The sequence below is a fragment of the Enhydra lutris genome, unplaced genomic scaffold (assembly GCF_002288905.1).
Source record: "Enhydra lutris kenyoni isolate GAN:26980312 unplaced genomic scaffold, ASM228890v2 scaffoldscaffold4, whole genome shotgun sequence".
Lineage (NCBI taxonomy): Eukaryota > Metazoa > Chordata > Mammalia > Carnivora > Mustelidae > Enhydra > Enhydra lutris.
Genome location: NW_019154088.1, coordinates 9248003 through 9386639, shown reverse-complemented (window position 1 = coordinate 9386639; position 138637 = coordinate 9248003). Strand labels below are relative to the sequence as shown.

General features: G+C 53.0%; 6 protein-coding genes across 10 annotated transcripts in view; 1 reads left to right on the top strand and 5 right to left on the bottom strand.

The window, feature by feature from the left end:
• Positions 1–11336: 11336 nt before the first annotated feature.
• LOC111162118 (carbohydrate sulfotransferase 14) lies at positions 11337–13326 on the bottom strand. Its single transcript, XM_022526300.1, has one exon. The coding sequence runs from the start codon at positions 13287–13289 to the stop codon at positions 12159–12161; it is 1131 nt and encodes a 376-aa protein (XP_022382008.1). The 5' UTR covers positions 13290–13326; the 3' UTR covers positions 11337–12158.
• A 2570-nt stretch (positions 13327–15896) lies between these two features.
• LOC111161691 (bromo adjacent homology domain containing 1) lies at positions 15897–39227 on the bottom strand. Of its 3 annotated transcripts, none has more exons than XM_022525509.1 (7): positions 39097–39227; positions 23231–24673; positions 21074–21456; positions 19975–20134; positions 19490–19566; positions 18611–18711; positions 15897–18167 (listed from the first exon to the last, which is right to left on the bottom strand). In XM_022525509.1, exons 2-7 carry the CDS (start codon positions 24657–24659, stop codon positions 17978–17980), a joined length of 2340 nt encoding a protein of 779 aa, XP_022381217.1. In that variant the 5' UTR covers positions 24660–24673; positions 39097–39227; the 3' UTR covers positions 15897–17977. The 3 variants fall into 3 exon arrangements, with proteins under 3 accessions (XP_022381217.1, XP_022381227.1, XP_022381235.1); XM_022525519.1 differs by having other exon boundaries at positions 18611–18702; XM_022525527.1 differs by having other exon boundaries at positions 21074–21453.
• An 18590-nt stretch (positions 39228–57817) lies between these two features.
• On the bottom strand, positions 57818–69302 carry LOC111138585 (isovaleryl-CoA dehydrogenase). Its single transcript, XM_022490605.1, has 12 exons — positions 69139–69302; positions 67892–67981; positions 67587–67638; positions 65475–65644; positions 64953–65046; positions 64605–64741; positions 63009–63105; positions 61267–61360; positions 60693–60774; positions 60079–60183; positions 59929–60001; positions 57818–59273 (listed from the first exon to the last, which is right to left on the bottom strand). Exons 1-12 carry the CDS (start codon positions 69289–69291, stop codon positions 59140–59142), a joined length of 1281 nt encoding a protein of 426 aa, XP_022346313.1. The 5' UTR covers positions 69292–69302; the 3' UTR covers positions 57818–59139.
• A 3858-nt stretch (positions 69303–73160) lies between these two features.
• LOC111161021 (kinetochore localized astrin/SPAG5 binding protein) lies at positions 73161–83616 on the bottom strand. Of its 3 annotated transcripts, XM_022524467.1 has the most exons (9): positions 83316–83616; positions 83015–83109; positions 80480–80609; positions 79496–79543; positions 78192–78297; positions 77873–77966; positions 76005–76066; positions 74969–75043; positions 73161–74233 (listed from the first exon to the last, which is right to left on the bottom strand). In XM_022524467.1, the coding sequence occupies exons 1-9, from the start codon at positions 83534–83536 to the stop codon at positions 74102–74104; spliced, it is 963 nt and encodes a 320-aa protein (XP_022380175.1). In that variant the 5' UTR covers positions 83537–83616; the 3' UTR covers positions 73161–74101. The 3 variants fall into 3 exon arrangements, with proteins under 3 accessions (XP_022380175.1, XP_022380184.1, XP_022380191.1); XM_022524476.1 differs by lacking the exon at positions 79496–79543 and having other exon boundaries at positions 73501–74233; XM_022524483.1 differs by lacking the exon at positions 76005–76066 and having other exon boundaries at positions 74174–74233.
• Positions 83617–90160: 6544 nt separating this feature from the next.
• Positions 90161–107720, bottom strand: LOC111140641 (dispatched RND transporter family member 2). The gene is made up of 8 exons (XM_022492836.1): positions 107608–107720; positions 100834–101163; positions 100522–100551; positions 100264–100387; positions 99868–99983; positions 99574–99698; positions 99117–99214; positions 90161–97379 (listed from the first exon to the last, which is right to left on the bottom strand). The coding sequence occupies exons 1-8, from the start codon at positions 107718–107720 to the stop codon at positions 94119–94121; spliced, it is 4197 nt and encodes a 1398-aa protein (XP_022348544.1). The 3' UTR covers positions 90161–94118.
• Positions 107721–137436: 29716 nt separating this feature from the next.
• The window catches only part of LOC111161362 (chromosome unknown C15orf52 homolog), an 8126-nt gene continuing 6925 nt past the window's right edge, over positions 137437–138637 (top strand). The window contains exon 1 of the mRNA XM_022524969.1: positions 137437–137506. The gene's annotated coding sequence lies outside the window, so the exon portion shown is untranslated. The remainder of the gene's footprint in view (positions 137507–138637) is intronic.

Genomic DNA, 138637 nt, shown 5'->3' with positions numbered 1-138637 from the left:
CCTGTATCTGGGAAGCCTCTGAAATTGAGTCATTCCCATGGTTGAGGCCCTAACTTAGTCATTCTTCAAAAGAAAAAGAGGTAGAGAAGGAAACATGAGGAGCTGCCGGTGAGTACCGGAGCCCGGCATTTCTCATCCTTGAGCAATGGACCCCCATTAAAGAGAAGGAAAAAAACGCCCAGAGCTCTGCCAGCAACTTACTACCCACCTAAGTACAAGACATGGAGCTAACGACACTTCTGATAATAATTATTAAATTATGAAATAGTTATTATACTGCAAAACCAAAACAAAATTATAAGTTTAAACAAAATTATTACTACAAGTGATCTAAATTGAAAGCATTAAGGTTTTAAACGATTTTATTTATTTTTTATTTGACAGAGAGCATGAGCGAGAGAGCACAAGCAGGGGGAGCGGCAGGCAAAGAGGAGGGAAGCAGGCTCCCCACTGAGCAGGAAGCCCAAATGCAGGGCTCCATCCCAGGACCCTGAGATCATGACCTGAGCCGAAGGCAGATGCTTAACCAACTGAGCCACCCAGGTGACCCTGAAAGCATTAATTTAATGGGATAAGTGATACCATGTTGCTGCAGCAGAATTCTGCCCACCTGACTTTGTTCCTGACTCCTGCGGTGGCACGTTCTTTAGGTCAGTACACTATGTCTTACCAACTTTCCTGCCACTTTTCTTTTCTTCTTTTCGGTATTGTCACCATTTCTGTATTTCATCTGTCTCTGTTTTTTTCTTTTACCTTTTTTTTTTTTTTAAAGCAGGCTCCACGGCCAGTGTGGAGCCCAATGCGGGGCTTGAACCCATGACCCCGAGATCAATACCTGAGCTGAGATCAAGAGCTGGAGGCTCAATTGACTGAGCCACCCAGGCGCTCTTTTTTTAAACTTTTTAAAATGTAAGCTCTACACCCATCGTGGGGCTTGAACTCAACCCTGAGATCAGGAGTTGCCTGCTCCACGGACTGAGCCAGCCAGGAGCCCGTCTCTGTTCTTTTCTAATCAGAATGGAACAATTCGGGTGGAGCTGCTTGGCATCCTCTCCGCTGTAAATGCAAACTCAGAAGCTGATAGGGCTGGTGTGGCCTCAGGAATGCCATACAGTAATTTGTTTACGTTACCATCAACACTGAACATTCAAAATGAGAAGACTCCCCAGAATATTTCTTTGGGTTTTAGTCTGACAAAACCTTCATAGCCTAAACCTGAGGCTTTTAACTTTTTTTTTGTACTGCAGCTCCCTTTGGTGGCCTGGTGAAGGCTCAGAATAATGTTTTGTATTAAAAAAAAAAAAAAAAAAAAGGAAGGGATTACAGAGGAAACCAATTACATTGACATTTAGTTATCAAAATATTAAAAAATGAAACTGTGATCGTGATTTATGCTTCTTCATGAGCACATTAAGGATCTAATGGCAAGTTTAATAACGTGTAATTTCTAAGTAGTGTTGAGTATAATCGATAGCTGGTAATATCTTCAAAAACTGTGAAGTGATAAAAACTACCTGTGATTTCTATGATAAAGTCCCCAATTTTACTATTTCGTAGAACTATGAATTTACAATATCTTATAAAACAGTTCAGACATTTTAGAAGAGGTTTGGGAAAAGAAAGATGTAATTTTTCCCCCACAGACCCCTAAGGGGTCCTGAGGACCCCAGGCAAGGACCCTTGGCCTAAATCTTACTCAAATCAAATGGTTAAAGTGATGCACACATATTAGAGATTAACTTCAGGCTTGGATGCTTAAGGAGCCGCCCAGGTAAGGGGGGCATCCATCTCTTTCCTTTCCCAGAGGCACATGGCCATGACCCTGACCCAGCACTGTTGGCCACGGTGCTTGGAACCTCTGTGTGGCACGTACCACAGGAAGCTTCACCATCCTGGCACGGTGAGGCTCTTAACTGAATCTTTTCCTTTTACCCTTTTCCCTTCAAAGATTTGCTGCAGGGGGAGGTGTATATCCTCCTCTTAGCTTTCTGGAACCCCTCCCGGGGAGAAGCCCCACATTCTGCAGTACACCATGCACCTCTATGGCTCCCCAACCAAGAGGGAAGGCCCTAGAGAAACTCTGCTCATCCCCTATGAGGAGGAGGGGAGCTCCCCTGAGCACAAGGACCCCTTTGGTTGTTAGGCAACTAGACATAAGGAAGCAGGGCTTGAAGATCTCCAGAGTAAGAGATACCCAGCCAGTCACATGGGTGCCCTCTCTACCTACCCTCTGGCTAGGAAGGGTTGAAATGCCCTAGGGTTGCTAGGCAACAGGACAGAATCCACTGATGATGGTCTCGAGAAGATTGTTACACCCTTGGTAGTGTGTGACATGTGGCGTGTGAGAGTGTGTGTGTGTGTGTGTGGGTGGGTAAAGTGATGCATTACTTCCCCTGGAGGTCTAGAAGTGGGGCAGAAAAAGTCAGATTTCTAAAATGGCCTAAGGAAGAAAAAAAAAAAACAGCCTAAAGGAACTTTTGGGGGTTCTTGCCAGGGCAGACTTAGAGATCAGGGCTCACTGTAGAGTATGTTGGAGACACCCCCTCCCCCGGGGGTACTTCTTCTCCCCTTACCAGCATCAGTCAAAATCTGCTCCCTATTCAGAGCCAATGTGCTAAAGAGGGCTGATAACAAATCTATCCTAAGAACCCACCTGGGAAGACTTTGCAGCTACTCCTGGCAGTGTAGAGTGTGAGCCCGGACTAACCACCAAGCTGTCTGCATCCACTTTGGGTCAGCCTCTCAGCAGCTGTGTGACAGCTCTCTTGGAGCCTCAGTCTCCATTTCTGTAAAATGGAAGAGCAAAATCCATCAGAGAGCCACGAGGAGGGTCAAACATACAGGTCAGCCTGAATCTGACCATGAGGAAACCACCAGAAAATCCAGATGGAGGGACATTATACAAACAACTGGTTTGAATGTTTCAAAATGTCAATGGCATGGAAGACCAAAGGGGGGGAAATAAAGATGGGAAACTGTTTTTGATGAAAGGAGGCTAAGGATTAAGGAGTCATGACAACCAAAGACAGCGCATGATCCTTGATTGGATTTAAAACATTAAAAGTCTGGGTGCCTGGGTGGCTGAGTCATTAAGTGTCTGCCTTCGGCTCAGGTCATGATCCCAGGGGCCTGGGATGGAGTCCTTCATTAGGCTCCTTGCTCAGCAGGAAGCCTGTTTTTCCCTTTCCCACTCCACGTGCTTGTGTTCTCTCGCTGTGTCTCTCTCCGTCAAATAAATAAGTAAATAAATAAAAATTAAAAATTAAAAATTAAAAGTCATAAGATATCATCTGAATGACTAGAAAATTTGGAGGTGAACCATATCCTACTGTTGTATTAATGTAAAACATCTTTGGTTTGATTATATATGGGGTTATATAGCAGAATGTCGTTTTCCTTGGAAGACACATGATGAAATATTTTGGGGGCAAAGCGTTGAGATGTCGGCAATCTATTCTGGAAGGGAATGGTTTAGTAAAACATACATATACAGAGGCATAAAACAAAGGTGGCAAGATGCCAACCGATGAATCTACATTTTTGGGTATTCAATAGGCTATATTCACAACTTTTATGGAGGTTAGAACGTTCTCAAAATAAAAAATAAGAGAAAAGGTATATAAACATCTCTTTATATATGGACTGGCCCAAAGAGCAGTTCATGAACGATAGTTTCTTATGATTTTTGGACTTTCGCATCTACGCGGGGACGGCGCCCTAAAACTGAAAAGTGGCTGGAGCACAGTGGGGTTACTCTGGCACAAGATGGTGGCAGGACTCAGGGTGTGGGATCTTGTGGGAGCCTCCCCTACTCTGCCTGGCCCCTCAAGGGCTGATGACCGTGTTCCCGACGCAGAGAGGGAGCTCCTTCTCTCTTTCTCCACCCTCTGGGAGGAGGAAGTCTGGACCCATCCAGCCCGGGTCCTCAGCCATGTTCGGTGCCTGGCCTGCAGATTTCTCCTCTGTGGAATGTAAGAGATTAAAGCTGGAAATGACACTTTTAATCCCAGGCTTGCTGGAGACAGCCTTCCAGGGGCAGGCCTTGAGAAGCACACAGTATTTTTGTGAGAATGAGAAAGAAGTGCTCATTTCTCTGGGGAGACCCAGCCTACATCCGGGCCCTGGCTGCCCAGTCGTGCATGGTGGCTTGACGAATCCCTTCTATGTAATAGTATTGGCTTCCATTTATTGAGTGCTAGGTGTGTCTGTGACTAATTCTGAACCCTCACTACAACTCCTTGGGAGAGATGTTATTTTGGTCATTTCACTTGTAGAGGAACAGGCTCAGAAAGGCATAGAGACTTGTTCGATGGGCCCTGTTAAGTGTCTCAGCAAGAGAGCAAGTTTCTGAATGCAGGACCTTCTGACTCCTACGCTCTCACCCCGCTGCTGTTCTCCAGCCCTCTGTATGTGCAGTTTTATGCCATGGAAAGCTCCTTTCCTCGTGATCTGCAAGTCCTCATGGGATGGTGAAGGTGACAGGTGTTGAAACTGAGACTCAGAGAAGGGACTGAGAGAGATCATCAGAGGCTTGTGGCAGAGCCTGGACTGGAATGCAGGAATGGGGTTCTTCATTGTCCTTACCACCCCAGGGAACTCCCGTCACAATAACCACTGGTGGCTGAGACCCACTTCCTCTAGGCAGCTTGGATGGGCCAGAAACACATGGGCAGGAACACAGCCCCCTTCTATCTCCATGTTAGTGAAGGTGTTTGATTGTTGGAAGCCTTCCTTTTATGGAATTCCCATGGCCACTTCTCGCCTCCTCACTCCTCCCTTGGTTCCACTTTTCAGGACCTCTCTCTTACCTGGCTATGTTACCACCAGTCCAGGTGACACCCCTTCTCTCCTGCTTTGCGTGGGCTGCTTCCTCCACTTCCCAAACCTCTGCTATTCCTTCCTTGGTGGAACACCTCCCCTTCCTTCCAGTCTCCTCCTGAGAAGCAATATGCTAGCTGCCAGGTGCCCATTGTGATTCCTGATTCCTTTTCCTGCAAAAGTTCCATTTCCTTTATTCTCCTTGCTGCCATTTACCCATCTACCACTTATGTACTCTCTCATCCATCCATCCATCCACCCACCCACCCATCCATCCATCCATCCATCCATCCATTTATTCACCTAGTTATCCACCCTTCCATTCACACATGCACACACACTCCTACCCATCTGTCCATGCACTCACTCATCCACCAATCCACGCATCCATATGTCAGCCCATTCATCCATCCATCTATCCAACTATGTACCTCCGTATATCCTCCCATTCACACACCTACACATGCACACTCATGCACACCTATCCCTCCATCCATCCATCGACTGCTTCTGTATCTAGCCATCCATCCTTCCATTCACACAGGTGCACACATAAACACACACTCATTCACACATACACCCATCCACCCATCCATCCATGTAATCATCCATCCAATCATCAGACTTTTCACTTATTCGGCCCTTATGGACCACCTATTATGTACCAAATACAAAGCAAAACAAGGCCTGGCCTTTGCCTTTGGGAAACCCCCTATCTACAGGGCAGGGACAGACAACACCATGGTTTGAAAACTTTCCTAGAAGTGTACACTGGGGACCATGGGACTTCAGAGGAGGGAGGGGCTCACTGGCCAGTAGCTGAGAAAAGCCTTCAGGAGTGCCAGGTGTCTAAGATGCGACTATGAGTCCCCTTCCTTGTGTTCCTCCTCTGTGCCCATTGCTTCCCCAGTCCCCCGTCTATTCATTTTTGTTCTCCATGGGGGCTTGGGCTGAGGGTAGTCACAGGGACAAAAATCAAAGACTCCTCCCTAAAAGTTGCGCAGGGGATGGCTCTTCCCTCCTGGCTCTCCTACTTTAGTTAGACCAGCTCTATCTTTCATCTGTCAGAACAGTGCTCTTTTTATTACTGGACACTGGTACCCAGGCAGCAGGAGACCCCTCTCACAGGGGACTGGCCTGCCACAGCATCTAGCAGCTTCTGTGGAAGACGCTCATTACAGCTTCTAATTGTGGGGTGGAGAGACATGCCAGAATTGCCAGGGGTCAGCTGACCCCCATTAGCTACTCAACCGGAAAGCCTTGTCCCATCGCCCCCACCCCTGCCCAGCCAAATACACTGTTCTTTTTTTTTTTTTTTAAAGATTTTATTCATTTATTTGACAGAGAGAGATCACAAGCAGGCAGAGAGGCAGGCAGAGAGAGAGGAGGAAGCAGGCTCCCTGCCGAGCAGAGAGCCCGATGCGGGGCTCGATCCCAGGACCCTGAGATCATGACCTGAGCCGAAGGCAGCAGCTTAACCCACTGAGCCACCCAGGCGCCCCCAAATACACTGTTCTTGAACCTGTGTCAAGTGCCTTCCTCCAGGCAGTCTGGGGCCCTTTGTAGACACTTGTTTCAGGGTCCAGCCTGATCTCTAGCTCCCATGGACTCCTCTACCCTGATGGCCCCTTTGGCCACAGTGTTGGGACTCTTGGAACTCTCTTATCCCTGGGGTCAGGATGGAAGCTGTGATTCTCTTTGTCTCCATGTGGTTGGGTCCAGAACCGGGCAGTAACAAGCTGAAGAGCTCAGGATGAGAATGCTATGGAAGACGTGGTATTCCTGGGTATGTGGGTCCCCAGAAGCTCCCTCGAGGGCAACCTCACCTCCCTCTCAGGCTGCCCCTTGAGTTTAAAGCCAGCTGCATGATCACACTGGGAGGAAGCCTAGACTACATCTGCTGGGAGGCATGGGCGCCAGCATCCAGACCCTCCCTGTGGGCGAGTCTGTTCTCAGCTGAAAGGATGGGAACCTATGCAAGATGGAACCTAGGTGAAGGTGAGTGTCACTATCCACCTCATGAATGACAACGACACATGGACCAACAACAGTGAGAACCCGCAGCAAGCTGGGTAAACTACGAGAAAACCCCCTGAGAATGAGGGCATGGGCATTTGGGCGTGCTGGTGGTACGTGTCTTCCAAAGCCCCCATGAAGGGCAGGGGGACAGTGGTCCTGCAACAAAGCCGGAAAAGGGCCACGGGCCAGAGTTTCAACTCAGGATCCCCCAGCCACTGACTGAATTGACTGACAGGCTCTTGCTCAGCCAGGTTCGATTTTCTGGTTCTTGCCAAGGTCATCACAGAATGCAAGGGGAGCAATCCCCACGGGTTAGGGCAGCCATGTTGGGGGTGGTGGTGGCGTGTGGCAGCCATGGAGATGGCCGGCTCACATCTCCCTTCAAGAGAACCTGCTATGAGAAGTGCAAAGCCGCCAGCTGCCGCACCTTCCCCTTCCGCACCTTCCAGGACTCCCCACTGGCCTTGCTGGGCCTTTCTTAGAGCCTCACGGTAATCTGAGACTCTTCCCACCCAATCTTCCTTCCCTCTCTCCGTTCACAGGTGCCAGGCTCTTCCTGCCTACTCCTGCTCCTCCCGCTTTATCCTGCACAGCTGTTTGCTCCTATCCATCTCCTGCATGTCTAATTCTGTCTTGACACCTGCTGCTCACAGGACCTGAGCTGAAAGTCCAGCATATTCATGGTCTGGGTCCAACACACCACTTGAAAGCTGATTCTCAGGGTGGGCAAATTCGGAGAATTTTATAATAGCCAGAGGGGCCTGTGGACTGAATCATGCATGGAGTGTTGGGAAAGAAGGCTGGGGAAGGGTGCAAATATCTGAGAAAATGGACACGATGCTTATCACAGATGCAATGAGCTGGAGAACTTAGGACGGACGCAAGTTGGCCCACTTTGGGAGGGGCAAGCACTACCTGGAGCTGGTTTGAATCCCAACACCGCTGTCTCTTAGCAGGAGTTTCCTTATCTATAAAATGGGAATAATTCAACTTACCTTGCTGGGTTGTAAGAATGAAGAAGGTGACAAGGCAAAGGACTTGGCAACACCCTGGGAACATGCTCTTGATTCAGAGTAGCTTTGTTAATTACCTGGATTTTCCTTCAGGAAGAGAGAGACGACCTCCCCTGTTGCCTGAAAGCAGGCAGGGACTGGTTCAAGGAATAAAAACAAACAAACAAACAAACACTGGATCCACCCTGGGAAGGGGTCTGCAGGTCTGACTGTCCTGGGACCCCTGGAAAAGGTGAGGGTTCTGTGCTCACCTGAGGGCAGGGGCGTGGGGTGGGGACGGTGGTGGTTAGCTGTTCCGGTGGGCACCTTGTTGCTTGCCATAGAGGGTCTGTGTTGTGAGACGCTCCTGGAGGGCGGGGCCAGGGGTGACAGTGGGGCGGTGCGGTTGGGGGGAGTGGAGGGAGAGGAGAGGAAGGAAGGGGAGGGAGGGGAGTAGAAGGGGGAGGAAAGGACCTCAGAAATTAAGGTGAGGTGGTTTCTGGGCAGCAGCATCAGACAGGATGAAAAATGGACCAGAACTGGAGCCTGGGAGTGGAGTCAGGGCCCAGAGCCCGGTGGCCAGCCCCTTTGGGCTCCTCTCCTTTCCTTTGCTCATGGCCCTCAGCCAGGGAGAGAAGTTAAACTGCCAGCCCCATCCACCGTACCCTGGGGAGCTAGGCTGTACAGGTTGGAGCCAGTTTGAAAGGGGACCCTTGTCCTCAGAGGCGCCAGCCGATGGCTGTAGCTCTGTGTGGGGACGAGGGCCGACCTAACGCAAAGGGGGAATTCCAAGAAGACACAGTCCAGGTGTCCAGTTCTGTGGATGCCTTGGCCCTAGCCCTGGTGGCTCCGAGCTGGCCACATACCTCTAGGTCTGACCTGGGGGCCCAGTACAAGGCAGGCCCTACTGGGGCCACACACAGCTCTCTGACACCTCCTTTTAAGAGGCCCTTTTTCCTGAAAAGAAGGGTAGATGACAAATTAAGTCCCCCAGGGCTGACTCCAGGGAAAAATGGTGGTAGGTGACAATTTGTCTCAGCACAGTCTCCCTCTCACCTTCAGCTCTCCTGCCCGAACCACAGGTGTCTGGTTCTGGCTGTCAGAGTGCTCTGTGGCCTGGCTCTCTTTTCTGCCCGGGAGGAGAGGAACCAATAAGCTAACCACATCAAGGACTTCATTGGACCCCCACTCTTCCCAGGGCAGGGATTGGTAAGTGTCAGCGGGATTGAATTGGAATCTCTGTAAACAAAGGAATGAAAGAACTGGGGTGGCTCCGTGGGTTAAAGCCTCTGCCTTCGGCTCAGGTAATGATCCCAGGGTTCTGGGATCGAGTCCTGGGATCGAGCCCCGCAGCGGGCTCTCTGCTCAGCAGGGAGCCTGCTTCCCTTCCTCTCTCTCTGCCTGCCTCTCTGCCTACTTGTGATCTCTGTCTGTCAAAAAAAAAAAAAAAAAAAAAAAATCTGAAAGGACTGAGGAGAGAGAACGCGTGCCAGTGCCCCCAATACAACCTGCTCCACCCTTCATCTTCCTTCCCCTTCCTATTCCCTTTTCTTCCCACCCCACCACCCCCGATCTCTGCCTCCTGGAATCTGGGAGGCACACAGCCCTGGGTTGGACTTTGGGCAAGATACTTACTCTCTATGCCAGTTTCCGTGTCCGTATAACAACAGGATGCTCTTGGTCTGTGGAGAGATTTAAATGAGGCATGCAGGGTGGGGGGCGGGCATTTTCTGGGTCCCCACGCTGCAGGCCCTAGTGGGGGTGGGTGACTAAGTGGCTGCTGTAGGTCTGGAGCAGCTGTTCCAAGCCCAGGGGGGCAGCAGCTGGGGGGAGGATAGAAGAGGGGGGCCTCCTGAGGGCTGTGGAAGCTCAGGGAGGGACTGACCAGGCCTGACCAGTTGGCAGGGGAAATGAACCCACAGGTTGAAGGAGCTCTGCCCAAAGGCAGCTCCAGTCTCCAGCGCTGGAGGGACACAGTGTCCTGGCTTCTAGCCTGTCCCCACATGCCTCTGAGGGATCAGGTATTCAACTAGCATTCAGCCAGGTGCTAGGAGAGGTCCTTTTACTCATTCGGTCTTCATTCATCCTCCCAGGACTCTGCTATGATTCTGGTGATCCAGTGGAGGGCGGGGAGGCTCAGAAAGGTGGTCAGGCAGCTGGGGGAGAGATCCATTTGGATGACTCCAAGGACAGTGTTCTCTGTCCCGCAGCAAGAAGTAGACCCTCGTTCTGCCCGGCCGTCTGCATGCCTACTGCATGCCAGCCCCCTGGGCTAGGACCTGGGAATGTCAAAGGAACGAGACAGACATGGTCTCAAATTCACAGAATTGCATTCTCAGTCAGGGAGATGGAGAAGTCACAGGGCAGTCACAATGGAGCAGCTAAATGCTATCAGAGGTGAGCCCCTGGGATGCCTGCGTGGCTCAGTCTGTTAAGCATCTGCCTTCAGCTCATGTCATGATCCCAGGGTCCTGGGATCGAGTCCGGCATCGGGCTCTTTGCTCAGCGGGGAGCCTGCTTCTCCCTCTCCCTGGCAGTCCCCCTGCTTGTGCTCTCTCTCTCCCTCTGACAAATAAATAAATAAAATCTTAAAAAAAAAAAAAAAAAAAAAAAAGAGCCAAGGGGGCCCCAAAGAGGGGCCTCTGATCCACACAGAGAATCAAGTAAAGTCTCCTGAGGAGTTGTGGTGGAGAACCATGAGTGCCCACAGAATTGCCCTCCCCTGATTTCTCCTCTAAAGTCAGGCCAAAGCAAGGTATCTGCAAAGGGGCACTTCCCACCTCCCTCCCTCACTCCCTCTGGCGCTTCTCACCACTACCTCGGGTCCCTAAGTACAGCAGTTCCCAATGGAAGTATAGGACATAAGGCTAACAAGGGTGGGCTAGCTCTGGCCTTGCTTCTCTCCCACGGGCAGGGCAGGCCCAGCTGCCTTTTCTCCATCCCCTGGTGGTTCTGGGAACTCTGGACAGCATTGGGGGAACAGGCACATGGAGGCCTATCCTCTAATGCTCAGACTGTATTCCTCCCACATCGCCCACAACTTCCTCTGAGCCTAAGTCAGCAAGACCCTGCTCCTCCCTCAACCTCCTTGCCTTCTTTGTAATTCTCGCTGCCAGGAATAACCTGCTGCGGCTCACAGCACAATCCCCTTTTGCGGGTGTGGCCTCCTCAGTCAAAAAGTATTCCTGCCTAGCAGGAGGAGAAGCCACTGTCTCATACCTACCCTCTTCTTCAGGGAATAATCCCTGTAGGTGTGCTCCAGACATGGGGTCATTTCTAATGGGGCTTGTCCTTGGGTGGCATCCCAGAAGCTGCATTTGTGATCGGGTAAGGCCTATGGGAAGCCCCCAGAGGCTCCCTGATATGGAAACGGCCCCTTGGACTGCCCCGAGCAACTTAAACTTGGTCTCACTTTCTCTACCCGCAAGCTCCCTCTCCTGACCTGGGGGGAACAGGCATCATGGAGAGGCTGCACACACAGGAGCCCCAAAGGACAATTACAATTTGTATACAAAACCACGTTTATTACAAATTCAGCAATGTGGAAAACAAAGCCTTCACAAGCATTGTATCATAAAGTACAAATTTTAAATAAATGAGTCAGAAAGGAGACAGCCAGACACACCAGCCACAGTCACAACCCTGGCGGAAGGGAGAGGGTGCCTAGAGCCCCCCCGCCAAGAAAGGCTGGGCACAGGGGATCTTTGGATGTGTGCAGGGCCAGGTCCTGGAGCTACCAGGCAAGGGCCCTGACTCAGTTTTCCTCTCCTTGGAGAAACGGAAAGAATCTGGAAAGTGCAGGAAATTCTGAGTCTGAAGCAGAAAGGCACAGAAATCATTTATAAGGCACGAATGCTGCCTGCAGCCCCGAGGTGCAGGGAGTAGATGAATGGTGATCAGAGCCCAGTACCACCACCAACCCCCATCCCCGCCCCGTCATTCTCCTGACTGGTGTCACCTCTGGGTTTGGCCACAGGTTAAGGTAGATGAAGTGGACGGCACAGTCCCTGCAGCCAGGAGCCTGGAGCCAATCTTCAGAACAGATGCGTTGCTTTGCTGGCAAACTGGTGTCTAGCCCGGGCCAGGGCAGGAAAGGTCACTCAGCCCCTAAGAAACCCCCGCAGCGGGGAACCCCAGGCCTCCTGTCCAACTGACCCTGAACTCTGAGCTGCTGTGGGTACCCACCCTGGACAAGGAACTTCCAAGGGCAGTCCCAGCCATCCAGGCATCTGGAGAAGCCCCAAGTCCCCAGAGCCAGGGTTTCTCTAAATGGCAGGCAGCTGGCATTGTCAACACCCGTCGCCAACAGCTGCTGGCCCCTACCCACGGTCACTGGTGACAGGCCTCCCTGGTGATGTTAGGCAGCGGGTAGGCAAAGAGGGAGAAGTCTAGAATATACTTGGGTAGCACATCCTGCAGGAGGGCCCGAGGGGCACTGCACAGGTGGTAGTGCAGGCCCTCGGGGCTGGCCGGCCGGTACCAGGCCTGGCGGGCTGGGAACCGGACATGGGGCGGTGCCCGCACCCACTCCAGCACCTGGTTGGCATCAGCCTCCAGCCTCTCATAGGAGCCTACGAAATCATAGCGCACGGCGCAAGGCTGGCACAGGTGGTACACAGGCATCCAGTGCTCATTCATGCGCTCAGGGTCCTCATCTACCAGGTATCTCAGGAATTCCGGGAAGGTGACATCGTCCCCTGCAGGGCTAGGCCCGGCGCCAGCCCTGTACCGCCTCACGATCTCCGCCCCGTATCGCTGCTGGTACTCTCGGATTTCGCCAAACTTGTTGCGGTAGGCAGACAGGAGGCGTTCCAGCGGGTCCCGCACAAACAGGAACTTGAAGTAGTGCTGTAAGCGGTAGCGGATCTCCTCGGGCCGCAGGTCGGCCAGGAACACCAGGTCATTGCGGTGGTCCATCTTGAGGCGGACATCCACGTTGTCCAGGACGCCCGCCAACACCTTCAGCACCCGCTTCCAGTTGGAGCAGGCCACCTTGGGGACGTAGCAGTACAGAAAGCGGTAGCGGTCACTCACGAGGATGTGGCGCAGTAGGGTGCGCCGCTGTCCCACGGGCAAGTCCCAAGGGTCCCGGGGCATGCCTGGTTGTCTGCACACTGCCCTCAGTGTCCGGTTCCGGACGTCCTGCCTCACCTGCAAGTCCGGGTCCCCGGCCTCCAAGGACAGGCCCCCAGGCCTGGGGAGGGCCTGGCGCCAGGGCGCGCCCTCGCGGTTGGGAGGGTGCAGGGGAAGGGGTTTCATCTCTGCCAGGATGCCCCGCTCGATCATGAGGAGCAGCCCGCTGGAGGCCACGATCACCGCGAACATCAGCATGGACGGCAGCAGCAGGGGCGGCCCCCCAATCCCGGCCCGGGCCCTGCCCAGCGGGGCCCGCCTCAGCGCCCGGCCCAGGGGCTCGGCGCCATTTGGGGCCGCCAGGGGGGTCAGCGGGCGGGGGAACATGGTGCTCCAGAGGTGGGGGCCTGCGCCCGCCCGGCAGGTCGGCGGGCCGCCGGGGAGGCGGGCCCGGGCTGGGGGCGGGAGCCTGGGACTTGGGCCCGCCGCTGGCGGGAGGTCTCAGGGAGGGGTGCGGCGGCGGGAGAACCCAGCGCGCGTGGGGGTGGCCGGCTCCGGGGCTGCGGCGCCGGAGCGGGCGGCGGGCGGCTGGCGGGAGCGGCGAGGGACCGTGGCCGGATGTCCCGCCCGGCAGCTCCCCGCCCCCGGCCCCGCCGTGACACAGGCGCGGGGCGGGTCCAGGCCGGGGGCGGGGAGAGAGGCGGGCGCCCCCTGCACCGAGCTGGCGAGGAGGGAGCGTGCAGACCCCCACCCGGGAGAGGGCGCCGGAGCCAGGGCCACCCCGGAGCTCCGCGCTTCGGAGACAAAAGCTAACGAGGCCCGAAAGGCAGAAAGAAACCCAGGCCACGGCTCCCTCTCGCGCAGCGCGTGCCCTCGGGGAGCTGGACGGAGAGGACCTGCACCCCACGCCCTGCCGCACACTCTGGCCTGGCTGAGACCATCCTCCAACAGCGTGTCTGGAGGCAGAGAGCACCCGCAGCGCTGTGCGCGGAGTCCAAACTTTCGGGAAATCCTTCTTTCTCGCTGGAAGCGGAGTCCCCGGTGTGCTCCCCCTCCTCACCCTGCCCTCGCCACTCCAGTACAGAGAGCAGGACTGCCAAGGGTTGACCAGTGGCTCATCTCCATGGTGACCGTTAGATTTAACAGTACCTGGTGGATGGCCATAACAGTACCTGGTGGATGGCCATCCTGGTGGATTCATCCACTGGGTAACGATGAAATGTCTGGAAATGGAGTCTTCTTCACTCCCGTCTTTCCTCCCCGAGGCCTGAAGGGGTGAGATAACTGGGACACTCTGGTGAGGGGCCAATGACAGGTTGGTGCCTGGTGATCACTAGTGTGATCAGCACACATCTGGAAGGGTGAGGAGCTGGGGGGGGGGGGGCACAGAGCGGCAGCCTCCCTGCCTGTAAGGAAACATGTGCTCAGTGGCACCAGGCTGACCATGTGGGCTACAGGCAGCTACAGGAATGCCTAGGATAGCAGGGGCCAGCCTTTTCCCACCTGAACTGGGCACCTAGCTAAGGGTCCAGACTTCATCCTGTTAGGTACATGTGGGGAGGCCGGCGATGCTCTGATGGGAGGTAGCCGTGTGGTCAGAGTCCACATTTACCAAGGCAACATTTACTACGGGCCTTCCCACTGCAGGGCTGAGGAAATTGAGAGGCTCAGGGAAGCTGAGAGTATATGGGTCAGTCTGATTTTAAAACCTACGTTCCTAATCTCGATCCTTCAGAGATTAATAGACCACAAGCATGGAATTGTTGGGAGGAAGCAGCTAATCCCAGGTTATAGTACTAAAAGGGCTGAATGGAACAGGAGCAGAAGATGCCAGAAGCTTTGAGTTTGGTAGGAGAATGGAGGTACCACTGATCAGATGAATTCAGAAGCCTGAGGAGTCCTAGGGGGTGAGATGAAGCTAGAGGGCTCGCAGACAGCCCACATGAGAGCACGCAGGGTGAGTGCAGGGAAGGAATAGGAAGCCTTGTGGCTTTCCAGCTTCACAGTGGGCACCCCACATCTCACTGCCTGACTGCTGCGGTGAATCTCAGGAAGCACCATCCGCTCATTGAGTTTGCCTCAGGGTCATCCTTCCCTGAACTGCTCCTCACTTCCAATAGCATTGAATGGAGATTTCTGGTGTTGGGGTTACTTTCCACCAGAAATCGGTTAAAACAATGCTGTTTATGCTGGGAGAGGGGGAAAAAGATAAAAACCTTTTTTAAATGTTTTGATGATTTGGCCAATATGTGCTTACTCCTCCGAAGAATTTTCTGTGTTAGCAGGAACAACAAAGTTAGGAGTACAGAAACAGCTGCTTCATTTGGGGGAGTCACTGGGCAAAGTACTTGTCTCCACACCATTACTGTCTGTAAAACAATAGGACGCCATCCACCTTGTGGGACTCTCGCGGGCAGCACACTGATGGCAGTGCTGTGGTATGTCTGTGGCAGAGTCTGTGCCCCTAATACCCTCTATCAAAACACACCTGCCCGATGTCCTTACCAGCATGAAGGGGGGGGGTAGCTATGCTATGTCCCCGAGGAACTGCCATGACCACAAAGCTTGCTCCACACTGAGTATGATCAACACTGAGGCTGGGCTGAACCAAGGGCCAGGCAGTCATAAAGCCTGGGCCTGTGATGTGACCTTCATTCCCCAATGACATGACCCTTGGTGATGAGGTGCTATCTTCACCTTGTACCCACCTGGGGACCTGTTTCGGAGTCACTGGCCAAGGGAAGTCTGGCAACCCAAGCATTTCACACTGTCCAGGCAGGTAGCTCTGGCCACTGTGATCCCAAGAGGTCAACCCCAAGTTCTCATTCCCTCAGTCTCCTTTCCCCCTACTTTCTGTCCTTTTTTGTTTATTGGCCTTAGCCCCTGCACGGCAAGGGCTAAGAGGGGCCCCCCAAAATAAATAGTGAGCCCCTCTGCACACACACCCCCACACCCCCAACAAAGATGACAGGACACAGAGGAAAATGATCCTTTTCTAAATCAATACAATTTTTCAAATTTATTTTTTTCTTAAAGAAGTACTTCTAATCTCTGTCAAAAGGGAGGTGAGGAAAGGTCCCCCCTCCCTTGTAAACACTGAAATACAGATCTGAGAAACCAGGGTCGACACACACAAAAAGTGCATTTTACAAAATATCAACTAAAATATATTTTACATGAATTATGCTTCCATTGAAATTCTACCAGCTGCATTTTCAGGTTCGAAAAAATATTTCCACATCTAAGAGATTTCAAAAGCATTTTAAGTTCTGGGCAGCAGACCCTGCCTCCGGGGGAGGAGGGGCCTTGATCTCCTCTCCTGCTGAGTGAGGCTGAGCTCCTTGGCAGCAAGGGCCCAGCACCCTGGGAATGAGCAGGTTCCCAGGCTGTCTCTCCAGAGCCCCCACAGCCATTCTCTGCCAACCTCTTTCACTGCCCCACGCCTTCCTCTGAACAGCTTATTCAATACAAGGGCACCCTAGTCCCTTTCCCCAGGGTCTGGGATTGGGCTTTCCATGTGTAAATTCACCTCAGAAGCCTCTAGGCCTCCCCCAAGCCCAATGACCAATCAGGAGGATCCTGTCTTCTCAGGGATAGCACAGGGCCTGGGGTTGCTGGGAGGGCCCTCAGGATTTGCTTCCACCTCCCTCTCCAGACCCAGCCTGACTGTCCTCACTCAGTGTCACCTGCTTAGCTGGAGCTGGGTCTATGCCTGCCCCTTCCTAGGGAAAGAGAAGGAACAGCTGCCCCCCTTGGCTCCTGCCCCCAGTGGTGTGCCCTGGGGAAGTGCTAACAGCAGGGCCCAGACCACTCCTTGCTCCTCTCCTCCTCCCCACCATGCTCTTCTTTGGTACAAATAGGATAGAACCAGACTGCTCCAGCCCCCTCACAGAGAGCTCCCCAGGGGAGGTAGGAGGGGCCAGGGCCTAGTCCTGGCAAGGACAACAGGGAGTCCAGCCTCCTAACCTACCCTGGGGAACAGCGTGAGGTGAGAACAGGGCCCTTGGGCAACAGGAACAAACTAAAAATGCAGGTTCTTAGCTCCTAGAGTGAGTGGCCGCAGCTCAGCAGGTCTGTGGACTGATACAGTGTTGATTCTCGCAGGGATGTAAATTAGTGCAATCTACAAAAGACTAGGGTAAGGGGTGGCAGGGCAGGGGAGCCACAGCACTCCTTTGGTTTGATTCCAGGTAGGTGTGGCTTGAAGAGTCATGTATGAAGTTCTGCAAGAGGTTTCCTAGAACCTCCAAGTGTAAGGCAAGAGGAAAAGTCTTCAATAAATCAGGTAGCAATTTTCCTTGCCCCCTGCCCCCTAACCCCCTCCCAGCTCCCTTCTGCCCTCCCAGATGCGACAAACCCCGTGTTGACCAGTTAGCTTCTGGGAAGCCAGACCTGCTGGATGGCCCTCACCAGGAGGCAGACAGGAAGCTGACGCCCACAAGTGGGCCACACCCATGACTGTGCAGTACTGGGTCACTTGTCCCAGCACTGTGGGGTACTCCAGGGGCAAAGGAGGAAGCCAGGGACAGGCCCCGAGTCTACAAAGGGAAAGTCTACGCTCTGGAAACCAGACTCTGGCTCTCTATGCCTCAAAGGAAGGAGCTCGGAGCTGTGCTAGAATCTGGGAGAGCCTGGTCCCAGGCCAATGGGGAAGCAGCGGGTCACAGTGGGTGAGGTAAAGCTGGCTCCCACTCCCCCCTCCAAGGGCCCAGGGGAGGCTAAAGAAGAGCCTTGTTGGGCCTTATTCTTGAAGGACTCTCCCCTCCCCCTGGGGGAGGCCCCCCTCAGGCCTGGCCCAGCCTCGGGGAAGACAAGTCTCCTCCACCCAGGCAACCAGAGAGAGGTACCCAGGGTCAAGCTGAGGGCTGTGATGCTTTCCTTCTACCCTGGCCTCCCCTTCCCTCCCGAGGGGCCCAGTACCCACAGGGATCCCTGCCCCCCCCCCCCACCCAAGAGAACCACAGGCCAGCAACCTCCAGCCCCTGTGGCTCCTTAACCAAGTGCTGTGCTTCAAGCAGTGCCCCCTTCCCCGAGCCCCCCTGCCCATGGGCAGCCCCAGTGTGGGCCCAAGGAGGCTACTGAGGGTTCTTGAGGATGCGACCGTGGCGGAAATCATAGACGTGGCGGCAAAGAAAGACCAGCTCGGGGTCCGTGTCCTCGGGCACTGTGCGGTGTGGTGGGGTAGAGTAGTCTGCAGAGGGGGGCACCAGTGCTGTCTTTCGGCTGGGGAGGCCCTCGCCTCGGCGCTTGGCCATGGCACAGAATCTGCAGTGACACACGCCATTTGCTGGGTTTAGTGTGGCCACTCTGAAGGAAGATCAACCCCTTCCCCACCCTGCCCAGGGAGCTGCGGCCTCGCCTCCATCCCTGTCCCCAGGCGCTCCGGCCTCTCTGCTGACCATCGCCTGTCCATCTTCTTGGGCACTGGGGGGAGCACATCTGCTGGGACCTCCCTCCCGACACCTGCCAATTCTCGACACTTCTCTGCAGACAGTTCCGTAACTACCCCCAAATGCTGCCCCAAGCGCTCTGCCTCAGAGAAGGAAGGATCTTTCTCTCTTCTATAAACATCAGACAGTAGAAGGCTGTGAGGTAGAACGTTCTGGGAGGTCAGGCCCTGTGAAGGAGATCCTCCTGGGAATCTCAGGCAGGCCCCTAAACAGGGAGTCTAAGGGAGAGGCTGGCCCAAGGGCCAGGGCGGCACCCACCTGCAGTACTCGGCAAAGGTCAGCACGTAGCATTTCTCCTCAATGCAGGCCACGCTGTTCTGGTCCTGATGTCTTGATGCAAAGACTTCATTCTGCAAAGGCTCAAGGAGAGAGAGGGGGACGTTGGTACCAGGGTTGGAAGCACATGAATGCCAGAAGCAAGGCCAACATTAACTCTTCTGTTGGGCCTCCTGACCTGAAATAACTCCAGCTGGTGCCCAGAAGGCCAGGGAGCAGCCCCCGGATTTCAGCCTCCCTGCTCCTCACCTAGCATCTACCAGGTCCCATCAGACTCAGGAACAGCCTGCTCCAGCAAAACCCATTCCCCTACCCCCATGTCATCAGCCTCCTGACCCCCACCCCTGGCTCAGGGGAGGAGAAGGGAAGTGGTACTCATCTCCCCCATGAAACGACAAGTCCAGCAAGGGCAACGAAGCACAAAGGAGCCTCGGCTGGGGGCCGAGTGACCATACCTGCTGGCACTCCCTCTCCTCACATGCTGCCCAGTAGAGTGCCCAGGGTGTTCTAAGCCGTTTCTCTCCTCCCTCTCACGCCCCGGACAGCAGCAAAAGGGGCTAGATGTACAGCTCCACCTCCCCTTTCCTGGTGCCACAAGGACACAGCCGCTTGCTCCCATTCTGGCATGCCCTTGGGGGGTCTCCCTCCCTGCTCCCCCTCTCAAGGGAAAGGCTACCATTCCTTTGAAACGTAAAGTGGGGCAGTGCTGGGAAAACAGGGTAAAACCCAGGCCCGTCTGTGGTGTCCAAAGCGACAATGACTTGACTGCCCTTGACGGCCTCCCCACACCATGTTCTTTGGTGCCACAACTTCTCCCTCTGCCACCTCTGCCCTCCCTGCCATACTCGCCAGGCAACTCACCTCATGCATGCTGGGACTGCGGCCTCCCTGTAAGTGCTCTGGTCTGTAATACCACAAGAGGCTCATCATCAGTTCTCCTAGGGAGACAGAAGAAGCAGTCAGGGCTTGAGCTGGTGACCTCAGAGTCACTCAGACAGGCAGGCAGGCTGGCAACCTGCCCAGGACGATCACCCAGGTTCGACATCTGGGCCAATCCTACAGGCTCCAGCCCCCCAGATCCCCCACCTTGGGCCAAGCCTGGTGGATCAGGGGCCTGGAGTGCTGTCAGGCATGGTGGCAGAAGGGGTTCGGGGAGGCACGGACAGGTGAGGGGGGGGGACAGGTGCCCAGGTTCTGGTGGCCGGAAAGGTTAAAGAGCTGATCCGACCCAAGCCACAAGGCCATCTGCAGCCCTCCAAATAGACGGAAGCCGGCTGAGTGAAGGCAGCCTCCGTGCCAAGAACACGAGGAGATGAGTGCCAGGTGAGACTCCAGGCAGGGGGTACCTGATTCAGGGTTCTCCCAGAGGGCAGAGATCTTGGCCACATAAGGTGTGGACGTCTTCCGTGGGCCTGACTTAAGGAGGACAGTGTCCCGGACTCGGATCGTCTCTCCATGCCGCTCCACCGCCTGGTAGCTCTTTCGGATGGCTGGTTCTGGTTCATCCTGAGCAACAACCAAGGACACAAACGGGCTCATGAGGAGTGGAGGAAGGAGGGGGAGAGAGGAAGACATTCTCTGTGTGCTTTCCTCCGGGCAAGCCACTGAGGATGGGAAGCGACAAAAGCAGTTTGCATAGTGGCCTCTTCTCCCTAAGCCTGGCTTTCAGGGGCAGGATGGGGTGGGAGCTCCCCATGGTTGGAGAAAAGATAAAAAATAGGAACAGGGGTGGGAAAGTGGCCTAAAGCTTCTGGGGCTGCGCTGTGACCACCATACCCCAGCAGCCAATTCTCTCGCTCCAAGCCCCAGCACCGAGAAGGTCCTCAAACTTCCTATTGGGGCAGTTTGGTTTTGACCCTTAAACCACCACTGTGAAGTGGTGTGGCCCTGGGTAAATGACTTAATCTACTGCTATACCTGTTTCCTCATCTACAAAGTGAGGACAGAAACACAGGATACGCACCTCACAGGGTGGCGGTGAGGATGAGAGCGCCTTAGCTCCATCCAGTTTAGTCAATACTCTTTTCATCAACCCTCATGCTCCTGGATCACTCCTTTTTCTCTATCTCAACTTTCCCTCTATATACACTTATCCAAAAAGCCCCTGGGAGAGTCCTCCATTTTATAATCCAGGACAGAAGAGGCCGCACGCTTGATCAAGGATGAGAGGTGAAGACACTTGAGATGGTTTCCCTGAGAGTCAGTGACAGAGACGGAGACCAGCAGCCGATCCTGACTGTGCACCCCCTCACCTCCCCAAGGCACGTGATCCCAGATCAGCCGGGGCTGGGGGAGCAGGCTGGGCCGGCATGATCAGCGCCCACAGTGTAAGTCAGCTAGAGTCCCTTGTCACCTCTCGGGAGAGGCCAAAGCCAAGGGTTCCTAAGATCCTCTCCTAGTAGGTCCTATGTCCCCCCGCCACCCTCCTTCTCACTTGGCACTCACCAAGACATAGACAGCCTTCTCACACGCAGCCCCAACAGGCACCCAGCCATTCGTGCGGCGGCGGCGGCGGCGGCGTGGACGTGGACGCTGGACCCGTGGCTGCTTGGGGTGGCTGGGCCTGCAGGCGGCTTTGCTTCTCGCCGTGTGCCTACAGCTGGAGCCTGTGCGCAGACCAGACTTGGAACCGCTAGGAGGCTTGGCGCTCTGAGGGCATGCGCGGGCTACTGTCTGGGGCTCCGAGGTGGGTGTCTGAAGGTGGGGGACGGGCTCTGCTGCAGGTGGCACGCTGGGCACAGGGCATCCCAGGAGGGGGTGGGCAGGTGAGGCAGGGTGGCCGGCTTCCGGGAGGGGAAATTCCAACTGGCCTAGGGACCTGCAGCCTTCTGGGAAAAAAGGAGAGGGAGGTGAAGACAGGGAGGGATGAGTAGTAACCCCACTGGTGCCCCCACTTTCAGAGCCTGCTCCTGTCTTCATTCTGAGTGTGAAGCCAGGGGTCGCTGGGGTGGCAAGTGGAGTCAGGGGCCTTGAGGTGGACCATCAGAGTGACTGGCCAAGGGTGTTTCTTGCCCCTGGAGGCTGGCCCATGGCCATCTCCATCTTCCCCAGTGGCCGGAAAGAAGTGGGGCAATGGGAACAGTGTCTCTAGCTCTGACTTATTCTTCTTTAAGGCTCCCACAGTGCTTAGGAGCAGGGGAGCTGGCGTCAGCCCAGGATATGAACCCCAGACCTGCCACTCACTGGCTGTGTGACTTCACGTAAGTCATGCTACCTCTCTGTGCCCTGCAATAGAAGGAGGGGTGGTAGCTATCATACAAGGGATCCTGGGTGCTTCTCTTATCAATGTATTAACTCATTTCATCCTCACATCAATGCTACGAGCTAAGTACCATGACCCATTCTATAAATCAAGGAAACTGAGACACAGAGCAGTTCCTGGCTTGTCCCACAGTCACGTGTCTAAAGAAGTAGGGGAGAACATTTCACTCCAGGCAGTCTGGCTCCAGGATCTGTACTCAATTACTTGCCATGTGGCCTCCCACATGTAAAGTGCTCGGAACAATACCCGGCTCATGGTGCTTCCTGGGGTTCCAGGGCAAGGGGACAGGATCCTGAGTTCCAGGATTAGGTGTCTAGATGTGGGAGAGTGGGACAAAAAAAAGAAGGCAAAGCCCAAGCAGCAGCCTGATCTCATTTCTTAGAGCTCTAACTCACACCAAAACCTGAAACAACCAGTCTGGCCAGAGTCAACTGGTCTATAAAGTTGTTTTATAGACCCCTACAAGAAGGGGTGTGGGGTGGTGGCAGAGAGAGCCCTGGTAAGGCCCAGCCTCTCACTTCATCAGCAGCAGGGCAGACCTGCCAGACAGGATAACTCTGGTCACCTCATTTCTACCCAGGAGCCAGGGACAGAGGCTGGAGAGGCATGTGAGGACACCCCTGCCAGTCTGGGGGAAGAGAGCCCCGTGGGGGGTGTCTCAGCGGCTGCACTGCAAGCCTCTCAGGTGTCTAGGCCTCGCTAGGAAGGTAGACACCAAAGCCAAGGGCCCTGTTAGCATCCTGCCTGGGCCAGGGGACTCTGCCTGTCTGTTCCTGGAGGGTGCCCGCTCTCGTTAGCCCCCGACAAGGTGACGCTATGTATGGGTCCCACCTCTCCTTCAAGGCCTATCTGGCCAGGGCGAAGGAGTCTTACTGCAGCTGGCACGGGGCCTGGCACCCACCAACCTTCCCATGAACACTGAGCTAGGCCAGCAGGCAGATGGAATGGGCTGCTGCAAAGCAGAATTCTAGCCTTGGCAAAAGCCCTATTTTCAACATCCAACTTGCTACTCAAGAGTAGAAGAATGGGTGTCCCGACGGGGAGGGATAGGTGGCTCTCCCTACCTCTTCCCCTGCCACGATGCTACTACCTAAGCGCCACACTAAAAAATCTCACAGACAGTGGGGACAAAACAGAGCTAAGAGCTAAGGGACATGGACCCCTTTTCTGAGACTACCCCACAGTCTGGGGTGTGAAACTGGGGGAGTCATCCCTTCCCCAAAGTCCCCTACTTCCCACGCAGTAGCTAGACCTCAAGGAGCCCCACCCCACTCCATGGCCCACCCTGTTGGGACTCCGCATCTAAGTCCTTGGGACATCCCACAGCCAGGAAGGCTTACCTGCCGGAAAAGGCATTTTGTAGGGGCAGCCACCGCAGGTAGTGCCAATATGGGTAAGAGATGGCGGCAACACTTCACAGATGCTGTAGCCACTCACTCCAGTGTCCTCGCTAGAGCAGTAGCGAGAGCCCCAGGGAGGGTGCTGGAAAGGGGTGCCAGCGGGCACTGAGCTCGGTGCCAAGAGGATCCCCTCGTTAGGCGCAGCCACTGGGGACAACTTGCCCTCAGGAAGCATGGGGCAGGGGGAGTAGCCTCCACATTGCAGCCCGTCTTGGCTGCAGTACAGGTAGAAGCTGCCTAGTGCGCTGAGCTCGGGCCGGCCGCACAGGCCACTGTAGTGGGCAGGGTTGCTGGGCAGTGGCAGGGGGGACAGCTGAGGTGCAGGGAAGGAAGGCTGGTGCAGTTCCTGCTTGGGGGCAGGCGACTCCTCGCCTGGGCGCCCAGGCTCCGGCTTCAAGGCTGCCTGCCCACCCATCAGCAGGGGCAGGTGGGGGCGTAGCCCCAAGGGGCTCTCCAGAGCCTGGCTCAGGGGCCGGTAAGGCGGCTGGCTGGCTGGCCCACGAGGGGTGGCAGACGGCCACGGCTCCTCAGGGTGCCTCTGCCAGCCAAGTGGGCCTATAGCCTCCCCAGAGCCAGGGCCCTGCCGGGTCTTGGGATAGTTCTTGCTGTTGACCTTATTAGCCCACTTTGGCCTAGGAGCCCTCAACGCTGGTGGCTCTGCGGCATGCCCATCTACTTCTGGATGGGCACGAGGTGGCCTCAAGGGCAGCTCCCGCTCCTGGCTCAGCTTCAGGAAGGCAGCCGCATTCAGGCTGGCCAGTCTCTTGGGCGCCGGGTCACCATCTCGACGGGCACCTTCATCTGGTGCTGGCTCTGGGGATAGGTCACGACTTCCTCCTCCAAGATCCCCGAGCCGGGGCCGCTTCTTGGAGGAGGCCCAGCCCCCAGCGGCCCGGTCCCGGTCCCGGCTGCGGTGAGGGTCACCCCCTCGGCTGCGACGGGTGCCTGCCAGGCTGCCAGCATCCTCCCGCTCCAGTAGCAGGTTGTTGAGGGCCTCTGCATTGAGGGAGGCCAGGCGCCTCTTGCGGGGCTGGGTGAGGCTGGTGTCCTCACTAGACGGGGCTGGGCTCGGGGGCTTGGGCAGGTCGGGGGGCAGCTCGTCGGCCTCATCTGCGCTCCGTGGACCAGCCACATTCTCCAGGCGGGTCAGCAGCACTTTGCAGGCCTTGGGCTTCTCAGGGACCAGCGGGCGCTTGCGCAGCGGGTAGTTCTTGCGGCGCCCCGTGAGGTGCCCTGGGCTCTCAGGCACGCCTGCCTCCACACTCTCTGCCCCCTGCTCCGTGCTGCCGCCTTCCATCTGTAGGGGCTCCCGGTGGCCAGCGGGGCCCGAACTCAGCATGGGAAGGGACTTCCTCCGTGTGTGTGTCATGGAGTACTCCCAATCTGCAGGGCAGAAGGCGGGCAATGAGACGAGCCCATCCTGAGCTGCCCGGCCTGTCTTCTCCTCTGCAGCAGCCCGTCCAGTGTTACCCCCCCTGCCGCCCGCTTCAGTAACTCCAGCCTACCCTCACCCCATCCATCTACAGCCTGGATTTTCCCAAGACCTCTCTTCCAGAGTGCAAAGGTCCAGTGGGGTCAGGCTACCAACAGCTGTGCATGGGCTAGCTGCCCCACTCTTCTTTTAGCCTAGGGTCCTTTGAACTAAGCCCTTCAAGGGCCTATGGAAGGATGCAGACCCCGGGGTCAGAAGACAGAAGGCGCTGGGGGCAAAGTGCTCAGTTCTCACTACCTGTCCTTCTCCCACTAGATACTTATCACAGGTCAGGAAGAGGCTCTGAAGACACCAGGCCAGGATGTGGCTGGGCTGGTGGGAGCCCATCTGTTCCTTTGACAACATTACCAACCCTTCCCCCATCTTGGGGCTTCTGAGATTGGCCACAGGAAGATAACGACAGGGACAGTGAGGAACTAAGGTGAAGAACCTGCCTGGTTGGCTGCGGAGGAAAGCAAAGTCCAGCCTGTGGGGACACCCTGCCTGGCACGTACAGCAGGGCAGCCATAACCTGGGCCTTGCTGGAAAAACCCCTGAAGGGAAAGGCCTGGCTTTGAGGAGTGGACAGGGGAGGTCTCAGCCAGCCCCAGGGGCCAGCCCCACCTTGGTTCAGACGCTGGGGAAGGGCAGCCCAAACAGTGCCTGGGCCTAGAGAAGGGATGCCTATAAGGCGAGGGCCAGCATTCCTGGGTAGGAACACATACAAGACCGCCACCAGCCTCTAATAGTTAGGGATATAAAGCATCAAAGAGAAGAACTAACTGGAGACAAACCGATAAACCAGCCCAGGGCTGCCTTGCTGTCCTACTTCTCAGGTCTCCCTCCTGGTAGGCAAGATGCCAGGCAGAGAAGAGGACTGGGGAGAGGGCGGCGGGAGGCTGTGGGGATGCATGGCAGGAAGCCCAAAACCCTGGGCAGAAAATGCCCACGACCAGGCAGCATCCCCTAACTTTGCTCAGCAAATACCCCGCAACATACCTGGGGCAGCCTGGGCCCCGTCCTGAATGAGAGGCCAGAGCTGGGCTGTATCCTGGAAGCCAGCACGGCCAAGGCAATGCAGAACTGGCGGGGTGGGGGGGGGGGGGGGGTGGAGGCGTCAGTGTCCATGGTCAGAGCCGACTGAGCTGTTCACTCCCTACCTACTCCCCAATCCAAAGCAAGGTGCTGCCAAATAAGGTGCCAGACAAGGCTCAGCCCTCCCAGGCACCCGCTACCCGCTTCCCACCCAGCAGGCCCAGGCTTTCCAGTTCGATTTCCCCACTGCTATTGTTATTCATACTCCCTCTCCCCAAGAAGCTGGGAGCAGTCCCTGCCGGGCCAGGATTTAACCCTGAAAGCCCCAAGCCTGAGGGCTCCCAGGGATTCCTGAGCCCTTCCCGGCTAGCTCCTGTGGCCTTGGGCCAATGGCTGGGGTCACTGGGTACCTTCTCTCCCCACACACACTGTACTAGTTGAGAAAGAGTGCTTGGAAAACCAGGCTGAGAGCATCGTGGGTGTCAGGCTCAGAAAGGAGTCGGAAAACTGGAAAAGGGAGGCACTGTAGCAGGCACTGCTCTGGCCACGTGCGGGGCCCTGCCACTGCCCAGAGACCAGGCTGGGGCAAGACAGAGGCAGAGGGGGCAAACCCATTCCTCCCGTGAAGCACAGACAGAGAGCTCCTAAAAAATCCCAGGTGTCTGCTAGGCTCCCTAAGGGCCCCCCAACTTCCATGCAGGGTGGCCCCCCCATCCCTGTTTGCTCAGCAGGCTTATTAGCAATGCCTCCTTTCACTCTGAAAAGCATCCTAGCCCTTTATAATCCACAGGCCCTTTTCGCAAACGCGGGGCACCCCTATGCTGGAGAAGGAGCCCTAACAAGAAGCACATCTGTATTTCCTAGGAAAGCCTAGGCCCAGCCCTTCCCCACCCCCAAAGGGCCTGGGGACAAGAGGATTCAGGAACAGACCGCACAGCTGAGCAAGGGCTGAGCAAGAGCCGAAGCCCCTCAACAGGCCCCAAGTTACCAGAGGAGTCAGACTGGGAATGGCTGGGGGCCAAGGCTGAGGTCACCTGGGCTTGTGGCCTTTAAGGACACCGACACAAAGTACAGAGCAAGGAGGAGCCAGATGGGAAAGACAGTGAGCTCAGGGAGGTGCCTGCAAGCCTGGGAAGCAAAAGAGCTCTTAGAGAGGGGACTGCCCCACTTCCCCCCACCCCCCAGTTTGCTAGTGGACCAGCTGCAAGGGAGGACTCTGGGATACCGGCCCCACCCCCCCAGCCTCTCCCTCTCAACATGCAAAAGGTCTCAGCAGGGAGAGGCTGGGAGAGGAGCCTGTCCCCAGAACTTGGATGTGTTCTCCTCAGTATCTTACTCTCTCACCTCCCATTCAGCTCCCCAGTTCCTCAGGGACACCCACTGTCCCAGGATCCCAGGAAGCCTCTAAACCACAGGGCGCATGTCACCTTTCCAAATCAAGCCTGAAAGCCTGAGAACCTCCTGCTGGCTTCCCCTGAACCCACCGAATCCCTTGTTACCAGCAAAAGAACTCCTGGCTTTCACGTGGTGCCTAAGGCAGCAGCATCAAACACCGTCCTGAGGAGAGGCTGGGGACTCAGCTGCCAGCCTCCCGCACCCCAATCTGAGGAGAGCGAGTGTGAGTCATGCTCTGAAGCTGGGCTTGTGAGAACTTCAGTTGCAGTTTTTCCCTGGGGTGGGGCTGGGCAGAGGGGGCTCCCAGACTGCCAGGCCCCTCTAACCTGCAGGGGTGGCCCAGCCCCACAGTGGAAGAAAACCCTGGGAAAGCAGGAGGCGTGGTTCCCATTCCAGCTCTGCCAATCCTCCTGCTGCCCTGTCCCCACGAGAGCCCAACCAGGAACTTCCCACCACTGCCAAGAGAGAAGGGGGTGTGGACTCCCTTCTCTGGGGAAGCCCTGTCCTCCCAGGCATGGGGAGTCTGGGTCCCCCAGAGAGAAGGTTCCAAAGACGGACTCCCCAGGGCCTATGACTACTCTCTTAGACTGTGTCAAGCTAGCCCGCACTGAAGAAAACCAGTCTGACTGTCCCCAGCTCCGATGAGCACAGAGCCAGCTGCCATGAAGGACAGTGACCGGCCAGTGTCCTTCATGCCAAAGACTCAGCAAACAACAGGCTGAATCCCAAATCACAAGTGTACCCTAAAGATGGCAAACAGGCCATCACAGGCCCAGGCACTGTGGGTCATGCAACTGAGGGGGAGAGCAAGCCCAACATGCCCAGCTGAAGCGTCACTATCCTGCATCCCATGTCTGTCCAGGGCTAGCAGGAGTCCTCCCCACAGGAGCAGAAAGGGAGGGAGGACTTGCCTTTTGCCCTCAACCTGCAACAGCATCAGGCACCACACCCACTCCCACTCCCACAGGCAGAGCACACCCAAGGGGCTGTGGGCAAGGGAGGGTCAAAGGCCTGCAGGCACCATTGAAGGGAATACCAGGGGGTCAAGCCGAGATACTCCTGTAAGCAAGGGCTGCCCTGCGGCAGGAAGAGGTTGGCTACTGCTCTCTCTCTACCCCGTATTTACTCAGCTCTAGACTCTATACCCACCTGCATTCTTAGTGGTTCAGGACCCAGGGCTCTGCTCCACTACCCTTCCTGAAACCTTGATTACCCACTGCACTTCAAATTCTGCTTTCCTGGCTTTTTGGTTTATTTTTCATAGGAGGAAAGTATGGGGGGGGGGAGTCCTAGGCAAAGGCAGACCAGGTGGTCATCTGGATGAGGGTCAGGAAGGGCCCTGACCCAAGCCACCTCCCTCCAATGATACCCAAAGTCACACAACTGATACTGAGTTAAGCACTGCCTTCCTTTGCACGCTCTCTTGGCATAACTTCCCCCAAAGGGATAAGAGATTTTCATGAGCACTGGGTTTCTTCAATCTCCTATCAGAAGAAACGCAGCAAGAGCACAAAGGCAGGCTCCTGTTCATTTAAATGTAGCTAGTGCTACTACATGGAGAAACAGGTGAAGCTGCTGAAATGTCTTATGCTAAAGGCAGGTTCAGTCACGGCTGGTCTCTCTTGAACCACCCACCGCTGGTAAACTGGAAGGCAGCAAACCTTCGAGGGAGGCAGCCCCGGGTTTGCATGCCAGCTCTGCCCCTGCTAAACAACTTACTTAGCTTCCCTGAACTTCAGATTCCTCATCTCAAACGTGTACATCAGAAGAACCTTCTGATGGTGAGGATGACACGAGTCTCTGGGCGGTGGGCCAGCATACGCCCCCACCCGGCCTTCCAGACCCACAGACAGAGGAGGGCAATCTGCCCTTGGCTTGGCCCCGGGGGTTCCCCACATCAGGGCCCGGAGCTGTGTGGGCTGTGACAAACCCGAAAACCCAGCCTGCACCTGAACTCTGCTCAACTTCTAGTCTACCACTCAAGTGACACTCAAATGTCAACACTGGGGACAGATGGAGACACTGGGGGGACTCGTGGGGGGGCTCTGTTTACAACACAAGTGGACAGGGGCAGAAACTATACCCCACCAAACCCCGACCAACTGCTCCATGCCTCTGGGAAACACTCAACTGGATGGTGAAAGGCCCAGGGGATGGGCTCAGGAGGCGTGAGTTCGCCAGCTCCCGCCATCAGACTGCTGTTTCAGCATGAGCATCCACAGAGAGCAGAAGCACCTCAGCCCCTGGGGGCCTGCCCTCAAAGAGAAAGCAGTGGCCTTGGCCACCGGCCTCGCCTCCCCAGCTGTGGGCACCCAATTGTCAGGCTGGGGTCCTACAACACTTGGCAGGAAGCACCCACCCACCAGAAGGAACTGGCCCAACCCGTCTGGAAACAGCTTGTTTTATAGACTGCCTTGGGGTCATCTGAGGAGCTGGGCCCGCCCTTAGCAGCACCCAGCCTATCCACAGCCCATCAGACCACCTACTCCTCACACTTCACACCAGAGGCTCCCAGGAGCCCAGAAAGGTGGCAGCAGCCCAGCAGCAAAGGTCACCCCCCTCCCCTGCATCTGGTACCTCCGCCAACCCAGCCCAGCCCCCGGCCCCCATCTTGGCTGCTCCTATGTGCTGTGACCATCCCAGCAGGAGGGATCCCCACAGATCCCCCCCACAACTGTACCCAAGTACCCGGGACCCCCACTTACTTCTGGCTTCAGACACAAAGCCAGACAGCCTGCCTCTTGTTACTGTAAAGGAACACAAATCTCAGTGGGGAGGAAGGGGAGTTCAGAGTCAAACTACAAAGGGACCCTCCAATTTTATCTGAGGATTGCAATTAAGTACAGGAATATAGTTAACAGTAGAGCTGAAGAATCTCTTCACTAGAAATTGCCAGTGCCCTGGTTGCAGGGTGAGCCCTTTCTTCAGGTAGGGGCTGACAGTGAAAGAGGCAGTGTACCACTAGGACCTGGAAGTCAACAGACACACATGGACCACAGAACGGGGACGCTGGGCAGAGAGCACTGTATTTCAGTCACACTTCGGTGCTCTGCTTTAAGAAACCCTGACCTGGCAAATCAGAAGGTCATCACACGCAATGCAAAAGTGTGGTTTTTTAGAGGGTTTCCTTAAAGGCACAGGTACCCACTCAAGGTGATGTGCCTGCCCCAGCCTCTTCCCGGGCCATGCCCCCCATGCACACAAGGTGGTCCCGAATCTGCAGGTGCCAGTCCAGCTAAGCCAGGGCCCCTACTGCTCATTCCCAGGCACACGGCATCTCTTGGGACCTTCCTTCCTCACGTAGCCAGTGCCGGCCAGCCTCTCACTGGGGCTCCACAGAACTCGTGGTTCTTCATGCTGCGGCCAGAAGCCACTCTGTGCTGCTGCTAACCCTGAGTGGGGCTGGTTAACAACCTGAGCCTCCCTGAGCCCTGGTATCCTTGTCTACACAACAAAGCCATCAGGAGGATCAAGTTAAATGAGAAGTGTGCCCAGCAGAATGCCCGGGATACACCAGGTGCTCCTACCAGCTTATTCCTTTCCGCTGTATCAAGTATTCGGCTAAATGCAGAAGAAAAACACCAAAGAGATGAAGAAATTGGGGCTTGGACTGGTAGGAAAAAAGAGGATAAGGCAGTGTGACAAGGACTGTAACAGGGTGCGTGGAGCTTGGAGTGGGGAGCTCTGGCTCACAGCGACTTCATGGAGGGAAAATTGGAGCTTAGCCTGAGAACTCTGCTTCAGAAATGTCTGGATGTAGGAAGCAGCAACAGACCAAAGCTGAAGTCTCGAGTCAGGAGACAAATGCAACTGTTCCCAGACTCACCTTAAGGAGCTCCCTGTAGGATTCCTCCAGTCTGGGGAAAAGAGAATCCCAGGCTAAAGCTCCCTCACATGTTCCCACGCAGACCCCACAGTGGCCAGGCTCGGCCAGGAGCACAGCTGCTCCTGGAGCGGGACCCGTTCGCTCCGGGCTGTGAACAGTGGGGGAGAAATCAAATAGGAATGGAGACAGGGCCCCCCAGAGCTTACCAACAGGCCCTCTGCAAAACCAACAGGAAATGTCACGCTACTGATACACAATTCTTCAAAAAATACACAACTAGAGCTCACCAGCCTGCTCTGGGCACCTGCCCAGGAGGGCAAAGGATATGTGTTGATTCAACCACCAGGACACTCCAGGAACCAACAACTTAGATTGCTAAGATGGTCTGCCAAGCCTGGAAGTGCTGTCTCTCGTCCTGAACAGAAGAAACGGGCTGGCCAGGCCAAGCTGAGGGCTCTGCCCTCAGACTCTCCAGTGGGGTGCTCAGCCCCAAAGAACAAGACCCAAAACGGGGCCTTCCCAATGCTCCACCAGCACGGTGAGAACCATGAGGCCAACCCTACAGATCCAACACGAAAACCTCACAGGTAACTAATTAACTAAATGATTAGTGACACCCTCATTAGGATGCAAGCTCCATGGGGACAGGTGGGCTCTGCCTGCCTTATCACTAAATCTCACCCCCAGAGCTTAATAAGAGGTCTCTAATGAACCGAGGTCTGGCTGCCCACCTGCTCCACCCTGTTCAATACTTCTATTCTAGACTGATGGCATCACTTGGGAACTCTGATCCCCCCCCACAAAAAAAACTCTCCCCCATTCCCTGGAGTCCGGAGCACTGTGCCTCTTCACTGTGATCAACAGTTCAATAGGGCTACTTCAGGGAAACCTCTATTTACAGAGCACCACCCTCTTCCACTACCATCCTCTTCCTTCTCTCCCCCAGCTTGCCCAGCTCTATCTCAGGAAGATATTCCTCTCATTCCACTTCTTACTCCAAAGCATTAAGCAGGTGAGGCAGTACTAGAGGCACACTTGTATCAAGACAAAGAGCATCACAGACATGCAGGTGAACTCCGCAGCAGAGAACCAGCATTATCAGGCCTCAAATCTCCTAAGTGTGCAGAGTAGGGAATTGATTCACCGCCGAAGCTTCTAGTCTAACAGGATGGCTAATGTTTGTCAAGCGCTCACTACTTGCCCAGCACCACCCTAAATGTGTAACGGTTCACTCTCATTTATCCTCACAATTGCCTCACGAGGGGGTTGTTACTATCTCATCCAAACGAGAAGAAAACAGGTACAGAGGGGTAAAAGAACTTGCCCACACTCCCCGGGTGTGGATGGTGGGGGCGGGGCACCTGGTGTCTGTCCCAGAGCCCACACCCCTGCTGCAACCCAGGACAGCTTGCTGGCTCACAGACCAACATTAGAGATAAACCTGCACAATCAATTTCACATTTTCTGTGTTGTTTTAATTGCTGGTATTAACACCTTAGTCATTTTCCCTGACTTTTCACCACAAAGGAACCAAAGATGTACTCCAGTGAAATGGCAGGAGCCGGCCGGCCAGGGAACATCCACATACTTTTACAGATTTGTTTCTACAGCAAAGTCTGCTCAAAGTCCCCAGTCAACTCTGGGAAGAAATCCATTTCATATCCTAGGAAGGGGAAAAGGACTTCGAAAAGATGTTGCCTTCATTTTACTGTAAATCCAAAAGAGAGGGCTCCAGACATCCCCCACACATCTCACCACATCTCCTGAACCAGATGCAATCTCCCTCCGGCCCGCACTGCAATGCGGACTGAAGTCTGCTCATTGCACGCGGACCGAACAGCCATCTTAATAGTCAAAGATGTATTAACTGTCCCATGGCTAGCTCTCTTTGGGCTGATAAATCTAAGTCCTTCCAATTTTTTCTGAAGATCATGTCTTATAGTCATTTAATCCACTTTATAATTCCTCTCTGTTCTGTGGAATCTGCGTGAACCCCTCTCCAGGCACGTGGCAGGAGGGCCTGCCAACTCTGATTCTAGTAGGAATGGGACTCCATCTTCCCTTCTGGCATCCCTGTCAGGGTATCCTGGCATCAAACAGCACCCTAACACCTTTCCCATAATTTCTACAAAGATCCTCTCAACGCTAATAATTCACCTCTAAACCACCTGGCCAGATAAGAATGTGATTAACAAACTGAATCGCCCTCCCTCCCCCGCCCCATTTTAGACAGGGAGGCTCAAGCTGGGGGGTGGGGGGTGCGGGGGCCCAAGGGTGGGCCACCCCTCTCCTCTGCAGGCAGGAAACTGAAAGAGCCACATTGGGGGTCGGGGATGGGGGTGGGGGATGCGTCAAACTGGGGCCAGAGATGGAAAGGAAGGAGCAGCAGCCAACACCACTCCCGGTGAGGTCCTCAGGTCCCAAAAGGCAGAAGCATACCCTACGGTCCTACCTCCTCAACCAAGGGCAGGGGGGTCAAAGCACCTTGCCCCCCCCCCCCCCCCCGCCAGAAAAGAAACGGATGTGAGAAAAAAAGATGGAGACACCAAATTCCTGCCTGGTACTGATCCCTTTAACTAAGAGACGTCACTTATCATTTTCTCCCATTCAGGTAAATTGGTCACCGGGCCTTGGAAAAAAATTCCCATTTCAAATCTCAGGAAGGCTCAGAGACAAACCCATTCGTTTATTCCTGGTGGATCAGGCCTGTGGAGGCTCTCAAGGACACTGTTTTTTTTTTTTTTTGTAGGACACTGAGTCAGGTGAATACCCAACCATCCTCTGCAGGTGTCTCCCACCGGGAAAAACGGAATCTGGATGAAAAATCTTCCTTGGGACACAATACAAAGTCCTGGACATGACTTTGCCCTGAGGCGAGCTCAGCAAACCCTTAGTCCTCTAGTCCTGAGCGGCTCCAGCACATCACCTTGGGCAGGGTACCAATTCCACCACTGGAAGCCGAGGGCTGGCTGCCACTGCTCAGCTGGGCAGTCAAGGGGGAGACCGGAGCTCAGTGGAGCTGAGGGGGCCTGTCCGGCCAGCCGTCTGGCCCAGAGCAGGCCTCTGAGGCTGCCGCCGCCAGGGCTCTTCCTCCTCCTCCCTGTTAGCAGGTTTACTGCTCATTAGTGGTAGTACCAGGAGGTGGGCAGGGGAAACATAAAGGAGCTGAAATTCAAACCAGCCCATTTTATTCCGGTGAGGTGCCTCCCATAAAACCAGGCAGGATTTCATCCACCAAGATCTCCCTGGCCCCCTGACCTGGGGAGGTCGAAGCAGCCCAGAGTGTGAGGCGCTGCAGAATCTCAGGGCCTAGGCCATCAGGAGCCTCAGGTTCTCATCTTCACGGACTCTTGAATACTCTCTGTATTTTCTGTCTTTTCAAAGTTAACAGGCATTCTAGCCATGAGCTGGCCCATCGGGTCAAGGCCATGGACCCACAGAGCAGGAGCACTGGGGCAGCCCTTGGTGTCGAACTGAGCACTCTCCTTGTCTTCCGAAGTCCTCCACACAATGGCAAGTTCACAAAGGAAGTGAGTCTTGCCAGACTGAGCTAGCAAATTCCCATAAATACTTGGGCCAGGGTAGTACTGCTTATGTAAAATGCTTCCCCATTGAGAGATGCTGCTTTATTTACATTCTTCGCAACCCATTCATAAAAAGGAGGCCCTTTAATGTTGGGGCTGTTCATATAATGCTCCATAAACCGAGCAGCTTCAGCTGGCAGCCTCAGTTCAACACAGGCTACTTCTCAACTCCAGAGACTTTTTCCCTTAAGATTTTTTTTTCCTTTCATGACTCACCTTGCGACAGGGCACTGAGGCCAGATGTTGCCAAAGCAAGGCCAAAAGGAGTAAGGACAGATAAAATGAAAACACAAGTTCTCCCGAATGCTGGGATAGAGAGGTGGGAAGAGACAAAAATCAATAAACTGAAAATCCCCATACGACTTCAATATGAAGTATGTATGTTGGAAGGCTGAATTCCTTCCAGGTTTACTGAAACTTCCTTTATGGATGTCAAAACCATCCCCAACTTATTACCTCTACCCAGCAGAGAGAAGGTAAGGAAGGAATTTTTTTTAACCCCAAAAGAAAAGAAAGCTGCAGGCTCACTGTGGTCTTTAATTCGCATTGCAGATAAAGTCATTTTCTCTGCTTCCTCACAGACGTGTTCCAGGGACTGCTGGATCTAAGAAGGGCACGACTGGCTCAGGGTAATGAAACTCAGGCAGACCCCAGAAAGAGAGGAAGGACTGCGTTCTAGGACGCACAGCCAAACAGCCTGAGCAGCTGAGGAGAGAGCCCAGGAGATGCATTCTGAGGTAGCCTGTCTCCTGCCATAGGAGAAGCAAGGAGGAGAGAAGTAATAGGGATTTTTTTTTTTTAATTGACGGGAGCGGTCTGCATTGCCATGGCAACTGTGAGGGGTGGCCTTCCCGCTTGGAAGGGAAATGCTGGCCCATTAATCATCAAACTGGGGCACAAAAGGGAGGTTTGGGGGAAAGGGGATGGATGCAGAATTTATTTTTTCACTGTCTAGACTCAAACCAGTCACCAGCTCTTGTTCCCATTTCCCCATGGTCCAAGGTTTGATGGTAAACAAGAACGGAAGTTCCAAGAAAGCTGGGATCATAGCTTTCCCTTCGATGGGACGGGTCTGATATGAGGCTGATCAGGCCTCCGATGTCAGTGATAAACACCTTCTCCCATGCCAGTCCCAAAAGTCCTGTCCAGTGGCTGGACCCAGGAATCTTATTCTTTTCTGTTCTCAAAACTGTATTCTCCCTCATTTACACCCAGGATTGAGAAGAGATAAAACATATGGATTCATTTAGCATGGACAACAAGGAAAATTGCATAAGAGCAGCAAAGCCGGGTGGAGAGAATGGCCTGGTGGGATAGGAGGAAAACAGGATTACAGCTCTTTTCCAATTCACTTCTATATGGTGTCATGTGAGCAATCCACAGGACAGAACTCTCCACCAGCCAGAGTATCAGAAACAACAGCTAAGTTTCAATTGTTTCCCAAGCAAAAGCATCCCAAACATGTCCTATCTATGTGCCTTTGACAGAAAAGGTTGGAAACCACCAAGGACTCCATACTGAGCATTTCTTTGGAAGAAGGGAAGGTTTCCCCTGTTCCCAATCAACTAAGTGGCCAACTGCATTATTTCATTCAACATAACAGCATGCAGAACAGTATATCAGAAATCCCATAATATTCTCTCTCTCCCTCTCTCTCTCTCACACACACACCGCTTTAACACTTATACTATCCCTTCTTTAAGAAACTATCAACCTACAAAACCACTCGAGAAGATATCATGTTATAAAACCCAGGGTCACAATCTCAGAAGCAAGCAATGCTGGCCTGGAGGGGCCTGAGTGACAGCAAAACAAAGATGAGTAGGGTTCAGAAGGAGAGAAAGGCAAGAGGCTCCTCACTGGGGACAACTAGAGAAAGCAGCAGAAGCAATGATGCGGGGGGATCACTGCGCCCAGCCAGGAGAGAGCTGAGGGGATCCGTCTAGGGTCAGGCTGCAGGAAAAGAAGAACCACTGGTAGTGTGTGGACAGAGGAATGACATGGGAGAAGGAGTGCTGTGGGAAGAATCGTCTAGCAGCTGTGTACAGACTGATCAGAAGGGCCAGAGGAAGCAGGAGAGAGAAGGCGGACAGGTCAGGACAACACAGGCCTGCCATGGGGACAGCAGAGCAACAGAAAGGAAGGGAAGGAAAGAGATACGAAAAACAGAGAAACTCTTCACTGGAGCAAACTCTCCAGAGCAAACCGTCCTGGACACCTGACCGGACAGGTAAGAGCCTGTCAAAGAGGGAAACACTGTTCGGCAATTTCCCTTTATAGTCTAGTGGCCAGACCAGGTCACCCCCTTCTGACTGCCACCAAAAGAAATCATATACTGTGTAGCCCTAAAGGAGACAAGGCCTTGAAATTCTTCATCGTTCTCCGAATCTTAGGCATACAATTAAATCCTCCCAGAACAAACGTGAATCTCCTGCATGAGATAATACCTCCCTTTCCCACAAGCCTCAACTCCACCCAGGTTGGGTTCTAGACCCTTCTGAGGAGGGGTTCGGAGGGTGGCTGTGAATTAATTCCATGTCCACATTAAGCAGGAGTGACATGCAACTCTCCCGGATGGGATTACAGCTAACCTCAGCTGGGAGAAACTCCTAACCCAACAGCTACCTGAGGTGGGACCTGAACCCAGAATCTCAGCAAAAGTGGACAATCAGAACAGCTTCAATCTCCCTGTCTTTGTGATCCCAACTCTTCACAGAGGTATACGATCCCATGAGGAGCCCCGAGTTCTGGGTGGGTTTTCACAAGTGGAAAACAGCATCCAGCTTAGAAATGATCACTGGTGGGGATACCGGCACTCAAGAGCTTAAGCCACTGGTTCCCAAGTGTCCTCTAGCCAGCCAAGGACAGTGGTATCCCTCCAGGACAGGATATGTGCTGGGCCCTTTTCTCCTTTTTTCAGAAGACATGGAGTGGAGAGGGCCCTTTTCTCCTTTTCTTTCAGAAGACATGGGAGTGGAGAGGCTGGTGGGATAGTCTCTCGGGTGGCACAAAGGAGAAAGACTGGAAACCTTTTCATTTAATCATTAAATTCCAGCTTCTCATTACCCTTTGTGGGTACCTTCTTGGCTAAAGAAAAGTGCTGAAAACAGTTGTGGATGGGCTGCTGCAGCACATTTGTGGGGTATCTCCTAGTCTCCAATCCAACTGGTCTTCTATCCTCTTAAGACTGTCGACAATGGGCGACTAGATGTCCCAGGTGGGACTAAACCTCTCCTCATGGGCAGACTCTGCTTGCTGAAACCCCTCATTCCTAGCAGGCTCTAGAGTGGCTCACCAAATTGTCGCCACCGGCCAGGCCCACTGTGTGTACAACCCCACCTCTGGCTCTCCACTTCAGCCGTGTGGACCCCACTCTTCCCAGAACCGGGAGGTGATCTGCGGCTGGAGCAGTAAGCCACTGTCGCAGCTTCTCCCGGCGGGCACCCCGGCCCCCCGCAGTCCCTGGGGCAGAGTCCGGCCCTGCCGCCCGCCCCTCGGGGTGGGTGGCTCGGACCTGCTCCCCTCCCCGACGCCACCACCTGCGCCCGCTCAGGCGCCGCCTTTGTCCGGCGCTTCACCGCGGAGCGGGCCCCTCGGGCCCGACCTGACCTAGTCCCCGGCCCCGGAGAAGAGATGGAGAGGCGGGCTGGGCCAGACCAGGCCGGGCCGCGAGCATGGGGTCCCGCTGTCACTTGGAGGCGGTCTGACAACTTCGATTCCCCCCGCCCCACCTCGGACTCGGCCGCCGCTCCGCACGGTCTCCGCCGGGCCTCCCGCGGCCCACACTCGCTTCTCGAACCGGTTCCCTTCCGTCTTCGGCGCCTCCCTTCCTTCCAGCCCGATAGGGTCGGGTCTACACTACCCCCAGCTCCGGTGTGGCCCCCAGCCCCAGCCCCCCACCCAGCAATAACCGGTCAGCTCCCAGCGCAGGAGGGCGCCCCCCACCCTGAGCGGGCGATCCCGCGGCACCGCCCCCAGCCGCGGCCCCTTGCCTCCGGGACCGCGAGGGGGGGGGGGGAGGGGGCGCGGCGGGAGGAGGGGGGCTTGCCGCCCGCACACTCGGAGGCGAGCCCGCTCCACCGCGGCGAGGAAACGACCGGCGTCCTCCCGCCCTCCGCGGCCCGGGACGCCCGCGCCGCCGCCGCCCGGCCAAGCTGCCACCCTGCGGCCGCCACCCACCCCGCCCCCAGCCTGAGAGGCGGGCGGCCCCCGGGGGCTGTCACCTCGAGGCGCGCTGCGCTCCCCGATGGCGGGACCGCGGCGCCGGACCCGGAGGGAGGGAGGCGGCGCGAGCAAGCGAGCGGCCGCACCTGCTTCGCGTCGTCCGTCCGTCCGTCCCTTCCCGGGCTGGCGGGGGCGGCGGCGCGGCGCGCTCGGTGGGGCGCGCTGACGGGCGGCCGGTTCTCTCCCCTCCACTCGTCTACCTCCCTTGCTCGCTCCCTCTCGCCTGTTCGTGCCTTTACCCCCACCTCCTCGACCCCGGCCCCTAGCTCACCCGGACAGAGGCGCGGACGGCGCGGCTCTGGGCGCCCGCAGGCCCCGGCCGGGCTGGAATCCGGCGGCTGGAACCCCCCGGGGGCGCTCAATTCCCGGGCTCCACGCTGCTGCGTCAGCGCCTCCTCCTGGGGGCCGGGGCCGGGCGGGCGGAGCGGGGGCCGCGGCCGGGCGGGGCCGTCGGGGGGGCGGGAGCGCCTGGCCGGGGCGGGCGGACCGCGGGGGCCGGACGGGCGGGGCAGGCAGCCGGACGGGCGGGCGGCGGGGGCCGGGCTCCGGGATCCGCTACGCCGCTCGCGGTTCCCCCACAAACTCCCCGAGAGCGGAGCCTCCGCCGCCCTCCTTCCTGCTTCCTCGTCCCCAGCCAATCAGCAGCGCGCCTCTCGGCCAGCTCCGCCAATCAGCCGCCCCGCCCTGCGCTGGCCCCGCCAGCCAATCCGGCCCTCGGCTCCCCCTCCCGGTCTCCGACCAATCAGAACCGTGGGTCGGTCGTCCCAACGCAGGGGGCAGCACGAGGCGGCCGGGGGAGGCGGTGCGGGGAGTGGTGGGGCCTGGGGGGAGGGGTACGGTGCCAAGGGTGGTGGCGGGGGGTGGTTTTCTTTGCCGGCTTCTTGGATTTTCTCTTCGGCTGCAGAGCCGGAGCCGGTATCCCATGGTGACCCGACCCTGGAGCCCCAATCCCCCAGCTGCTACCCCACCCACCGAGAAATCTCATCTCGCCCCCGCCCTGGCCGTCACCCCTCTACATCCCCTTTCCCCCCTTCTCCTCCTTAGCACCCACTGTAGAAAACTGCGGGCGGAGAAACACCCCACCCTCGCCAGCGGCTGCTGCCCCCAGGGCAAAGCCTCGGGAAGACCAGCCGAAAAATCAAGCGAGAACAACCCCCCTTTCCTGCAGAAAGGGCCCCAGACTCCAGCGAAAGGGCCCCGACTGCTGAAAAGCCCCTCCCGCCCTTGCCTCATCTCTCCGACTTCCCTGCCTGCCACGTCTCCTTTCCTTTCAAGCAAGGTCGGTCCTAGCTCGGTAACCCCTCACCCGCATCTCTTTTTCCTCTTTCTCCCCTTCACCTACCGCCCCCCACTCCAGCTCCTAATTCACCTTTCTCAGAAGCAGTGTGTGGAACCCTCATCCATTCCCAGCTGACAGCAGAGCCTGGTCTGTGAGTCCTTGACACCCACACACCCTCTTCCACCACCGCGGGCAACATCTGAGCTCTCCAGGGGAGGGGGGAAGGGGGCGGGCAGCCTGACAGCCCCGGCTGGACTCCCTCCCCGGCGTCCCCAAGCCAGGATGGGACCAAGCGTGGTCACTTACCTGGCTCCCCCCTAGTCCCCGAACGCTGTGGCTCCGTCTCACACCCACAGACGTGCCTTTCCAAGCCCAAGCACGCTCGCGGGGTCAGCGGGGTGGGTGGGCACAGCAGGCTGAGGTCACACGGAGGTGTGGGAGGTCCCTGGGAGATGCGGGAAGGGGCTGTGCCTTGGGCAGCTGGTGTCGCCTGAGTCCGCACAGGGCTTCACTTCAGTGAGCGCTGCCTGGGCACATAGTAGGTTCTTGAGAAATGCTGAGTCCACCCCAGAACAAAGCCTCATTCCCAATTCAGGCGGGGGAGGGGAGGTTTGGGAGGTAAAAGGAGCAGCAGCAAAAACGGTAGAGTCAAGTCACCAGAGCGCTGGGAGCAGCCCAGGGAGGGGCTGGGCCGAGCACCACTTCTGGCTGAGAGAAGCACCCCAAGTGCTGGGGCAGCCTAGGCATGCAGAGAAAGCCAGCCTCAGAGTGTGGCTGAGGGTCTCTTCCTGCACCACACATGCTGCCTAGCCTTTCCTAGACCTTGAGACTCCGGCACTCAGAAAGGCAGCCTTTAAGACAATCAGAGCTGTTAGCCTCTATGGCGGGGAGAGAGAACTCTAGAAGATGGTTTCCCCATCTGCCTCCAGAGCTGTCAAGGGGGCCCAGCCAGTCTAAGCTTTGTTGGAAAACACGTTTAAAGGACATGGTCACCCAGCAGGGGAAGTGTGTGAATGAGAGTTAAAGCTAAGGCCATGGCACAGAAACTTCTCAAAGGGCCAGGTTCTCCTAGGACAAGTCTCTCTACTTCTCCTACCTCCCACCCTAAGGGAAAGCTGATTCCCCAAACCTATTTAAAAAAAAAAAAAAAAAAAGTAGAGCACTAAAGGATTTCTCCCCTCCCTGAGCCTCCCAGGACAAAGATTCCTAGCAGTTCCCCCCACCACCCCTAGGCCAGCCCTACCCCCCCACCTCCCCAAATGCCCCTTCATCCTTTCCCAGTTCCCCTCCGGGGCTGATGTTCCCCACTCTTTGCCAGAGAGGGTAACAGCAGCAGTGGCCGCTGGAGCTGAGCCATGCCATTCTGGCAGCCTAGAGCCAGAGCAGAAGAAGGGACAGGGCTTCTGTCAGCAGCCCAGCCTGTGCTGACCTTGGCTTCGTGCCCACTCATGGACAGGGATGGAGGCCAAAAGGGTCAGAAGAGAAACGTACCTAGTCAGAGGGAAGGAGACCCAAGTGGCAGGAAGCCCATGCTTGGCCTAGGAAGTGGTTGCAGGGTGAGGTTGGAGGACTGGACTTTCCCCCCCAATATCCAGGAGTGAAGATCCATTGGCTCTGGGAAGGAGTGTGTGTGTCGGGGGGAAGAGTTGTCTTTATTTGGGGTCCTGGTGGGAGGGAGAGAAGGGAACATTGACTTGGGAGGGGGCTGAGTGGTCATGAGAGCCCATGTGCTCCTGCCCAGCCTGCCCAGCAGCTGGAGGAATTCTACTCAGAGTGTCCCCCTTGTGGGTGGCTGTCTCCTTTGCCCCAGGAGGCTCTGACTGAGTGGGCTACAATCACAGGCTGGCTAAAGGCACTTGGTGTTCCTCCTGTGCCCGCCCACTGATCTACCCCAGTTCCCTGCCTCCTTTGTTAAATCTGGTCAGCAAACCCCGCAAAGAAGAGGCCAAGGGCTGCACACCCCTGTCTGTCCCCCAAGGGACCTTTTGGCCTCTCCTCTCTCCACCCCACTTTGCCAGGACCTCTTCACCTGGGCCTCCTTCCTTCCCAGTCCAGAGCCCTTCTACACCTGGAAAGGCCTCCACCTCTTCCTCTTCTAAGCTTCCTTCAGTTCCCCTAACCCTTCCTGAGTGAGTGCTGCTCCCACCCCACCCCACCAAGGTAGTGGTGCCAACACCTGGGCCCCATCACCTCTCCTCACTTCAGCACACGCCCAGCAGCCTAGCAGTCCTCCATTGCAAAGGACTTGCCTCTTGGTCTGGGGACAGGAATGGATCCATCAGATCTCCTGGACCACCTCTCCGTACTTCCAGGCAGGGGGCTCTCCCTCCCTAGATGCCTTCAGACCTATCCGGAAGGGTTAACTGCCTCTGAGTGGGAGAGCAGAGAGAGGGAGATGCAGAGAGGAAAACATCTAGGGCTGAGAGAAAACACGCTGCACACCCCTCCCCCACCATGCACGACCAGACTGACAGCCGGGACAGACTGGCTGCTCCGTCATCTCCAGTCCAGCCGCCGGGCACCTCCCCCACCACTCGCCGCAGTCCCTGCAGAACGCCTGCCCTCGGTTCCAGCTACCTGGCACCGGGCAGGGCACCTCAGCAGGGCAGCTAAGTCCTTGCAGTGATGGTAGTACCCACTTTTCCCTTCCTCCATTCCATGCCCGGTCCCCTCTCCCCTGGGAGTGGGGTGGCTGCTCCCTTGGCCCCCTGAAGTGCCTGAACTTTAGGTCCCAGGAACAGTTACTGAGCCACCTGGCCCCTCAGCCCCAACAGACTAATTGGAGGGCACAGCTCCCGGGGGGAGGGACACCAGGGCACCAATTAAATGTGGCTGCAGCACTTGCCCCTCCCCCATCATAGGGACCCTCCCAAGGGTGGGGGAATAAAGAAAGCTGGACTTTTATAGTCCTTTTATCTGACCCACTCCCTCTTAAAGGGATTGGAACCCTCTCCTTAAAGGGATCTCCTGAAATTATTTGCCCCCAAGCAAATCCAAGTGCAAGCCTCTGTTTGGTCTTTACCTGCTGGGGCCCCTTTCCCTAGAGATGGGGGAGGCAGAAGTGTTCTCCCTGTGACTCTGAACTGGAGGGGCAAGACCCCATTCTGCCACCAAGGAGCCAGCTGTTGAGTGCCCGGCAGAGAACAGGACCCCACTCTCTTCTAATGGCACTCACTGCCACAGCATAAGGCTAGGGTTAAAGTCAAGGCGAGGTGGGGTCCTGTGTGGGCCCAGTCTCTGCTAAGATGGGATAAGGGGGGCTATGTGCACTCAGACTTTGGGGAACACATGTCCATGGTGCTGTGTCCAAAACCCCCATCTGTCCAGTACAAGCCTCCAGATTGCTGACAGGAGAAGTCTTAGCAGGCTGCCTCTCCCCGAAAAGCTGCATTCTCCTTTCCTCTCTCCCAACTCCTGACTCTTAGTCTCTTTGGGGCCCCTGGCTTTCCCCTTGGGGTGCCCTCTCTGCCCCTTATACAAGTTGCCTCTACCGCAGCCCCAACAACTGTTTCAGGCTCTTTCCTGCCCAAGGGCTCATCCCTGGGGTATGCCTCACCCCTGCGCCCTCCCCCCGCCCCAACAGCCAAGGAGGTGGGGGATGGGCACACCTCGGCTCCCGGGAGCCCAGCAGAGCTGCATCCTCTCCCTCCAGCTTACTCGCACCAAGTCTCACCCAGCCCTTGGGGTTCAGGGTTCCATGGAGGGTGAGTGTGAATGGGGTGCAGAAGGGTCCGAGGGCACTCCAGACCGACAGAGGGACAGAGTCGGGAGCAGACACTCACTGAAGGCACCCCTTCTTCCCCTCCTCCCTTCGCCCGTGGAGGGTCGACGCTGCCAAGGGAGGGCTTCCCCAGGCGCTTGGGAACTCGCCAAGTCCCCCACGGCTGCCACTCCCTGAAGGAGAGGCTCCCCCCGAGGGCTGGAGCTTGGAGGCCTTCCCACCCCCCCACCCCCCCCCCCGGCAGCTGCTGCAGCCTCCGGCTGAGGTCAGGCTCCACCTCCTTTCTCCGGAGGGAAAGCGCGAGGGTTGTTTGTTGTTGGGGTGTGTGAGGGAGAAGGTTCGAGATCACCTGGCTGGGTGGGCACGGGCTCTGAGGGCGGGAGCGAGGCTGGGTGGGCTGGCTTCGGCAGGAGCCTCCTGCGGTGGGTGAAATGCTAACCTCACCCTACCCACCCCCCCGCGGGTTTTGAAAACCAAGCCCCGTCCTCTGCGCTAGTTCTTCCATCTAGCCGCTCACTGGCCCGTGCCCCGCCCTGCTATCCGTCCCTTCCGGAGTGGACAGATGCCCCCCCCCCCCCCCCCCCCCGCCGCAGAAGGGCAAGCCCTGGGGTTACCGCGAGGAACAAGACTGTTCCTGCTCTCAAGAAGCTTCTAGTCGGGGGCTGGAATGTGTTGGGGATAGAGGGACCAGTAGACATAAGACAGCTCGATAAACATAACTTCATGACAGCAACGGGTAATGGCTGCTGAGGAAGCAAAGGGAAGGGTGCCACGGTTTGCCCCTGGTGTGGGGCTGGGTGAGGTGAGGTGAGAGAATGTTCGATGAATGGCTAAGCTGTGCCGAGGCTTTCTGAAGGAGCAGGCATTCTTCCCGTCAGACCTACCCTTGGTAGGAGGGGAAGTTGAGGAAGTCTCCCGCGGGGGTGCTGACGTTAAGGAAGGCAGAAGAACTGTGAAATAGGGGGTGAGGCTGGATATGAGACTGGAGAGTGGCGGGGGCTACCCAGGCTTCATAAGCCTTGTCAGGGAGCCTCGTTCCAAAGGCACTGGAAGGTCCTGGAGGACTTTAAGGGAAGGAAGGTCCTGGTCAGATCTATGTCTGACAGGGATCTGGGGAGGTGGGTTGGGGGGAGCAGAAGAATATGGCTCATGGGGGGAGAATGTTGCACCTCTGTTTCCACCCAGCAGACTGGCAGGCATCCCAAAAGGATGTGTCTCTATCCTCCCTCTCAGGTCCTGGATGGGCGGTAAAGGGTCCATCTTTGGGAAAGAATCCTCTCTCAGCACCGCTCTCACTGCCATGCAGGGTCTCTACCTTCTCTCTCTCCCCCTTGGAAGGGATAGGTGGCCCCAGTATCTTCTCCTTCTAGAGAGTTCTGCCCTTCCAGAATCATTGCTATTTCCTAGAATAGCGACAGGAAAGAAGTCGGCAAACAGCGGGATCAACTTTCCCTCCAGGTGCTCTTTCTGCACCTCACTTGGGACTAGAACCCTCAGGTAGTGGACATTAGTGATAAAAACCATATAGAGTCCCAAGCAAATGCCCCTCAGTGGGGCCCTTGGGCTGGCATCAGACTGAGCGTTTGACTTCCGGGAGCTGGTGCTGCCCTCACCCCAGTCCCAGAAGGTAGGCATGATTACTGTCACCATTTCACAGATTTGAAAACCGAGGCTTAGAGCAGTTAATGTCTGACCCAGGTCACACAGGCAGGCAGACTTAAACCCCAGCCTGCCTGATTCAGGTCAGGGTCAGATTTCCTGGTCCCACTACACAGCATTGCCTTCTATGAGCCTGGAGAACACTGCCCTGCTGGCTTACCTGTTTCTCTTTGACCACAACCACATTTGGGATTGCCAGGGGAGTAGGACGGGGTGTGGATATGTCAGTGAAATCTCATACTTTATTTTTGTTTTTAAAGATTTTATTTATTGGGGTGCCTGGGTGGCTCAGTGGGTTAAGCCTCTGCCTTCAGCTCAGGTCATGATCTCAGGGTCCTGGGATTGAGCCCAACATCAGGCTCTGCTCAGCGGGGAGCCTGCTTCCCCCTCTCTCTCTCTGCCTTCTTCTCTGCCTACTTGTGCTCTCTCTCTCATCACAGTATGAGACTATAGACCTCTGATGGACACCACTACGGTTTTGTCTCCTTCTTTACGGCTTCCTATGTGTCTAGCACCTCCCTGGACCCAAGGAAGGTTGGCATTCTAGATCCCTCAGAACCTAGTCTCAGGATATACAACCCTCTGCCTCTCTCCTTCCACAGATCAACTCAGGAATCCCAAACTAGCAATCGTCAAACAATTCAGCAGGCAGACAAGTTCTGTTTAACAAGTTCCTTCTTTTTTTTTTTTTTAATTAATCATTATTTTAAGTAATCTCTATACCCAATGTGGGGCTCAAACTCATAACCCCGAGATCAAGAGTCTCACACTCCTCTGTCTGAAACAGCCAGGCACCCCAGTTTGACAACTTCTTATCCACAGGGATTTCAAGAAGATTAAAATTAGGAACCAATGCTGAAGTTTCTGGAGATTGAAAATAAAAATTCGGATTTCCAGTTTCTCTTGAAAAAATCAGAAAGTCTGGCTCCCTTTGGTCCTCATCTCCACTTACAACAGCACCCTGCTGCCAAGTAGCAAACATTGCCCTTACAGGACAGGCGCGCTTCGGTTTGCAATGGTTCTGCCTGGCCCTGTTCAGGCACTTGTAAGACGTGCCTGATCCCTGAAGGTTTTCAGTCTTGTGATCCTTGTGCTGTGGCCACAGAAACACAGACGGATGTTACGGTACATGTCTTTGGAGTGTCTGCCTTCCTTGGACCTACTTGGAGTACCTTGTTCTATTCTCACGGGCCATCTCTAATAGCATTTTTATTATTGCCCCATGTACAGAAGCCACAGACCCAGGCTGAAGATGAAAAGGGATGTTCAGGGTCTTTCGGCTTCTCTGAATGACTACTCCTAAGAGCATGGCTTAATGTCTTGCAAATAGTAGGTGCCTAATAATGTTTGATGAACTGAACAATAAGTGATCAGTAAGTAGTAACTAAATGAATATATTGATGGAAAAGGAAAGACCATTCCAAGGAGCACAACGTCTGAGATGTTCTGGGTAAGGGATGTTGCTTGGGACCTCGGCTTCCTCGGGGTCACTGCTCTCATGAGGCTTGTCTGCTGATATCAAATGGGATTATTTTAAGGGAGATCCCTCCCTTGAGGAACCCCATGGGCTGTGGACTAGAAGTTTGTGGGGGGTGGTGCACCCACTGTGGTTTCTTCAACCCAGACCTGCAGACGCCTGGGATGAGGAGGAAACTCATATCTGGAATGGGCTGGGTCTCCAGAGCCTCCAAAGCCAGTGGTCTTAAACAGAACACACAGGCAGCCGCTCAACACCTGTTTCTTTCTTTAATCCTCAACAACGCTATTAGGAAAATATTCTCAAATTTACAAATGAACGAGGAAACTGAGACCTGGAGCCTCTAAGTAACTTCTCAAGATCACACAGATATGGAGTGACTCCAAACCTCTGCCTTTTTAAGTACAGCAGTTAGCATAAAGGTTAAACAGAGGTCTAACCCTTGGTAGGTTTAAAACCTTTACTCTTTCTACATTTCACCAAGCCTACTGTTTAAGAATAAAACTCTTTAGCCAGGCTTCCCGAGTAGAAGTCCTCTACAGCTTCCTAAAACATGCAAAGTCCTTGCAACAGCACCCAAATCATAGCAACTGTCCCCAAAGCATTAGCAATTATGAACCTACTTCATTACGCTTCCGTTGGGCCATTCCTGCCGCCTGCCCTGTTACTGTATTCGAATCTGGTCCTGCAACCCCGTTTGGCCCCTGTCTCCCAGACGGAGTCCCTACTATGTTGTGCCCATGCTGTATTCTGTCCACCCAGCTGCAGCATGTCCCATTCTGGCTTCAGCCAGGCTGAATGTCTTCCTTTGCTGGGTCTAAAGGAGGGACCAGCCTCTCTACCCAGGGCTTATCCACTACACCATCCTAACACCAGGACTGTCTCTGTGACCCCAGCCAGCCTCCTCTGCATTTGGAAAGATCTCCCCTGGCATCCCTAATCCCATTCCCCAAGGTGTGGGTGACTCCATCTCCTTCAGGTTCCCAGCCACAGCCACTGACCTCTCTAGTCTTCCAAAACCAAGAGCAGAGGGAGAGCCAGTTGTGGCCAGGACAACTCCTCCGCAACCCCCCAGCAGAGACATTCCTTGGAGAGGTCCCCAAACTAGTCTGGACCACAAGTATTGTGTACCAACCACAGAGAGCTCTACTCAAGCTCAGCACCATTCAGGCACCAGTGGGACCTAGAAGGTGGTGCCAATCACATGACTTCTGACTTTGGAAAGCTTCCACTCCACTGGGCAGAGGACCCTCTGAAACTGAAGAACCTGGCCAAGAGTCTATGACTCAAGCATGAGTCAAGGGTTAGATGCTAAATGGGTGGGCAGGTGACACCAAGACTCAGGCACGAGATCTGACAAATATTGCTCCCGATTTGTGAATATTGCTGTATTTAAAAAAATCTTATAAAGGGATTTATGAAATTCATACCTAGCTGTATGGGCAACTCTGCTCTATTCAGACGCGTATAGGGAAGTCAGCAACTGCCCTTTTCATCAGTTTCCCTCTGTTGGAGTGTGTTCTGTGGCCATAGGTAACATTCCTAGAGAGACTTCGTGAGCCAGGTGCTGTGCTAAATTCTTTTTTTTTTTTAAACACAGTTTTATTACTTTTAACTGGTCTTTTTTTTTTTTAAAGATTTTTTATTTATTTATTTGAGAGAGAGAGAGAATGAGAGAGAGAGCATGAGAGGAGAGAGGTTGGCAGGAGAAGCAGACTCCCTGCTGAGCAGGGAGCCTGATGTGGGACTCGATCCTGGGACTCCAGGATCATGACCTGAGCCGAAGGCAGTTGCTTAACCAACTGAGCCACCCAGGCACCCCTGGTCTTTTTTTTTTTTTAAGATTTTATTTATTTATTTGACAGACAGATCACAAGTAGGCAGAGAGGCGGGCAGAGAGAGCGGGGGAAGCAGGCTCCCCGCTGAGTAGAGAGCCCAATGTGGGGCTCGATCCCAGGACCCTGGGATCATGACTTGAGCCGAAGGCAGAGGCTTTAATCCACTGAGCCACCCAGGCGTCCTTGCGCTAAATTCTTTATATGCTCTCATTTAATCCTCAACCTGTCTTATGAAACAGTTTCTGTTATTGTTCCCATTTTACTGATGAGAAAATGGAGGCACAGAGAAGTTCAATAACTTGTCCAGAATCACACAGTTAATAAGTAGGGAGCCAGGCTTCAGATCCCAACCTTGTCACTTCTAATTGTTCCTCTATCACTCGTTCCTAAACGAGCTTCCCTAAACAATTCTCTATTATGTTTTCCAAACGTCTGTTGGCAACTCATTTGGATTTTACACATGAAGTTGCTGTGAGTAACGTTCATCTCAGTATTAGATTGGGGGCAAAATGTTGCAGGCCTATTGTCATATTTCTTTATAAAAAGAATATTCCTTTTGCAAAGCTTCATCAAAAGTACCCTTTCCCTGCCCTCTGCACTCATTTTGACACCGAAATAACAATGTGGTCTTTCAGGAACATCAGATACGCTACAACCAACTTCCAGCTATACGCGAACTCAGTGCTCTCCCAGGGCTTTGATTTTGGGGTAAACGCACCACCTCCCACCCAGTCTCCAAAGTCAGGAATATTCTAATATTCCTTGGTGCCTCCCTTTCCCTTGCCAGCCACCACCCATAGCTAATCCATCACCACAACCTGTCATTTACCAGCACTTCGACCACCCCCTTCCTCCCCACCCCAGGAACCATAGCCCAGTCATGCACCCCACACCACCGCCCCATGTCTGTTTTCTACACAACAACCAGAGGAGTTTTCCAGAACAGAACTGCATCATATCATTCTACTAGAGCCCTTCTGAGGCTCCTGCTGGCTGTCAGGATAAAGACCTGGAACCCGGGATGACCGGAGGATGCCCCAACGGGGAGGCTCCCTGATCCCAACCCCTCCTCCCCCAAATCACACTCCTGGACCGGAGATGCCCCCTCTCTCCCAAGCCTGGCTGAGCAAGTCAGTGGTTCCTTGGTGAGGCTTGTCTCCCCGGCTAGGCGAGGCGGAGGACCACATCTGCTTTGGGTCCCACTGGTTCCCCACAGCCTGGCGGGGTAAGTGCTCACGTTGGATTCTCAGTAACAATTACTGAATGGTGAATGAATAAATAACAGGCAGAGGACTGAAGCTTCAGCTGCTTTGCCAGGTGGCTGCAGCAGGGGACTTCTCTATCAACTTAGCAGACTACATCCTGTAGGCACACTGTGTGCTGGGCCCTGCCTGCTGCCCCAAGACTCACTCCTCCCAGTCCAGTTTGCCTGGTTTCAGGACTAATTATGATGTCATCTTGGCCTGTGAGTCCCCACCGTTGGGGGAGGTTTGTAATTTGTGTACATTCTTACTATAAAAACTTACTGACTTGATTAATTCAGTGACTGAATTATAATAGTTACTGCTCCGATTGGGCAGACTCTGAAACACAGTAATAAAGTCACGGTTCTGGCTTTGGCAGTCCAGATGGCTTCTCCAAGAAGTGAGGGTCTGTGGCCCCAGAACCCTGTTCTTTCCGTTGCTACTGAGAAGAATGGGAGAATTTAGTTCAAGGCAAAGCCTTGGGATTTCCCCTGCCCCCCTCTATCCCTCCCCCTGTAAGTCTGCCCTTTAGGTCTCAGTTAAATCTGATCTCATTTAGATAAGCTCAGTGGAGGGCGACAGGAAAAGAGGGGATCCGCTCCTGCAGCCCCCAGGGCAGGCATTCATTATGCAAGTATTCATTGGATGGGCACCTCTACTTAGCCAGGTTTCATGCTGGGGATAGAGTGCAGAGCTAGGGACAGCGCCAGTGTTTGGGTGAGCAGTGCTCAGTGCTGGGGCTTAAATAGAAAACCTTAAAAGTGGCTGGAGTGATGGAAACAATTGGGTTTATGTCTACTTCCTCAACTGAATTGTAAGCTCCTTTGGCTCCACAATTCTTATAGCCCTGGCACACAGTAAAGACAGGTTATTCTTAACTTGGGATTGGCAGGTGAAGGGGCAGCTCACTCAAGTGGGCTGAGCCTGGGGTGTACTGGCTGGGGGGCAGGCAGGAGGTTGGAGGGCAGAAGGTCCATCTGTTGACTGAGGGCTGGGTGGTGGGCCCCAGGTAACCCGCAGACTCTAAGGAGCAGAGAGATGAAGTTTCCAGGAGGCAGCATGGAAATGAATTGGGTGATTGTTCCTGGTGAGAGGAGCAGGCTGGGGTTAGGGTGAGGTAGGGTGAGTGGCAGGAAGGGGCTTATCAGGGGACCTTGTGGGGAAGCCTAAGATGCTTAAGTCCCCAGGAGTGGCCCCTTGGGGCTTCCAGCCTTGGAGCAGAGGGGACATAGAAGTTTGAGGAATATGGGACAGGAAGTGTACCCTTTAGTGAGAAGGGGCCCCAGAGCTAACACTGAGAAGCCAGTGTGTCCCTGTCTGACCCTTCCTCGGGGAGGGCTAACAGCCTCACTTACAGATTGTCTTGTTGCCCTACTGACAACGGGCTCCACACTCCAGAGGCTCTTGGCAACCTACCCCCCCCCCCCACATACACACCATGGGTCACTCCAGGGCTCAGGAGTCCTGGACAAGAAGCTCCAGCCCCTTGGAAGTGTGGGTGATCAGGTGAAGACAGCAGAAAAACTGCAGCCCGAAGCTCTCCAACAGGCTCCTAGGGGTCAGGGAATGGGGCACAGGGGTGTGTGTGTGGCAGGGTTCCAAGCACCCAGAGGCTCCCACAGAAGGAGAAGACTAAGGAAGGTCTTTCCAGGGAGACTTCACCTCCCTTCACTCTGGAGCCAGGCAGCCTCTCCGGGAGCTGAGATACCCTGAGTACCCCAGGAGATAGAGAATCCAAAGGGCAATCTATTTCCCATCCCCTCCTTCCCAGCTTTGCAGGACTGCAGAGTATACTCTGCCCAGGTATACCTGGGAGGTGGGAGCAGGGAGACAGGTGGGGAGTGGGGAGAGGGGCTGGATCTGAGTAGCTGGGTGGGGATTCTTTAGTCTGAACAGTCCTCAGCTCTGGTGGTCTCAGCCTAGGGAGCAGTTCCCCGCTCCCCCAGGCAAAAGCAGTTACAGAAAATTCACATACCTTCAGCCTTAATTGGCAATCTTGCAGTGGCCCCAACCTCCCCCACCCTTCCACTCTGGGCCAACAATGGGGAATCTGGACAGCAAGGAAGGACTTGGCAGGCTGAAGGAGAAGGACAGCAAGTCTCACCTTCATACAGCATGTTCTTTCAGATTCTTCCTTCCCCTATTTTATTTCATTTATTTGTTTTTCTTTAAGATTTTAATTTTAAAGTAAGCTCTACACCCAACGTGGGGCTTGAACACACAGTCCCAAGATCAAGAGTCACATGCTTTATGGAATGAGCCAGACAGGCACCTCTGTTCTAAATCTTGATTCACCCCACAATAAATTTAATTAAACACTTTTACTTCCATGAGTAAAGGGACCTACCGCATAGCCAACCCTGCCCAGCCTGGCAGCATCAGATGGGGCTCGAGTAGGGCTTAAGACTGCTAGCCCATTCCCGTAAACAGAGCAAGCACCTGGGGCCCCCAGGTGGTCCCGAAAGCGAAAGCGCACTCTATTTGCCCAACCTGCCTGTCAGGGAGCCCAGGCCCATGTGCCTCCACAGGGACACTGCAGGTGGCCCCCGGTGCTGGAGCTTATCTCCTGAGGGCAGCTGCAAGCTGACCGTCCTTGCCTCTGTTTCTGCGGCGTGTCTAACAGCCCCGTCTCTCGGTGCATGGGATCGTGTGCACAGCGCTGTGGTGTGTGCGCATGCGTGGTTGGCCCCGGAAGGGCACGAGGGCACAGGTGTGTTTGGATGGAGCAGTGTCCATCCCTGAGGTTCCAGGCACAGCCCTGGTCTTCCTTCTTTCTTCCCTCCCTCTGCAGCTGGTGAGGGAAGCCCTCTGTACTCCTTCCACTGATCCACTGCCCTCTTCGTTGGAGGGAAGATACTGCTTGTGCTGTAGGGCCCGAGATACTCCTGGGCCCCGAATACTGTTCCTCTCTTCCAGAAAACTCCTACCTGCCTGTCTGGCCCTCACTCTCCCATGTCTTTTGGGGCAAAGTTGTGTCAGATGGCTTGGCAGAGTAAATAGAAACATAACTGTCTCTGAGGCTGATCTGTGCTAACTCAGTGATGTCTCCCAGGTCCTGGCAGGTGCTCAGCTCAGAGGTTGTCTTTAAAGGTTTGTTGACCATGTGGTTTATGGGCCTGGGCAGGAAAGCAGGGATGGACACTTTTTCGCCAACTTCTTCCTCTTGTTGAAAATAAGCTCATACAGTTGGCTGGCCCTGGGGCTGGACATGCCACCTCTGTCCCAGGTCACCCCTGGTGGCACCAATCTAAAAAATATAGGCACACAATGACTTTGGAGAACAGTTGGAATTACCTAGTAAAGTTGATCACATGCATACCTGACAAGAGAGAAATGCTATTCCTGGGAACACACGTAGAGGGATTCCTGCACACAGAAACCAGAAGATGCAACCAGAATGCCCCAAACTGGAAACAGCCCAAATGCCCATCCACACTAGCACAGATAATTAACTTGTAGTATTTTCACACAATGGAATACTATACAAGAAAAAAAAAACTGGACCAATTACAGCTCCACCCCTTAACATGAACGAATCTTTAAAAACCACACAATAAGCCAAAGAAGCAAGATACAGAGTATATTTAGAATGAATCTAATTGCAGAAAGTAAAAAAAAAAAAAAAAAAAAGAACAGAAAACAGAGAAAAACAGGCAATCCAAACAATATTGTTTAGGGATATACACAGAGGTAGGAAACTGTAAAAAAAAAAGGGGGGGGATATTGGGGAGAAGATTGTCATTAAATCGAGGATGGTGGCTCCTTTGGGAAAAATGGGTCAAGGCCTCACATGCAGGCTTCTAAGGTGCTTGGATTACTGACCTGGGGGCTGGGTACACAGGCGTTTATTATTGTTTACACTACATTTATGCATGTTACATACTTTTCTGTATATATCATACATTTTACACAAGAAAAAGAAAAAGGATGGTATGTGCTCAACTCTGCCCCTTTTCTCTGTCCAATCCCCACTCATGTCCTCTGCTGCCAGAGGTAGGGCCAGGGTCCTCCATCCACAGTTCTCTGTTTTTGAGTGGGTCGGAGGAATATGGGGGTGAGGACCTCCCCTCTGCAGCTGGGCCCTGGCTACTCCAGGGTGAGGAGGCCTAGGGAAAGCAGGGCCAGGCGAGGCTGGCTGGCTCCGCTCTTTCTGCCAGCTCTGGGGATTAGGCCAAGGCTCTGGCCCACCTGTTGTTTCACTCATTCAGTATGCACAGAGCCATGAAGGGGTTGCTGTGAGCACTGGGTGCTGTGGGGAGGGTTCCGATAAGCAAGAAATGGTCTTTGACCTCAAAGATCTTACAATATACTCAGAGGGAACCATATACACAAATAATACAGTACCAGAAAAACGTGAGCTAAGTGTTACAGGACTACTTACCTACTCTTTCAATAAACATTTGTTGAGCACCTGTTACATGCCAGGAACTGTGCTGGATGGTGAGCATATAAGGGCCGTTGAATCACAATCCCAGCCCTTAAGTTCTTAGCCTAATTCGGAGGAAACACACATACAAGATAAATACAACAAGGGGAGCAAGCCCACTGAGGCAGACAGGCTCAGGGAGAAGCAGAAGGCCACTCCCCCAACCCCTGCCCGCTCAGGATAGGTGAGATGGAGTGGGGAGGGCTGGAGTAGGGAGGTCTTCCTAAACATTCAGACCCTGAATTGAGACTTTCAGGATGAGGAAAACAAGAGCTAGGCGAAGGGCCAGAAGGTCATCTTTTGCAGAGGGGCCAGTTGGGCAAAGGTCAGGGGTAAGGAAGAGCACCTGAGGACTATTTGCTACCAAAACACAAGTACTCAGCAGGGATGGGGAGAGTAGCAGCTGGAGGGGACAGCCGAGAGGGATCAGAGTCATATTTGCCTTGTAAAACCTTGGATTTTATGGGTACTGAGATCTACTGAAAGATTTAGGGGGAGCTGGATAGTTCACTCCCGCTCAGAATAGAGGAAGGGTTGAGGGACACGGATTGGAGGAAGGCAGACAACTTGTCAGGTTGTTGTGGATCCAAAAAATATTTAGATAGGCCAGTTAAGATAGGCTAGATGGGTGATGTGTGTGGGAGACACCAGCTCCCTGCCCAGCCACCAGGTGGAGCAGGGCTCCAAGCCAGAACTAGTGTGGCTCTGAGCTCTGGGTACCAAAGAGCACTAAGTGTGGGCAGGAGGAATGCGAACAGGATTCTGTACCATTTGGTCCCAGGGTTCCCGAAGGCTGGCTTGTGGGACAGGACCGGGCTGAGGAAGCAAGGAAAATACGGCATGTCATGAGCTGTTTCTAAGTGCAGTGTAGGCACAGTGAAGAACTCTCCTTGGAAGTGTTTGCAAGCCAATCAGTAAAGAAGCACATCACTTAGAGGCATCAAGTACATTACCAGAAGAAATTGCTTAAACATTCAAGGGTGGTTTTGTCCTGGGGTGGAGGGATTGGAGATAGGGGTGATTTTTAAAAAAACGTTAACATGTTAAACTATCATATTTTAAAACTCACGGACATAAAACATACGAAAATTTTTAAAAAAAGATTTTATTTATACATTTGACAGACAGAGATCACAAGTAGGCAGAGAGGCAGGCAAGAGAGAGAGGAAGGGAAGCAGGCTCCCTGCTGAGCAGAGAGCCCTACTCAGGGCTCCATTCCAGGACCCTGAGATCATGACCTGAGCCAAAGCAGAGGCTTTAACCCATTGAGCCACCCAGGCGCCCCAAAAACATACGAAATTTTAAAAATAAAAAAGCTCTGGCTTTGTTCTGAGTTTACATCACATACTTTTTTTAATTGCTAAAAGTGACATTTTTTTTTATATTAAACGATACAAGATAGAGGATAGCCAGCGTCTCCCCCGCTCCCCTCACGTTCTCATTAGGCAAAACAAAACAAAACAAAACAAAACTAAACAAACAAATGACCTTGAGCCCTGTGCATCCCGAAATCAGAGACTGGGATCCAATAGTCCGGAGCACCGGGCTTAAGGCCGGAGAGCGGCAACTCTGCGCGTCTGCAACCCCGCGGGCGGCCGGCAGAGGTCAGGCGAGTTCCACGGAGGCCCCGCGGAACCGCGCCCGAGTTCGGAGTCCCAGCAGCGCTCCGCGGGGCGCGCCCCCTCGGCGGCTGGGCGGGGCACAGGGAGGACACGCGGCCCGCCGTAACCCAGGGGTCACGACTAATGGTCACCTGGGATCTGGGTCCCGGCTCTGCCGGGCGGACGTAGGCTGGGCGCCAGCTGCCGAATTAAAGAGGATTCCCCCCACCCAAAACCACGCCGCGCGGACACTAGCTCTGGCTCCACCTCGCGTCTGGGCGTGGCTGGGCGCCTGGTTCCCTGCCGAGTTCCATGCCGCTGGGCCGCTCACCTAATGCGTCTTCTGGAAGGAAGCCCTGCACAATAATGTCTCCCACGGGGTTGTGAAGACCAGGGAGCTACTCTTACCAAATCCAGACTGGCCAGTGCCACATAGGCAAGGCTGTTTTTACTAGAATTAGGATTTAAGCCTCTGGGGAGGTGTCCTCTAGGTCCTAAAAGGTTGCCCTACCTCAGAACTATTCTTCCCACCGCCCCCCCCCCCCCTTCTTTTTTTTTTTTTTTTTTTTAAGATTTTCTTTCTATGTATTTGACAGAGAGAGATCACAAGTAGGCAGAAAGGCAGGCAGAGAGAGAGGGGAGGAAGCAGGCACAGAGAGCCTGATGCAGGGCTCCATCCCAAGACCCTGGGATCATGACCTGAGCTGAAGGCAGAGGCTTTAACCCACTGAGCCACCCAGGTGCCCCCCTCAGAACTGTTCTTGATGATTAGGTCTGCGGTTGATCAAGGGATCTGCATTTTACAGACCACACCTGGAGAACCCCTCTCAGCTTCTGTTGCCATCCCCCAGGGAAAACAATGAATGGGACACTAGTCAATAGCAGGTCTGAGCTGATAGTGTGACCTGCCTAAAATTGGAGTGGATGGAATTAGAAGCAGCCCCAGGACTGATTAGTGCTGGGAGCTGGTGCTGTAGTTACCAAACGCATGGAAACCAAAAACCCCAAAACAACCAAAATGAAGGGTCCCTTGCTCTTCCATTCATGACTCAGGTTACACTCTTTATTTTCAGCTTTACTTTAAAATATGACTTTTCATATATAGCATCAGGAAAAGTCACATTCTCCCCAAGTTGGTGGCAGGGCTCCGTAATGTACACAGACTGGAGGTAACACTCTATCCTGTCACATTCTGAACGTCTCCAGGCTGCACGTGAGCAAGACCACTATTTTGGCCACATTCATCTCCAACATAGCAGGGGGCAGGCTGGAGGAGAGTAAAGGGACAGTGCCGCAAGTCCTGGGTTTCCCCCTCAGGATAGAACTGGGGTAGGATTGGTAAGGAGCTAACTGCACTTGTCTCAGACAATAGGCTGGAACAGCGCTTGGCCACAGGCCAGGACCTAAAGTCAGAAAGGCACCCCTGGGCCGAGAGCCAAGCAAACCAGTTCTTAGGGAATTTAGATACAGTGGAACAACCCAAACCCATTCCACTGGACTGTGCAGTGGGGCTGCAGGCTAGCATTTTCATTTCTGCTGATCTGCATTCTAGCTCCAGTTCTGACCTTGGGAAAACCAAATTGTCTTAATCTTTAAAGATTTGATTTATTTTTTTGAGAGTATATGTGTGAGAAGGTGGATGAGCAGAGGGGGAGGGAGGTGGTGGGGAAAGATTCCTGAGCATATTCGTGCTAAGCATGGAGCCTGATGTGGGGCTCGATCACATGACCCTGAGATCATGACCTGAGCCAAAACCAAAAATCAGAAGCTTAACCAACTGAACCACCCAGGCGATGCCCCTGTCTTAGTCTTCTAAAACCATGGGGATGGTGTCCAGAAATGTATAAGCTTCCTTCTACCTCTAAGACTCTTACCTTTCTGGACTCCCTTCTTCCTTTAAAAACCACTGGGAGATCTGGGGAAGGGAGGCTGAAACCTCTTCTGTCCTCAAGGCAGATACCATCTCTTTGTCACGCATCACCAATGAGTAGGTGAGATGGCAGAGTAGGACCTGGACTAGTTATCCTCCAAGGCCACAGGGCTAGCGCTGGACAGGAGGCAGTAGCAATAGATTGCTCCCCACCCCCTGCCAGAAACACCAGTTTAGAAGCAGATGGGTTTGCTTCCTAACACTTAATACAAAATGGCAGCAGCCGCGGAGCTGTTGTAACAAAACTAGCCATAGGGCATCCAGAGAAATGTACACAGGTGGCCTTGGCTGGAGTTGTGCTGCCAGCCAGGCCTGCTGCCTGGTCAGCTGTAGGCTGTCATCCGGCCAGGACTGGATGGTGGCGGTGGCCAGGCAGGGCTGAAGGGCTCAGAGGTGCTGCCATGGAGGCTGGCGCGCAGCTGATCCCTCACAAGCATGCCGATCTCTGCCACATCGTGGAGTCTGGGTGGCCCAGGTGCTCTGAGCTGCCTCTTCCTGGAGCTCCACCCCAACACCTTGGGGTTTCAGCCCTAACGAATAAAGCCCTGGAGGGGCCCGGAGGAACCGCTAGCGGTGGCTGAGAGGGTACCTGCTCACCAGCTATCGGGAGCTGATGCCTCTAGAAATCAGCAGAAACAAAGGCTAGGTTTGGGTTTTGTTTGTTTGTTTTTTTCCCTAGAAAGACGAAGCTGCCATGTTCAAATACATGTAGAGGGGCAATGCCTCTAGGGTACTGGGCTCTCTGCCAGAGGCATAGCCCCCCTCCTCCTCCAAAAAAGGGGTGGCTTCTTGCCTTCCCAGACGCCCCAGAACAGCCAGTATGCTTCCTGCTGAGTCCATTTTAAGCCACTTTCCAGGAAGGCCCTCCACCCACCACAACCCTCATTAACGTCCTCCAGCTTCTTCAGACCGGAAGGTATAACTAGAAATGCTGCTCCCCACCCCCCCATGTCTGCCTTCAACTTGTGGCATCCTGGGGGCCAGGTTCTGAGGCCCACAGCACTTGTCAGCCACGGTAGAGACCTCACGCAGAGGCCAAGGGCTGATGTGAATGCTGCCAAGCAGCAGGAGAGCTGCCATATCTCTATGTCCAAAGAAAGGCCTCTTGGTGCTGAGAAAGGGGGTGAAGGATCTTGGGCTTAGTGGAAGTCTGCATTGAAGGCTCTGCCAATGATCAACCGTCTCACCTCACTGGTCCCAGCCCCAATCTCATACAGCTTGGCATCTCGTAGAAAGCGGCCCATGGGAAAGTCGTTGATGTAGCCGTTGGCACCTGTGGCCAGGTTCAGGCAGAGAGGAAAGGACAACAGGAGGTGAGGGGCAGTGAGGAAAGCAAACAGAGAGCCAAGTATATAGAAAGAGGCCAGAGGAGAGGCTGATTTAAAGACAAGCAGCAAATGGAGCTGAGAGGGGAGGCTGTGGGAAACACCTAGCTGTGGGAGTGGGGACAAGGGGCTGGAATGGAAGGCCACCCAGATTGCTGAGGACACCAGGCAAAGAAGGCGACTGCCACTGGTAGACCTGGGAAGGCAGACAGGAAGGTACTGCACAGAGCTCACTGGGGACCAGGCCCAGGGGAGGGTAAGTCATTTGCACGGGTCATAAAGCCAGCCGGTGGCAGGGTTAGGGTTCAAACCCAGGCCTTCTGGCTCAATTCTGGACTCTTAAGGCCATCAGCCTCTGAGGCATCCCTCCCGCCCCATTTCCCAGTGTTCACAGGACCAGGCAGGGAGTGTGAGAGAGAGGCATTGCTGATGGGATGAGCCCCTCGTGGCCTCTGGCAGTTTTCTCATTTGCTTTAACACGTCTTCCTAGTAACTGGGGTTAGAAGGAGCTTAAAGGTGGCAGCTCATCAGCAGCTGAAGCACAGCGTAAGGAGTGAAGAGGAAACTTTCTGGAACCAGGAGTGGGAAGTGGGGGCCACTCACCGAAGCACTGAATGCCGTCCAGGGCAACCTGGGTGGCGCACTCAGCTGAGTAAAGAATCACCCCTGCGCAGTCCTGTGGGAGGGGGCTCGGGGTCAGCAGGGTCCTGCCGGGGGCCACAGAGGGAGGGAGTCCCCACAGCCCGCCCTTACCTTGGCAGTGCAGTGGCCCTGATCACAGGCCTTGGCGACATTGTAGACATACTGCCTACAGGCCATGAGGCGGGTGTACATGTCGGCCATTTTCCCCTGCATCAGCTGGGCACAAGGAGGGGGTCAACAGGTCAGCACGCCGGAGCCATGTTCCTTTCAGACACTCCCCCTAGCCACCCAAAGCAGGTCAGCAGTGGCCATCTGAGAGCCAGGCCCGAGGACTCGAGGGCATAGCTAGGAGGCTAACTTGCCTTAGATGACAGAGCTGCCCAGGGAGCGGCCGCTGCACCGTGAACCCTGCACGCTGAGAGGTGACTTCATACCAAGACACATGACCAGAAACACTGCTCCCTTCCCTGGGCCTGCCTACAGCCTGCACACTTCCCCCACCAGCCCTACAAGGTCTAGTTCATTCATCTCAAGTAGGAAGTGAATGGACATGAGGGCCACTTCCTGACAAGGTCCCAACCCAGGTAGCATGCCAAACGAGCCTGCGTTCCAAGCCTCCAGGCTCGTTTTGGTGGCAAAAGATATGGAATGCCCTGTTCGCTCATTTGATAAAGACAATCTGGACCCTGTCAAGAAAGCACATTTCAGCAGAAGCTTCCACTCACCTGGAAGTGCCCAATCTTCTGGCCAAAGGCCTCCCTTGTGTGTAGGTAGGGAATGGTGTGGTCGAGGACAGCCTGCATGAGCCTGCCGGGAAAGAGGATGACACTGGGGAGGCACTTTGCTGTACCCCCACTGCCAGCGTGGGGAGCTTGCGGGGAGACGGCTTGGCAAGATAAGGAACTGGAGTCCCAGGGAGGAGACAAGGAGCATGAGGGCTCTGATCACCCCTGCTCAGTCACTGCACCAACTGCCCAGGACGTGTGCCCCTTTCCCGGACACCAGATAGAGGAGTGGGACCCCTGTGCAGAGAGGTCTTAGTGCCTGAGTATGTCCTGTTTCATCCTGAATAATTAAGTAGAACTGCAACTCAGGCCTTATGTCTGTCATCTGATAATATCTCCCTCCATTGTGAAGAAAAGTACATGGGGGAGGAGGAGGTCTGTTCATTTTGTTTCCAAGAGAAAAGGTGCATCTTCTGGGAGGCAGGTCCCGTTGGCCCCCACCAAGGTGAAGGCTGTGATGTCACAACTTGCCAAGGAGGCCAAAGGCCCAGCTCCTCTGGAGCCTCACACTCACCCAAGGGGCCCACCAGCCAGCACCAGCCGCTCCAGGTCCAGCCCACTCATCAGCACGTAGACGCCCTTACTTAGATGGCCCAGGATGTTGGCAGCTGCCGGGAAAAAGTGCCAGTCAGAGGGAAGAGGGCTGTCCACAGCCTCCTCACTTGTATAAAAGCTGCTAGGTTTGATATCGTGGCTTTCACGCAGGCCCTAAAATGTCACCTGACCTCTGACCGCCGACTAGGGTTCCAAGTGAGAGACAAACATGGAGTTTACGACTTCCAGCTGGATGTAGGGCTTGCTACAGGGCATCTGTGTGGCTCAGTGGGTTAAGCATCTGCCTTTGGTTTGGGTCATGAACCTGGGGTCCTGAAATTGAGTCCTGCATCCAGCTTCCTGCTTAGTGGGGAGTCTGGCTTCTCCCTCTCCCTCTCCACACCCTGCTCATGCTTTCTCTCTCAAATAAATAAATAAAATCTTTTTTTTTTTTTTTAAAGATTTTATTTATTTATTTGACAGACAGAAATCACAAGTAGGCAGAGAGGCAGGCAGAGAGAGGGGGAAGCAGGCTCCCTGTGGAGCAGAGAGCCTGATGTGGGGCTCGATCCCAGGACCCTGGGATCATGACCTGAGCTGAAGGCAGAGGCTTTAACCCACTGAGCCACCCAGGCGCCTCAAATAAATAAAATCTTAAAAAAAAAAAAAAAAAAGTAGACCTTGCTAGAGGGACTCCCCAACCACCACACTGTGCCAAACACACCCCCCGCCACTCATAAGACAAGACACAAAGGACCCATCTTTAGACTTTCCCTTTCTCTTCCTCAACTGCTTTGAATGGCAAAGAAAAGCTAATTTGGTCTAGAAGCCATCCAACCCCTCCCTAGTTCTTTTTACCCATGCCCATAAAGGAAACTGAGAATTACTCTGTCCCCCAGGTTGAGTCTGCTCCCTGCTCCAGTATCACCAGCCCCCACCCACGACAAAAGTAGTCTCTGGAAGAGTCTTTGTCTAAGAGGTGGGTCATTCAGTGCCAGTTATGCAATCTGCTGACTATCTCCCTAGCCTGGAAGCCAAGGCACTGGATGACCTTGGGAGGTGTAGGTAGGACACTCAGTACAGCGTAGACCACTGACTTAATGATGGCTGTTGTTTCCTGCTGACCAAAAAGGATCCACACTGATCTGGCCTCCCTAGATGCTCCTTGTAACCAAAGCCTACTGTTCTGGGGTCCTGGGTCATGGGGGAGAGGGAATGGTCTATGGCTGAGGTACAGAGCAAACCTGGCTGGTCCTCAAAGCAAAAATACTCCAAATGAATTCTCTTGTCTTCACTGAGCCTGGCTTCCATCAGTTTATCTGAATTTTTTTTTTTTCTTTTCTGCACCATTAATGAATCTCTCACGTGGGCTATTCAGGGACACGCACAAACAGGGCAGTCTGGAGGACAGGAGAGGGTGAGGGCACCTCCTACCTGTCTATTCCAGGTACTGGCATACCACCCCAGGCCCAGTGTATTAGTAACATAAGAAACAGCAGCCTTCATGGTGGCCACAGGCAGACATGCAGCTCTGGCCAGAAGGACAGCTGCCTGGCAGCCTGAGGCCCACATGTAAGGGCCCGTGGGCAAGCACAATAGACGGAGGCACATCATCTAGATGCATCGTCGTAAGCTGACGATGGTGAGCTTCTCTTACCCGAGATGGACTTTCTCAACTTATGAAAGGGTCACACAGGCACTTGCCCATTCTCAGGGACTCACCAGGAACCTCGCAGTCTTCAAAGATTAGCTCACAGGTGTTGGATCCCCTCATCCCCAGCTTGTCCAGCTTCTTGGAGGTGCTGAAGCCAGGCATACCCTTTAAGGGGGGAAAAAAAGGTGGCCCCAATTACAGACTAGTCCTCAAGCAGGGCGTCTAGTAAAAGGCAGACCCTTGAGAAATGCCCACCCTCCCATCTGGTCTCGAATTTGCACAACACACTGCTTCCTCCTCCCCGGGCGCCCACTCTGTAGGACTGCCCCACTCCTATAAGCTCCAGCTAATGACCCACCCTCCTCTGCCTCTAGGTGCACTCTCCCCACTTCTCATGGGAGCAGTGCTTTCTCAAGGAAATACCCACACCCTGGGCAGCCCCTGACCTTCGCTGGCTTTGTTTCCTCTTCTCAGGGGAAAGCACTTCCGGGACACTCTCTCCCGGTAACTCCATTCCTTTCCCTCTGTACCTCTGCCATCTGTATCTGAGTCCCACCCAGGATCAAATTGAGCCATCTATGTACTTTGGCCTGAGGCTAACCAGATGCAGTCTGCATTGCCAAGTGACTGGCAGAGTATGTGGCCGGGCAGGCTAATGCGGGTCGTACCACATGACCATGAAATTTCCAATCTCTGCCAGGCTCTTTGGGCTACCCTCTTTTCTTTCCTCTGGTCTTAGTTCCCTCTTTCTATAGAGGGTATTGCAAACCTTCAGGACACTTAATTCCTGGAATTCTCTCTCAACCCCCCAACCCCCATGGTTCCCAGCCCTCATGCTGCACAGTCATGACTCAGGCGGCTTCTCCACCATCACCTGTAATCCAGCCCTACCTTTCCCATGGCTCACTGTTGGGTTTGGCTCACTTGCTCCCACACACCTCAATTTCTCCCTCTCCTATATTCCTTTCTCTCTACCAAATAATTTGCTCAGTTTTCTCCCATTCTTTTCTTTTTTAAGATTTTATTTATTTATTCGACAGACAGAGATCGCAAATAGGCAGAGAGGCAGGCAGAGAGAGAGGGGAAGGCAGGCTCCCCGCTGAGCAAAGCTCAATGCGGGGCTCGAACCCAGGACCCTGGGATTATGACCTGAGCTGAAGGCAGAGGCTTTAACCCACTGAGCCACCCAGGTGCCCCAGTTTTCTCCCATCCTTGAAAACAAACTCAAATGTCTGCCTTTTCATTCCAACTCCTGCTCCATCTCCCCCTTGCTTCGCTGCAGCCTTCATCCACCACCTGGACACCCCCGAAGCCCCCACACCCCGGCCTTGCTGTTCACATGTTCAGAACTTGCTGTTCTCCGCAGCTACTCTCCCCAAGGCTGGCAGGGACACTGTGGTCGTCAGATCCAGTTGCTTCCCTCTAGTCCTCATCTTCCTGGACCTTTCTGTGTGGCTCAACCATGCTCAGACCTGACTCATCCTTCTTGGGCTCCAATGTGGCCCCTCTCCTTGCAGTCAGCTCTTCTATCTCCACCCTCCCCGCCCTCTCCAGAGCCTTGGCCTAGCACACACTGGTTGTGTCTATGACCAGCAGGAGAGAACCTTTTGTAGTACCGACTTCAGGAGACAACAGCCTCCTGGCATGCACTGCCCTACACTCACCTTTTCCACAATAAAGGCTGTGATGCCCCGAGAGGCTGGCACAGCAGTGGGATCTGTCTTGGCGTAGATAATGACGATGTCAGCATCAGGGCCATTGGTGATCCAGAACTTGTTCCCATTCAGGATGTAGTGATTACCTAATGACAAGAAGTTGGCTACTTGCTCAAGCCGTGTTGGCCCATCCCAACCAGTCACTTCATGGACCTACTGCTGGGCAGGAAGGTGCCCCCTTTGGGAATTAGTTCTGGAAAGTCAGCAGAGGCCACCCCCTCCCTCACCTTGAGAAGGGCTGTCCCTCTGTGCATTTCAGCTCCCTTTCCAGAAGCTCCCAAGTCAAGAGAGCCTCACCTTTCTTTTCTGCTTTTAGCTTCATGGAGACAACATCAGAGCCAGCATTGGGCTCACTCATGGCCAAGGCTCCGATGTATTCACCGCTGATCAGCTGCAAGGGAAACCACAAAGGCTGGTTATGACTTCAGAAGTCCCCTATGGGAGCTCACGACACTGCTTCTCACCCGCTCATGTGACACCCCTTCAGACTTCTCTCAGACCAGGTACTGGTAAAGTCCTGGTAGAGAAGTGCACTACCTATACGACTGAAAATCTCTCTCCTTTCCCATTCCCTCTGCAAAGGAAGCGAGTCCCAGTTTTCCATTTCTTCAAATGCTCCACAAATGACATCCAGTGAGTGACTCAGGAGTTCTGGTCCTATTTTTAATTCTTCTGACTGAATTATTCTAAAGCAAGTCCGTGACCCTTTGCGGGGCTAGATGCTCCTGCTTGAGGGCAGCATGTTGTAGACAGCAAGTCTGACTGACCCTTGCCAACCCGGGAGAATGCCTCAGGGTTTCTCCCTCCTCATCTCCTCACCTTGGGGAGGTACTTCTCCTTCTGGGCCTCATTTCCATTGCGCACAATTTGGTTGAGGCACAGGTTGGAGTGGGCCCCGTAACTGAGCCCCACTGCTCCAGACGCTCGGGATATCTCTTCCATCACCAGCACTTGTTCCAGGTAGCCCAGGCCAGAGCCGCCATACTGAACTGGGAATTGGGACAGGGCAGTGGAATGGAAAAGTCAGCCCAGATTACATTGGGGCAGTCACAGGAATGTTTACCAGCAGCAAAGAAACACCCTTGTAGCTCCTACTCCAAGTTACCCTCTAGCAAGGTCAATAAGCTGACACCATGGGCCCTGCTTTACCAGCTCATGGAACTGGCTTTGCCTGCTGCCTCTGGTCAGCTGAGGTGGTTCAGAAAACAGTCGTTGCAAATGCCTGGGTTATTCTGGAAAAACCTCTTACGTAAGACAAGAGAGCCTGAGCACCCACTGTTCAGAAAGCCACAGAAGCGCGTGGGCAGATGAATAAATGAAGGGCGACTTGGATTAACCAAGAAACACAAAGAAGGAGGGTCAGAGCACTAAGAAAGGACATTAAACAAAGGACGCCATGTGTGAAAGGCCTGAGTAAGGGGAGATTTTCATAGCATAGGTGTTTGGACTAGAACAGCATAGGTGATTTGACTATCAAATCAACATGTTATTTGATACAATATTATATGTCAATTACGTCTTTAAAAAAAAAAAGGCAAGACTAGTAATGGGGAACTGGAGTGCCACAAATGGTGAATTTCAGAGCTCCTTGCCAATTTTTCCTTGGCAACAGATCCAAAATCAAAGTGCCTGGCTCATTTGGTATTACGACCTCCCACCCCTAGGCTTGCTCTTTGGGAAAACCCTGGTAAGACTCTCCGCACAAGGGGTCGTCTAGATGGCTCAGTTGGTAGAACATGCAACTCTTGATCTTGAGGTTAAGAGTTCAAGCCCCACGAAAGGTAAAGAGATCATTTAAAAAAATAATAAAATCTTAAATCAAGGCTCTAAACACCTTTACTCTGACCAAAAAGTCAGGCTCATCTTAGGCTCTAGGGAAAGGAGAGCCCAACCCCGGCAACTCTAGGAAGGTAAGCCCACAGGCGGGTGGCACCGGAAAGAGCCACCAGGACAACCCTGGTGGAAACTAGAACTTACCAGAACTGGCTTTCTTTGAGGGCTCATAAACCCCAAAACACAGTCTGGTTTGGGAGTTCCCAGTGGCGTTCCCTCTACCACTTTACTTAAGGTGTTCTACATTTTTAAGTCTTTTCATTTTATGACTCTGGAATCAGCTCAAATCCCTGCAACCGTCTCCAAGTGGTGAGGAAAGATGTAAGAACACCGTGTTCCACCTCTGTCCTAACACTACAAGCTGAGGCAGTGTTGACAGTCCAGGCTTTGGCAGGTGAGGCCACAGGCTTGTTTCTTTACTGGGCACTGCAAGTCAGCTGTGGGAAGAGGATGTAGGCAGTCCCCACAGGAACATACCTATCCTGAGCAGTCCTGCCTAGAGGGCTACTAGTAAGGCAGAGTTTAGGAATTAGGGAGATGGTTTAGACTGAAGTGCAGGGCACCTGGGTGGCTCAGTGGGTTAAGCCTCTGCCTTCACCTCAAGTCATGATCCCAGAATTTATAGCAAACACAAACTTGAGCCCCACATCAGGCTCTCTGCTCAGCAGGGAGCCTGCTTCCCCCCTCTCTCTGCCTGCCTCTCTGCCTACTTGTGATCTCTCTCTGTCAAATAAGTAAATAAAATCTTTAAAAAAAAAAAAAAGACAGAAGTACAAGACAGTTGCATGATAATGGAGTTTTCTAAACTCCTCAAATCACCTGGGGAGGCTGGGGGAACTTATTAAACATGCAGAGTTCAAGAATCTAAGTGATTCTCAGTCAGTGAACCACACAGGCCTCATCCCTTTGCCTTCTGGATGTTACTGCTTAACCAGTATACTCCTCCTTGGGCTGACAGTCAATGGATACATTCTCAGGTCCAAGAGAAATTGCTGGGTTCTTTGAGCACAAACTTTCCTCTCCTTTCCTGTTTCTTTTGGAAATGGTGTTAAAGGGCATGCAAGAAAAGTTCTCATTAGGGAAGGAAACTATACTCACCAGGGGCGGTGATACCCAAGACCCCCAGGTTTCCCAGCTGCTTCCAAAACTCCTGCCAACAGAAAAAAGTCAAGTGCAGTGAGCTCTGAGAAGGCAGCCAGTCACAGGCATCTGGCACATCTGGAACGAGACTCAGATGCTTCACACGAAGGGGCTGCACTGTTAGGGAGGTTTTATTTACCAGAAGACTATGAGCTCTTCCAGGAAGCAGTATAATTCCCGACCCAGCCCAGCCCCTAAACTGCCCCCTTGCTGCTTGGCCCCACTCCCAGCCAACTCCCCCCAGCACAGGCATCATGACTCACTCGAAGATTCTTGAACTCATTGATATGATCAATCTCCTGGGCCTGGGGGGCTAGATGCTCCTGAAGAAACTTAGCCATGGCCTGACGAAGCTAGAGGGAGAGAGGTGGACAGATGCCACTGAGACAGTCCCTTGCTGCCACTAAGAACAGCATCTCCACTACTGAGGACACATTGGGGAAAACAGGCCACAAGTAACCCTTGTTACTTGAGATTGAAACTTAGAGACTGTAACAGTTTATACTTCCTCAGAGATGATCTTCATCTCTTTTAAGGTCCTCAGCCTAGACAGCTTGAGTATTTTTAAAATGTCACTCCTGTACATAAAATCATTTCATGGCTTTTCATTGTACCTAGAAGGTAAGCTCCTTACTCACGTCTCTAAGGCCCTGCATGAGGGACCCCTACTGACTCTTCGAGTCTTCTTCAGTATCCTTCTCAGCCCATTCACTGTTCCAGCCATACCCTCTTCAGTTTTTGGCACGTGCCAGGCTTTCTGTCCCCCTAGACTTTGATAACAAAGGATTACTGAAAGAGATTAGAAACTCTTGGCTGACAAGTTTGAGAGCAAGGGCTGAACCCTTTCTGTGGAAGGGGATTCAGACCTCTATCTGCTGACTGCAAACACAAATGGATTTTGTAATTCCTGGAGCCTTGGACATTTGCTTAATAGCCAGGAGACTCCGGTTCCTGGGGAACTCTGTGCCAACATCCCAAAGAGAACAGTCATCTTCCAGGAAGGCTCTGGTTCAGGCTCACCTGAAATGCAATTTCGTGTTTTGTTCAACTTTGTGCTTTGGACGCAACTGTGTTGAAGAACTTATAGCAGATTAGACAGTGCACTTCAAAGCCCCCGGAGGTGAATATTCGAAAAAGATTCCCGGGTGATTCTTATTAAGCAGGCTTGAGAACCATAGTCTTAAGACAGTGTTCAGGGGTAACTGGACCTCAGAAAGAGGGCTTTTTACTACATGCCAGTGGCCCAGCCAAAACACCATCAAACCTCCACCAGAATACCATCAGCCTTCCAGGAGCCTTCCGGTCTCCGACTCCTTATCTAAATCAGCAGCCAGGCTTTGCTGTTTCCACAGCAGGGAGGCTGCGAACCCGCGCCGGTCCCCCCGCCCCCGCGCTTCGACTGCAGCGGCTGAGTGGGCGCCGGGCAGAGGAGCGTCTGGGCGACCTCTGAGCAGGGCGATGCAGCCTGGCCAGCAGGCCTTGAGGCCTGGAAGAGGATGAGGTTCCCTACCTGCTTCTGCTCCTCGCTTAGCCCGTTGATCGCATCGTCCACGGGCAAGAGGGAGTGGGCCCGCTGGGACACGTGGCTAGCGAGCTGCGCCCGCGGCGACCGCAGACTCCAACTCGCCGCACGCCGTCCCAGAAGCCAAGCCACTGTCGCCATCTCGGCCTTGCACGCGAATAGGAAGAAGAAACCCGCAGTCCGAGCCGCAGCTGCAGCGCCAGCTCCAGCTCCAGCAACGGTGACCCGCCCCCTGGGCTCCACCAATCCCGGGCTTTGTTGCCCCCACCCAATCGGCGAGGGGGTGGGTCTCCAGCAGCCTATCACCCTCCGCGGGAGGCTGAAGGCCGCGCTGCCTTTGGTCACCACATCAGCCAATCAGCGGTGAAGAGTTGATCCCGGGTCCTCACCGCGGGGCTGGGTTGGCGCTGTTGGAGACTGCGGGAGTCATCCCTAGGCGGAGACCTTACTAAGTAGAAGAGCGAGAAAGGTGTCTTGAGAGTCTAGGAGTTGTATCTCCCTTGCTTTGAAGTAGCACTCCCTAACTACAGAGGTCTATATCTTTATATGTTAAAACAGCCTGGGAAAACTCTCCAGATGTCCAGTGCTTGGAAATAAATTGTTAAAGCCTACCTGGGATGTCTAAGATTGGGTAGGGAGCGCTGGCTGTGTTGTGCACACTGTTAGAAGCCATTAAAACTTGCTTTATTATGTAACAGGGTTGAGTGATTTTGGAGTTTTATGCGAACGAGTTACTGTCTTGCAAATTATTCAATGTACAAGAAGAGTATCAGGGCTTTTTAAAAAACAGGGTTGGGGGAGGGGAATGAAGGTGCAGAAAAGCAAGAGTAGTGTGTTACGAGTATTAAAAACACAGAGCCGGGGCGCCTGGGTGGCTCAGTGGGTTAAGCCGCTGCCTTCGGCTCAGGTCATGATCTCAGGGTCCTAGGATCGAGCCCCGCATCGGGCTCTCTGCTCAGCAGGGAGCCTGCTTCCTCCTTTCTCTCTGCCTGCCTCTCTGCCTGCTTATGATCTCTCTGTCAAAAAAAATAAATAAAAATAAAAACACAGAGCCGCAGTGGAACCACTTAAGGCTGTGAATCAGGAAACTGAGACAACTACCTTACTGTAGTTTCACTCCCCCACCGCCCCCGCCCCAGGAATGTAACCTCTAACCACTCAACATGGGAGTTGCCTGTCAGCACTGGGGAATTTATTGATGGACACCCCTTCCTTGTGTACCTCTTAGGATGGATCTTGCCTGAAACAATCAATTCTTTGCTCATAATTTCCTTTTTCGGTTCCTTTGCTACCTTTAAAAACCTTTCCTTTAGAATGCCGGGGTAGCTCAGTCGGTTAAAGCATCTGCTTTTAGCTCAGGTCATGATCCCAGAGTCCTGGGATCGAGTCCCACATCCGGTTCCTTGTTAGGCGGGGAGCCTGCTTCTCTCTCTGCCTTTGCCTGCCTGTGTGCTCTCTCTCTCTCTGACAGATAAATAAATAGTTAAAAAAAATAAAAAACCTTTCCTTTTCTGAGCCTCCTTGGAGTTCCTTTCTGTTTGCTTGATGGGATGCTGCCAGAGTCATGAATTGTTTAATAAAGCCAATTAGATCTTTAAAATGGACTCAGTTGAATTTTTGTTACTTAACAGGGGAAGAGGAGAGCTGATGGAATTAAGCCTCTAACCCCCTTCACTATTTTCCCCCTCTAATGTGGTGGGCTAATACCCTGAACTGGTCTTTTCAGGTAGTTGAGTGCCCTGAATCCTGGGATGAAAGGCTGAAATGAAATGAATACCACCCACAGCAAGGCTGTTAGGAGTGCTAAAAAGGAAGCCTTAGGCCCAAGGTGGAGTCACTTGCCCCCAGGGCAGTAAATCAAAACCTATTTGCAGTTTCAATTTCTCCGAGAATAGAATTTTAAACGAGTCAATTTGGAGTTCTCTGGGTGCCTGGGTGGCTCAGCCAGTTAAGCAACTGTCTTCAGATCAGGTCTCTCCTTAGTTTTACTTTTTAGTGGAGCTGATGGGGGTGGGGTGGAGGTGGGGGCGCAGATGGGGAGGGAGAGGGATGAGCAGATTGCACTGAGCACAGAGCATAAGGAAGGACTTGATCCTACAACCCTGAGAATTGGCGGCTTAACCTACTGAGCCACCCAGGCGCCCCTCCTCACTTTTAGAGATTCTAAAGAATTTATTCATTTTGTGTTGACAATTCCATTAGGGAATAATTGTAGTTACTTAAAAATGAAATAACACTTTTTCAAGTACCTACACTAAGTTGTTGGATCTGACCACTCAAAATGGAATCACTGATACTTCTTTGGGTGTCATAAATATTAGTAAGACACTACCTAGGAGCATCATGAACTTGAGAGTTTGGAAACCTCTGGCCAAATGATAAAAATGCCAGGCTTTCAAGACTTCTACTAACACCAAGTACCTCCCACCCCCAATATTCCCTGGCTCAAATCTTTCTCCAATATTTGCTTGTTGTTTGACCCTGGGTAAATTAACCTAACATCTGTGAGTCTCTTTCCCCGGCTGCATAAAGAGGTAATAGTGCTTACTTTGTGATGGTAATGAGGATTACCTGAGAAATACAGCAAGGAATCATGGGTATAGGCCCCATAGATGGCAGAGTACAAATGGTCAGTTAAGTGACAGACATCTCCTCTTACCTTGAACCTCTGCATAAGCCCAGTTCCCTAACTCACTTCCCCAAGACTCATCTGGATATCCCTTCAGCTCTTTATTCTTTCCTTCAGCATTTCATGCTTTGATTTTCTCCCTGGAGGTTCCAATGACAGTCCCCTGCTTGGGGTTATAATTGGCTGGCGCAGTTTACAGACGGAGAGAAACATTTTATTTACTGCACAGGCTGTAACTCAGGAATAGCCAGGTGGAAGATATGCAGAGGGTGAGGTGGGGGGGAAAGGAAGCGGAGCTGCCTGTGACCTGACCTTGCTTCTCTCCCTGAACCTCCACACGTTCACTGATCTGGAATGTCCTCCACTTTCTAGCTAGCCTCTCCAGATGTTACCCTTCCTTCAGTCTCCGGTCTGCCTCCTCCTCAAGCCCTCCCCAACCAAACTACCCCATAGTGAACTACTAGAGTACACACCTATGCCGCACAACCCAGTTAGTAAAGTGTTGCTGTTTGTTATTTCACTTACATGTCACCTGCACATACAAGTTTTCCCAAATAGATGGCAAGCATCTTTGAGGTTAAGAATGCCATTCTCCATTAAAGTTTCCTAGAACACCCAGCAGAGTGGGGAGTATGGGTCACCGTCTGCTGAGTTTCTCCTAACATGAGTTCATCCAGCCTACGGAACAGATGAATCACCCCGAACACCTCCACGAGTACGAGAGGCAGATGGAGCAACAGAGGTAGGAGGAAACAACAGAAAAGGCAAAGGAGCACAGAGGGGAGCTGGTGAGACGAAGGCCCCTTGGCCGGCCACCAGCGAACAGGGTTTTGGCGCTGGGTTAGAGTCGTCATAGGCATTGAGGAAGTTACGTTCCTAGGTGTTAACTAGGGCGGCCTGACAAGGAGGTGAGGATCCCACAGCTGAGTTCTCCCGCTCTCTTTCCAAGAAGTAGAACTTGGGCGGGGGGTGGGGTGGCAGAAATGCCAATTACACATTCATTTGGGTAAATAATCTTTTAAACTATAAACATGCTGAAAATGGGTAGAAGAAAATATTCAGCCCTTTTGACTGGTGAGTTATGTAACTACGTATGTCTGATTTTGGGGACATAACCAACTGTGTGAATGTCTGTGTGTGAAGGCAAAGAAATTTAGCCCTAAAGTCAGGGTGGGGGTGTACCTTGGCCTGGTTGGGTGGTAGTCTCAATGCTCAAGAGTGGAGGGGGTTGGGGTTAGTGTAGAAATTGGGAGATGCAGAAAAACACGGAAGATAGCCAAAGTCTGCCTAGATCAACTAAGAAATGAAATAGAGCTCTGCCTTTGGTAAACCAGGGGGAAGCCTACCATGGACTTTAGCTAACTAGGGATCCATGGGGCCAGGCCCAGGATTGGCTGTGCAAAGAGCAGAAGATAACCAGGCTCAGAAATATAGAGAGGGCACAGGCAGCTAGTAACACACTGGAGGATGGAGTCGGGCACCCACTGCCACAAACAGCAGATACCCTCAGAAGACCAGCTGTACTCCTGGAAGACAGCAGGGCTAGCCACAGAGCACTGAAGTGGAAGAGAAATATTGTGGGTTACACTGGAGTTTTGAACTTGTTCCCTGCATTAGGCCAAGAGTATTCGGTAGACATGCGTCAGTTAAATGGCTTATTTTCATTTCTCAGAGTTGCAGTCTGGATAGTCACAGAAATGTTTATTTTAAAAGTAGCACTTAATAAAAAATAAAAGCAGAAGTGATTTAGATTAAAAGCTCCAAGTTGTATTATTTCAGGTAGGTGTTACTGCTATCTAAACCTTCACCCTCACTTATTAAGCCATTTCCAGTAACTTCACGTTCATTCATTTAACAATGAGGTCTAGAGCCCAACCAGGATTAGACAGTGTGTTCCAAGTTAGAAGTTAGCATCGCTTCTCAGTGATGTCTCCCATGGAGTCTCTGTATTCCACGGTACAATTAAGGTTTTCTTCCTATGCATCTGAATGTGACCTTTGGGATTGTCTGGCTGTGGCTAGTTTAGTCTCCTGATTCTAATGGCCTGCTGTACACTTTGTTGGCTAGAAGGTCAATCCAAGCTTCTGGGGACAGAGGGGCCCTCTTGTTGGTCTCCATTCTGTGTGTGCGAGGTTCAGGAGGGCCCATCAGTCTGAGAGGAGCGCACATTTGCCTAAAGGAGGAACCGCCATTCCAGCATAGACTGTCCTTAATCCTACTGCAGAAAATGTTTCCATTCTGGGGATAGTGAGTCCTAGAAGGTCATGGCCGAGAAGCAGATGTCCTAAGTGGCTTCCTCTGTGGGAGGTCACTTGCTTTTTATCACATTTCTAATAGCTGTTCCATTTCCTCAAGGGCTGCTGTAAAGTCATTTACTTGACTGTTACATAATGTCTGCTGTTCTAGGAACCGGGCTCTCTCTTCTTCTTTCATCTTCAACTTTACTTTTAAGGCCTGCATGGAAAGACATTCAGAAAGGAAGGAAGAAACAAACGAACACCCACAGGACTTTGAGTCACGCGAAAGGCAATACCATTTAAGGACACTATGCTTCTCTTCCCTTGAGGAAGACGATGCGAATATTGACATGAGATTTTTCAGTCTTAGATCTGTATATCTGGGCTGGTTTTAGGAACGGTCTCTCTCTACTACAGACTCCTATATCTAAACTGGAGCCATGAAATCCTCTAGGATTCAGTGTACTGGCCCATGATTCTTCCAAGCAGTCCAAAGCAGTCTAGACTCAATCCGGGTTTCCTATTACAGATTTCCTTTGATATACCAAGTTTCCAAAGCAGAGCTGTCACACAAGTCCACCTCATACACTGAGCAACCTAGTGTTTTGTACGTTGCCTCAAGCCCTGTAGATGTGAACATTTCTGAGTGTTTGGAATAGAAAATCAGTTGTTGAAAAAAATGGTGAAATCAAGTGAAGTCTTGGAATTTAGTGAATAGTAATGCATCAATGTTGGTTTTTAAATTATGAAAAATATACTATGATAATGTGTGATGTTAATATTAAGGGCAGTGAATTCTCTGTATTTATCTTCGCAACTTTCTTACAAATCTATGATTACAAAGCAGTTTATTAAAAAGAAAGAAATGTATGAATAAGGAAGAATCCTCCAGAGCCCTGCCCACTGAGGCGGGAAATGGTAATCCTGCCTCAAGGTGATGTCTGCCTCTCACCTGTAACTCCTCCATCTGCTTTTTGGCTGTTTCGTTAAAAAACTTCAGCTCATCTTGCAAAGTTTCTAGCAGCAACTAAGAGGAAAGTACAATGTAGTAACAAATCGTTACTGATACGTGAAAACTTTCTTCATATAAACTAATCTCTTCATATGAAATGAGAGTTGATTAGATGATTGCTAACAATCCTTCCGTTCTTTCAGGCATTTACTGAGCGTCCCCCATGTGCCGGGCTCTTTTCTGGGGCACCCCTGGAGGAACTCAGTCCAAGCGATGGACATATCACCCTACTTCCCCGTGCTCTATGTTACACAAAACAGAGTAGCCATTGAAGAGGTGACTACTGGCCTAGGGGGTGGAGGAAGCCTTCCATAGCTAGAATTCTATGATTCTAAGAGGACAACCGATCTTCCTGGGGAAGAGGGCATAGAATCTCAAAGACTTAAGCCCAAACAACCACCTTCCTACTTTGGGGAGGGAACCAAAGAAGCCGATTTTACTCCAGGCTGGACCTTTCCATCCTACAGTTCTCAATAAATGGCCAAGGGGAGAAATTTGGTAAAGTGGAGAAGAGAGAAACCAGAAAGTTCTCTATACATGTCCATGTTAACATGTGAATTAAAGGGGTGCCTGGGTGGCTCAGTGGGTTAAGCCTCTGCCTTCAGCTATGGTCATGATCTCTGGGTCCTGGGATTGAGCCCAACATCGGGCTCTCTGCTCAGCAGGGAGCCTGCTTCCCCCTCTTTCTCTGCCTCTCTGCCTACTTGTGATCTCTCTGTCAAATAAATAAATAAAATCTTAAAAAAAAATGTCTTAAAGTAGCACATTTTCAACTCAGACTCGCTCACATCTGTAAGCACAAAGTCGCCTTCCAAGTGAAATATGCTATTTTGAGTACACATCCACTGCTGTCTTCCACTATCATGGAAAATAAATGCGGCTTCCTGGGGTTTGCTGAGCATGTGGCAGAGCCCTTCTTGGCCGGCCAGAGCCCCATGATCACTTGGCCCCTGCCCACTCACACCCATGCCCTCACCATAGAGTCTGTGTGATCGGTGGTGGATCCTTGCTGTGATGCCAGGGCCTCACTGCCTAAAACTGATGCAAACGACAAAGTCAGCCTTGCTTAGGGAACCGCACCTAAAACAAAAACTAAAAACCCCTCCATGGACAAGTACAGGAGTATTCATGAGGGAAACTTCTCGAAGAGTCTGACAGTTTTCCCCTTGGCAGGGTCACCTACACCTACCCTCAGATCTTTATTTTACCTCCCTCCTCTCTAGCTTTGGATATGGTTAAAAGTTCATTCTGCTTTCTCTTCAGCTTAGCAGAAAATTTGTCCAAAGAAAATGTGTTGGTTGAGTTTGTTTATAATACAAAAACCCATTTTTATTTAAAAAATTTTTTCTAGGGGCGCCTGGGTGGCTCAGATGGTTGAGAGTCTGCCTTTGGCTCAGGTCATGATCTCGAGGTCCTGGGATTGAGCCCCACATCGGGCTCCCAGCTCAGCAGGGAGTCTGCTTCTTCCTCTCCCTCTCCCCCTGCTTGTGCTCTCTCTCTGTATCTCTCTCAAATTAATAAATAAAATCTTTAAAAAAATTTTTTTTCTAAAGATTTATTTATTTTATAGAGGAGAGAGAGTACACTTGAGTGTGGAGTGAGGTGAGGAGAAGGAGAGAGAGAATCTCAAGCAGGCTCCCTGAGAGCCTGACAGAGGGCCAGATCCCACCACCCCGAGATCATGACCTGAGCTGAAATGAAGAGTCCCACGCTTAACCAACTGAGCCACACATGCGCCCCACAAAAAAACTATTTTTTAAAGCTTTTGGGGCTTGGGGCGCCTGGGTGGCTCAGTTGTTAAATGTCTGCCTTCGGCTCAGGTCACAGTCCCAGGGTCCTGGGATTGAGCCCTGCATCAGGATCCCTATTCAGCAGGAAGCCTGCTTCTCCCTCTCCCACTCACTTGTGTTCCCCCTCTTGCTCTCTGTCAAATAAATAAATAAAATCTTAAAAAAAAATAAAGCATTTGGGCTTAAAAATTATTATTTTTGGTCAAAAATATGCATTATACATATATATGCATATTATACATATGCATTATAAATTAAAATAATATAAAAACGTATGGTAACTATATGGTAACTATAAAGAATATATCCTAAAATGCACACATTAATCAGCAGCATTCAAACTCAGTGTTCCTGAATTCAGAGAAGCCTGGGCCCCTTCACTGGGTATTCTCAGGCTACTCAACTCAGTCTGAAGCTCTTGTACAGTCTTTGGGCAATTTCTGCTTCCACTCTGCTTCTTGCTGCAGACTCTACTCTCTAGGGACAGGGTCAGAACCGAAATCACATTTAACCATTGCGATTCTGCTGATGAGCCAGGTTTAGGAGCCCTTGATAGAGTATCACCTCTGTCTTTTCCCACCTGGGAAAGTTACTTTGCTATCTACCTTGAAAAAAAGAAAATACTTCTGGTCTATTTGCAAGGTCACACTTGTTGGCACCAAATGAATGGCATGAATGAAGTGTTCGGATAGGAGATAGTCCTTCGTCCACAAACACAAGGGAACAAAGAAAAGCTCCTCAGGGCATCTGGCTGGCTCAGGCTGCAGAGCCTGTGACTCTTGATCTCGGGCTTGTGACTTCAAACCCCACGTTGGGTGTAGAGATTACTTAAAAATAAAGAAAATCTTAAAAAAAAAAAAAAAAAAAAAAAAAAAAGGAAAGAAAAGATCCTCCCAATCTTTCTTGCTTTGCTAAGCACCCTGCACTGAATGGCCCAGCTGGTGCTATGCTGGGACTCTTGACAGACAGTCCACAACCACTCCCCACCCCGCCCCACCTCAGGAAGGGGCACATGCACTGACTCCTCCAAAGGCAAACATGCACTGTCTCTTACCTGGGTTGAGGCCCTTGCTCTCCAAAATTGCCAAACAGTTGTCCTGAAACTTCTCCAGCAGCTCCACCTTTTGGGTCAGGTCCTTTAGTTCTCCCTATGGAGGTGCAATACAGACAGAACAGACCTGTTCCCCTTACAGGGTGGGCGGGGGTTTCTCTCCTGCCCCTGCTCTGATACCTGCACAGCAAAAGCCTGGCCTCTTTCTTCCTCCGCTCGGGCCCCCGGGACAAGACAAGCTTCTCCTGTCCCTGGGCCATCCTACCAGAGGCCACCCATTGCCTAGTGCGGTGATGACAGAGGTCCAGTGGGGGTCTCTTACCTGAGTTTCAGTCAACTTCTGATGCAGCTGCTTGTTGACGGCCTCCAAGAGCTGGTTCTTATCCTTGAGCTCTTCCTCTGATTTCTGCTTACTCAGTGGTTTGTAGCTGTAATGATAATTTGTGCTTAGGTGAAGAAGTGGAGGTATAAGAAAATGGGCTACAGAACCATCCAAACAGGGGTTCAACTCTTGGCTTCATTATACAGTGGCATATGACCCTCAGTAAGTTACATAACCTCTCTTGAGACTTTGTTTCCTCATTTCTAGAATTAGGATAATACCCACAACTCATAATTCTATTACTGTGAAAAATAAGAGAGAGAATACATGTAGAATTCTTAGCACAGGTAACACAGTAAACAATAGTAAACAATAAATAATAGCCGACACATAGTAAACAATAAATAGCCATCATCATCATTACTTCTTTTCAGTGCCCTCAGAGTCCTTCTTGAGTAGTATTTTATCTCCAGAACTTAAAAAAAAATTATTTTTTAAGTCATCTCTACACCCAAAGTGGGTCTCGAACTTACAGCCCCGAGATCAAGAGCTGCATGCTTGGGACATCTGAGTGGCTCAGTCATTTGAGTGCCTGACTCTTGATGTCGGCTCAGGGTCATTAGATCAAGCCCCATGTCAGGGCTCCACGCTCAGTGGGGAGTCAAACATGCTTGAGATTCTCTCTCCCTCTCCCTGTGCCCCTATCTTGCTTGCACGTACTCTCTAAAATAAATAAATCTTTTAAAAAATTAAAAAGAAAGAGTTACACGCTCTACCAACTGGGCCGGCCAGGGCCCCTATCTTCAGAACTTTCAAGACATGCACAAATAATAGATTTGGAATTAGAACCTACTTCTATCAATTTTCCAGCTTGTATTATTTCTATCTTCAGAAGCAAAATAGATAAGCTATCCTCAAACAGAGATGGATTCTCCCCCAGGATTTCTACCACCACCATCTTAAAGTCACTAACCACATGCAGTGCCTCATATCCCGAAGGCTCACCCTCCTATCCACCTATCCACGGGCTATAGGTGGCTTTGAAGTCCAATCAGCAGTGAACCTGGCATGGAACCCAGAAAGCTCTTGCCTGGTTCTCAAGATGGGAGCCTCGAAGATCCTAGCCCTGTCAGTGGTTCTCAAACCGGGCTGTGCCTCCCCCCTGAAAATTCTACTCAGATTTTTGGTGTGGCACCCAGGCTGTCACACACTAAACAAACTTATGAGTGATTTCTGAGGCACAACCAGGACTGAGAGCCTCCACCTTAAAATGGTGGCCAACTTTTGCTTACCCTGCTGCTCACCTCTTTCTGAGGTTCTTCCTCGTGGCAGGGTCTGCAGCTTTTACCTGCCTAGAGAAGCAAAAACAAAGAAATCAGGATGTTCACTCCTCTTACTGTGGTGATCATTTTGCAATATATACAAATAGCTAACCATTATGTTGTGCACCTGAAGCTAATACAATGTTGTGCGTAAGTAGACCTCAATTAAAAAAATAACAAGAGGGCATCTGGGTGGCTCAGTTGGTTAAGCCTCAGGTCATGATCCCAGGGTCCTAGGATGGAGCCCTGCCTCCAGCTCCCTGCTCAGCGAGGAGTCTATTTCTCCCTCTCCCTCTGCCTGTTGCTTCCCCTGCTTGTGCTCTCTTTCTATCAAATAAATTTTTAAAAAAGTAATAAAGAAATCAGAGAATGGTAGCACTGCTGTTCTGTGTGTTGTGAACAAGGCAGAACAAAGAGCCTGGATTTCTGAGGAAAAAACCAGAGACCACATACAATGCCAACAGCTTGAGAAGCTCAGAGGGCTCATGTGCTGTCGTTTGAGCCTAAACTATTGGAAAAGGCTTATGAATAGGGAATGGGCTCCTCTCCTGGCCCACCTCAATGGCCTGACCGACCTGCTCCTGCTCAGAGCGGTATGGCTACGTCCTGTCAAGCTGGCTGACGTGGGAACTAAGTATAGGGAAACAAGCACGCTACCCGGGGCAGGACGACGCTCAGACCAGCAACCTGGGTTAACAAGCAGCCCCACACACCCCGACCACCACTAAGGCCTTGTGTTTGGCCAGGGTCCGGCTATTTCCACACTCAGAGCAAACAAAGTACCTCTTATCCTAATCCTTGCTGGGCCTCCTCAGAACTGTTCGACACAGACGGTTCTGACACACCGCCTTTTGGGGCCACGGACTCCCATTGCCTGGTGCTCTCAAAACCCCTCTTTTCTAAATCTTGATACCGAGCAACCTCTAGCAAGATGTTCTCATCGGGTACCAATAATTCAACTCTCACCCGTTCTCTCGTCTTGGTTTAGTGACTTTTATAACATCGTTCTCTGAACCTCCTGAATGAAGTCTGGAAACATCCACTTCCTTGGACTTAACAGGTAGCAGGCTCTTAGAAGTGGCTCGAGTTTGTGTGTCTGCAAAGGAAGACAAGCTGCTGAGACCTCAAGCGTCGTGACCCAACCGAAGAAACGCTAGGTCAGCCCGTTCCAGGCTGTCAGCACCCTGTATTTTCTGGCTCGTCTCAATTTGCAAGAACTAATTCAAAAGAATACACTTCTAGACTAACTGGGGATGGAAACCAAAATCCTTGGAAGGTGATACTGCAGTATACTTGAGGATAGCCAAAAGCCTGATGGTCTGGCAAACTGAACGGCCAAGGTGTACAGGCATGAAAGTGGACATTGATACAAGCGAAGAATGAAAAGAGGGGTCGTGTGGCTGTCAGCAGGGCTGACGCACAGCTGGAGCCTTCCTCCAGGACCAGTGGAACCAAAACACCTTGCAAAACTCCTCCGTCCTCTGCCTACTCTCCTGAGGCTACACTCAAGCTGCTGCGAAGTTCTCCTTTAACTGTTGCGTAGTTGTTTTTATTTTTTTGTTCATTTTTATTTATTTTTTAAAGTAGGCTCCATGCCCTATGTGGGGCTTGAACTCACAACCCCGAGCTCAAGAGTCATATGCTTTATCAAGTGAACCAGCCAGGCACCCCAGGTCTCTGTTTTCAAGTAAAAGGTAACCTTAAGGGAACATATTTACCTCCTCTTCTGAGTATTAGTAAGTTATACACAGTAACGCATCTACCCCCAGGTGAAAGGGTGTTAATAAATTGATCAAAATGACCACTCTTCGCTGACTGGAATCAATTCTAATAATCTGTACTTGCTAAAGCCTAAGGACTGCATTGTAGAAAAAATTTAGCAGGACTTAACAAAGACTATCTTCTTGAAATGAGAGATGTGGGGCACCTGGGTGGCTTAATGAGCGACGTGGGGCACCTGGTGGCTCAGTTGGCTAAGTGCTTGCCTTTGGCTCAGGTCAAGATCTCAGGGTTACCGGATTGAGCCCCGCAGCAGGCTCTCCAGCTCAGCAAGAAGTCTGCTTCTCCCTCCCTGCCCTGTCTCAAATAAAATCTTTTTTAAAAAATGAGAGTCGCTAAGGAGGGGAATTGGATGGCTGGTCAAGGAAGGGAAAGAGACTTGTTCTTCACGGCATAATATTTTCTAACTTTGGATTCTTTTTTACATGTGTATATTAGGTAGGCAAAAAACGTAGGAGATAGCCTTAAAATGTTAAACTGTTGAGGTTATATATGATCATAAAACTGGGACAGGGATAGAAAGCTGAGATTAAAAACTTCCAACCTGGCTGGGGAAAGCCAGTCTCCAGTCAAGGAGAGGGCACTGCTCTCCAAGGCAAAGGCTGTTGCAGGGGCATGCTCCCCGCTACCTCCCAATAACTCCTAGGTCCTGCTGATTCCAGATTACCATTTAGGTGTTCTAAGGCCAGAACAAACAAACAAACAAACAAACAAACCTTTAAGCCTTTTGAGGAAACCCTTTTTATTTATAGATCAATCCTCTACTGCTCATCTAACAGCGGCACAGAGTCCCCTGGGAGGAGTCCTAAATCGCTACTTCCAAATCTGCCCCCACAGGTTCTGATGTTTGAAGCTTATTTTTTGCCCTGCTCTTGAGATTAAGGAGCTCAAGAGCCTACATGACTTTCAACCACAAGCCCAGCAACACAAAGCAAGATGGCAAAGCAATAAAAAATTGTTTTTAATCCTATTTCTTCTCCCAAGGTTATGGAAAACTCTGGCTAGGCTTGGCCCCTCTCTCTCACTTCACCTAACAATTGATTGACAATTTACTGTATAAGTGACACAGTGCAGAAGCAAATGTGAACGAGACAAGGTGCGAACCCTGGTGCCTCCAAGAATCACGCTTCTCAAAGGACTCTCTTCCCTTCTCCCTGCCAACAAATCCAGTCCCTCCAGGTAGCCCAGATCTGGAAATCAAACTGGCAACTGTTTAAAAAGGGATTCCTGGGGCGCTGGGATGGCTCAGTTGGTTAAGTGTCTACCTTCAGCTCAGGTCACAATCCCAGGGTGCTGGGATTGAGCCTTGCATCTGGCTCCCTGCTCAGTGGAGAGCCTGCTTCTCCCTCTCCCCTAGCTCATGCGCGCTCGATCTCTCTGTCAAATAAATAAATAAAATCTTTTAAGAAAGGGGGCGATTTCTAGCTTGAGGAAATAATATTGTGAAACAATCAGCAACTTAAATCTAATTAGTAAATGCAGCACGATTAGGTTTGGGAAGTGGAATGTGGGAGGTGGGCACGTCTAAATCCTACAACAGGGCCCTTGCCCCAACTCCCGTCTTAAACCTAGACAGCCCAATTCTAGCGGAGGTAGCAGGTTGCCAGAGCTGATGAACTGCCCTTTCCCTAGCCGCGCCCGCCTTTTCTGGCCACCGGTCTGTTCCCTCGTACTCTTCCGCCGAACCATCCCGCTGGGCCGCAGGGCTGTGTGGATACCCACCTGCCGGCAGGCCGCCGCTCTGCACAGCGGGGGGCTGCAGAGTGTATACTGTCTTAACCACGCTGGTCATCCTAACGAGGCGGCGCAGCTGAGGTCTGAAAGGTGCAAGGTGAACGTTAACCTGTGATGGGTTTGGGGGCCGGAGTAGGTGGAGGGCCCCCGGAGAGCACGACCTGGCCTCTCTCGGCCGGGGGAAGAAGGAAGAAAGAAAATTCTCCATTCCCAGACCATTCCGCCCGCCCCACATCTAACCCCATCCCTCCCACATCTAGCCCCATCCCTCGCCCCGGGAGAGTCGAACCCAGGCTCCTGCAGCTCCTGCCCGCAGCCCTCGTTGCCCTGGTTCAAAGGATGCTCCTTGGTAACTGCCGCACCAGCGACCGGGTCTGCCGCCGGGCTTTCAAATGGAAACTTCCGGTGATTGGGCGGGAGGGGGCGCGGTTCGCGCTCTGTAGGCGGCCATGTTGTACGGCTAGCCGTGCTTGGGGCCACCCCTTTAGAAGCTGCCATGCTGTACGGCATGTCAGAACTGAGGCAACAGCAGGAGCTTGTAGGCTTTGGGTGTCAGAGGCCCCAGGTCTGGGCGGGGGAGGAGAGTGGTGCACTTGGCCTGCCTGAAAGGAGCTATGAGCCGCCACCGTCATATTCCGGGCTTGAGACACAAACGCCATCACTGTTAGAGTCTATGTCACAATCCTCTTTATTTGGTCCATGATAGGGATTTTGCATGGTGCTTGATTGGCAAGAGCGTAGGGCTGTTTGGTTGCGCAGGGTGGAGAGTAGCCGGTGAGGTTTAAAAAGGGTCTGTGGGCGGAAATCCCCACCTCACCTACCCTCAGTCCTAACTATAAAGATTATTTATTTGAGAGAGAGAGCATGTGATCGGGGAAGAGGGAGAGGGACAGGGAATCTCCAGTGGACTCCTCGCTGGTGGGAGCCCCAGGCGGTACTTGACGCCACAACCCTGAGATCATGACCTGGGCCAAAACCCAGAGTGGGGGGCTTAAGTGACTGAGCCACCCAGGCACCCCAGTCCTAACTTTAATAACACTTACCCAGTGGGACACCTGGGTGGCTCAGTTGGTTGGACGACTGCCTTCGGCTCAGGTCATGATCCCAGAGTCCTGGGATCGAGTCCCGCATCAGGCTCACAGCTCCATGGGGAGTCTGCTTCTCCCTCTGACCTTCTCCTTGCTCATGCTCTCTCTCACTGTCTCTCTCTCAAATAAATAAATAAAATCTTTAAAAAAAAAATAACACTTACCCAGACTTTTTTTTTTTTTTTTTTTTTTTAATGTAAGCTCTATGACCAACAAGGAGCTGGGACTCACAACCGGGAAATCAAGAGTCCCAGGCTCTACCAACTGAACAAGCCACGTGTCCGAAAACTTATCCAGATTTTAAGCAGAGATTCAGAGCTACTGGTAGAGAACAGGTCAGGGTTTTCAAGCACTTAAGGCACTCATTCATTTCACTCAGTAAGTATTTAATGAGCACCGGCTGTGGCCAGACCATTCTTCTAAGAGGACAGATGGGGGAGGAGTAACAAATATCCAGACTGACTTTGGCTTTGCCCTCCTTGAGTTTACAATCTAGAAAATGGAAACAAAAAACCACACAAACTGGGGAACCTGGGTGGCTCAGTGGGTTAAAGCCTCTGCCTTTGGCTCTGGTCATGATCCCAGGGTCCTGGGATTGAGCCCTGCATCAGGCTCTCTGCTCTTGTTTTAAAATTCTTAAAGGGTGAGTGGAGTTAATCAGATGAACAGTGGGGGAGGGAGGAAAAATGTGAAGTCACAAAGCAGGAATGACTAGTTGGGAATGAAAGATGGGAGGAAAGCAGTACAGATAAAGCTGGAGAAATAAGAGGTCAAATGGCAAGCTTTGTAGACCAAAGATGAAGAGATTAGATTTTACCTTTTTTTTTTTAAAAGATTTTATTTATTTATTTATTTGACAGAGACAGCAAGAAAGAGAGAGAGAGAGAACACGCAAGAAGGGGGAGTGGGAAAGAGAGAAGCAAGCTTCCCGTTGAGCAGGGAGCCCAATGAGGGGCTCGTTCCCAGGACCCTGGGATCATGACCTGAGCTGAAGGCAGACGCCCAACAACTGAGCCACCCAGGCGCCCCAAGATTAGATTTTTATCTTAAGAGTAATAGAAAGTCATTGAAATACTAGAGCAGGAGAATGTTATTCAATTTATTTTTTAAAAGCTCATTGTGATCACTTCATGGAGAAAGGACTGAAGGGGGTAAGGGCAAAACTATAGAGATAGTCGGGAAGCTGCTGCAATCATTCCCATGAGAGATGATGGTGGTTTGGCCATGAGGGTGCTGGTAATAGTGAGAGTGCAGAGGCTGCTTTGAGGCAAACAGGCTGGAGCGATGGAATGCAGGAAGAGCCCACAGCAACACCTGGTTGAATACAGATGGGCCCATCAGGCGACCCACCATAAAACCTCCATAGGTCCTAACTGACCAATGGGCTACTACAGCTAGGCACAGTTACCAAAAAAGGGAAGATTCCATAGTCTCAAACTGTCCTCACCTTCCTTCTTTAAAAACAGCTCCCACCCACTCTCTCCTGGCAGACAACCTCTCTTCTGCTGTCCTCCCCATGGCTCCCTTGTGGCATATTCAATAAATGTCTATCCCTTTTGTTTTGCCTCAGGCGAATCCTTTCACCACCCATGCCACCGACTTCTACCTGATCATTGCCCTACATTCTGTAGGCCCTGTTCCGATTGGACAGACACCCCATTTAGACACCACAAGGATGGAAGAGAAGCAGACACATTTAAGACAGCTTTTGGACATAGAATCTCAGGACTCGGTGTTGGACTGCATGTGGGAAGAAGGGAAAGGGCTTTTTTCAAAAGATTATTTAAGGTTTATTTATTTATTTGCTTACTTGAAAGAAAGAGTGAGCATAAGCAAGCAAGAGCAAGCACGAGCAAGCACAAGTGAGCACAAGAAAGGCGAGGGGTAGAAGGAGAGGGAGAAGCAGGCTCCCTGCTGAATAGGAAGCCTGATGTGGGACTCTATCCCAGGACCCCAGGAGCTGAAGGCAGACACTTAATTGACCGAGCCACCCAGGTGCCCCTCAAAGATTATTTATTTTAGAGAAAGAGAGAGAGCACAAATGAGGGGAGGGGCAAAGGAAGATTATCTCTGAACAGACTCCCACCGAGCATGGAGCCCAAAACCAAAGTGGGACTCGATCCCACAACTGGGATCCCTGAGATCACGACCCCAGCCGAAACCCAGAGTTGAACGCTGAGCCCCCCAGGTGCCCCAAGAAGGAAGTCTTAAGGAGAATTCTCAGGCTTGAATAACTGTGTGGAAAGAGTCACTATTTTATGTTGCTGGGAGATTGAGAGCTTAGTTTTGAATTTAACTTGAAATGCCTCTCAGACATTCAAGTGGAGCTGTCAAGTAGACAGTTTGAAATACAGGCTTCAAGCCCAGAGGGGAGTCTGGGTTAGAGATCTACTCTTGAGATCTGGGTGTATGTGGATGTATTAAAAAAAAAAAAAAAAAAAAAGCTGAGATATTGGATGAGATCACCAGGGGAAGAAGTGTACAGAGTCTACAGAGAGCCAAGGATAGGGATAGTAACATTTAGGAGTTGCAGTGAAAGGCTACCAGCCAAAAAAACCTGATAAAGAGGTGTCAGGGAGGTAAGAAGACAACAAAAAAGGGTGGTGTTTTAGAAGCCAAGGAGCAGGAAGTGGTAAACTGCCAAAGGAGGGAGTGGTAAACTATAGAGAATAACTGGTAAAGAAGTCATTGGCAAATACAGCAAAAAGAATTCTGGTGGAGAGGTGGGTCTGAGTGGAAGCCACATTGGAGTAGGTTAAAGAGTACATGAGAGATAGGGAAGTTGGGATGGCAGATGCAGACATTAGAAACTTTGTGAATGGAGTAGAGCAACTGGGCAGTCACTGTGGTGCTGGGTTGTGGGGGTCAAGGAAGGGTTTTCCCCAAGTTGCAGCTACTAGTGGATACATGTACTAAGGGGAACGAGCTAGCAGAGAGGAGGAAAGGATGCTTCAGGGGAAGAGGGGATGATCACAGGAGCAAAGTCATATGCAAACGGGGAAGGAAGATGGAATCTGGAATAGCATTTTCAAGATCATCTCTTTTTTTGTTCACATACCTTCACAAATAAACAAAAACAGTATGCCCTCTCACCCATTTTTAGTTGATGCCTGCATTTTTCCCAATTTTAAATATTTAAAAAAAACCAACTTTCTACCTATTATGTATTATATACTTCTTTATTCATTTCTAAAATTCTTTTCTTTTGGTGTTTCATTTTAGACAATTTCTAGTTTCATGTCTTCAAGTTCACTAATCTTTTTTTCTGCAGTGTCTAAACTGTTGTTAATTCCATCATCTCATTGGCTTTCATCAAGCCATCATCTCATGGCTTTTCATCTCATTCATTTGTTTCCATCTCTGGAAGTTCAACTTGCGTATTTTTTAAAATATCTTCCAAGTCTCTACTTAGCTATATGAACATATGGAATACAGCTATAATAATCTCTTTGCTAATTCTCACATCAGTGTCAATTCTGGGTTGGTGTCAATTGGTTTTCCTCCTCACTATGGTTCACATTTTTCTGCTTATTTGTACGACTGCTAATGTTTTATTAGAACTCAGGCACTGTAAATTTTGTGTTTTCACATGCTGGTTATTTTTGTATTTTTGTAAACATTTTTTTTAAGAGATTTTATTTATTTATTTAACAGACAGAGATCACAAGTAGGCAGAGAGGCAGACAGAGAGAGAGGAAGGGAAGCAGGCTCCCTGCTGAGCAGAGAGCCTAATGCAGGGCTCCATCCCAGGACCCTGGGATCACGACCAGAGCCGAAGGCAGAGGCCTTAACCCACTGAACCACCCAGGCACCCCTTCTGTAAACATTCTTGAGGTTTGTTCTGAGATGCAGTTACATTACCTAGAAATAGTTTGATTCCTTCAGGTGTTGCTTTTAAAATTTATTAAATGGGATGAACAACTAGGGTTAATAAAAAATAAATAAATAAACTGGGGCTAATGTGTCCTCACTGCTAAGGCAGGACCCTTCTAAGAACTCCAACCAATGCTTCATAAAATTATGAGGTTTTCCAGTCTGATTGATGGGAACGAACAGTCACTGTTCCAGTCCTCTATGAATATTGACTACTGTTCCCTCTAATTATTTCAGATGATTCTTTCCTTAGTCTCAAGTAATTTCCTAACATTTCCATGATGAGTAGTGCTCTGCTGAATACTCGAGGGGGGCCCTTTCCAGAATTTTCTCTCTATGCACCTTTCTTTTCACCAGCACTCTGTTGTGAGCACAGAGTTTGGATTGCCACAAACTCTGAGCTATCTCCTCAGTTCAGGAAGCCTGCATGGCCCTGCCTGTGTTCTCCCTCCCTGCAATTCATCCTGGAAACTCTCTTCAGCAATAAGCTAAGGCAATCATAGGGCTCATCTCATCTGTTTCTTGTCTTTCAGGGATCACTGTCTTTGTTGTCTGGTGTCCACCATCTTGAAAACTGTTGTTTCATAGTTTTTATGTTCAGTTGATTGTTTCTGGAAGGAGGGCAAATCTAGTCTCTGCTACTCCATCTTGTCTGAAATGGGAAGTTGTAATATGTACTCTAAATGTATTTTTGTTCAAGCCATGGAGCTGCAGATTTAAATCATTTAATTTTTGGAAAATGCCCACTTTATATCCTGTGTGCAAAGCCAAACCTCTGTGCCCATCAGCCAAATCAGATTGGCTATCTTTTCTTTTTTTTTAAAGATTTTATTTATTTGACAGAGAGAGAGAGAGAGAGAGATCACAAGTAGGCAGAGAGGCAGGCAGAGAGAGAGGGGGAAGCAAGCTCCCTGCTGAGCAGAGAGCCCGATGTGGGGCTCGATCCCAGGACCCTGAGATGATGACCTGAGTCGAAGGTAGAGGCTTAATCCACTGAGCCACCCAGGCGCCCCTTGGCTATCTTTTTTTTTAAAAGATTTATTTATGGGGCTCCTGGGTGGCTCAGTGGGTTAAAGCCTCTGCCTTTGGCTCAGGTCATGATCCCAGGGTCCTGGGATCGAGCCCTGCATTGGGCTCTCTGCTCCTCGGGGAGCCTGCTTCCTCCTCTCTCTCTGCCTGACTCTCTGCCTACTTGTGATCTCTCTCTGTCAAATAAATAAATAAAATCTTAAAAAAAATAAAGATTTATTTTAGAGAGAGATTGGGGGGAGAAGAGGCAGAGGGAGAGGGAGAGAGAATCTTTTTTTTTTTTAAGATTTAATTTTTTATTATTTTATTTTTTTTTAAGATTTTATTTATGTATTTGACAGAGAGAGAGATCACAAGTAGGCAGAGCAGCAGACAGAGAGAAAGAGGGGGAAGCAGGCTCCCCACCGAGCAGAGAGCCTGATGCAGGACTCGATCCCAGGATCCAGGACCCTAAGATCAGGACCTGAGCTGAAGGCAGAGGCCTAACCCACTGAGCCACCCAGGTGCCCCAAAGATTTTTTTAATAAAATAACTTAACTAAATAAAATAACTTAATAAAATAAGCAGGCTCCCTGCTAAGCAGAAAGCCCGATGTGGGGTTTGGTCCCAGCACCCTGAGACCATGACCAGAGCCAAAGGCAGAGGCTTAACCCACTGAGCCACCCAGGCGCCCCTGGGAATCTTTTTTAAAGGATTTTATTTATTTGACAGAGAGAGCAGAAACAGGGAGAGCAGCTGAGGCAGAGGGAGAAGCAGTCTTCCTGTTGAGCTGGGACCGGAAGTGGGATTTGATCCCAGGGCCCTGGGATTATGACCTGAGCAGAAGGCAGATGTTTAACTGACTAAGCCACCCAGGTGCCTCAAGAGAGATAGAATCTTAAGCAGACTCCCCACAGGCCATGGAGCCCTATGCGGGCTGACCCCATGACCCCGAGATCATGACCCCAGCAGAAATCGAGAGTTGGACCCTCAACCAACTGAACCACCCAGATGCACCCAGACTGACTTTCTATCATAAAAGTCTGCTACTGTTTTTCAGTTCAAACAAATGTGGTTAATATGCTCTCTGTATCAACCTTTCACTCTTGAATTTGAATTCTTAAATGAAGAAGGCACAGAACTGAATAATCACACAGAAGCCTGATAATGATTATAACTTTATCAAGGTCCTTCCAGGGCTTTTCAACACAGAGTGGCTTTGGACAACCATTTACGTAGCACAGAGTGGCTTTCCTTTGTATTCTTCCCGTCGAACTGAGTTACACTTTCTTCTCTTACGCATAAACACCTCCTGACCTTGAGTTATAGTTGTCCCTGGGATCAAGGGTGTGTGTGGAAAGGGTGAGGAATGCCTGTTTTTTCTATCCCCAAGCAAATGGAGTCCTGATGGATGGGATGGGGTGTCAGAGCGCTGTCACTGCCCATATGTATTATCAAAGGCCACCATGGAAGAAAAGAGCAGAAACTCTCCAGATAAATGTGTGAAGGTTGTAAACCAATGCATCTTCTTTCCTGATACCTCTCACCTGCTTCTCTGTCCTGTCATGCAATGGGATAAGAATGGAATGATTTAGATGGGGCTGAGGAAGTTTGGCTTATAAATCTCTTACAAGATGTCTCTTTTAGAATCGGGCTTAGGCTGGGATATTGCCTTAGTATCATGGTATCACTTATGCCATGTGCCAATCTAAGAGTCTGCTAGTCAAACCAATCTCTATCATTGTCAACAAAGCACCACAGCCATGGAAGGATGGGTTTTCCCATAGTGACAAAGTAAACCAAGTTACATTTTAAAAACATACAGCACAGGTACTCATACTCTGAGTGGAAGTTCAAGGATCTGTGGCACAAATAGGAGAAAGGACCTTAAGTCCCAAATGGGTGTCAACGTAGTTCTATTTTAAAGTGTCTCAGTGTTAAGAAACCATTTCTCGAATTTCACAGAGCAAACATGAATGCTTTAGCTGGTTTTCCCCTGCCTCAGCATGCTTCTGAGCCATATACTCCTTGTAACCACTGATAATGTAATGAAGCAAATAGGTCTGCTGAAACTTACAGGAAATTGACAATACTTTAAATCCTGCTTTTCAGAGTTGGGGCTGGAGAGGCAGGCTAGATTATCCATTAATGTGGGTTGCCTGCTGTTGGTATGGGCCACTCTGGGAGTGAGGTGGTGTTTTAGATTACCGCTGGGGTCTTCCAGTCTTTGGGGCCCAGTGGTATAAAGACCAAATCCAGTCTGTACCTCAGCTACTCTGGTTGATCAGCCTTCCTGCTGGGTTTTGTGGCTGTGGCCTGCAAGAATGGGACCCAGAAATCTCTGAGTAGGATCCTCAGCTGTGCCCACATCCCTGATGCCCACCCTACCCACCCCTCTGTATTCTCTCTGACATTTCAGTGGTTGTGTTCTGGCAAAATTTCAAAGCTCCAGTCCCAGATACCATGTCTCCCTTTGCAAGACAAAAAGGATGTGGAAGAGCAGGTCCTTTTGGTCTAGGTCCCTGCTGCCCACCCCCACAATACAAAGCAGAAGAGCCTTGGCGAGGTGCTTGGAAAAAACAATTAAGACACTGGTCTCTTTTTTGAGTCAAGGCCAGACTTCTGCTCACGCTCAGAAGGAAGGGCTCACTTTGTCCTCTCTCTGGCTGATTGTCCCAGATGAGACCAGGGCTCTCAAAGCATTAGTGTGTGATACAGAAGGACACGGTCCACAGTGCAGAGAAACCAAGACCTTGATGAGTAGCCTCAGGCCACAGACAGGGAATTCCAATTGGACATGAAGACAGAGTGGTTCCACAGACCTCCCAGAGAATAGGTGCAAGTTAGGTCCTCATTCTTGCCTCCTCTTCCTGGTGGTCAGGGGTCAAATGGGTTTGATTTTCTCAGCTTGCAGAGGAGCTGACGTAGCCTGTCATTCCCACCCATGGTCTTCTCGCGCTTCTAGAACTCCTGTGTGTCATTTGGATTTCTGCTCCACTTCTCATGGGCTTCTTATGGTGGGAGGTAGGTTTCAAGAATACAGGAAAAAACAAAACAAAACAAAACAGAAACACCTCTTGAGTTGCCTCTAGCTGGGTCACAGACTGTCTGGCCCTAGAAGAATCCCTTCCTCTCTGTGTTACTCATCTGTAAAATGACCTGGCTTGGTGGTTTTCACACCACATTCTGTTAGAGCTACAGGGAGCTTGTGGGGTTCCCCAGGGCCCCCAAGAAGCCCAGGAGAAAGGGAGGCTGAGCTGACTCTGTACACACCCACCCAGCACCACCCCCGGAGTTGCTGCTTCTTATCTGTTTTGTAACTGTGTTTCCACACAAGGATTCTTTGAAGAAAGGATCCTGAGGCTACAAAGTTTGAAAACTGCTGGAATAAATGATCATTAAGGTCCCTTCCAGTCTGAGACACTTGGACTTCCAAAGCCCAGCTCAAGTTGTCTCCCTTCAGGGAAGCCATCCTGGTTACCGGTCCTGGGTACCTGACCTCTAGCAATATGAATGGTGACAGGCACATGGCCCTCAGCCCACACTGCAAGGTGCCACCAGTGACCCATCCATGCCTGAGGGAAGAGCTAACATGTGAGCCCCTCGAGGGCAGGTGCTCAATTTCCCTTCCAGGCCTCTGTCTCCTCGTGGTTCCACATGAGAGTAGGTGTTCGAGTAACTTTGCTTCAAGGGCCAGGAGCTCTCACATGGCATAAAACTTTGCAGAGCGACTCTTTGCTTTGGGGAACAGGGAGTCACCTTTTGGTCTCCTGAGTGCCCCCAGACAGACTTGCCTGTAGGAAGCTGGGGTTTCCCTGACTGGGGGTAGAGTTTTAGACTCGCACTCTCCCCAAAGGGACCGTCCTGAGTTCCTGCCTTAGCTGAATTCTGTTCAACCTCTACTACCCTCTGCCTCTCCACACGCTGCGGCCATGGAAGAAGCATGCCCTGGAACAGGGGAATCAGCTCTGCCAGGATGCCCCAGAGCCTGGAGGTTCTCAGTGGATCTGGAGGGAAGCACGGGGCAGATGTAGAACAAAGCGCAGCTTGCTCAGAGTACAGCGCTGTCTGGAGACAGAGGTCTGAAGAGGGGCGGGATGGGGTATTCTCAGAAACACCTGCAAGGTGAACCATCAGGTTAACTACAGTCCAATGCCCTGGGGCAGGTAACCAGGACAGTGGGAATTCTAGCAGTGGATCAAGGCAGGAAGCCTGCTCCCACACTTATGAGCTCTAAGACTGTGAGTCAATCACTTAACCTTACTTATTCTCAGTGACTTTACCTATAAACCGGGGATGGAGGGGGGGAGGATCTGGCTAATTGCAGGCTACCCCGTAGTGAAATGGTGAGATTCCAAGGAGACGTGGGTATGCAAGTTAAGTATTGTGTAAAGGAAAAGATACAGGATATAAAGGGTTCTTGTTTGTTTCCAGGGGAGCACACACTTCCTGCTCCCCACAAGGGACTGTTTCTGCAACTGAACGACACTCAGGCTGGCTGGCCTTCCTCCCCCTGCTTCATTGCCAGCAGCCATCTCTACCCGGCCTTGACGAATTCCTGGTCAGCCTAGGGAGTGTGAGGAGGTTAAGGCCATTCAGGAAAGAGGCCTCAGCCTAATTCTGGCCCAGAGAAGCTCCCTGAAGAGAAGGGAGTGTCCTGATAAAGAGCCCCTGAAAGGTGTGAGGTCCCGGGGGCTGTTGGGGTTCCCCAGGGCTCTTCTGGTTGGTGAGGTGCCCTGCAGGGTCCCAGGAACTGGGTCCCTCACACCCGCTTGGCTTGGAGGCCAGGTCGGCCTCCCCCTGATACCTGGAGCCACAAATCTGGCCTTCCCCCTTCTAGAGGTCCTGGTTGGCATTAGGTTGGGGGGGGGGCAGACGAGAGATCAGCAAGTCACAAGACATGAGCCTGTGACCTTTCTTTCCCAAGATCCACCCCACTGAATCTTCCAGATGTGGGGAGTAAGCAGCAGCCTGGACCGAGGCTGACCCACATGGGGCAGGGTTTAAACTCCACAGTTGGATGGTGAAACCTCTCCATGCTGAGGTGGGGAGACACCATCAAGCTTCAGTCCGGGGCCACCTTGTCGCCTCCAACAGGCTCTGCACCCTAGTCCAGGCCTCCCTCAGCTACTGTAGCCTGAAGTGTGGGTGCTGGGCCTGCGGAGCCAAACGTCTGGCAGATCTGGCTGGCTGTTGGGCAGCACCACAGGGCTGCCATCCCCCGGGGCCCCATGGCCCTTCCAGGATGAGCTGCTCTGGTGGGAGGCAGGAATGGAAGGATCGTACACGGCCTCCCTCAGCGCCAGCCACAGGGTGTCCCGCTTTTCGTTCAGCTGGCCCCGCTCGGGTACAGTTGGCTCTGTTTCATCCAGGTCGTCTGGGGAGGCACCAACAGAATCTGGAACTCGGGCACTGGGCTCCGAGGTGCTCAGACAGGTCTCATCAGAGACGCTGAGGCCCTCTAGGGTGCTGGCTGAAGAGCAGAGGCAATCAGGAGGTTCCACAGACTTGGCCTTGGGAGAGTGGGCAGGGACTTTTGGTGAGGCCCTCGCAGGCTCAGCCTTCTGGCCTGGGGAGTCCCGCCTGCCTTGGGTCTTGGGGCTGGCGCCCGCCTGCTTATAAGGGGAGGATGTTTGCAGGGCTGGGCACTGGCTGAAGACGGACTGGTGGTCCAGGAACAGCTCCCTCGGGGAGGCAGGGGCCGGTGGGGGACGGGAGCAGCAGGGGCCATCATGCAGCTGGAGATCCTCTGAGAGCACAGAGGGCCGGTGGGACAGTTTGCTCGTGGCTGTGCTTGTGTCAAAGCTGGGGCTCCGGCGCCGTGCCAGGGGCTGGAGCTCGTACTGTTCCGAGCATGATCCGGGCGCCCCTCCTGCTGGCCCTGCCCGTGGGCGGCCTGCCTTATCCCCACTTGGCTCTCCGGTTCCAGTGTCCCAAGGCAGGTGGGCACAAGGCCAGAGGATCTGCCCACAGTTCTTCTCTGGCCCAAAGAAGCAGCACAGAGATTGGAAGAAGAAGCTGGCGAAGCCACAGCTGACACACTTGACCATCATCAGGACAATGCCCAGCTTGCGATAGAGCAGCACGGTTGCGGGTAGCATGAGCACCCCGGCCGCAAACAGGGCCGCGGCCCCCACTGCCGTGGCACAGCTGGTCTGACGCAGGGAGAAGGCCACTCGGCTCAGGCGGTCAGGGTGCGGGCACAGGTGATAGGAGATACAGTAGTTGACTGTGAAGTCCACCGAGAGGCCCACAGAGGCGGAGAGAAAGAGAGCTTCGGCAGTGTTGAGCTGCCATTCGAGCAGAACCAGTAGCCCCACAGTCAGCAGCACGGTGCCCGCCACGGCTGCCACGGAGAACAGGCTCAGTGGAACGTTCCAGGTGCCCAGCAGCAGTGTGGCAAAGGCCAGTGCCAGCGCGAGGCCCAGCACCACAGCTGGTTCTGTGTTCAGGCTGTGCTGCAGGCTGTAGAGCTCCAGATGGCTGGTAAACCAGCCCCGGTGGAGGCCGGGGGGTGCGCGGCCCAGCTCGGCCGCCAGCCAGTGGCTAACCTCAGTGTAGAAGCGGTGGGCCTGGCCGTAGTCCGGACTATACTGGACGTTAGTCTGGAACTGCAGGACCAGGGCAGCCAGGCTGCCATGGGCATTGAAGCGTGGCCCCAGGTCCCGGGTGCCGTTGGGGCCTTGCTCCAGAGCCATCATCTTGAGGCAGTGAAGGAAAAGCTGGGGTGCCCAAGGGAAGGCAGAGTGGCCACAGCAGAGGCCCGGCCCCAGGCGGGCACAAGCGGGGCTCTCCACCCAGCGCTGGAGGGCTTCCACGAAGCAGAGCGTGGGCCAGCCCTCGGGCTGGGCTCCAAAGAAGCTCTGATTCCGAGCTCCGTGGCAGAGGTCCAGCAGCCAGCGCTGGGCTTCCGGGCCGCTGGCCGAGAAGGCGGGGTCACTCACCAGTGAGCTGTTGCTGCGAGGGTCAAGCGGGTCGCCAGTGTCCACGGGCAGGACGCCCCACACCAGCACCACGGGCAAATGGCCGCCCTCGCTCTGAGGAAGCCGCTCAAACAGGAACTGCTGGCGGTACTCGGCGTCGAAGCGCTCAAAGGGGTGGCTGGGCCGGAAGACCTGGCCGCGGGGCGGCGGCAGCGTGGGCAGCCGCAGGCGGGGGCTGACGCCGGCGATGTAGGCGCCCCCTGCCGCCAGCGCAGCGAACCAGCAGATCCAGATGTAGCGGAACTTGATGACCCCACAGGGCAGGAGGCGCTGGAAGAGCAGGCGCGAGGTGCCGGCCGCCGCCCTCCGGAGACCGCGGAGCCTTCTGTGCAGCGCCAGGGCCAGTCGCCGGGGCGCGCTGCCGGCCCTCGGGCCCTGCACCCGGGACGCACAGGCGCGCGCCAGGTAGCGCTCATGGAGCACGGCGGAGGCGGGCAGCCAGGCCAGCGTGAGGGCCAGGTGGGCCAGCACGGCCGTGCCCAGGTAGAGGGCGAAGCAGCGCACGGCCGGCAGGCGGCTCAGGTAGCTGGCGTAGAAGGCCGCGGCTGTGGTCAGGCCCGAGACCAGCAGCAGGTAGCCGAAGTGGTGCATGGTGCGGCCCACGCGCTGCGCCAGCCCCCCCGAGGGCAGCTGGCTCTTGCTGAGGCGCCACAGGTCGAAGAATATGAGTGTGTGGTTGGCGCAGACGCTGCTGAGAAGGACGAAGGCAGCCAGATTGACGAAGGGGAAGTAGGCCATGCGGAATGCCACCCGGTAGAGAAAGAAGGCGACCAGCAGGGAGCCCAGCACCCCCAGCAGTACCAGGAGCGTGAGGAAGAGGGAACGCAGGTAGAGGGCGATGCTGAGGAAGATGGCAACCAGGGCCAGCAAGGGGTACACCGTGTCCTGGGCCAGATAGTGTCTCAGCAGCTCCTGCTTGAGGCCCAGGTCCATGCCGGTGATGGACGTGTAGTTGTCAGAGAGCCCCCAGGGCACTGCCAGGCGGTCCAGGTAGATGCCCATCATGGAGGCCCCCTTGGGAGTGGGCAGGAAGAGCAGGCTGTACTTGAGGGAGGGCACCTGGTAGTCGGCAGTCTGGGGACTCAGAAAGTCCCTGTCCAGTAGGAAATGGAGGAGTTGGTAGACAGCGCTGCTCCGGGAGCACTTGGTGGGCACCTGGGTGCAGTGTGCTGGCTTGTCCTGTCCAGGGCCCAAACAAGAGGGCACCAGGGCGCCGCGGTGGTAGTAGATGGCACAGGCCCGCAGAAGGGCCAGTGTTCGGGCCGCATCGGCTTGAGTAGTGTCCAGGCAGGAGGAGCGGTTGGAGAGCAGAGCCACATAGTTGCCCAGGGACCAGCTGGGGCAGCACTTGTTGGCTTCCGTACGCTGGCACAGAGCCCCAAAGTGGCTATGGGAGCGGATCTGTACAGCACACAGGGCAGGAGAGAGCTCAGGGTCAAGCCAGGGGCCCAGGTTCCCCGGCCCCTGTCCAGGGACACCTCACTTCCTACCAGGCTAGAGGGCCGAGGCAGAGAGGTATCCTGACAGCCCAGCAGACAAGGCTCATCTCAGAGCTGTGTTCAGTTCCTGGCTACATCTTGACTACCCACCAAAGGGGAGCCTCAGGAATGCTGTCCAAGGCCTCCTTCCGAGAGGTCCTGCCCTAAGGGCCCCTGCAGGTCACACACCCCAATTCTGCCCTGCCTAAACCAGGAGTGGAAGTGACAATGTCAGCCACAGATGGGTTAAGGGTCCAGGGAATTGGAAGCAAACAGTGGGAAAAGTAGGGACCAGAACATTCTAGGGTCAGGGTCAGTGCCAAACGTAGCCTCCTACCTCTGTCCATTGGGCTGCTTAAACCGTCTTAGTGACAGAGCTATTTCTTTTTCAGACCTCATGCCTCCTTTTGTCTCCCACCTGCTATTAACACAACACATCATGACAGCTGGTGTAGCTCTGGAGGGCACTGGCCTGGGGATCAGAGGCCCTGTTTTGCTACCGACTGGCTATATGGCCTTGGGCCTGAGATCATGGTGACAACAGCAACATTTACTGAGAGATTTCTATTCCCAGTCATTATTCTACAACTTGCCAGGCAAATCTGTCTTGTTCAGTTGTCACAACATCCTTATGAGAAAAGTAACATTATTTGCCCCATTTTCTACATCCAAAGCCCGAGGCACTGAGAGGTTTAGAAATGTGCCTGCAATCACACAGCTAGGGGGGTATTAGAACTGGCCTTGGGGCACCTGGGTGGCTCATTTGGCTGAGTGTCCAACTCTTGATTTCACCTCAGGTTGTGATCTCGGGGTCCTGGGATGCAGTTCCATGTGGGGCTTTACGCTCAGGGTGGAGCTTGCTTGTCCCTCTCCATCTGCTCCTCCCCCAGCTCTCTCTCTCAGATAAAAAATAAATAAATTCTTATTTAAAAAAAAAGAGAGAGAGAGAGAGAGAGAACTGGATTTGAATTCAGGAATCTGACTCCAGGGCACGTGTTCCTAACCAGTGTCTTTTGGTATGTCAGATGCACTTGTGTGGATGCCCTGGGCTACTCAATGGTGTTTACACTATTTGGCAACAAACCTTTCTTCAGATGTTATGGTGGTATCTGGCTCTCGGATTAGGGGAACCGGATTGGCACTGCTTGGATTGATCAGGAGGAGGCCTTGGGCTGGGGCCTCCTCAACAGCCCCTGAGGCTCCTTTTCAGGACCTTTTTTTTTTTTTTTTTTTTTTTAAGATTTTATTTATTTATTGGACAGAGAGAGATCACAAGTAGGCAAAGAGGCAGGCATAGAGAGAGGAGGAAGCAGGCTCCCCGCTGAGCAGAGAGCCCCATGTGGGGCTCGATCCTGAGCTGAAGGCAGAGGCTTTAACCCACTGAGCCACCCAGGCGCCCCTTTTCAGGACCTTTTGAAAATCCCCAGGCTCTGCCAGTCTCTGTGTCTTGGCTTCTCTAAGAACAGCTGACTCTTCTTTCCCCACCTGAACCTGGAGCCTTTCAACAGGGACTGGAAGACTTTTCTGAGCAGGGAATACTCTTCCCCAGTCCACCCTAGCAGTTCTGACTCAGCTGTATTTCCTTGGGATTAGGCCAAGAAGAGTCCCTTCTCTCCCCCTGCCTCACCTCCCACCCACAGCACCTCCCCAGCGAGCTCACCTGGTCCTGTTCCATGCGGCACATGGAATGGATGGCATGCAGGTTCCACAGGCTGCCTGCTGAGGTGGACATGAACACCAGCTGTGCATAGCTCTTCTCTGCAACACACCCCCCAACACACCCCAGAATTCAGCTCTTTGGCATCAGGTCCTGGGCCTGCTGGAGGGAAGACACTTACCCAGGGCCAGATGAGGCTCAGATTCTCAGGAGTCTGAAACCTGTGCCTGGCTGCCCCATCCTGTGCCCCGCCAGCCCTGCCCAGCCTGACTTCGTGTGGCTGGAGCAGCTGAGGCCTAGCTCAGCCTCCCGACTGTAACCCAACTTCCATGACTTGAACGTGGCCAGCTGGCCTCCTTCCTTTTCTGACTGCCCAAATTTGTTCTCCTGGGCCCTCTAGTTCTAGTCGGTACAATGGGGGCCACCATTAAAGGCAGGAACTGGCCAGGTTGCTGCTTACCAGGCGGGCCACAGAAGAAGTTCTGTCCTCTGTCCTCTAGGGGCTCCACCATCCTTCGAGGCCGGACTAAGCCCTCCTGGGTACTGCTCCAGGGTGTGGGGCTCAGAGTGGTATGGGCGTTGGAACTAAGGTAGAGAGAAAAACCTATGCCAGGCACCATCAAGGGGTAGGGACTCAGAGGAGGCCAGACACCCCTTCCCAGTGGACCCCAGCAAGTCCCTCTGACCTGGATTTTGGGAGGTCCTCTCTCATTCCCCCTTTCCCTTTAACAGTGGAAAGATGGAAACCCAGTACCTGTTCTGCTCATGGTCTGGGGAAAGAGAAAGCAGCTTCCTGGGGCCCGTGAGGGTTTGCAGTGCTCTCCACACTACCAGCTTGCGGCCGATGTCTGTGTCTCGAGGCTCAAAGCCCTGCACGGGGAGGGACAGAGAAGATTAGGTGGGCAAAAGGAGCAGTGCCCCATCTGGCCCTTTTTGGCTCTGCCCCTTTGGGTCCCTGGAGCAGGGAAGGCCAGCCTGGCTTTCTGGATTATTGGATGAGAGTATCCCCTCTTTACCATCTCCCCAACTCACTCTGGGGGTCGAGTCCACTGCCATCCCACCCCCCAGCTGGGTCGCTCCAACTTTCTGCCCCAGACTGAGCTGAGGTGGCTAGGCCTGGGAGTCCCTGTCCCTCCCTTTAGCCTCTTACCAGCAAGGGCTTGGAGAAGTCGGGCAGCTGGTCCCCCAGCAGTCCAGCCAGGGTGCAGACAAGGATGACAGCCAGACACAGCAGCAGCACAGCCACTGGCCACTCAGCAATCAGCTGGGAATAGCTGGGAAAGAGGAAGAGAAGCCACTGGAACTGGTGTTGGGTGTGGTGAGCTTAGGAGTCACCAGGAAGGGGTGGCAGGGCCAGACTCGGTGCCCACCTAGTCACCCCTAGGGGGCCAGAGGCCCAGGGGCCTACCTCTTTGGCATCCGGAAGGTCCGTTCCTGCCTGTGGAAGAGAAGAAAAGACACTTGCTTGTCAGAGCCCCCCTGCAGGGTGGGAGGTAGGGTGTGGGGACAGAGCAAGATGGTATTAATCCTTTTAGGCTGTTCTACTCTCAAGCTCCAACCCTTCCTTCCTCCTCCATCCAGGCTGCCTCCTCCCTCAGAGGCAAGGGATATCCTGGGCTGCCTCTTAATAAAGGAGTCCAGAGCCCGGGGGGCTCACCCCACTTTTAAGCCCTGCCCCATCTTCCAGTGGAAGCTTGCAGGCTGCTGGATCCCTCCTTACCTGACACTGACCACATGGTGTTGCACAGATGGCGGCTTCCAGGCCCCATCTCGCTGTGAGGGGGCTGGTGAAGGGCTGAGGCTAGAGCCATGGGAGCATAGAGCTGCTCGGTCCCCAAGCCCTGGCAGGGAATTGTCTCCCCGGTATTCCTGCGGTGCCCGGGTGTAGGTGAAGTGTTCAGGGGCCAAGGGGCTGGACGGGCCCACAGGCTGGAGGGTGGAAGTTGTTGGTGGGGGTCCTGAAGAACTGGAAGGATCCTCCAGGGGGCCACTGTGGAGGGAGCAGCTCTTCTCTGGGCTTGCCTCAGGGGCCACAGCCTTGCTCTGGGACCTGGGGAGAGAAGAGACAAGGGTGATGAGGGTGGGGGGTGCTGTTGGGCCACCCCATGCCCTGAGACAAGGAGACAGGGCTTGGGGTTGTTCTTATTAGTCCTGGGGGAGAGGGGAGGGGGGCACAGCCTCCATCCATACACCCCTAACCTATCTCTTGAGTCTGTTGTCTCAGTCACTCACCTGTCCATGCACTCAAAAAACATTATTGGCAGGGCGTCTTGGTGGCTCAGTGGGTTAAAGCCTCTGCCTTTGGCTCGGATCATGGTCCCAGGGTCCTGGGATCAAGCCCTGCATCGGGCTCTCTGCTCAGTGGGGAACCTGCTTTCCCCCCTCTCTCTGCCTGCCTCTCTGCCTGCTTGTGACCTCTCTCTCTCTGTCAAATAAATAAATAAAATCTTAAAAAAAAAAACATTATTGGCAGCCTGCTACATGCCAGACACTGTGCTTTTACATGTATGATCTTGTGTACTCACAAAATCCTACAGGGGAGATACTTTCCTTGTTCTATATTTGAAAATAGGTTCAGTGAGACAAGAGCTGGGCCTTAAACCCATTCTGACTTGCTGTCCTGCACCAGTCCTTCCTTCCTACCTTCCTTCCTTTCCTCCCTCCCTTCCTTTTTTTTTTCTTTTTTAAGACTTTATTTGACAGACAGATCACAAGCAGGCAGAAAGGCAGGCAGAGAGAGCAGGGGAAGCAGGATCCCTGCTGAGCAGAGAGCTCGATGTGGGGCTTGATCCCAGGACCTCAGGATCATGACCTGAGCCCAAGACAGGTGCTTAAATGACCGAGTCACCCAGGCGCCCCAGTTCTGCACTCTTTCTGCTGCAGCCACCTGTTCATTCTCTTGGCAGGCATTTATTGAGCACCTACTGCAATCTTGTTCTCACCTTAGAGCCTTTGAACTTCCTCCTCCCTCAGCTTGGGGTCTCCTCCACAAGATAACTGGATGGCTCAGAGCCTCCCTTTAGTCTCAGTACAACTATCACCTTCTTAGAGAAGCCTTCCCCGACCAACTAACCACCTGCCAGCTCTCAATCCCCCCACCTGCTTTATATTTCTTTGCAGCATTTGCCACAACCAGACATTATCCAGTGTCCTGTTTCGAGCCTGCCTCTCCGATGGAATGTGAGCTCTGGGAGAGCAGGGTCTCATACCTTTGTTCATCTCTTGCACTCGGAAGGGGCCCGGGGAATGTTTGTTGAGTGAATACTGAGCCCTAGACGGGCTGCTAATGGTGATGCTGGGATGAATAAGGTCCATCCTTGTCTTCCAGGCACTCATAGTGGGTGGGAGATGTTGACCAGAGTCCAAGTCACAGAGCACTGAAAAGGAAGGCCCAACTTTGACGGGGGTGGGGGGGTGGGGGTAGTCGCAGAAGGTATGCCAGCTGTGAGTGCTGCCCTTCCTCCACCCTTGGGCCACAGGAAAGAGGTTTGCTTTGCAAGAGTGTGTACAGCTGGGAGAGGGAGTTGGGACCCCCAAAGAACTTGCCAAGGAGGAGTCAGCAATAGATTCTTCTTTCAGAATTACTCACAAGGACAGTATTCAGGGCATGGACCCAGCCCCACTCCCTGGGTGCACGGGGAGGCGGAGTCCCCCCCAGCGGCAGGACTGCCAGACCTGGGACAGGAGTAGATGGCTGCAGAACAGAGTCCCTGAGGGCTATGGGGTGCTCCCAGAGAGGTTCTGGACTAGGAAACCCTGGCAGAGCCCTGTCTCCTCCCCACATTCACCGGACCCACCTGGCCTGCCAGAAATTGTGTAGCTGTGTGGTTTACGCTGACCCACCTGTGGCTTTCAGACCTGCCTGCTGCACTCCCAAAGGGGCTGGAGGCCAGAGTCCCTGTCCTGGCGGCGAGCAGACATTGCCCAGGGAGGCCGGGTTCTGCCTGGAAACTAAGTAGAGGAACTGGGAAGAAGAGGCAAGCTCTTCCTGCTCCTCCTGGAAGCATGGCTGGCTGGCATAGCGGTCTGGGAAAGCACAACCTTCATGCCAAGGGAAAATGCGGGAGCACTGGAGGTGGGCTGCTGGCTCTACCATCCTTTAGCTCTGAGGCCTTGGGAAAGACACACAATTCTTGGGGTGCTGGCATCCTTGTCTTGAGCGAGAGTATGATGGTAACACCCCCTCTCGGGGTTGGTATAGGAATTAAGGTGTAACATACATGAGCTCCCTGTCGGAGCCTGGCATAGGGAAGACACATTTGTCCCCCCGCCCTCATTTGCACCAGGGCTGTGGGGAACATGCAGCTTAAGAAGTATAGGCACCTCAGATAATATAGCTCCATTTTAGAACTCCTCACACCTTGAGACTCTCACTACATATATAATTACACATACTTGCCTTTTTGTTACTTAAAAGCTGCATCAGCATTTAATCTCATGGTTTAAATCACTGATACTTTTTTTTTTTTTTAACTAACTCATTGTTTAGAAAAAGAGGAGTTTGACAAAGTTGTTCTAAAGCAAGCCCTCAGATGACCCATAAAGTAGATATAGCAACCAAGGTCCTGGCAGATAAAAGACCTTATTGGCCCATCTCTGTGGGCCAAAGGGAAGGTACATAAGTGTGGACATTTTCTTCTTTAAGGTTTTTATTCTGCAGGCTTTTTTTTTTTTTAAGTTTTTTTTTTTTTTTTTAATTTGACAGAGATCACAAGTGGGCAGAGAGGCAGGCAGAGAGAGAGGAGGAAGCAGTCTCCCTGCTGAGCAGAGAGCCTGATATGGGGCTTGATCCCAGGACCCTGGGATCATGACCCAAGCCAAAGGCAGAGGCTTAACCCACTTAGCCACCCAGGCGCCCCTGCAGGTCTTTTTAAAAATATATATATTTAATTTATTTATTTGACACAGTGAGAGAGAGAGAGAGGCAGGCAGAGGGAGAAGCAGACTCCCCTCGAGCAGGGAGCCTGATGCAGGACTCGATCCCAGGACCCTGGGATCATGACCTGAGCCAAAGGTAGATGCCTAACCAACTGAGCCACCTAGATGCCCCCTGCAGGTTTCTTTTGAGCACCTATCACATGCTGGGCACCGCTCTTGGTCTGGGTTATCCTGAAGGCATGAAAATGACCCATTAATCATGGTCTCCCCTTTATTTATTATTTTTTTGAGAGAGAGAGAAAGAGCACATGGGTGCGGAGAGAAGGGCAGAGAAAGAGGGAGAGAGGGAATCTTAAGCAGGCTCCACACCCAGGGCTGAGCCCCATGCAGGGCTTGATCTCATAACCCTGAGATCATGACCTGATCCAAAATCAAGAGTTGGATGCTTAACCGAGTCACACAGGTGCTCCAAGATTTAATTTTTTTATCTTTTCTTTTTCTTTTTTTTTTAAAGTAGGCTCCATGCCCACTGTGGAGTCCAACATGGGCCTTGAACTCAACCCTAAGATCAAGACCTGAGCTGAGAGGCACCTGGGTGGCTCAGTTGTTAAGTGTCTGCCTTCTGCTCAGGTCATGATCCCAGGGTCCTGGGATCGAGCCTCACATGGGCTCCCTGCGTGGCTGAAAGCCTGCTTCTCCCTCTCCTGCTTGTGTTCCCTCTCTCACTGGGTGTCTCTCTGTGAAATAAATAAAATCTTAAAAAAAAAAAAAAAAGACTTGGGCTGAGATCAAGAGTCACACTCTTAACTAACTGAGGCACCCAAGCACCGCAAGGTTTTATTTTTTTAAAGTAATCTTTACTGGGGCACCTGGGTGGCTCAGTTGGTTAAGTGACTGCCTTCAGCTCGGGTTATGATCCCAGGGTCCTAGGATCGAGCCCCACATCGGGCTCCCTGCTCAATGGAGAGCCTGCTTCTCCCTCTCCCTCTGCCTGCCCTTCTGCCTACTGGTGCTCTCTATCTCTCTGTCAAACAAATAAATAAAATCTTTAAAAAAAAAAGTAATCTTTACACCCAATGTGGGGCTCAAACTCAAAACCCTGAGATCAAGAGTCACATGCTCCACTGAATGAGCCACCCAGGCCCCCCTTGGTCTCCCTCCTTAGAGCAAACCTGCATTCCAAGAGTCAGGAGGGTGGGGCAACCAGGGTGTCTATTTGAGCTGCCCATGGTCTTAGAGTGCTCACTGAGTACATAGAGCCAGGCTTCCCCTGCCCCAGTTGGAGTGTGGGGATTTTTTTTTTTATTAAGGTTAGCTAGCACTATGGGGGTGTTGGAGGAGAGAGGGAGCACTCCCTCCTAGCCAGTCTACCAAAGTTCATAAGCCTGCACCCTTCTTTAGCTGCCTTCTGTTCAAGGGGGATTCCAGCCTCTACCATTGGTTTGCTTCTACTGGGGTCTCCCTGACCCCAGCCCCTTCTTCTCAACCCCTCTCACCCCTCTCCAGGGACCTAAAGTCAGCTTCTCCCAAATCCCATCCTTCCTGACAGTGCTTATCATTGTCAATGTGGCAGAATTTAAAACCCTTCACATTCCTGTATGAACTGGGCCTTTGTCTCAACCCTCCCAAGGAGAAGAGCCAAACTCTTCTGAGAATAAAAGCTTTCTTCTGCCAGCTTCTGCTGCCCTCAGTTTTCAGGAGATCTAGTAATAACACAAGTTAAACACCCCAGGTGGCTTTCATTATTACCCCCTCAGTTCCATGGCTCTGACAAGAGTGAGCCACCTCCTAGGCAGGCTTGTATCCCGAGTGACTGGGGCAGGCAGGCAGGGGGATGGAAAGTGTTGACGCAGGCTTCCTCAAGAGGCCAAAGCGAAAGCAGGCAGTGCCTGGCTGATAGGGCTGCCCCCCACACAGAGCCACCCACTTGGGAGACTCATAAGAGGTAAATACATGCACATTAAGGACACCCCCAGGCCCACAGACACAGAGCCATATGGACTTCCATGTGATCCCGCAGAGTGGCCAAGATGGATAAGGGAGCAGTCATGCCACTGGGAAAATAAAAAGGTAATTTCAAAAACAGAGAATGAACTATTTCAAATTGCTCTGTAGTCAATGAATTAGTAAAGGACCATAGATGTGCTTAAACACACACACTGTTTTATTCACTCTGTATCTAACTCCAGAGTACTTCTTAGCTCGCAATGAATATATTTTTGTTTCTTGAATTGAACTGTGTCCCTCTGCCTGATTAGTGTCCAGGGTCTCTGGGGAAATTCAGAGAGAGGCCAGAGGTCCCAAGGAGTTGCTGAAGAAGAGCCAGTGGTTCTTGTGCCCAGGAATGACCCTCACATGCAGAGGAAGTTATCAGACCAGACAAGGCTTATCCTTAATGAAATATCCAAGGCAGCAAATGACTCTCTGGCCCCTTCTAGGGAGACTTCTGGCCCCGGGCCCCCGTCCTGCCCTGTCGTGTCCCTGCCCTGTCCATCCTTGGCTTTTTGGTCAGGCAATAGTCCCAGGCAGCCCCCTGGTCCAGGGAACACATCCATCCTGTGTCTCACTCCCTTGAAGAAAGCTCTGTGCCTTTCAGAGTGACAGGTGGTTAAATCTATCCAGGCTGAGTGTTGACAATAAAGGGAAGAAAACATTTTTTTCTACTTGTGGGGCCTCCTCTTTGCTCTGAGGTCCAGAACATACATTTTAACTAGGGCAGTATACGTCCATCTCTGCTTTTTGGCCCCAAAGAATGCCTCTTATTTCAGTCCAGGCAGGAGAGAGAGAGAGAGGGAGGGAGGCAGTGTCATGTCAGGGGAGGGATTCTGAGGGTGGCAGACCGGGCAGGGCACAGAAATTGCGCCATATTGTTACCTGGATGGGCTGTTCCCTCACACATATGGTGGGGGAAGGTGGAGGAGAGGCACTGATATCTGGGCCCTCAGTGAGAAGATGCTCCTCCTGTCCTGCCAGCCTGGGACTCCCTCAGGGATGGTACTAACCGCAGCCTGAGCCTCAGAGCCTGCCCACCCTTGCGCCTCCAGCGAGTGAGTGCTGGTAGCCGCCACACGCGGGGACTCAAGCCCACACGTGTGCAGCCGGCCATGGAGGCAGACTGGAGACTGACGGTGATGGACAAAGACAGTTCCTGGCGTGGCGGCGAGGGTCTGCTCTCCCCAGGACACACACCTGGGGGATCCTCCCGTCTATGCCACACACGCACCTTCGAGCACACTGCCATGCTGGAACCCAGACTAAGGTTTCCCGGGCTTGGGGCTTACTGAGAAGATGCGGGGGCAGGGCCTAGAGGGAGGGGTTCATGAGGCTGGAGGGTCGGAGGAGACCCCGGCACTAGAGGTAAGGTAGGAACAGTGGGTGGGGCAGGTATTGGGACTGTGAGAGCGATGGGAACTTACAGTAGGGGGTATCTGGGAGAGAGAAAATTGACCCGGCTGAATGAGGGCGTGGCCAGGGGGCCTGCTGCTCTGAGGCGCTGGAAGGGGCTCTGGGAGGGGCTGGGGAATGAATGAGGGAGACATATGGCGGCTACGGGGATACCTGGGGCGGGGGTGTTGGGAAGGTCTGCGAGCTGGGTTTGCGGAGCGGTCCGCCCTACCTGTCCGGGAAGCTGCCGTCTGGGGCCAAGGGCTCCCCCTTGGGCCGATGATCCCCTTCCGGACCCGGGCCGGGAGCCGGACCGCGGCTGCTGCCGCCGCTACCAGCATCCATGCCCGTGGGCGGCACCGCTGTCCGGGCGCTGGTGCTGAAGCGGTGGTGGCGGCGGCGGCTGGCTCCCGCGCATGCGTCTGCGCCTGTCGGACAAATCGCTGGGCGGGGCCGACAAGGAGCCCAGCCAATGGGCGCGGCACCGGAGGGGCGGGGACTGAGGCTTGTGGCGGCCCGGCTGCCCAGCGCTGGAGGCTTGCTGTCTTCAAGACCCCGGGACCTACCCAGGCCAGGTCTGAGAGCTTTTAGGAGTCCGGCCGGCTGGCTGTAGTCCGCAAATTGGCCTTTCCCAGGGGGACATCGATTCTCCCCTAAGGGACCAGGAAGCACGACTCCAGGCACCGTGCGGAGAGCCTATTTGAAACGCACTCTTCCAGCCAGAAAGAGGAAGAAACTTCCACACCCGCACTTCACAGTGCAGGAAACTGAAAGGTTGAGAGGTTGGGCGACTTAAGTCCCACATTTCTCTTGGCTTTGCCTAGCAACACCCTCCTCCCCAGTGGGACTATGGCACTATTCAGGTTGGGTTTTTCTTCACGTTTGTCTGGACCTGGACTTGGGTTTGCAACCCTCGGACCTGGAGCCTGGCTTCTGTTATTCAAGTGCGGAGTATGGGGTGTGGGAAGAGGGAGAAAAGAGAATTCACAGCTCTTTTTCTTATAATCAACCCACTTCAGCCTAGGAGGTACCCAACAGCCACTCACTTTAAGACACTTGCTGCTCCACCATCAGGGAACAGCTATGAGGGAGGGGAGGGAGTAATGGGCCTGGGACAGGCCTGGGTAGAGTTCTAGAATAGATATGGGTGATGTGAGAGGCCTGGGAGTTGGAGGGCGGAGAGGGTTCCAGATGTGGGATTTGGATGGAAAGGGTTTCACAGCAAGCACACTGGCTGAATGTGCAGGGAGGTGCCATGGCTGAGGAGTGGGGCTGGGGAAGGAGTCAGAACCTACAAGCATTTAGAATATAGGTATCCCTAAACTGTGCGTAAGTGTCACTCTATGCAAGGCATAGGTCACTAGGTGGGAGAATCTAGAGGCAAGTGTAGGAGTGGTGGGCCTGTCCTGAATAGCTTACAGTTTGGCTGGAGATATAAAAGGCTAGCCCATAAACTAGTGCCGACTGGGTAGGGTGTGGTCAGGCCCCTGTGATGGTTGATATAAACTACAGAGAAGGCTGCAGCGTACAAATAGGACCTCTCTCTTCCTCATGGGCTTTAAGGAAGGCTTCATATTGATGGTGGAGCCTCAAGATGGGAAGGAAGCTGGCTGGGAGGGAAGGTATTTTTGACCTGGAGGTGGGGAAGGGGCGGGAGTGGGGGCGAAATAGGCAAAGCTAAGGAGGCTGGAAAGGTCAGTGTCTTTTTAGGGAATGGTGAGAAATACAGCTGGACAGTCGGGATTCACTGAAGTCTTTTGATCTGTAGAGCGAGGCATCTAGATGGAACCTCAGGAGGCCCACCAAGTCTGGGTGTATATGATGGGGTTAAAGTGGTGAGGACACACCTCAAAGTGGTGAGGCTGTTTGATGGGAGAGGGCAGAAGTGAAAAGGAAAGGAGTGGTGACCATACACAACCATGTGCCATGGGTACCACTGAGTCAAGCTTCTGAGAATGCCTGGCTGGGTACTCATTTTTATAATTAGGGAACCTGGAGACCACCAGGGCCCCTGGGTGCGCAGTTGGATAAGAAGGAAGATAGGCTCTTTAAGAATAAAATATGGCCTCTGGGAGGCTGTTTATTAGGAAGAGAAGATTCTGCTTCAGTCTCCATACCAGGTCAGCAGGGCAACCCAACTCGGGCTCCCCATTATTGTGTCCTCTTTCTTCTGCTTCCTTAGTGAGGTGGACCAGGTGGGGGTCCACAGGGCCCTGGGGGGTGGTTCCCCCCAGGACCGGTGTCCTGGGCCATGGCCAGGGGGGGTGCCCACAGGGCCCTGGGGGGTGGTTCCCCCCAGGACTATGTCCTGGGCCATGGCCAGGGGGGTGCCCACAGGGCCCTGGGGGGTGTTTTCCCCCAGGACAGTGCCCTGGGCCATTGCCACCACCATGGCAGTGCCCCTGTGGAAAGCCAAATGAACAATGTTAGAGTCAGGGGTCAGTGCCAGTCTTGCCTGAGATCAACTTCCCTCTTCCTCCCCCACCCCTCCACCTTCTGTCATGGAGGATTCTGGATTCCTGGACACTAGCAGGGGATGGTGGTGGAGGGCTGGGAGAGAGGGCCAGCAAGTGATGAAGCCAGAGCACTAAGCAAAAGAAAGGGGAAGAACCTAGATTCATTGGTTTCCATTCCTTGAGCCAAGAAATGACTCCTACTCCCTGGACCTCCGTTTATTTCTATAGCTAAGGAGCAGAATGATCTCATCTTCTCCCTTTTCTCACCCAGGAACCCTTACAGAGTCATTGGAGATTTTGCCCAGCTAGAAACTGCAGGCTGACTACTCACAAGTGAGGGTGGGCTGGGGGTGGCTCTAAGGGAGCTCCCTGAGGGCCAGGAGCAAGGAGAAGACAAGAGGCAGGGTTAACAGTGATGCAGGAGTCCTGGGGGGTGGTGAGGGGGAGGGTAGCTGGAGGGTGGGAAGAGAACAAAAGCAGGAGGTGGCAGGTGAGGATATGCACATTCTCTATACAGTGTTTTTGTGTGTGTGTGTGTGTGTGTAGGTGCAAGGGGGTGTGCTCTATTTAAATGCAAAGAGTTATGTCTGTGTACCTGTGCACAGGTGGGCCCCACCCCATGCACAGGTACATAGATAGAGGCACACATACCTGCTGTGCCCCCAGATACACGCATGTAGGCGCCATGTGTGTGCGTGTGTATATGTGACAGTGGGAGCGTGCGTGAGCCCCTGCCTGTCCCTGAGCAGGTGCTAGACTCAAGAAACCAGGAAGAATAAAAATAGTAAAATCAAGGCTGTATTGCCTCAGCCAGCAGAGGCCGGAAAGAGTGTGGCTTAACCTTCTGTCTTTGCTGGAACAATTCCTGAGGCCCCAACGCCAGAGGTTTCTTTGCCTCTTGCCACAGGCCCAGGGAAGAGAACGGAGACACCAGGTACCTTGCTCCTGGTGCTGGGGCACTGGGAGCCTGGAGCCCTGAGGGAAGAGGGGTGGGGCTATGGCCCTAGCCCTGTTGGCTTCTGCCCCCTAAGCCCCAGTGAGGGCTTGGCGTGGGAAAAGTAGAGGTAGGCTCCAGGGCTGGGGGGGTGGGGGTGGGGGGGGGTGCTTCCCTTGACCATGTCAGAGCAGCCCTTCCTCATCTAGCCTCAGTGATGCCTGCAAACAACCACTTCCCACCCCGCCCGCCTTTCCTTCTATGAATCTCCTTGGGGTGGGGCCAGTTCCAGGCCTAGGAGCCCCATCTGCTGGTGGGAACCCATGCGGGGAGGTGGGTAGGCAGCCTCCTTTCTCCAGCAGAGGCAGGTCACTGGAGCCCTGCAGTGTGGTTGGGGTTTGGGAGCAAGCCAGCCATCCAGGGAGGCTGTGAGGGTAGCCAGGAAAGCAGAGAAGCATGAAACAGGCGGAGAAGCAGCAGGAGAGAAGCTGAGACAGGGAGGGGATGTGAGGAAGCGGGAGAGACAGATGGGAAAACAGGAGAGGAGCTGAGGAGAAGGCCGGGGGTGGAGGAGCACTGTGGTGCCCCTGCCTGCCCGCCCATGGGGCTGATGGCCAAGCCTGCTCCCCACTCTTCATTTCAGGAAGGTCATGGCTACTCCCTGAAGGTCAAACGAGGGGGCTGGAGGTCTGGAGGACATGGCAGTGGGGAGGAGCAAGGGAGATGGCTGGAGAGCTTTCTTACCTTTGGACCTGTGGGAGAGGAAAGGAGAAAAAGAAGTAGCTTTGGTCATTTGGTTCTGCAGTGAGATATTGTGCTGTCCCCGGGGCCAGATTTTGTGGCCACCAAACTCTGCCCCACCCTCATCGCCAAGCCCTGCAAAGGCTCCTCAGAACTGGTCACTTGCCTGACCATCATTCCTTCTCTCAACAACAGATACAGATAATTGGAAGTCAGTACAAAGCTCAGTTGTGTATCCCTGTTTGCTGGAGAGCTGACAGAGTCCTCCAGGGTGGGGTGAAGTCAGGGGACATGGGTTCTCATCCCCAGCCTGCCGGCTGTCTGCCCTCTCGACCTTGGCCAAATTCCATGACACGAAGGGAGGTACTCCACAGTGGCAAATCCTGACTCTTCTGCTTCCACCTCCAGACGGTCCCCACTCTGCCTCCCCAGTCCACCTCCTCCCCCAAATCTGACTTTTTCTGATCCAGTCTCTGCTCAGACCCTCAGGTGTTCATGTGTTCCTGCTTCTGATCTTCTGGCCCCAGCTCTTAGCCTTTGCTTGTGGCTCCTGCCCCTTGGATAGCTTTTTTGCTCTGTTCTGTGTGCCTTCCTGCAGAAAGTATGGTTATACTGGGCCATCCTGCTGCTCTGCTTGCCCACGGTGGGTGTGGTGGGGCAACAACCAATCTGAGTGGTCCTGAGCCTTCTGAAGTGCTCCATTGGTGGGAATCATCTGCTCGGGGAGATTGCAATTTCTTGAGGACCAGGATAGTCCTTTGTTCCTTTTGAGGGGAGCCAAGGGCACAGTTGCCAAGAGCTGAGTTCTGGGCTCCAGACCTTCCATATCCCCACAATCTCATCCTGAGCATGGCCCCTAATTTCCCATGTGTACGATGGGAGAAGCACCTGTCTGCTTTACTCCTGAGATGAAGTGAGATGTGAGATGTGAGATGAAGGCTGTATGAGCATGTCTCCTAAACTCTGAAGGGTTCTACAAGACATAAGAGATTGTTTTCCTCTTAGAACCCTCCACCACCTTCACACACACATATGTTCTTGGCATGCTGTAGATATGGCTGACTGATGGCCTCTGCTCTTACCTGTCTCCTTCCTTCTTCACCCCACAGCCTCCCAGCCACAGCACTTACCTGGATCCATCTTTATCGGCCAGGTACAGGGAGTGACAAAAGGAACACCTGTGGTTCAACAGGTCAAGTTTAGTTGGCTGTAATTTAAATCTCAGTCTTTCCTTCTTCCCCCACCCCACCCCCGCGGGGATCTGTACACACAGCTCCTTCAAGGGATAAAAATGCTCCCTCTGGCTTAGCTTGGTACCCAGTATGGAGCTGGGCATGGAGTAGATGCCAGGCATGGGTGGTGAATGCACACAGTGGGTTCACCCACATGGAGGGTAGATAGGGACATAAAAGTATCATATACTGTCTCCTGAACAGCACACCCTCACACTTGACCCCAGAACCACCCCCAGACTCCCAGTCATGTATTAACTCAATTCCACTTGATCAATGTCAGTCATGTTCATCATTCACGTGTGCCTACCATGTGCTGGGCCATGGTACCCAGTCCCTATATATTCTTGCCCCCATGTAGACAACTGTCATAAAGGTGGGAGAGGGAGGCTTGAAGACAGAGCAGGGAAGAGCAGGCTGGGGTTGTCAGGGCCTCTGTGGGACTCAGCACAAAGGAATGGAAAGCCTTCCAGCGCCCTAGCTGCTTGTTCCTACCTCCTCCCACCAGGACGTTGAAAGCTGGTGGGAGGCTTTGGGTCTGAGCCAGTTTGTCGTTCTCCAATGAGTGTACTGTCATTGGAGGGAACTACTGATGTGCTCTGGTACCAAGGCTGGCTTTGTCTCGCTTGGAGCTGGAACATCGGTCACAATGCACAACCCCAGAATGGACCCTATGCACACACAATACATTCATTTTTTTCTGACCCCAAGTCAGACTCTAGTATATGATGAAAGGACCAAACACCTGACATCAGGGCACTCTGGTACCCATATGGTTGCTAAACACGCAAGCACACACACACACACACACACACGCACATCCGCATGCATGCACATCCCTAACATAAGAGCCCCAACCCCTTGCACCTCTCGAGTCACCCGTTTTTGTTGGCTTCTACTTGTACCACAAATGTTCAGTTGCGTTTAGCCTCTGAGCTATGCACATGGTCCTTCCTGACCCTTGAACCTTCCCCTAGTGAGTAATGAGTCTGGAAGAGATCCGTGAGGCTGGGGTGAGGTAAGGGGGGTGATCAAGAGAAGCTTAGGACTAAATTAGGTTGGAAGAAGGAGAAAAAACCCAAGCCTGTTAAAAAATGGGAGGCAGATCTGAATAGACATTTTTCTAAAGAAGATGTGCAGATGGCCAACGGCTACATGAAAAGATGCTCAATATCAAATCAAATGCAAATCAAAACTACAATGAGCTATCACCTCACACCTGTCAGAATGGCTAGTATCAAAAAGATAAGAAATAACAAGTGTTGGTGAGGATGTGGAGAGAAGGAAACCTTCATGTGCTTTTGGTACAAATGGGACTTGGTGCAGCCACTATGGAAAACAGCATGGAGGTTCCTCTAAAAATTAAAAATAGAACTACCATGGGATCTAGACATTCCAGTTCTGGGTATTTATTCAAAGAAAATGAAGACACGGATTGGAAAAGATGTGTGCACCCCGAGGTTCATTGCAGCATTACTTAGAATAGCCAGACATGGAGGCAACTAAGTGTCCTTCAATGGATGAACAAAGAAAACATGGTACATGTATATAGTGTTCTATTACTCAGCCATCAAAAAGAAGGAAATCTTGCCACTTGCAACAACTTGGGTGGACCTTGAGAGCATTATGCTAAGTGAAATAAGTCAGAGACGAATACCATATGCTCTCACTTATACGTAGAATCTAAAAAAAAAAAAAAACCCAAATCTCCTCAAAAGCGCCCTAGCTAATAGACACAGAAAACTGACTGGTGTTTGGTGGTCAGTGGGTGGAGGTGCAAAATGGGTGTCAAAAGGTAAAAATGGGGTGCCTGGGTGGTTCAGTAGGTTAAGCATCTGCCTTTGTCTCAGGTCATGATCTCAAGGTCACGCAACTGACCTAATCAACCTACATCAGGCTCCCTGCTCAGCGGGGAACCTGCTTCTCTCTCTCTCCCCTGATTGTGCTCTCTCTGTCAGATAAATAAAATCTTTTTTTAAAAAAGGATAAACTGCTGTGCACCTGAAACGAATATTTTTGTCAATTAAACCTCAATTAGAAAAAACAAGACGAGACTTGGACTTTTCTCTCCCCAGTTCAGGCCAAGGAGCTTGAAGGATAGGAGTTGGCAGGCAGGTTCCTCTGAAAAGGATCCCCGCACACTTGACTTCCCTGTAGCCTTCAGAGAGACCACTCTGCCTGGCACGGCAGCAGAGGTACCCGGGCTAGTCCTGGGGTGGCCGCCTATGCAGATACACAGACACATGGCCCACAGACCCACACTGTGCTCCTGAGCAACACAGACCGTCACTCACAGATGTACGAGGCCCACACAAGCAGAAACAGAGGCACGGATACCAATTCAATACACATGCACACGTACTCAGAGAAAGCACGACCAGACAGACCCACAACACACTTGCAAAGAGAGCCCCTCCTGTCCACCATCCACAGCCAGCAGAACCTTACCTGAGAGCACAGAGCCAGGAGCTGCAGGAAGTCTGAGGCTCTGTCTGTCCTCAGGTGTATTTGTAGAGGGTGGGGAGGGGCTTGATGAATCAGGTACACCAGGAGGGTCATGGGCAGAGGGTGTGGAGGAATGAGGGAGGATGGGCTAATTTTTATCTGGGCAAAGAGCAGCCAGAAGCTTGATGGGTGAGGGTGTGGGTGGGGAGAAGGTGGGGAGGGGGAGCAGGTGAAGGGGTTGGGGAACAACCCTTTACCCCATCAGTCTGGTAAGGAGACGCCATAGAAGCCATAGAACCAATCAGGGTCTCAAACCTCAGCAACTCTTAGGCTCCCAGTGCTGGGTGAAACTGAAGCCTGCTAACCCTCTGAACCTTCAGTTAGACAAAAGGGCTTGGCCCCTTTCAATCCAGGAGAACAAGAACCCTGAGAAATCAGAAGCACGCAAGACAAAGCAGAGAAGTTAAAACGGCCACTGTTGCCAGGCCTCCTGGTAAAGAGCCTGGATGGACTGGCTGCACCTGAGCTGCATTTAATTAGTTTTAAAAAAAGTAACATACCCGATTTAAAAAGAAAAAAAAAAAAAAAAAAAAAAAGTAACATACCGGAGAGAAATGAAAACCAGTCCTCAGGAAGGATTCTACTTGAATGTTCATAGTAGCTTTGTTTGCAATAGCTGAAATTGGAAACTGGAAATTTCTCAAATGTCTATCGATAGGCCAAGTGGATAAACTTGTGGGGCATGTTTAAGAATGGACCAAAATTCGACAATAACAATAAGAAGGGATGGGCTGCGGATGTGCGCCAAAACATGCCTGCATCTCAAAATCACTGTGCGGAGTGGAGGAAGCAAGAAATGTATAGTTATGTCTAGAAAAGTCTAAAATTTTATAAAATTCTATAATGTGAACTAACGCCAGCAGATCAGTGGTTGCCTGGGGACAGTGGGGGTAGGAATTGGGAGGAGGTAGAAGAAGCCCTTAGAGGGGCCTGGGTGGCTCACTCAGTTAAGCGACTTGGTTTCAGCTCAGGCTGTGATCTCAAGGTCATAAGATGGAGCCCCCCATGGGGATCTGCCGGTAGCACGGAGTCTGGTTGGGACTTTCTCTCCCTCTGCCCCTCCCCACTGGGCAGGCGCTTGCGCACGCGCGCGCTCTCTCAAATAAATAAATAAATCTTTTAAAAAAAGAAGCCATTAGAAGGGACATGAGGACACTCTGGGGTTTGATGGATATGTTCATTATCTTGATTGTGGTGATGGTTTCACGGAGTATACACATGGCACATAACAAATTGCACAATTTGTGCAGTTTATGGTATGTCAATTTGGTCTCTGTTAAGAGCTGTAAAAACAGAAGTAACATAGCCACATCAGAAAATGATTCGTGGGGCGCCTGGGTGGCTCAGTTGGTTACTCTTGATCTCGGCTCAGGTCATGATCTCACAGTCTTGAGGTCAAGCCACACGGCAGGCTCTGCCCTCAGCAAGGAGTCTGAGTATCTCTCCCTCTGCCCCCCACCACGCATGCGCACTCTCTCTCATCAATGCGTAGATCTTAAAAAATTTAAAAAAGAAAATGGTTTGAAAAATGGAGAGAAGGAAAAAAGTGATTCTCCTTTATTTCCATGGTGGACAGGAAATTATTCCTGTATCATGTGCTTTTGCACTGTCAATGATCTCATACAGGTTCTTGGAGAAAGGTGTTATTATTTCTCCCTTCTTTATAGATAAAAGAAGCCAGGACTCAGAGAAGTTAAGAAATTTGCCTGAGGTCACCCAGCCAATGTGTAGTTAGTCCCAGTCAGGACCCCCGGACCTGGAGCCTCAGCCTCTTTTCCTTAACTTTGCCTTTCCTTTCAGGAATGCTCTTCAGGAAAATTCCAGCCTGCTCTGGTAACTTTGTGGGCAAAGGGCTTTGGGTCATCAGGGCATCAGGGCATCAGGACACAGAGGGCAGCCCAAGTCCCAGGAAGTTGACAGAGGTGTGGTGCCTACAGCTTCCCACCCTCCAGCCCACACCGCGGGCAATGGCACCATCCGCATCCACCCATGTCCCTGGCCTCCGCAGCCCTGTAAGCCCCCCTCTTCTGGGAAACCTCCTTTCCCCCTCGGGGCCCTGGTGGCATGATTCCCCACCGCCACCCCCAGCCTTTGGCAGGAGGCTGAAGGGAGAAGGTCTGCGTCCTCAGGGACCCCCAAAGGGGGCAGTGGGGCTGTAGGGCTGAGGAGTGCCATGGGGTTCCAATGCCCTGGGCTCCAGGTTCCTGTCTCACCATCTCCGGAGTCAGGGTTTGAACTTGGTTCTGAGACCTACAGGCAGGTTGTGGGAGACAAGGAGGCTTTGGGCAGAGCGGGTGGACCTGTGTTGATGGGGTGGACAAAGAAGCTAGGACAGATGTGGTGGCTGTGGCCGGGGAGGGGCGGGATGGGGGCCATTCCTGCAGTAGGTGATGATGCCCATAGCAGTGGTACACACTGCAGGGCGAATTTACTAGAGAGTATGATGTGTGTGGATTCTCCCCTGCCCAAACTTAAGATGTGGGTGAGCAGAGCCTCAACCATGGGTGTATCCCCTCTTTCCCTGGGGACAATGCCTTAGAGATGGTGAGCGCTCACCTCGTGCTTGGAATTACTGTCTGGCTGAGAGAGGTGGTCTTCCCTGCTAGAAAGTCATGAGTGGAGAAGATCAGAGGTCAGTCTCTGTGACCCCCAATCCCTGCCAGCAGAGCCCGCTAGCAAGGCGCCACCCTGCTCCTGGGCTGCGCTGTGAGTCAGGGAGGGAGGCCGGAGAGCCAGGTGTCTTTACACAGTACTGGGTGGATGGGTTTCTCATGGCAACAGGGCAAAGGTGGCTGGTCCTGGGCGTGGGCTGGAGAGAGTGGGCAGGGCTGGACATCAGCCTCCGTGAGGCAGCATAGGTGCTGTGGGGACCCCCCACCTCACCACAGAGCCTACTGGGCGAGTCACTGACACTGATCTCCAAAAAGAAGCTAACAACACCTGCCCTAGTTAATTCACACATTTCAAAGATGGATGAGACCAAATGACATCACAGGTATAAGGCCATTGGCAGGGTTGTATGTAAGTGAATGGTGTTCCTTTTTTTTTTTTTTTTTTTTTGAGAGAGAGAAAGCACGTTCTCCCCCATCCCCCACCCCCAACATGCATGCATGGCTGAGGAGAGGCAGAGGGAGGGGGGAGAGAGAATCTTAAGCAGGCTCCACGCCCAGCTCAGAGCCCAACACGGGGCTCATTCTCATGACCCTGAGATCTTGACCTGATCTGAAATCAAGAGTTGGACGCTTAACTGACTGAGCCACCCAGGTGCCCCAGCACAGTGTTATTATTGTCGGTATTAGCACCAACAACCTACTGACTTCCTGGCCTCATCATTCCTGCCCTGTCTCACACTGGGATCTTCCTGCCAGATATGTCACCATTTTTGGCTTCTTGGCATCACTGAATATTTTACTAAGAGGCTCTTGAGACATTCTTTCTCTGGCCCAGCCTCTTGTAACACCCACCTTCCCCCTAAGGTGACTAAACATCCGGGGTTGCCTAGGGCTGAGGGTGTTCTGGACGTAGGACTTTCAGTGCTCCGATGGGATCAGTTCCAGGCAAGCCAGGACAACTGGTCACCCTACTTCTCTCCCCGCCCTGAGGCTGCTTCCTCTTCCCTGTGGTGACCACGGTGTCCCAGGCACACTCTCTCTTTCACATGGGTTGTTCTTTCCTGTCTTGAAGGCTCGGTGATGCCACCTGCAGAGAGGGTATGCTTCCCTCTCGGGAGTGGGGCCCCCCTCAGCCATTCCAAAGGCCCTTCCATCTTCTCAGTGGGACAGGACAGCTCTACAATCCCTCTGCCTTCTGTTGGGCTTCTGTCCTTCTTTCTACCCCTCAAAACCCTGCCAGGCTTTCCCCCTATGCCTGGAGGGTATGACTCCACCCACCCCTCACCTCCCTGTGGTGAGCAGCTCATGGGGTACAGAGCTGCCTGTCCCATGCCAGCCTTCCAGCCTCTCTGTCTGCCCCAAGGAAAGAGTCCCCTGGCTGCATGTGGGCGAACGGGGGCTGCTCCCCACATCCATGAGTACCCCTAGGCCTAAGTCCTCGATGCCTTGGCCACCCCCATGAGGCCTCATGAGGGCCCCCTGCTCACTCTTCACTGGATTCCCACCGCTCTGCCTGACCCAGAACCCTCCCTCCAGGATCCGAACACACCCTTCTGTGTGTGCTATTGCCACTTCCCACGACGCTTTATGGAAGGACCTCTCCCGACCATCTCCTTGCTGAGTCCTGCTCAACCCCTTGAAGCTCAGCTGGGAAACTCCTTGATGGGGTTGGTTTGAGCCCTATGGGGCCCTGGCCTCAGGCTAATGCAGACTGGCACTGGCAAGTGCCTCGAAGGTGGAGTCTGGGGCCCTGCCTCTTGGTTCCCTCATCTCCGCCAAGGAAAGCACATAGTAGGTGCCGCATTAATGTTGCAGGCAAGCGCTTGACAAGGCAGCCCTCAGCTTCTGGTTGCAGGCAGCTCCGGGCCAGGGGTGGGGGGCAGGGGTGGGTCCTGGGAAAACACTGGGAGTCACCTTTGCACTCCCCATGGAGAAGAAGGCCCCAAACAAGGGAGACCCCAGGGGTTCATTTCCATACTAGAGTTCATCTCTAACTGACAGGCAGGAGCTCCAAAGCTTGTGATGTCCCAGCCTTGGGTGTGCCCTGGAAAGCAGACCAGAGGAGTGGTTCCCTAGAGCAGCCTTCCTTCCACCCTCCTGATGCCTCAAAGGGCTTCAGTCCCTCCCTGTTCTGGCATGTATGGAGAGGCGAGGCCCAGACTGTTCCCGGTGACTGGAGCCTGGCCAGGCCTTGTCCCTCCAGCCCTACCTCATGTACTTTTGAGTCCTCCCCACTCAGGCATAGGCTTGGCCTGCCCTGAGAGGCTTGCACAGACTTCAGGTCAGGAGGAGTCAGGACAGCAATTTCTTGACCCTAAGGGGGACTGGGTTTACAGGAAAGAAAACCTTTAAGCCACCCTCTGGACCTTTTCCATTTGGCGGGTTGCCTGCCTATTTTCTGGGTGCTCACATGATCCAGCCTGGCCTGTCCTCCTCAACACTCATCCACACACCCAGAGCTGAAGGTGATACCGGTGACTTCTAAGTGCTCTGCCCAGCTGGGAATCGTTCCTGGGTGCTGGGAGGCGAACCCGGAACTGGGCCCTCCTGTTCTCCTGCTGGAACAGAGGCAGGTGAAGCACAGGAGGTGCTCCAGAAGCACCAGCACTAGCTGGCCAGAGATGGCCGCCGGAGCCTGGGACTTCAGAGGGGACAGGCACGGAGGAGGAGGGCAGTCGGGGTGGGGCAGGAACCTGGCTGTGCAGGCTTTGTGGCTGGGGTCAGCATGAAGGGAGGCTCAGAGAGGCTGACGGAGTGCTTCAGGGTCTCCCCACCTGGTTACAAGTGGGCCTCATACCTCAGAGGGCTTAGATGTGTGCAGATCCCAGCAGGCTTGCAGGAGGCAGTCTTTGGGGCCCCTCAAAGGATGCTGCAGTGGTAGCATCCAGAAGGTAGCTCTCATGGTTACCTGAGGCAAGAAGAAAACTAGGTTGAACTCCACTCTGGGTTGCATGTTGTTCTGGAGATGGATATCACTGTTATTTCATTTCATCTGCCAATGACTTGGAGGAGTAGGTACACCTCATTTTCCGGATGAGGACCAGAGAGATAAGGGACCTACACAGCCAGTGAGGGTGAAGTTAATCTGAACTCCCCTAGCCCCCTCTGCCTCATCTTATGACGAGCTTGAGGGAGGGCAAGGGCCGGAGTGCTTAAATGTTATTACTCAGGCACGGGTAGGGGCAGCCATTCTGGAAGCAGTGAACAAGGCCTCTGTCAGGTCTGTGCTCCCAGTCTCTGTGTGTGGTCCCGACAGTCCCTTCCTCCCCTGCAGACCTCTCTCCCCTTTCCTCCTCAGTGAAGATTCCCGGACTTGCTGCCATCTTGCCCTCAGGATGAGCTCCGGGTCTGTATACCACAGACCACAAATGGCACCCTGATATGGTCCACTCCAAGTGTGGGGGTTGTGGGTGCAGCTGGCAGGCCACCTGAGGGGGTGGGAGACCAGTCAGGGAAAAGATGGGACCCAGACCCATGGCTGAGGTGCTAGGACCATGCCTCCCCTCAGGGCAGAGAGGACAAGGGCTCGGAGAGAAGTTGCAGTGGAAACAGCAATTTTGGGGGAAGCCTGGGGGTGGGGAGGGGGAGGAGAGTGCTTCGCAGGACAGCAGGAGCCTTGGATTCTTGTCTCATGTATGACCCAAAGGGCTTGTGTGCCCTGGGCGGTGGTGCTGCCTCTCTGGGCCTCCTCATCAATAATGAGGCTTCTCTAGTCTGGCAGAGCTGGGAGTTTTCTCCTCTGCGGATTGTAGAGACTCAGAGAGGAGCCCGGGAGCAAGAGGGAAGGGGAGGAGCGCCCCCACCGCCCCAGGCTTTGTGACTCTGCTGTCCTCTAGTGGTGACAGGGAGTAACAGACACATGGTCTCTCCCTTCCTCCCCCAGACAAGGGTCCTCTACACTTTGTAAGGCCCTTTACAGCCTATGGCCTCTCTCAGGGCTGCGTGCATTCTGGTTAGAGAAAGACATACCCATAGGATACCCACGGGCCTGCACAGGACAGAATGGCTTATTCACGCATATATTTGCTCTGCAAGCGCTGAGGGAGGATGTGTGGTTTATTTTATTTTTATTGATTTATTTATTATTATTTTTAAAGAGTTTATTTATTTGACACAGAGAGAGATGGTGAAAGAGGGAACACAATCAGGGGGAGTGGGAGAGGGAGAAGCAGGCTTTCCGCTGAGCAAAGAGCCCGATGCAGAGCTCGAACCCTGGACCGTGGGATTATGACTTTAGCCAAAGGCAACACTTAACAACTGAGCCACCCAGGTGCCCCTATTTTTTTTTTAAGGATTTTATTTATTTATTTGAGGTAGAGAGAGCACCCAAGCAGGGGTGGGGGCAGAGAGAGGGAGAAGCAGACTCTCCACTGAGCGAAGAGCCCTATGTGGCACTCGTTCTCAGAACCCTGAGATCATGATCTGAGCAGAAGGCAGACGGTTAACCAACTGAGCCACCCAAGCACACCAGAGTCTGGGGTTTAGAAGGCACTGTGCCAGGCCCTGGGGATCTGGGGGCACTTGGCACACCATTTTTGCCCTCAGAGAGCTTCTGTCCAGTGGGGGATCAGATAAACACATCTCGGACTCTGGAGAATACAGGACAATGTCGGGGCTGCTCTGAGGTCTGACATATTGTGTGACACTTGGGAAGGGTGGGGCCAGTGATTGCGGGGTCCTATCTGGTCAATGGTTTGTCCTGGGCACATGGGCCTGCAGCCTGAGGGGCCCAGAGGCCTTTGTCACTGGGTTAGGAGAGTCTCTCCCTTCAGGCCCTCCCAGAAGAGCTGGGTTGCCCTCCCTATGGGACGGCTGGATTGCTACCCAGGCCTCCTGTTCCCCTGCAGCTGTCCCACCCCAACTCTGGCTGGGAACAGGAGTGAGAGGCGCAGCTGACCTAGCCTACCCACCCACCTGCCCCTCGTAGCCTCCTCTAGCTACACCCCACTGCCCCAGACCTGGTTTGGGAGCCTGGGTTCCAGAGATGATGGAGAACATTAGGTCTCAGCAGGTGGATCTCTCCATCCCAGGCTGGTGCTGGGCAGGCCTCCCAGTTCCAATACCACAGTGCGGGGGAGGCGGTGGGAAGCTGGGCTGCCACCAGCGACACTTGGGAAGGGTGGGGCCAGCGACTGTGGGGCTGTCCTGGGCCATGGCCAGGGGGGTGCCCACAGGGCCCTGGGGGGTGGTTCCCCCCAGGACTATGTCCTGGGCCATGGCCAGGGGGGTGCCCACAGGGCCCTGGGGGGTGTTTTCCCCCAGGACAGTGCCCTGGGCCATTGCCACCACCATGGCAGTGCCCCTGTGGAAAGCCAAATGAACAATGTTAGAGTCAGGGGTCAGTGCCAGTCTTGCCTGAGATCAACTTCCCTCTTCCTCCCCCACCCCTCCACCTTCTGTCATGGAGGATTCTGGATTCCTGGACACTAGCAGGGGATGGTGGTGGAGGGCTGGGAGAGAGGGCCAGCAAGTGATGAAGCCAGAGCACTAAGCAAAAGAAAGGGGAAGAACCTAGATTCATTGGTTTCCATTCCTTGAGCCAAGAAATGACTCCTACTCCCTGGACCTCCGTTTATTTCTATAGCTAAGGAGCAGAATGATCTCATCTTCTCCCTTTTCTCACCCAGGAACCCTTACAGAGTCATTGGAGATTTTGCCCAGCTAGAAACTGCAGGCTGACTACTCACAAGTGAGGGTGGGCTGGGGGTGGCTCTAAGGGAGCTCCCTGAGGGCCAGGAGCAAGGAGAAGACAAGAGGCAGGGTTAACAGTGATGCAGGAGTCCTGGGGGGTGGTGAGGGGGAGGGTAGCTGGAGGGTGGGAAGAGAACAAAAGCAGGAGGTGGCAGGTGAGGATATGCACATTCTCTATACAGTGTTTTTGTGTGTGTGTGTGTGTGTGTAGGTGCAAGGGGGTGTGCTCTATTTAAATGCAAAGAGTTATGTCTGTGTACCTGTGCACAGGTGGGCCCCACCCCATGCACAGGTACATAGATAGAGGCACACATACCTGCTGTGCCCCCAGATACACGCATGTAGGCGCCATGTGTGTGCGTGTGTATATGTGACAGTGGGAGCGTGCGTGAGCCCCTGCCTGTCCCTGAGCAGGTGCTAGACTCAAGAAACCAGGAAGAATAAAAATAGTAAAATCAAGGCTGTATTGCCTCAGCCAGCAGAGGCCGGAAAGAGTGTGGCTTAACCTTCTGTCTTTGCTGGAACAATTCCTGAGGCCCCAACGCCAGAGGTTTCTTTGCCTCTTGCCACAGGCCCAGGGAAGAGAACGGAGACACCAGGTACCTTGCTCCTGGTGCTGGGGCACTGGGAGCCTGGAGCCCTGAGGGAAGAGGGGTGGGGCTATGGCCCTAGCCCTGTTGGCTTCTGCCCCCTAAGCCCCAGTGAGGGCTTGGCGTGGGAAAAGTAGAGGTAGGCTCCAGGGCTGGGGGGGTGGGGGTGGGGGGGGGTGCTTCCCTTGACCATGTCAGAGCAGCCCTTCCTCATCTAGCCTCAGTGATGCCTGCAAACAACCACTTCCCACCCCGCCCGCCTTTCCTTCTATGAATCTCCTTGGGGTGGGGCCAGTTCCAGGCCTAGGAGCCCCATCTGCTGGTGGGAACCCATGCGGGGAGGTGGGTAGGCAGCCTCCTTTCTCCAGCAGAGGCAGGTCACTGGAGCCCTGCAGTGTGGTTGGGGTTTGGGAGCAAGCCAGCCATCCAGGGAGGCTGTGAGGGTAGCCAGGAAAGCAGAGAAGCATGAAACAGGCGGAGAAGCAGCAGGAGAGAAGCTGAGACAGGGAGGGGATGTGAGGAAGCGGGAGAGACAGATGGGAAAACAGGAGAGGAGCTGAGGAGAAGGCCGGGGGTGGAGGAGCACTGTGGTGCCCCTGCCTGCCCGCCCATGGGGCTGATGGCCAAGCCTGCTCCCCACTCTTCATTTCAGGAAGGTCATGGCTACTCCCTGAAGGTCAAACGAGGGGGCTGGAGGTCTGGAGGACATGGCAGTGGGGAGGAGCAAGGGAGATGGCTGGAGAGCTTTCTTACCTTTGGACCTGTGGGAGAGGAAAGGAGAAAAAGAAGTAGCTTTGGTCATTTGGTTCTGCAGTGAGATATTGTGCTGTCCCCGGGGCCAGATTTTGTGGCCACCAAACTCTGCCCCACCCTCATCGCCAAGCCCTGCAAAGGCTCCTCAGAACTGGTCACTTGCCTGACCATCATTCCTTCTCTCAACAACAGATACAGATAATTGGAAGTCAGTACAAAGCTCAGTTGTGTATCCCTGTTTGCTGGAGAGCTGACAGAGTCCTCCAGGGTGGGGTGAAGTCAGGGGACATGGGTTCTCATCCCCAGCCTGCCGGCTGTCTGCCCTCTCGACCTTGGCCAAATTCCATGACACGAAGGGAGGTACTCCACAGTGGCAAATCCTGACTCTTCTGCTTCCACCTCCAGACGGTCCCCACTCTGCCTCCCCAGTCCACCTCCTCCCCCAAATCTGACTTTTTCTGATCCAGTCTCTGCTCAGACCCTCAGGTGTTCATGTGTTCCTGCTTCTGATCTTCTGGCCCCAGCTCTTAGCCTTTGCTTGTGGCTCCTGCCCCTTGGATAGCTTTTTTGCTCTGTTCTGTGTGCCTTCCTGCAGAAAGTATGGTTATACTGGGCCATCCTGCTGCTCTGCTTGCCCACGGTGGGTGTGGTGGGGCAACAACCAATCTGAGTGGTCCTGAGCCTTCTGAAGTGCTCCATTGGTGGGAATCATCTGCTCGGGGAGATTGCAATTTCTTGAGGACCAGGATAGTCCTTTGTTCCTTTTGAGGGGAGCCAAGGGCACAGTTGCCAAGAGCTGAGTTCTGGGCTCCAGACCTTCCATATCCCCACAATCTCATCCTGAGCATGGCCCCTAATTTCCCATGTGTACGATGGGAGAAGCACCTGTCTGCTTTACTCCTGAGATGAAGTGAGATGTGAGATGTGAGATGAAGGCTGTATGAGCATGTCTCCTAAACTCTGAAGGGTTCTACAAGACATAAGAGATTGTTTTCCTCTTAGAACCCTCCACCACCTTCACACACACATATGTTCTTGGCATGCTGTAGATATGGCTGACTGATGGCCTCTGCTCTTACCTGTCTCCTTCCTTCTTCACCCCACAGCCTCCCAGCCACAGCACTTACCTGGATCCATCTTTATCGGCCAGGTACAGGGAGTGACAAAAGGAACACCTGTGGTTCAACAGGTCAAGTTTAGTTGGCTGTAATTTAAATCTCAGTCTTTCCTTCTTCCCCCACCCCACCCCCGCGGGGATCTGTACACACAGCTCCTTCAAGGGATAAAAATGCTCCCTCTGGCTTAGCTTGGTACCCAGTATGGAGCTGGGCATGGAGTAGATGCCAGGCATGGGTGGTGAATGCACACAGTGGGTTCACCCACATGGAGGGTAGATAGGGACATAAAAGTATCATATACTGTCTCCTGAACAGCACACCCTCACACTTGACCCCAGAACCACCCCCAGACTCCCAGTCATGTATTAACTCAATTCCACTTGATCAATGTCAGTCATGTTCATCATTCACGTGTGCCTACCATGTGCTGGGCCATGGTACCCAGTCCCTATATATTCTTGCCCCCATGTAGACAACTGTCATAAAGGTGGGAGAGGGAGGCTTGAAGACAGAGCAGGGAAGAGCAGGCTGGGGTTGTCAGGGCCTCTGTGGGACTCAGCACAAAGGAATGGAAAGCCTTCCAGCGCCCTAGCTGCTTGTTCCTACCTCCTCCCACCAGGACGTTGAAAGCTGGTGGGAGGCTTTGGGTCTGAGCCAGTTTGTCGTTCTCCAATGAGTGTACTGTCATTGGAGGGAACTACTGATGTGCTCTGGTACCAAGGCTGGCTTTGTCTCGCTTGGAGCTGGAACATCGGTCACAATGCACAACCCCAGAATGGACCCTATGCACACACAATACATTCATTTTTTTCTGACCCCAAGTCAGACTCTAGTATATGATGAAAGGACCAAACACCTGACATCAGGGCACTCTGGTACCCATATGGTTGCTAAACACGCAAGCACACACACACACACACACACACGCACATCCGCATGCATGCACATCCCTAACATAAGAGCCCCAACCCCTTGCACCTCTCGAGTCACCCGTTTTTGTTGGCTTCTACTTGTACCACAAATGTTCAGTTGCGTTTAGCCTCTGAGCTATGCACATGGTCCTTCCTGACCCTTGAACCTTCCCCTAGTGAGTAATGAGTCTGGAAGAGATCCGTGAGGCTGGGGTGAGGTAAGGGGGGTGATCAAGAGAAGCTTAGGACTAAATTAGGTTGGAAGAAGGAGAAAAAACCCAAGCCTGTTAAAAAATGGGAGGCAGATCTGAATAGACATTTTTCTAAAGAAGATGTGCAGATGGCCAACGGCTACATGAAAAGATGCTCAATATCAAATCAAATGCAAATCAAAACTACAATGAGCTATCACCTCACACCTGTCAGAATGGCTAGTATCAAAAAGATAAGAAATAACAAGTGTTGGTGAGGATGTGGAGAGAAGGAAACCTTCATGTGCTTTTGGTACAAATGGGACTTGGTGCAGCCACTATGGAAAACAGCATGGAGGTTCCTCTAAAAATTAAAAATAGAACTACCATGGGATCTAGACATTCCAGTTCTGGGTATTTATTCAAAGAAAATGAAGACACGGATTGGAAAAGATGTGTGCACCCCGAGGTTCATTGCAGCATTACTTAGAATAGCCAGACATGGAGGCAACTAAGTGTCCTTCAATGGATGAACAAAGAAAACATGGTACATGTATATAGTGTTCTATTACTCAGCCATCAAAAAGAAGGAAATCTTGCCACTTGCAACAACTTGGGTGGACCTTGAGAGCATTATGCTAAGTGAAATAAGTCAGAGACGAATACCATATGCTCTCACTTATACGTAGAATCTAAAAAAAAAAAAAAACCCAAATCTCCTCAAAAGCGCCCTAGCTAATAGACACAGAAAACTGACTGGTGTTTGGTGGTCAGTGGGTGGAGGTGCAAAATGGGTGTCAAAAGGTAAAAATGGGGTGCCTGGGTGGTTCAGTAGGTTAAGCATCTGCCTTTGTCTCAGGTCATGATCTCAAGGTCACGCAACTGACCTAATCAACCTACATCAGGCTCCCTGCTCAGCGGGGAACCTGCTTCTCTCTCTCTCCCCTGATTGTGCTCTCTCTGTCAGATAAATAAAATCTTTTTTTAAAAAAGGATAAACTGCTGTGCACCTGAAACGAATATTTTTGTCAATTAAACCTCAATTAGAAAAAACAAGACGAGACTTGGACTTTTCTCTCCCCAGTTCAGGCCAAGGAGCTTGAAGGATAGGAGTTGGCAGGCAGGTTCCTCTGAAAAGGATCCCCGCACACTTGACTTCCCTGTAGCCTTCAGAGAGACCACTCTGCCTGGCACGGCAGCAGAGGTACCCGGGCTAGTCCTGGGGTGGCCGCCTATGCAGATACACAGACACATGGCCCACAGACCCACACTGTGCTCCTGAGCAACACAGACCGTCACTCACAGATGTACGAGGCCCACACAAGCAGAAACAGAGGCACGGATACCAATTCAATACACATGCACACGTACTCAGAGAAAGCACGACCAGACAGACCCACAACACACTTGCAAAGAGAGCCCCTCCTGTCCACCATCCACAGCCAGCAGAACCTTACCTGAGAGCACAGAGCCAGGAGCTGCAGGAAGTCTGAGGCTCTGTCTGTCCTCAGGTGTATTTGTAGAGGGTGGGGAGGGGCTTGATGAATCAGGTACACCAGGAGGGTCATGGGCAGAGGGTGTGGAGGAATGAGGGAGGATGGGCTAATTTTTATCTGGGCAAAGAGCAGCCAGAAGCTTGATGGGTGAGGGTGTGGGTGGGGAGAAGGTGGGGAGGGGGAGCAGGTGAAGGGGTTGGGGAACAACCCTTTACCCCATCAGTCTGGTAAGGAGACGCCATAGAAGCCATAGAACCAATCAGGGTCTCAAACCTCAGCAACTCTTAGGCTCCCAGTGCTGGGTGAAACTGAAGCCTGCTAACCCTCTGAACCTTCAGTTAGACAAAAGGGCTTGGCCCCTTTCAATCCAGGAGAACAAGAACCCTGAGAAATCAGAAGCACGCAAGACAAAGCAGAGAAGTTAAAACGGCCACTGTTGCCAGGCCTCCTGGTAAAGAGCCTGGATGGACTGGCTGCACCTGAGCTGCATTTAATTAGTTTTAAAAAAAGTAACATACCCGATTTAAAAAGAAAAAAAAAAAAAAAAAAAAGTAACATACCGGAGAGAAATGAAAACCAGTCCTCAGGAAGGATTCTACTTGAATGTTCATAGTAGCTTTGTTTGCAATAGCTGAAATTGGAAACTGGAAATTTCTCAAATGTCTATCGATAGGCCAAGTGGATAAACTTGTGGGGCATGTTTAAGAATGGACCAAAATTCGACAATAACAATAAGAAGGGATGGGCTGCGGATGTGCGCCAAAACATGCCTGCATCTCAAAATCACTGTGCGGAGTGGAGGAAGCAAGAAATGTATAGTTATGTCTAGAAAAGTCTAAAATTTTATAAAATTCTATAATGTGAACTAACGCCAGCAGATCAGTGGTTGCCTGGGGACAGTGGGGGTAGGAATTGGGAGGAGGTAGAAGAAGCCCTTAGAGGGGCCTGGGTGGCTCACTCAGTTAAGCGACTTGGTTTCAGCTCAGGCTGTGATCTCAAGGTCATAAGATGGAGCCCCCCATGGGGATCTGCCGGTAGCACGGAGTCTGGTTGGGACTTTCTCTCCCTCTGCCCCTCCCCACTGGGCAGGCGCTTGCGCACGCGCGCGCTCTCTCAAATAAATAAATAAATCTTTTAAAAAAAGAAGCCATTAGAAGGGACATGAGGACACTCTGGGGTTTGATGGATATGTTCATTATCTTGATTGTGGTGATGGTTTCACGGAGTATACACATGGCACATAACAAATTGCACAATTTGTGCAGTTTATGGTATGTCAATTTGGTCTCTGTTAAGAGCTGTAAAAACAGAAGTAACATAGCCACATCAGAAAATGATTCGTGGGGCGCCTGGGTGGCTCAGTTGGTTACTCTTGATCTCGGCTCAGGTCATGATCTCACAGTCTTGAGGTCAAGCCACACGGCAGGCTCTGCCCTCAGCAAGGAGTCTGAGTATCTCTCCCTCTGCCCCCCACCACGCATGCGCACTCTCTCTCATCAATGCGTAGATCTTAAAAAATTTAAAAAAGAAAATGGTTTGAAAAATGGAGAGAAGGAAAAAAGTGATTCTCCTTTATTTCCATGGTGGACAGGAAATTATTCCTGTATCATGTGCTTTTGCACTGTCAATGATCTCATACAGGTTCTTGGAGAAAGGTGTTATTATTTCTCCCTTCTTTATAGATAAAAGAAGCCAGGACTCAGAGAAGTTAAGAAATTTGCCTGAGGTCACCCAGCCAATGTGTAGTTAGTCCCAGTCAGGACCCCCGGACCTGGAGCCTCAGCCTCTTTTCCTTAACTTTGCCTTTCCTTTCAGGAATGCTCTTCAGGAAAATTCCAGCCTGCTCTGGTAACTTTGTGGGCAAAGGGCTTTGGGTCATCAGGGCATCAGGGCATCAGGACACAGAGGGCAGCCCAAGTCCCAGGAAGTTGACAGAGGTGTGGTGCCTACAGCTTCCCACCCTCCAGCCCACACCGCGGGCAATGGCACCATCCGCATCCACCCATGTCCCTGGCCTCCGCAGCCCTGTAAGCCCCCCTCTTCTGGGAAACCTCCTTTCCCCCTCGGGGCCCTGGTGGCATGATTCCCCACCGCCACCCCCAGCCTTTGGCAGGAGGCTGAAGGGAGAAGGTCTGCGTCCTCAGGGACCCCCAAAGGGGGCAGTGGGGCTGTAGGGCTGAGGAGTGCCATGGGGTTCCAATGCCCTGGGCTCCAGGTTCCTGTCTCACCATCTCCGGAGTCAGGGTTTGAACTTGGTTCTGAGACCTACAGGCAGGTTGTGGGAGACAAGGAGGCTTTGGGCAGAGCGGGTGGACCTGTGTTGATGGGGTGGACAAAGAAGCTAGGACAGATGTGGTGGCTGTGGCCGGGGAGGGGCGGGATGGGGGCCATTCCTGCAGTAGGTGATGATGCCCATAGCAGTGGTACACACTGCAGGGCGAATTTACTAGAGAGTATGATGTGTGTGGATTCTCCCCTGCCCAAACTTAAGATGTGGGTGAGCAGAGCCTCAACCATGGGTGTATCCCCTCTTTCCCTGGGGACAATGCCTTAGAGATGGTGAGCGCTCACCTCGTGCTTGGAATTACTGTCTGGCTGAGAGAGGTGGTCTTCCCTGCTAGAAAGTCATGAGTGGAGAAGATCAGAGGTCAGTCTCTGTGACCCCCAATCCCTGCCAGCAGAGCCCGCTAGCAAGGCGCCACCCTGCTCCTGGGCTGCGCTGTGAGTCAGGGAGGGAGGCCGGAGAGCCAGGTGTCTTTACACAGTACTGGGTGGATGGGTTTCTCATGGCAACAGGGCAAAGGTGGCTGGTCCTGGGCGTGGGCTGGAGAGAGTGGGCAGGGCTGGACATCAGCCTCCGTGAGGCAGCATAGGTGCTGTGGGGACCCCCCCACCTCACCACAGAGCCTACTGGGCGAGTCACTGACACTGATCTCCAAAAAGAAGCTAACAACACCTGCCCTAGTTAATTCACACATTTCAAAGATGGATGAGACCAAATGACATCACAGGTATAAGGCCATTGGCAGGGTTGTATGTAAGTGAATGGTGTTCCTTTTTTTTTTTTTTTTTTTTTTTGAGAGAGAGAAAGCACGTTCTCCCCCATCCCCCACCCCCAACATGCATGCATGGCTGAGGAGAGGCAGAGGGAGGGGGGAGAGAGAATCTTAAGCAGGCTCCACGCCCAGCTCAGAGCCCAACACGGGGCTCATTCTCATGACCCTGAGATCTTGACCTGATCTGAAATCAAGAGTTGGACGCTTAACTGACTGAGCCACCCAGGTGCCCCAGCACAGTGTTATTATTGTCGGTATTAGCACCAACAACCTACTGACTTCCTGGCCTCATCATTCCTGCCCTGTCTCACACTGGGATCTTCCTGCCAGATATGTCACCATTTTTGGCTTCTTGGCATCACTGAATATTTTACTAAGAGGCTCTTGAGACATTCTTTCTCTGGCCCAGCCTCTTGTAACACCCACCTTCCCCCTAAGGTGACTAAACATCCGGGGTTGCCTAGGGCTGAGGGTGTTCTGGACGTAGGACTTTCAGTGCTCCGATGGGATCAGTTCCAGGCAAGCCAGGACAACTGGTCACCCTACTTCTCTCCCCGCCCTGAGGCTGCTTCCTCTTCCCTGTGGTGACCACGGTGTCCCAGGCACACTCTCTCTTTCACATGGGTTGTTCTTTCCTGTCTTGAAGGCTCGGTGATGCCACCTGCAGAGAGGGTATGCTTCCCTCTCGGGAGTGGGGCCCCCCTCAGCCATTCCAAAGGCCCTTCCATCTTCTCAGTGGGACAGGACAGCTCTACAATCCCTCTGCCTTCTGTTGGGCTTCTGTCCTTCTTTCTACCCCTCAAAACCCTGCCAGGCTTTCCCCCTATGCCTGGAGGGTATGACTCCACCCACCCCTCACCTCCCTGTGGTGAGCAGCTCATGGGGTACAGAGCTGCCTGTCCCATGCCAGCCTTCCAGCCTCTCTGTCTGCCCCAAGGAAAGAGTCCCCTGGCTGCATGTGGGCGAACGGGGGCTGCTCCCCACATCCATGAGTACCCCTAGGCCTAAGTCCTCGATGCCTTGGCCACCCCCATGAGGCCTCATGAGGGCCCCCTGCTCACTCTTCACTGGATTCCCACCGCTCTGCCTGACCCAGAACCCTCCCTCCAGGATCCGAACACACCCTTCTGTGTGTGCTATTGCCACTTCCCACGACGCTTTATGGAAGGACCTCTCCCGACCATCTCCTTGCTGAGTCCTGCTCAACCCCTTGAAGCTCAGCTGGGAAACTCCTTGATGGGGTTGGTTTGAGCCCTATGGGGCCCTGGCCTCAGGCTAATGCAGACTGGCACTGGCAAGTGCCTCGAAGGTGGAGTCTGGGGCCCTGCCTCTTGGTTCCCTCATCTCCGCCAAGGAAAGCACATAGTAGGTGCCGCATTAATGTTGCAGGCAAGCGCTTGACAAGGCAGCCCTCAGCTTCTGGTTGCAGGCAGCTCCGGGCCAGGGGTGGGGGGCAGGGGTGGGTCCTGGGAAAACACTGGGAGTCACCTTTGCACTCCCCATGGAGAAGAAGGCCCCAAACAAGGGAGACCCCAGGGGTTCATTTCCATACTAGAGTTCATCTCTAACTGACAGGCAGGAGCTCCAAAGCTTGTGATGTCCCAGCCTTGGGTGTGCCCTGGAAAGCAGACCAGAGGAGTGGTTCCCTAGAGCAGCCTTCCTTCCACCCTCCTGATGCCTCAAAGGGCTTCAGTCCCTCCCTGTTCTGGCATGTATGGAGAGGCGAGGCCCAGACTGTTCCCGGTGACTGGAGCCTGGCCAGGCCTTGTCCCTCCAGCCCTACCTCATGTACTTTTGAGTCCTCCCCACTCAGGCATAGGCTTGGCCTGCCCTGAGAGGCTTGCACAGACTTCAGGTCAGGAGGAGTCAGGACAGCAATTTCTTGACCCTAAGGGGGACTGGGTTTACAGGAAAGAAAACCTTTAAGCCACCCTCTGGACCTTTTCCATTTGGCGGGTTGCCTGCCTATTTTCTGGGTGCTCACATGATCCAGCCTGGCCTGTCCTCCTCAACACTCATCCACACACCCAGAGCTGAAGGTGATACCGGTGACTTCTAAGTGCTCTGCCCAGCTGGGAATCGTTCCTGGGTGCTGGGAGGCGAACCCGGAACTGGGCCCTCCTGTTCTCCTGCTGGAACAGAGGCAGGTGAAGCACAGGAGGTGCTCCAGAAGCACCAGCACTAGCTGGCCAGAGATGGCCGCCGGAGCCTGGGACTTCAGAGGGGACAGGCACGGAGGAGGAGGGCAGTCGGGGTGGGGCAGGAACCTGGCTGTGCAGGCTTTGTGGCTGGGGTCAGCATGAAGGGAGGCTCAGAGAGGCTGACGGAGTGCTTCAGGGTCTCCCCACCTGGTTACAAGTGGGCCTCATACCTCAGAGGGCTTAGATGTGTGCAGATCCCAGCAGGCTTGCAGGAGGCAGTCTTTGGGGCCCCTCAAAGGATGCTGCAGTGGTAGCATCCAGAAGGTAGCTCTCATGGTTACCTGAGGCAAGAAGAAAACTAGGTTGAACTCCACTCTGGGTTGCATGTTGTTCTGGAGATGGATATCACTGTTATTTCATTTCATCTGCCAATGACTTGGAGGAGTAGGTACACCTCATTTTCCGGATGAGGACCAGAGAGATAAGGGACCTACACAGCCAGTGAGGGTGAAGTTAATCTGAACTCCCCTAGCCCCCTCTGCCTCATCTTATGACGAGCTTGAGGGAGGGCAAGGGCCGGAGTGCTTAAATGTTATTACTCAGGCACGGGTAGGGGCAGCCATTCTGGAAGCAGTGAACAAGGCCTCTGTCAGGTCTGTGCTCCCAGTCTCTGTGTGTGGTCCCGACAGTCCCTTCCTCCCCTGCAGACCTCTCTCCCCTTTCCTCCTCAGTGAAGATTCCCGGACTTGCTGCCATCTTGCCCTCAGGATGAGCTCCGGGTCTGTATACCACAGACCACAAATGGCACCCTGATATGGTCCACTCCAAGTGTGGGGGTTGTGGGTGCAGCTGGCAGGCCACCTGAGGGGGTGGGAGACCAGTCAGGGAAAAGATGGGACCCAGACCCATGGCTGAGGTGCTAGGACCATGCCTCCCCTCAGGGCAGAGAGGACAAGGGCTCGGAGAGAAGTTGCAGTGGAAACAGCAATTTTGGGGGAAGCCTGGGGGTGGGGAGGGGGAGGAGAGTGCTTCGCAGGACAGCAGGAGCCTTGGATTCTTGTCTCATGTATGACCCAAAGGGCTTGTGTGCCCTGGGCGGTGGTGCTGCCTCTCTGGGCCTCCTCATCAATAATGAGGCTTCTCTAGTCTGGCAGAGCTGGGAGTTTTCTCCTCTGCGGATTGTAGAGACTCAGAGAGGAGCCCGGGAGCAAGAGGGAAGGGGAGGAGCGCCCCCACCGCCCCAGGCTTTGTGACTCTGCTGTCCTCTAGTGGTGACAGGGAGTAACAGACACATGGTCTCTCCCTTCCTCCCCCAGACAAGGGTCCTCTACACTTTGTAAGGCCCTTTACAGCCTATGGCCTCTCTCAGGGCTGCGTGCATTCTGGTTAGAGAAAGACATACCCATAGGATACCCACGGGCCTGCACAGGACAGAATGGCTTATTCACGCATATATTTGCTCTGCAAGCGCTGAGGGAGGATGTGTGGTTTATTTTATTTTTATTGATTTATTTATTATTATTTTTAAAGAGTTTATTTATTTGACACAGAGAGAGATGGTGAAAGAGGGAACACAATCAGGGGGAGTGGGAGAGGGAGAAGCAGGCTTTCCGCTGAGCAAAGAGCCCGATGCAGAGCTCGAACCCTGGACCGTGGGATTATGACTTTAGCCAAAGGCAACACTTAACAACTGAGCCACCCAGGTGCCCCTATTTTTTTTTTAAGGATTTTATTTATTTATTTGAGGTAGAGAGAGCACCCAAGCAGGGGTGGGGGCAGAGAGAGGGAGAAGCAGACTCTCCACTGAGCGAAGAGCCCTATGTGGCACTCGTTCTCAGAACCCTGAGATCATGATCTGAGCAGAAGGCAGACGGTTAACCAACTGAGCCACCCAAGCACACCAGAGTCTGGGGTTTAGAAGGCACTGTGCCAGGCCCTGGGGATCTGGGGGCACTTGGCACACCATTTTTGCCCTCAGAGAGCTTCTGTCCAGTGGGGGATCAGATAAACACATCTCGGACTCTGGAGAATACAGGACAATGTCGGGGCTGCTCTGAGGTCTGACATATTGTGTGACACTTGGGAAGGGTGGGGCCAGTGATTGCGGGGTCCTATCTGGTCAATGGTTTGTCCTGGGCACATGGGCCTGCAGCCTGAGGGGCCCAGAGGCCTTTGTCACTGGGTTAGGAGAGTCTCTCCCTTCAGGCCCTCCCAGAAGAGCTGGGTTGCCCTCCCTATGGGACGGCTGGATTGCTACCCAGGCCTCCTGTTCCCCTGCAGCTGTCCCACCCCAACTCTGGCTGGGAACAGGAGTGAGAGGCGCAGCTGACCTAGCCTACCCACCCACCTGCCCCTCGTAGCCTCCTCTAGCTACACCCCACTGCCCCAGACCTGGTTTGGGAGCCTGGGTTCCAGAGATGATGGAGAACATTAGGTCTCAGCAGGTGGATCTCTCCATCCCAGGCTGGTGCTGGGCAGGCCTCCCAGTTCCAATACCACAGTGCGGGGGAGGCGGTGGGAAGCTGGGCTGCCACCAGCGACACTTGGGAAGGGTGGGGCCAGCGACTGTGGGGCCCAGGAGGGCCCTGCCTCTGGCCTTCTGGGGCTAGGCTGGAACTCAGCAGCCTGTTTGAGGCAGTGCCCAGAGAAGGACAGAAGCAAAGAGAGAGAGAGAGAGATCCGTTCGGGGAGAGGAGCCTGGGTGTGTCACCATTGCTGGGAGTTTGACTCAGTGAGAACATCCGGCAGGAAAGGAAGAGAGAGCGTGATGGCATTTCCAAGCAGGATGGGAACTTTGGGGCTGTGGAGACTGGCTGTGGGGTCAGGGGTACTATGTGAAGGCCTGTCCAGGAAAGAGGCTAACCGTGGTGGGAATGGGAGGAGGGCAGGAAGACAGGGTTCAAGGGGAACAGAGATTGAAATGCTGGCTGACTAGGCTGGTCTGGGGAGGAGAGAGAGGGCAGTGGGGCTGGAATTAGGGAAACTGAGGCTTGGTCAGGTGGGATGTGGGGGATGCAGAGAATCTCTGACCCTCCCTTTAGGGCTTAGAGGTTGGGGCCCTGTAGCTATTGAAGGAGACCACAGGTACCCCTGATCCAGAGACCCCCCCCATTACCCCAAGCCCCAGCTCCTGGAGGCTCCACGAGTGGGACGGCCAGGCCAGCTGCTCCCCTGGGCACTGGGACCAGCCTCAGCTGTACTGGGAAGATTTGGGGAGAGATTTTCTTGAGAAAGCCTGCTTCTTTTCTCAGGGTGGGAGAGGCTTAAAAGTCAGCTGTGGGGACCAAGGCCAGGAAGGGCCCGGAGTGAGGAACCTGGGTGGGGAAGGCTGTAGGCAGACCCCAAGCTGCAGTGGTATGGGCCCTGCAGGAAGGGCCAGTTCCCCACACACCGAGGGGAGACTCGAACCCCTGAGCCTCTCAGAAGTGGCTGTGCTTTAAAACACAGGGAAGCCAGTGTTCTACCTCCAGGAATGACTAATGGTGTCATTTCAGGTATGTAGTTGTATTTGGTGGCCTAGGGGAGGTAAGCTTCTTGATCCCTCCAAATGAGTTAAACCAGAGCTGATGAGGACAGTAAAGGGGGGCTCATTTGAGGTGTGGGCCCTCAGACTAGGACAGCTGGTGGGCTCAGCTGCATCCCCCAGGCCTTTCTTTACTGTTGGGAGAGATGGAGGCTTATGTTGGCTGCCTGTGCATTGGCAGGTAGGTCCAGGCTGGGGCTCTGCTGGGTGAACAGCCTCAGAGAAGGCAGGGCCTGGGGCAGCCAGACCCCCTGTGTGGGGTCAACCCGACAGAGAGGGGTTCCTGCCTGTGTCTCTGGGGACGCTGGGCCAGGGCTGGGAGAGGAGCTGGGCAGGGCCGGCGCCCTGGTCCTTGCCCTCTGAGAGTGGATGGGTGGGGGTGGCGGCGCGCATTCCTGGCTGGGAGCCCAGAGGAGTCTTTTGTAATCACAACATGATCTCGTGTGCTGAGCAGTGAGGCCGGCAGGGAGAGGCCGGCAAAGGCCCCGGCTCCGGCTCCCGTGGCTCTGCAGCTCCGGCTTCCCTCCTGCTCTGGCTCCCCTGGGGCTGTTCTGGAATTCTCTCGGTGCCCACTGTTACCATGCACTCAGCTGTGAGTGGCACCTCACCTTCGGCGGGGGGCTTCTTGGGGCTGGGAGGAGGCTGGGACACCAGGCGGTCACACTCTGGGGACAGCTGGGGACGGCTGGGCCTGGGAGGAAGAGGGCTGTGCCTAGGCCTTTGGGGGTCTGGGCAGGGGCCTTTGGCTGCAATGGAGACCCTGCGGCCAGACAGGGAAAGACCTGGGATCTAGGGGCAGAGGCCTGGATTACTTGGGTGGCTCCCTGGCCGGGCCTGCACACGGAACTGGCTCTCTTCTGTCCTGACTACCAGCAGTTCCAGGCCGGGAGAGACTGGGCCCATGAGAGCGGCTCTTTCCCACAGGCAGGGCACAAGCCTAGGGAGTGGAGCCCAGGGCCTGGGAGCCCAGCACAGAGCCGGGGCCTCTCTTTTTACTATGGTTCTGGGCCTGGGAGCCAAACAGAGCCCCCCGCCCCCCACCGACCTCCTGGATCCCCTGGCAACTTCCCAGTCCCCGCAGGTTCCGCTGCCAGAGCCATTTATAACTCTCATTCCAGGCTCTGCTCAGCGGTGGAGCTCCCTGGAGAGCCCGGGGGAGGGGTGGCCCATTGCTGGGAGCTGTGGGTGCGGGGGTGCTGGTGGTGGTGGTGGTGGTGGTGGGGAGGGTAGTAAGGCCCTGACCTGAGCCTCTGAGGAGGCAGAGACAGGTGGACAAGCCCAGCAGAGTGGGGACTTGGGGCCTTCCATGTGC

What these genes read in the sequence shown, in the direction of transcription:
- LOC111162118 (XM_022526300.1), bottom strand. Translation starts at nt 13,289, where the DNA reads ATGTTCCCCCGCCCGCTGACCCCCCTGGCGGCCCCAAATGGCGCCGAG.
- LOC111161691 (XM_022525509.1), bottom strand. Translation starts at nt 24,659, where the DNA reads ATGACACACACACGGAGGAAGTCCCTTCCCATGCTGAGTTCGGGCCCC. An exon ending in CAAAATGCCTTTTCCGGCAG is followed by an intron (nt 21,457 to 23,230) that starts GTAAGCCTTCCT and finishes CTTTTTTCCCAG; the next exon opens with AAGGCTGCAGGTCCCTAGGC. An exon ending in AGAAGGCTGTCTATGTCTTG is followed by an intron (nt 20,135 to 21,073) that starts GTGAGTGCCAAG and finishes GTTGTTGCTCAG; the next exon opens with GATGAACCAGAACCAGCCAT.
- LOC111138585 (XM_022490605.1), bottom strand. Translation starts at nt 69,291, where the DNA reads ATGGCGACAGTGGCTTGGCTTCTGGGACGGCGTGCGGCGAGTTGGAGT. An exon ending in CAGCCTTTATTGTGGAAAAG is followed by an intron (nt 63,106 to 64,604) that starts GTGAGTGTAGGG and finishes CCCCCCTTAAAG; the next exon opens with GGTATGCCTGGCTTCAGCAC. An exon ending in AGAAGATTGGGCACTTCCAG is followed by an intron (nt 60,184 to 60,692) that starts GTGAGTGGAAGC and finishes CCTTGTGCCCAG; the next exon opens with CTGATGCAGGGGAAAATGGC.
- LOC111161021 (XM_022524467.1), bottom strand. Translation starts at nt 83,536, where the DNA reads ATGCCGTACAGCATGGCAGCTTCTAAAGGGGTGGCCCCAAGCACGGCT. An exon ending in GAGCAAGGGCCTCAACCCAG is followed by an intron (nt 76,067 to 77,872) that starts GTAAGAGACAGT and finishes CGTTTGCATCAG; the next exon opens with TTTTAGGCAGTGAGGCCCTG. An exon ending in CCGATCACACAGACTCTATG is followed by an intron (nt 75,044 to 76,004) that starts GTGAGGGCATGG and finishes CTTTCCTCTTAG; the next exon opens with TTGCTGCTAGAAACTTTGCA.
- LOC111140641 (XM_022492836.1), bottom strand. Translation starts at nt 107,720, where the DNA reads ATGGATGCTGGTAGCGGCGGCAGCAGCCGCGGTCCGGCTCCCGGCCCG. An exon ending in CCAGACCATGAGCAGAACAG is followed by an intron (nt 99,699 to 99,867) that starts GTACTGGGTTTC and finishes TCTCTACCTTAG; the next exon opens with TTCCAACGCCCATACCACTC. An exon ending in GCCGCATGGAACAGGACCAG is followed by an intron (nt 97,380 to 99,116) that starts GTGAGCTCGCTG and finishes TGTGCTGTACAG; the next exon opens with ATCCGCTCCCATAGCCACTT.